The 138,763-nt window shown below is 48.5% G+C and overlaps 7 protein-coding genes across 15 annotated transcripts in view; 4 read left to right on the plus strand and 3 right to left on the minus strand.

Moving 5' to 3' along the window:
* Positions 1 to 14,483: 14,483 nt before the first annotated feature.
* Positions 14,484 to 38,880, minus strand: Mau2 (MAU2 sister chromatid cohesion factor). 3 transcript variants are annotated; one of them, XM_038326746.1, is made up of 19 exons: positions 38,575 to 38,880; positions 31,217 to 31,234; positions 30,424 to 30,489; positions 28,509 to 28,604; positions 27,666 to 27,760; positions 25,543 to 25,570; positions 25,043 to 25,198; positions 24,083 to 24,229; positions 23,925 to 24,015; positions 23,089 to 23,192; positions 22,624 to 22,701; positions 22,293 to 22,358; positions 20,100 to 20,183; positions 19,252 to 19,301; positions 19,004 to 19,081; positions 18,801 to 18,912; positions 16,387 to 16,477; positions 15,684 to 15,811; positions 14,484 to 15,562 (listed from the first exon to the last, which is right to left on the minus strand). In XM_038326746.1, exons 1-19 carry the CDS (start codon positions 38,878 to 38,880, stop codon positions 15,488 to 15,490), a joined length of 1,869 nt encoding a protein of 622 aa, XP_038182674.1. In that variant the 3' UTR covers positions 14,484 to 15,487. The 3 variants fall into 3 exon arrangements, with proteins under 3 accessions (XP_038182674.1, XP_038182675.1, XP_038182672.1); XM_038326747.1 differs by having other exon boundaries at positions 14,484 to 15,555; positions 20,097 to 20,183; XM_038326744.1 differs by having other exon boundaries at positions 20,097 to 20,183.
* A 146-nt stretch (positions 38,881 to 39,026) lies between these two features.
* On the plus strand, positions 39,027 to 72,298 carry Sugp1 (SURP and G-patch domain containing 1). 2 transcript variants are annotated; one of them, XM_038328045.1, is made up of 15 exons: positions 39,028 to 39,276; positions 42,649 to 42,773; positions 44,396 to 44,567; positions 47,992 to 48,092; positions 50,607 to 50,831; positions 54,131 to 54,254; positions 54,582 to 54,682; positions 55,336 to 55,459; positions 59,391 to 59,752; positions 69,764 to 69,870; positions 70,258 to 70,435; positions 70,661 to 70,767; positions 71,472 to 71,617; positions 71,869 to 71,998; positions 72,136 to 72,298. In XM_038328045.1, exons 3-15 carry the CDS (start codon positions 44,419 to 44,421, stop codon positions 72,160 to 72,162), a joined length of 1,881 nt encoding a protein of 626 aa, XP_038183973.1. In that variant the 5' UTR covers positions 39,028 to 39,276; positions 42,649 to 42,773; positions 44,396 to 44,418; the 3' UTR covers positions 72,163 to 72,298. The 2 variants fall into 2 exon arrangements, with proteins under 2 accessions (XP_038183972.1, XP_038183973.1); XM_038328044.1 differs by lacking the exon at positions 42,649 to 42,773 and having other exon boundaries at positions 39,027 to 39,276.
* Positions 72,299 to 74,816: 2,518 nt separating this feature from the next.
* Positions 74,817 to 81,275, plus strand: Tm6sf2 (transmembrane 6 superfamily member 2). Of its 2 annotated transcripts, none has more exons than XM_038326631.1 (10): positions 74,817 to 75,053; positions 76,181 to 76,284; positions 76,965 to 77,062; positions 77,147 to 77,250; positions 77,870 to 77,952; positions 78,429 to 78,553; positions 78,935 to 79,030; positions 79,348 to 79,440; positions 79,850 to 79,969; positions 80,814 to 81,275. In XM_038326631.1, exons 1-10 carry the CDS (start codon positions 74,959 to 74,961, stop codon positions 81,021 to 81,023), a joined length of 1,128 nt encoding a protein of 375 aa, XP_038182559.1. In that variant the 5' UTR covers positions 74,817 to 74,958; the 3' UTR covers positions 81,024 to 81,275. The 2 variants fall into 2 exon arrangements, with proteins under 2 accessions (XP_038182559.1, XP_038182558.1); XM_038326630.1 differs by having other exon boundaries at positions 74,818 to 75,053; positions 78,929 to 79,030.
* A 126-nt stretch (positions 81,276 to 81,401) lies between these two features.
* Positions 81,402 to 89,579, plus strand: Hapln4 (hyaluronan and proteoglycan link protein 4). The gene is made up of 5 exons (XM_038326629.1): positions 81,402 to 82,448; positions 83,092 to 83,212; positions 83,424 to 83,786; positions 86,043 to 86,366; positions 87,339 to 89,579. Exons 1-5 carry the CDS (start codon positions 82,446 to 82,448, stop codon positions 87,728 to 87,730), a joined length of 1,203 nt encoding a protein of 400 aa, XP_038182557.1. The 5' UTR covers positions 81,402 to 82,445; the 3' UTR covers positions 87,731 to 89,579.
* A 9,057-nt stretch (positions 89,580 to 98,636) lies between these two features.
* Positions 98,637 to 117,273, minus strand: Ncan (neurocan). Its single transcript, XM_038328540.1, has 14 exons — positions 117,201 to 117,273; positions 115,703 to 116,101; positions 114,226 to 114,400; positions 114,011 to 114,138; positions 113,403 to 113,696; positions 111,675 to 112,259; positions 109,735 to 110,955; positions 106,456 to 106,572; positions 105,324 to 105,437; positions 104,605 to 104,763; positions 103,187 to 103,269; positions 101,006 to 101,150; positions 100,150 to 100,332; positions 98,637 to 98,767 (listed from the first exon to the last, which is right to left on the minus strand). The coding sequence occupies exons 1-14, from the start codon at positions 117,271 to 117,273 to the stop codon at positions 98,637 to 98,639; spliced, it is 3,807 nt and encodes a 1,268-aa protein (XP_038184468.1).
* A 14,804-nt stretch (positions 117,274 to 132,077) lies between these two features.
* On the plus strand, positions 132,078 to 134,225 carry LOC119811887 (nuclear receptor 2C2 associated protein). The gene is made up of 5 exons (XM_038326043.2): positions 132,078 to 132,299; positions 132,479 to 132,569; positions 132,745 to 132,850; positions 132,920 to 132,987; positions 133,514 to 134,225. Exons 1-5 carry the CDS (start codon positions 132,262 to 132,264, stop codon positions 133,631 to 133,633), a joined length of 423 nt encoding a protein of 140 aa, XP_038181971.1. The 5' UTR covers positions 132,078 to 132,261; the 3' UTR covers positions 133,634 to 134,225.
* The window catches only part of Rfxank (regulatory factor X associated ankyrin containing protein), a 7,401-nt gene continuing 2,322 nt past the window's right edge, over positions 133,685 to 138,763 (minus strand). For 2 of the 5 annotated variants that reach the window (XM_038326039.1, XM_038326037.1), the window contains exons 3-9: positions 136,882 to 136,962; positions 135,869 to 135,934; positions 135,595 to 135,695; positions 135,355 to 135,480; positions 134,935 to 135,001; positions 134,589 to 134,669; positions 133,685 to 133,887 (exon numbers count right to left, since the gene is read on the minus strand). In XM_038326039.1, the coding sequence (XP_038181967.1) occupies positions 133,817 to 133,887; positions 134,589 to 134,669; positions 134,935 to 135,001; positions 135,355 to 135,480; positions 135,595 to 135,695; positions 135,869 to 135,934; positions 136,882 to 136,962 (593 nt within the window). In that variant the 3' untranslated portion in view covers positions 133,685 to 133,816. Of the gene's footprint in view, positions 133,888 to 134,588; positions 134,670 to 134,934; positions 135,002 to 135,354; positions 135,481 to 135,594; positions 135,696 to 135,868; positions 135,935 to 136,881; positions 136,963 to 137,907 lie in introns of all 5 variants that reach the window. The other 3 variants (XM_038326041.1, XM_038326042.1, XM_038326040.1) reach the window with 3 other exon arrangements.

The following is a 138,763-nucleotide window of genomic DNA, read 5'->3' on the forward strand; positions in this document are numbered from 1 at the left end:
GCATTAAACTCCTGATCTTTCTATCCCCATCTCTCCTGTGCCAAAATGACAGGAATGAACTACCATGCCTGATCCCCAATTCATTCCAAAGGTCTTCCCTGGTTTATAGCTGTCCCCCGTCGGACCCAGCTTTGCCTAAATAGGTAACCAAATAACCTGTTGAGTCAAAGTAATGAAGAAGTAATGAGAAAGACCCCACTCTGAAGATGCCAGTGGTGTGGTAGGATTGCCACTACAGGTGTACAGATTACCAAAGAGGACATGTTACTGGGGGGGACTTTAAGAGCCAAGAAGAATGTAGTAAAGAGAAACAGGCCTGAACACCAGGCAGAATGTTACACTGAAGAGTTACAAAGAAATTGTTGTACAAATGAGAACTAGAACAAAATTTAAGAATTCAAGAGTTAAAAACTGGGCTGTGGTGGCACACCCCTTTAATCCCAGCACTCAGTAGGCAGAGGCAGGTGATCTCTGTTAGTTTGAGGCCAACCTGGTCTACAGAGCTAGTTCCAGGACAGCTAGAGCTGCTACACAGAGTAACCCTGTCTCAGAAGCCCTGTGCTTGTATGAAAAGACCTAGACTTGCTCTTATAAGTAAGCTGAAATTTGGGAAGAAAAGTAAATTTAGAGAGTAACAGGAATGAAGGAACCATAACTCTTTGAGTAAATTCAATCTCAATCTGACCCCAACTGACAAGGCTGATAGAGAGTCGCTGGCTAAGGAAGGAAGTCATGATAAACACAAAGACCAGTTCTCTATACTCGCTGTTGGCACCTCTGCTCCAGCAGCTACTACATTCTGCAAATGTTTGAGGCAGGCAGAATAAACAATAAATACTTTAACCTGGTGGCTAGCAGAGCTGGGGACAAACCTATGCGTGCCACTTCCTAAAAAAGGCCAGTTATCTCCCTCATTATATAAGAATTCAGAACCCTGAGTCAGGCCTAGTGGTGCACATCCTAGCACTAGGGATGCTGAGGCAGAACTATCACAAGTTCTAGACAATTCTGGTTGCAGAGCAAGAGCCTGCTTCAAACAAACAAAACCAGAAACCTTCTCAAATATTGAAAATGTGAGCCAAAGTACCTTGTTCTGTGCCTGGCACTCAGTAGGACACAAAAGCTACTCAAATTCCTGTCACTAATTGGGAAGCTTTGCAAGGACAAGAATCAGCCTACTTAAGTGATCCTTTGGTACTCTGCACATAACTTTCTGAGACAGGGTCTTACTGTGTAGCTAAGGCTAGCCTAGGTCTTATTATGTAGTCCAGGATGACCTAGCAAGTCCTCTTGCCTCAATTTCACAAGTGCTAAGTGTGCTAAGTATGCAGGCAAAGCATTCATACACATAAAAAATTTAAATCTCAGCCGGGCGGTGGTGGCGCACGCCTTTAATCCCAGCACTCGGGAGGCAGAGGCAGGCGGATCTCTGTGAGTTCGAGACCAGCCTGGTCTACAAGAGCTAGTTTCAGGACAGGCTCCAAAACCACAGAGAAACCCTGTCTCGAAAAATAAAAAAAAAAAATTTAAATCTCAAATCCAGTGCACACTCAAAGGTGAGAAAACACTAAGGTCTCATGGAAATCAAGCTTATATTAAAAGTCAAATATTGGCCGGGCAATGGTGGTGCATGCTTTAATCCCAGCACTTGGGAGACAGAGGCAGGCAGGCGTATCTCTGTGAGTTCGAGGCCAGCATGGTCTACAGAGTGAGTTCCAGGACAGTACACAGAGAAACCGTGTCTTGAAAAACAACACAAAAGAAATTGATGCTAGGGAGAGCATCCAATGGTTTAGATCAATTGTTATTCTTACAGAAGACCCAGCATTTATCAAGCGATGAATGTGGTACACATAAAAACATTCAGGTAGAGCTGGGCAGTGGTGATGCACGCCTTTAATCTCAGCACTTGGGAGGCAGAGGCAGACGGATCTCTGTGAGTTCGAGGCCAGCCTGGTCTACAAGTGCTAGTTCCAGGACAGGATCCAAAACTACAGAAGAAACCCTGTCTCGAAAAACAAAACAAACAAACAAAAAAAAAAAATTCAGGAAAAAAAAAAAAAAAGTAAAAAAAAAAAAAAGAAAAAGAAAAAATATTCAGGTAAAACACATGAAATAAAAGTATATGTTAAAAAATTGCTAAGCAATGCTTTAGTTACTACTGTCCAGCCAGCTCACTGCACCCTCTTACAGTGTCCTCAGTAAACCACTGCTGAGGCAAGCCAGATGACTCAAGAAGTGAAGGTGCTGGTTTCCACGCTTGACAACCTCTGTTTGATCCCCTGCCCTGTCCCTATCGTGGAAGAACAGAACCAACTCCCACAAGTTGTTCACTAACCTCCACATATGTTCTGTGACACATGTGTGCCCACACACAAAATAAATGTAAAAAACAAACTACTTCTGTATTAGTAAAATAAATAACCCAAAATGTCCTGAGCCCTAGACTGGAAATACAGCTCAGATGGTAGAGTGCTTGCCTAGGGTTTACAATTCCCAATGCCACGTAAACTAGACATGCTGGTGCACACCTGGCATCCCAGAGTTTAGGAGTAGACAGGAGAAGTCATCCTCATCTACAAGAACAGCCTGGACTAAGAAAAAAAAAATTCCCTAAAGTTTTTCTTTCTCTGTAGTTAATTCTCTTTGAAGACAGACTCTGGGTAGATGTCCTAATGAAATTCCTGAACCTTTGAGCCAAGGGCAGGTGGCAGCCCAAAATACCTCTGCGAAAATGAGCAGGCAAGACAGGCATGGTGGTTCACAACTGTCATTCCCCAACACTAGGGAGGCGGAGACAGGATCTCAGTGAGTTCAAAACCACCATGGGCTACGTAGACAGACCTAGTTTTTGGTTTTGTTTTGTTTTAATAAAAACTAAAGCACAAGCCACGTGACTGTTACTGAAGTTTGAGTTTCCTTTCCCTGGTGGCAGCTGCGATTGCATCTCTTCACCAAGGCGTGGCCCTTCCTGGGTCTGGGAAACCAAGTTGGCGAACAGGCTGAGTGACATTCACACCCATATAGGGAAATGGGAGCTGGCCCAAGCGTCCCCACAAGCGTTGGGAAGGCGGGGCCTCTGCCAGCCTAAGATCTGCTGCTGGTCTACTCCTAAATCATGCATGGAGGAAGTGATTCCACCAGCACTGCCTAGCCACCAGTGAGTAACGCTGCAGACAAAAGGTAGCAAGAAGGTTCCAGATGCCAGGCGTGAGGGTCCGGGCCTGTCCCAGCACACAGGAGGCTGAGACAGGAAGGATTCTGACTCTCTTTTGAGTAACAACACAAAAGCCAGGTGTGGTGCCTCAAGCCTGTAATCTTAGCACTTCAGAAGTTAAAACAAGAGGATCGCTGTGAGTTTGATAGCTGGCTTGCAAAGGGAAGGAGGAGGAACAAAAAGGAGAAAAGGGAAGTGGGCTCTGGAGAGATGGCTTGGGGACCAAAGAGCACCTGCTGCTCTTGGAGATGACCCAGACAACCATGTGGAGCAGTTCACAGCCACCTCTATGTTTAGCTCCAAGGGATCCAATGCCCTCTTAGGCCTTTACAGATACCCAGAAGGCACACGTGTACACAGATGAACAAAAATACATACATTAATAAAAATTATATATACACACACACACGTGTGTATGTATATATACATATATATGTACACACACACATACACACACACACACACACACACATATATATATATATATATATATATATATATATAAATAATTTTTTTGAGACAGGGTTTCTCTGGGTAGCCCTGACTGACATGTAACTTGCTCTGTAGACCAGGTTGCTCTCAAATGCTGGGATTAAAGGCATGCACCATCCCTGCCATCCCCACCTGCATTTTTTGTTTGTTTGTTTTTGTTTTTGTTTTTTGAGACAGTGTTTCTCTGTGTAGCTTTGGAACCTGTGTCCTGGAACTCGCTCTGTAGACCAGGCTGGCCTCAAATTCACAGATATCCGCCTGCCTCTGCCTCCCAAGTGCTGGGATTAAAGGCGTGCGCCACCACTGCCCGGCCAAAGTCTTGCTTTGTAATCCAAGACAGCCTCTATTTACAGCTATCTTCCTGCCAGTCTCTGCCTCCCAAATGTTAGAATTCTCCCTACCCCCTTAAACAGAGTCTTTCTATGTAACCCAGGAGGGCCACAGCTTGAGATTCTCCTGCCTCAGTCTCCTGGTGCTGGTGTAAAAAGGTCCCTGTTATTGTGCATGAATCAAAGATGTCAGTGAAAAACAAAACAAGAGATAGTGACACTTGCCTTTAATCCCACGCCCCTATCTCAAACAAGCAGAAAACAAACCCACAACACATCATTGGCCCAGTTTCTTGGGGGACTGGCACATAAGAAGGCTTGGGCCTGGGAGTTTAGAGATGGAGGTACGTCCAGTACTTGAGGTCCCCACTGGCTGTATTAAGACAAGACCTTGAAGGATTCTAGAAAGATTAAATGGGTGGGCCATAAATCACCTCTGAGGATCACATTGATCAAGGATGAAGAGTTCAAGGTCAGCTGGATGGCGATGGTACAGGTCTTTAATTGCAACACTCAGGTCTCTGGGACAGTCTGTAGGCAAAAGCCACTCAGCCTCATGTGGTCAAAGCTCATTCTGAGATATGACCTGAGTTGGGCTCTTGGAAAGTACACTTTGTCATCTATGTTTGGAGCCTAAGAAGGATTCCTTGGTAAGAGAAATCAGTCTTGTGAATGAGTGGTCGGGTGAAGCTCAATAGGGACTTCCTTCTGGGGAATGTTCTTGGGGCAGGCCGAGCTTACTGAACAGGGTGATTGGGATATTTGGATTGGTGTCCACCTCTGAGACATCATTTGCAGTTGCTCCTGGTGGAAAATGGCTCAGGCCACATCCCTGTAGGTGTTGGGTCCATGCTGTGGGATTCCACATTGTCCCAGAGGTTAGGACTAACTCAGACCACACCTACCCACCACATGTGTGACCTGATATGCCACCACCACTTTCAGGGTATGGCTCCAGAATTGGGAACCAGAGCACACAGAGGGTTCTGAATAGAGGTTGCAGACATCCCTTTATTTCCCTTCAGCCCTATTCCTGTCCTCTGTCCTCTCAGGATGGATGTCCCTCTAGATGCCAATAATATGCAAGGTGACAGGGGAGCCTTCCCCCTACACAAACACCAGGAGCAACAGGACTGGTAGCCTACCCACTTAGAGTCCCCTCCAGAGCAGGAAAGTGTCAGCCAGGCAGTCTGAAGGCCTGGGGCTTAGTTTCTTTTGTTTTATTATTATTACTATTTTAAATCTATTTATAGTCTGTGTATGAGTGCTCTGCATGTACACCTGCATGCCAGAAGAGGGCGCTAGATCTTATTACATACAGATGGTTGCTCAGGATCTCTCCAAGAATAGCCAGTGCTCTTAACCTCTGTGCCATTTTCTCTAGCCCAAAGTGACAAATCTTTACAGCATACAAGAGGCAGAAGGATAGAGAGATGGGTAAGCAGTTAAGACTAACTGCTGCTTTTCCAGAGGACCTGGGCTTGTTTCTTAGCACCCACATGGTAGCTCACCTTTGTTTCATGTTCTCTTCTGGCCTGTGTTGATACCAGGCACATGGTGCACAGACAGAGACATGCACTTATACACATAAAATAAAGCAAAAGCAAAAGTTAAAAATTAAGATTTAATATTTATTTATGTATATATGTGTATGTCTGTGCACATGCCAAGGAGGCCAGAAAAAAGTATCATTTTTTTGTAGACCAGGCTAACCTCAAACTCACTGAGTTTCATCTGTGTCTGTCTTTCAAATGCTGAGATTAAAGGCATGCAACACCACCGCCCAGCAGAAAAAAGTATTTTATCTAGAATTACAGGTGGTTGTGAGTCACCCGTGTGGGTGTTGGGAGCCAAACTCCAGTTTTCTCTCTCTCTCTCTCTTTTTTTTTGGTTTTTCGAGACAGGGTTTTTCTGTAGCTTTGGAGCCTGTCCTGGAACTAGCTCTTTTTTAAAAATATTTATTTATTTATTATGTATACAATATTCTGCCTGCATGTATGCCTGCAGGCCAGAAGAGAGCACCAGACCTTATTATAGATGCTTATGAGCCACCATGTGGTTTCTGGGAATTGAACTCAGAACCTTTGGAAGAGCAGGCAATGCTCTTAACCTCTGAGCCATCTCTCCAGCCCTGGAACTAGCTCTTATAACCCAGGCTGGCCTCGAACTCACAGAGACCCGCCTGCCTCTGCCTCCCAAGAGGGAAGAGTGCTGGGATTAAAGGCGTGTGCCACCACCACCCGGCTCAAACTCCAGTTTTCTACAAGAGCAATAAATGCTCTTTAACAGTGGAGCCATCTCTCTAGCTCCTTCCCATTCCATAGAGCCAGGTTGACCTGAACTATCTGTGTAGCTGAGGATCCCAAGAACTCCTGATTCTCCTGCTTTCACTTCAGCAAGGCCAGGATGATTGGCTTAGCCAAGAGATGTCTCCTCTTCAACCCATTATTTGTTCCCTATTTGTCCCTGGTTGTCCCAATATACCATGTTGGACCATTTTGCAGATAGGCCCCATTGTTAGGAGCTCCATGTCCCTTTTGGGGTTGGTAGAGGCTCAGAGGATAGAGCATCTGCAAGCAAGCCTGAGGGATACAGAATTCCCCTCTGTATGCTATGAATATCATTAGTTAATAAAGAAGCTTCTTTGGGCATATCACAGCACAGAATAGGGCAAGGCAGGGAATTCCAAGCAGATAGAGGAGAGAGTAGGCAGAGTCAGGGAGAAGCTATGTAGCCATAGCAGGAGACAGACACTGAACGCCAGATGGAACTTTACCGGTAGGCCACAACCACGTGATGATACACAGATTAATAGAAATGGGTTCATTTAAGATGTAATAGCTAGCTAGAAATATGCTTAAGATATTGGCCAAACAGTGTTGCAATTAGTATAGTTTCTGTGTGATTATTTTAGGTCTGAGCAGCTGGGAAACAAATGAGTGGTCTCCGCCAACACCTGAGGACCTGAGTTTGATCCCTGAAGCCCACCTAACAAAGGTGGGAGGCAAGAGAACGAACTACATGGAGTTGTCTTCTGACCGCCACCACACATACTTCCTCAATAATAACACATATATTTCAAAGTCCCCTATTTGAGGGAGATGGCCTGGTGTGTACCAAGAGTCCCCAGAGACTTCCCCAGCGCCTGGTCATAGAGATGTTCTGCAGATGTCAGTCAGTCCCTCAGGTAGTGTCATGCTGACACCTGGGAAACCCTGAGCCTTTTCTTGGTTAATTTGACAAGTCACAGGGAACTGACAGGCTGGGAGGACACAGTTACCCCAAAGCCCTGTGGATGATGTCCGAGCCTGGGCATGTCCCACACTGCCACCCTTATCAGCTTGAGCTGAGTTCCCCCTGGACTTTCAGGGATCTGGACTCAGACTGGAGTTTGTGACTTTGACACTGAAAAGAATTCCAGTCAGGCAGTGGTGGTGCATGCCTTTAATCCCAGCACTCAGGAGGCAGAGTTCAAGGCCTGCCTGTTATACAAAGTGAGTTCCAGGACAGCTAGGATTGTTTTTTGGTTTTTGTTTTTTTATATTTATTGAGCTCTACATTTTTCTCTGCTTCCCTCCCTACCTCTCCCCTCCCCTCTTCAATCCTCCCCCAAGGTCCCCATGCTCCCAATTTACTCAGGAGATCATCTACCATGATCAAGTCAGCTTCATCCCACCATGCAGGGATGGTTCAACATATGAAAATCTGTCAACATAATCCACCATATAAACAAGCTGAAAAATAAAAAACACATGATCATCTCATTAGATGCCCAAAAAGCTTTTGACAAAATACAACATCCCTTCATGATAAAGATCTTGGAGAGAGCAGGGATACAAGGAACATACCTAAACACAATAAAGGCAATATACAGCAAGCCAAAAGCCAACATAAAACTAAATGGAGAGAAACTCCCAGCCATTCCACTGAAATCAAGAACAAGACAAGGTTGTCCACTCTCTCCGTATCTATTCAATATAGTTCTTGAGATCCTAGCTAGAGCAATAAGACAACAAAAGGAGATCAAGGGGATACAAATTGGAAAAGAAGAAGTCAAACTCTCACTGTTTGCTGATGATATGATAGTTTACATAAGCGATCCCAAAAATTCTACCAAGGAACTTCTACAACTCATAAACACTTTCAGTAATGTAGCAGGATACAAGATTAACTAAAAAAAATCAGTAGCCCCCCTGTACACAGATGATAAAAGGGCTGGGGAAGAAATCAGAGAAACATCACCCTTCACAATAGCCACAAATAGCATAAAATATCTCAGAGTAAGTCTAACCAAACAAGTGGAAGACTTGTGTGACAAGAACTTTAAATCTTTGAAGAAAGAAATTGAAGAAGACACCAGAAAGTGGAAAGATCCCCCATACTCTTGGGTAGGCAGAATTAATATAGTAAAAAATGGTAATCCTACCAAAAGCAATCTACAGATTCAATACAATGCCCATCAAAATCCCAGCAAAATTCTTCAAAGACCTCAAAAGAACAGTACTCAACTTCATATGGAAAAGCAAAAAATCCAGGATAGCCAAAACAATGCTGGGCAATAAAAGAACTTCTGGAGGCATCACAATCCCTGACTTCAAATCTACTACAGAGCTACAGACTGAAACAGCCTGGTACTGGCATAAGAATAGACAGGACCACCAATGGAACCGGATATCAATCCACACATTTAGACAGCTAGGATTGTTACACAGAAAAACCCTGTCTCAAAAAAGTCCCCTTCCTCTAAAAAAGAATTCCATGACTAGCTAGTTTATGAGTCAGATACTATGGGACAACGGTCTTGTACCCTGTAAAGATTTGTCAGTTGTATTGGTTTAATAAAATGGTGATTGGCCAGCAACCAGGCAGGAAGTATAGATGGGATAACCAGAACAGAAAATTCTGGGAAGAGGAAAGGTTCAGTCTGCAGTCATCACCCAGATGCAGAGGAAGCAGATGAGAATGCCTTGCTGATAAAAGGTACCAAGCCACATGACTGACACAGACAAGAATTATGGGTTTATGTAGGATGTAAGAGTTAATAAAAAGCCTGAGCTAATAGGCCAACCAGTTTATGATTAATGTAGACCTCTGTGTCTTTGGGACTAAATGGTTGCGGGACTGGGCAGGATAGAAACCTCTGTCAACAGTCAGAGTTGGAAGTTTTATTAAAGATATGTATTTATAAAGAATTTGTTTTGTTTTTAGGGACAAGGTTTATCTGTGTAGCTTTGAAGACTGTCCTGGAACCAGGCTGGCCTTGATCTCACAGAGATTCACCTGCTTCTGCCTCCTGAATGCTGGGATTAAAGGCATGCGCCACCACCGCCTAGTTTATAAAAATATGTATTAAGATGGGCACCATGGCATACATCATTAATCCCAAAACTCAAGAGGCAAGAGAAAGGAGGGTATCTATGAATTTAATGTTAGTCTGGTTAACAGAGCAAGTTTTAGGCCAGTGAGGGCTACATAGACCATGTGCCAACAAATAAATAAAATAACAAAAATTAAAGATCTGTCTTTGAAAATTTTATTATTATTAATTAATCATGTCTGTGTGCACATCTCTGTGTAAGTATGTGTATGACTTCTGGGGACAGAAGAGGGCAAAGGGTCACACAGAGCATTAGGTATATATACCATTTTGGCAGGTTGTTTAGCGATCTCCCCCCCCCCCCCCACTTTTCTCTTTTTATAAGATGACATGTGCTGAGTTGAAAAGCCCACTCAACAGTTAGTAGCACACAGGACTTTTTCAGAGCACTTGATTTTGGTTTACAACAGCCTAGAAAGTAAATTGATGTCCTCTTCTGACATTCTTGGGCACTGCACTCACACATGACAGAAACACAGTAACATACACATGAGTAAGAATACAAATAAACCTTTAACGCTGTGTGTGATGACACACATCTTCAACCACACTACTCAAAGAGGCCAGGGTTACATGGGGAGACTGTTTAAACAAAACCCCTGTACATTTCATTATTTATATATACACATATGTGTGTGTGTGTGTGTGTGTGTGTGTGTGTGCTACAGCATACACAGAGGTCAGGTGATAAACTGTAGGAGCCAGTTCCCTCTCTCCACCATGTGGGTCCTAAAGGTTGAACTTGGGTGGGCTAGTTGACTGTCAGCAAAGTTTTTAACTACTGAATCATCTTGTAGGCTCCTTCTTGCTCATCTGAAAGATGTGAGGTAGCTCTAAAGAAATCTTGGATGAGGCTATAATCTGATAAAGTGAAACCAGGGCCACCAGAGTTGAACAGGGGTCAGTACATTTGCATGTACTTTCCCTGTAAATGAGATCCTGGGGAAATTGCAGGTTATAGCTGGGAATGGAGAATGTAATTGGGCTGGAATTCTTGCATCCCTACTGGCAAGAGGCTTCACTCAGATTCCAAAATGACAAGCTCTCTTCCATTCTCGTCTCCCCAAGATTTCCCCTTCCTTTTTCTTTTAAAAACAATTGTTGTTGGGTTGTGTGGTATATGCCTTTAATCTCTGCACTCAGGAGGCAGAAGCAGGCGGATCTCTGAGTTTGAGGTCAGCCTGGTCTACAAAGCAAGTTCCAGGGCAGCGGCTAAGGGCTGTTACACAGAGAAACCCTGTATTAAAATGCAAAAAAATTAAATAAAAATAAAAAAAATGTTATTTAGCTGTGTGTGATGGCACGTCTTTAATCCCAGTACTCAGGAGGCAGAAGCAGTGGATCTCAGTTCAAGGCCAGCCTGTGCTACACAGAGAAACCTGTCTTGAAAAATCAGTATGTATGTGTGAGCATACATATATGTAAAATTATTTTCTGTGTATGAGTGTTTTGTTCATATGTATGTGCACCATGTGTATACCCACAGAAACTAGAACATCAGATCCCAGATCTGTGCTACCATGTGGGTGCCAGAAATCAAACCTAGCTTTACTGGAAGACAACCAGTGTTCTTAATCTTAGAGCCATCTCTCCACTGCTTCGTACTGCCTTTCTCTTCTCAGTCAGCCTTCAGTCTGCCTTTCAATCCAGTGTTCCTTCTTGGCAGACATGCTGTCTTTGGTGCCTGGGTTTATCCTGACCCCTGGTGGCCAATGAAGGAGCATATCTCCCGTCTCCAGGGGCAAACATGCTTATGAAGACAGGGAAAGATGCACTTCCGGATCACAGCAACACCTAGGAGCAGTTTGTGCTTAACTGGCAACAAGGGAAAACACCTGTCAGAGCTATATGGTGACTCTGAGGCGTGCTCTGGAGGTGGGTGAGGCACTGAACTGCCACCAGAGTGTCACCTGCCTTGGGCAACATGAACAGCCACACTTCTGTTTTTTGTTTTTGAGACAGGGTCTCGAATTCCAGAGATTCGCCTGCCTCTGCCTCCAGAGTGCTGGGATTAAAGGCGTGCACCACCATCAATTGACTGTTGTTTTTAAATATGTGTGCAATTGTGGGTCTGCATGCTTTGACGTACATATGAAGGTCAGAGGACAACTTCTGGGAGTCGATTCTCCCCTTCTACTATGTTCTGGGAACAAACTCAGTTGTCAGGCTTAAGTGCCTTTACCCCAAGTCATCTTGCCAACTTTCTGCTGGGAATTGAACCCCGGTCTTTTGGAAGAATAGCCAGTGTTCTTAACCCCTGCCCTGAGCCATCTCTCTAGGCCCCGTTGTTGTTTTTATTGAGCTATATTTTTCTTGGCTCTCTTCCCTTCCTCTCCCTTCCCCTTCTACCTTCTCCCATGGTCCCAATTTACTCAGATCTTGTCTTCCCCATACCTGACTTTTCACATGGGTTCTGGGAATGGAACAAATAACTTGACTTGGGTATAGGGGCTTTTTATAGATTTATCTTTTAATTAAGTGTATATTCTATAAGTGTTCAAGTAATTGTAGTGGCAAGAAAAGGGAGTCAGACCCCCTGGAGCTGGAATTACAGGTAGTTGTGAGTTGTCTGACATGCATGAAGAGTAGTAATTCCTAACTGCTGAACCATTTCTCCAGCTCCTGTTTCTTTCTCTTTCTTTCTTTCTTTCTTTCTTTCTTTCTTTCTTTCTTTCTTTCTTTCTTTAAAAAGATTTATTTATTACATATACAGTGTTCTGCTTACATGTATACTTGCAGGCCAGAAGGCACCAGATCTCATTACAGATGGCTATGAGCCACCATGTGGTTGCTGGGAATTGAACTCAGGACCTCTGGAAGAGCAGTCAGTGCGCTTAACCTCTAAGCCATCTCTCCAGCCCCTCTTTCTTTCTTTCTCTTTCTTTTTTTCCTTTTTCTCTTTTAAATATTTATTTTTATTATGTATACAATATCCTGTCTGCGTGTATGTCTGCAGGCCAGAAGAGGGCACCAGACCTCATTACAGATGGTTGTGAGCCACCATGTGGTTGCTGGGAATTGAACTCAGGACCTTTGGAAGAACAGGCAATGCTCTTAACCACTGAGCCATCTCTCCACACACACACACACACACACACACACACTAGTGAGGATTCAACTAGCATGTCCTTCTCCAGACACTGGTTGGTGAGATAGGGCCCAGGACATTGACCTGTTCTGAGGTGATAACCTTCAAGTTGATGGAGAATGAGCAGAATCTACCTGAAATCTAGTTTAGGCTGAGTTGCAAAAGGCAGATACACACAGGTGTAGATAGGACACACAGCTGGAATCCAAATCCTCTCAGGAAGAAAAGCACCTGGGAACACACCCAAAGGCAGTGGAGGCTCTACCCTGGTTCTTTTAGCACTGGGGTCTTGGGAGATCTTGACAGTGGCTTGAGGGAGCAGCTGCCATGCAGCGCAGTGTGGAAGTTATGTTTGGCATACACAAGGCTTCAGTTCCACCCACAGCAAAGCACAAAAAACACAAAAAAAGTAACTGGAGAGACAGCAATTAGGTGTTACCTATGGCGCCAGAAACATAGGTTTGAAGCATAAGAATGTCCTAGGCCCAGAGGTGGAGATCCTCAAATCAAGCCACAAAAACAAAACAGTTTAAACCTGTGAGGGGTGGCTTACACCTTATTCTTGGCTGAGATTTGGGGAGGAACAGCTACAAGTACAAGGCTAGCCAGGGCTACACAGTAAAATTCTATCTCTGTTAAATTCAGTCAACCAAAAAACCTATCAACAAAACGTGTCTAATTTTATATGAATTTCAACTCAAGAGTCAAGATTCAACAAACAAAAAACCAATTCAATGGCACAGCAAAAAGCCTTCCCCACTCTGGAGCACAAGGGTTGGCCCAGGCTTTCTTTTATTGGTGTATTTGTAGTTCACTGTGGTGCCCTGACTGGCATGGAACTTTGGAATAGTTCTCCCACCTCAGCTTCCCAAATGCTGGCAACTCAGGGACCAGTGGGACACCTGGGTATAGGAGCAAACCTGTCTAGGGGCTTGTGTGCTGGAGCTGCAGGGTGGAATGCCCTTCAAAGAGGGTCTAAACCAAATGTATCAAGACAGGGGACTAAGAGATAAAGCTATAGCTCAGTTGGTGGACCACTAGCCTAGCAGTACCAGGTAAAGCAGGTGTAGTGCCAAAAGCCCGTCACCACAAGTTAGAGGAAAATCAAAAAAAAAAAAAAGCTCTAAGAACTGTCCATTCCAATAAAAACCCCAAAGCCAAACTAAAACAGTCAGGTATGGTGGAATTTGCGTGTAATCCCAGCACTTGGGAGATTGAGACAAGAAAACTGAGTTACTCAGGCTGGCCACTGCTGCATTGCAGAGCCCTCAAAACAAGCAAGAACAAAGGAATCAATCAACCAAACCACCCAAAATCAAACAGAAAAAGGGGCTGTGGACCAGCTTCCCACTAGGCTAAGTTCAGAAAGGGGCTACGCCTTTGAGGCTGGACTCCAGTCCACAGAGGGGCCGCTGGGAGGGCTGGAGGGTGGGAAAATGAGAAGACTGGAGGAGTGATAGTCCCGTAGGAAGAGACCAGAAATACAGGTGGACTACTCACAGCTTTCCACTTAAAACTGTTAAGTTCTTGATTAAAAGCACAAGCTGCTAAAACCAGGCAACACCACGTTAAAAACTCTCCACACTCATGACATACCTTTCTTCACCTGTGTCACCTGTGGACCAAGGGAGGACAGACACATATAGGGCTATACCCCAGCTTGGCTCCCTGGGTGGCTTGTGGCTGCCTCTTAGAACCTCCTGAACCATAATATCTGTGCGTGCTGGCCCTTTTGGGTTTTTTTCTCAATCTTTAGTTAATGGACACTGTGGTGACTGCACTGGGGTCATAGAGGTTTCACTTCACTTGACCCCTCAAAACCTATCATGGAGCTTGTCATAACCCCATCCTTAGCTTTCAGTGCTTAAGACATGGTCACTAAAAGCACTCTAACACCAAGACAGATGTCAAGTTGCGAGGTTCTTGTTTGAAACGCTCTATGTACAAAATGCCCTAGAAGCAAAAAAAAAAAAAAAAAAAAAAAAAAAAGAAAGCTTAAATAAATAGGCAGGGCTGCAATGCAGACACTGAGGGGGGTCCCTGGGACCCAAGGGGCTGGAGGAAGATGAAAAGGTTGGGAGCACCTAGCCTTGGGCAGTGGCTGCCACGTGGTTCAGTGACGATGTCCACGAAGGCCTTGGAACCTTGTCCCTTCAGTCATGGATTCCAAAGCTCTGAGAAGTGGCCTTCATGGTGCCTGGGTGACAGACAGCTCCCAAGCACCATCTTCGCCACCAAAGAGAGTACCTTTCTAGGTACCACAAACTGGCAGGAACCATTGTCCCTTGACATCACTGTGTCACCCTTGGTGGAGCCCATAAGCCAAGAGAAGCTGAGATGGTCCCGTAACTGTCCTCCATGGGAAGGCCGCACAGCTGCCCAGGAAGGAAACTCCTTCAGTCAGGTCCAGCGGGACTTCTGCCTAGTACCCTGGGCCAAGAGGCAAGGAGATTGCCAAAGGCAAGGTGGGTACCCAAAGTCTCAGCTGCCATCAACTGTACATGCACACCTGGTCCCAAGCTCCTCCCCTGCACAAAGATCACCTTCCAGGAACAGTCAGGACAAGAGGCTGACTTCCAGGTCCTCAGAAGTCCCTGAGTGCAGGGACACTGGAAGAACAGCAGGATGAGGAAAGTGAGGGTTATTTCTCTACCATCAGCTTGCTCTGGCCTGGAGGCTGCTTTGTGCTGTTGCACTTAGGTAGTCGGCACCAAGGTTTGGTTGAACAGTCTGATGATGGCCCTGTACACAGATTGTCATCCTATTCAGACACAGATTAGGACATCAGTCCTCTCCAAGAGATGGCACTGAGTCTTGGTACAGGCAGGGATCAGCTGTCACCCTCAGAGGCAGATGACGGCTGCAGCACTCCTGGGACTCACTCAGCTCTGGACAACGGTGAGGGGCTGGTAGATACCCTGGTGGTTTTGTTCCCAGAGAGCTCCAGTGTTGGGTCCAAGTTGGGGACACAGGCCAGAAGGGCCTCACAGAAGGCTGGCCAGGCTGGTGTTGGGTCCATTCTGAGCTTGGAACTGCACAGGGGGTGGGCCATCTGTCCACTGTCGGGGAGAACACACATGGGTGAGCCTGGGTCCCTTCTAGGAAAAAGGGACAACACAGCCCTTCATACCTGAGGAGCTGGAGGCCCTCACCCCCATGTCTGCTCCCCACCCTGTATACCGTAATGAGGTTGTGCTCTGGGAGGCTGCAGGCCTCAATGTGGTCCTGTAGCAGCTGCTGGGAGAAGTTCTGGTGCATCTGTGCAGCCTCATGGGCATCCATGGCATTCCCGCATGCCTTGTTTAGATCTGAGAATGGAGCAGGTGTCATTGTCTAGTTCATATCCTCAGTGGCCAAACCCATACCACCCAGAGAAGACAGGAATTGCCCTCAGGGATACAAACTCATCTTTTTTTTTTTTTTTTTTTTTTTGGTTTTTTTCGAGACAGGGTTTCCCTGTAGTTTCTAGAGCCTGTCCTGGAACTAGCTCTTGTAGACCAGGCTGGCCTCGAACTCAGAGATCCACCTGCCTCTGCCTCCCGAGTGCTGGGATTAAAGGCGTGCGCCACCACCGCCCGGCTTACAAACTCATCTTGAGGCCCAGGAGGATCATCCACAAAGCCCTATAAGGAGAAGTCCCAGCTCCACCTACCACAGTTCTTAAAAGTCCCCTGGAAAGCTAGGCATGGTGGCTTGGCAGACAAAGGAACATAAATTTCTGTGAGTTCAAGGCCAGCCTTGTCTATATAGAATTCCAGGCCAGCTAGGGCTACAAATCAGACCCCGTCTCCAATAAACAAAAATAAAAGTCCCTGGAGATGCAGTCCTGCTCATGTGCTATCAGGGCCCCACAAGTATGTCTGGTAGCATTGTTCACTCTCACCTCTCAGGAGGGCCGATGACCACAACTGCACAGACATGTCTGGGATCTTGCTGGCCAGTTGCATGGCAGGCACCACCATGTTGTTACTCTCCTGTCAATCAAAAGCTAAGAATGAATTGGTGGCTTTGGAAGAGTGTTTTGACTCCACCTGCCCATTTTATGTTCTGCTGCTGCTGGACGAATTCCTATTCCAACTTCAGAGCCTACCTAAAATGGTCACCTGAAGTAGTATCGTTCACCTTGAAACAACAACAACACAACAACAACAACAACAAAAAAAAAACCAATGAGCATCCTTGCTCCTGCTCTGCACATGAGGCAATGAGTGGACCACAGTGTGCTTCCTGCTAGCTAGAGAAAAAAAACAGCTCTGAAGTCACAATAAGAAATGATTAGGGGCTGGAGAGAGCTCAGTGGTTAAGAGCATTGCTTGCTCTTCCAAAGGTTCTGAGTTCAATTCCTGGCAACCACATGGTGGCTCACAACCATCTGCAATGAGGTCTGGTGCCCTCTTCTGGCCTGCAGACATACACACAGGCAGAATAGTGTATACATGATAAGTAAATATTAAAAAAAAAATGATTAGTCAGGCAGAGTTTACAGAGTGAGTTCTACGACAGGCTCCAAAGCTACAGAGAAACCCTGTTTCGAAAAACAGAAACAAAAAAGAAATGATTAGGCTAGGCAGTGGTGGCGCACACCTTTAATTCTAGCATTTGTGAGGCAGAGTTCGAGATCAGCCTGGTCTATGGAGTGAATTACCAGGACAGCCAGGGCTACACAGAGAAACCCTGTCTCAAAGACAACTAACAAACAAAACAAAACAAAGCAAAAAGAATGAACTGTAAATTCAAGTAGGTGTCCCTGGGCCTCTGAGGGAAAGCAGCCTGTGTCAGCTAAAGGTCTGCTTCAGGAAGAAGTCACTGGTCTGATGAGAAGGTTTGTTCCTTTGAGCTGGCTTCTGTAGGCTCCTGTAGGTGGCGTCTCTGGTCTGTGACCCGCTCTACCCAGCTTCTGTGTGGGCTGAGATGCTAACCGAGAGCCCAGTGCTCTCATGAGTACTAAAGGAGTCCTGGTAAACAGTCTCCTGGTGCTGACCTAGAGTCCACCCTGAGGAACAGGAGATTGCTCTCAAGTTCAAACCATACCCCGCTCTACCTACCTAAATTGTAGGCCTGGTTTGAGGTATGTCCTGTGAGAACTCCCAGTAGCAGGACACCAAACCCTCAAACCAGAGGCCAGAGAGATGGCTCAGAGGCTGAGAGCACTGGCTGCTCTTGCACCCACATGGCAGCTCACAATTGTCTAATTCCAGTACCAGGAGATATGACCCACTTCTTCTGATCCCTGTGGGCACCATGCACACACACACATACGTGCAGCCAAAACATTCACACATAGAAAATAAGTAAATCTAAAAATAATACTGAAAAATCTTAAGCTAGATTCTAGGCCTGGTCACAGCTTAATGGGACAACCTAACCAAACCTAATGCAGCAGGGCTGCAGTCAGACCTTTACCTCCAACAACCAGAATCAAACTGAGCAGAGGATTCTCAAACCTCAGTGGGCAGAAGAACTGTTCCCCTCCTTCAGGCCTGAGGAAGAGCTGAAATATGAGCTGGCTCAATAGATGTATAGGATGGGTCTGACCCACATCTGAGCCAGACTTCTCTTGGTTATGTGGCTGTTGCTCTTGAAATGCTTGTCTCACCCATGAGGGGCTGGCATAGCCAACTTTTCCCTGCGGCTCCATGCCAGGCCCAGCTATCTCCCTAAGTTAGGCTTACACATGCAGATGGGATATTTTATGGCAAGTCATGGGAGTGGCAAACACTGCCAGACAAGCAGATTTCTGGCCCAAATCCCTCTTCCAAGTGTTTCACCCCACACTAGAATACCATCATCACATAGGTCCTGCCCAGTGACTAGGTAGCTACCCACTTAGCAGGCCACAACACTGGAAACATCAAGGCCACCCCCTGCTCTCCATGGTCAAGCTACCCTCACTGGCTGTTCACTATATTTTACCAATAAAGTGAAATAAAAAGTTAAGTTATGTGAAGTTATGTGATTGATGGTGCCACAGACATGGGAGGTTTTGACATTGTTGGTTCCACCTAAGGACCTGGCACAGTCCCAGAGGGCCATGTATTCTAGAGGAAAGGTGTGCTGAGGAGTCTACAGGAAGGAGCAAGACAGGAGGTAGCTGTCTCTCAGGTCTGAGGCTTGTGAGCCTGACATACACACCCTGGAATGGAACCTGACCCCAGGCCCCCATGCCTTCCAGACCTTGTATATTGGCAGTGTTGGCTTTCACAATATACTTTCCTGAATTCCAGGACAAGAAGTGCCAAGCTCCATAGAGGTGCTCCCCCATTCTCCATCCTGCCCACTGGCTAGGCAGGGACTCACCCTGTGATTCCCCAGCACATAGAAGATGTGACCCAGCAGCACGAGGGAGCAGGCTGTGAGGCGGTTCAGGTCCTCTGCATTCGACATCTTTAGAGTTTCTCGCAGAAATCGCCTGCACAAGGGAAACAGATGCTGACACACAGAAGCAGATGTGGCCTGAGGGAGGAGAGGCTGTCATATATGGTGCCCCAAACCAAACTCACTTGGCTTCATTGTAGCGGCCCTGGAAGAAGGAGAAGAGCCCACGTACATAGAAAGCTGCTGCTCGGAGGCAGTGTGAGCTGCAGGGAAGCAGAGAATCACAGATATAGGAAAAAGGTTTCCCAAAGGGAGCCTTTGCAGACTGTCTGAAGGATGGGGTGCAAGCAGTGTTGAGTCTGTCTGGCAGTCTGGGGCCCACAGGAGCACATGCCATCCCATGAACAATGGGGGTTGGGCACAGACTACTCACCTGACTGGGAAGCTGTGGTCTGGGTTTATCCTCTCGAGCAAACTGTACAGCTGGTGGAGAAATGTTAGTTAGTCAGGACTGAGCTCCACCCAGAGGCCAGGTCCTGAACATGCTACAGGGGGACAGGGCTTCCTCCACTCCAGTGGAAGAATATCACAGTATGCAGCATGCCTGTCCAGAACAGCCTCGAGATGGGGGTGTCCATCTGAGGGAATCATGAAGGAGAGTGAAGGTGGAACAGCATCCCTCTGATGTCCTGCCTCAAGAGTCCTGCTTCAGCTCCCTCACAAGGTAGCAGAGGCCCATCCATATAAGACCTTCTTCCCCTTGATTTGGGGGGAGGCCATGGTTCTGTGACAGAACGTTTGGCAGCATGCACGCAAGATGCCCTGGGTTGGACCCCAGCACAAAAAAAAAAAAAAAAAAAAAAAAAAAGCACAATGTGGGGTCAATAAACCTTAAGTGGCTTAGGATGGTACAGAGTAGCTGCAGGAGTGCAGCCCCAGTCCTAACCCCTCAAAAGCTGCACCCTCATAAAAATTAAACATTTGGGCTTTTCTTTCTTTTTCTCTCTCTCTTATTTTTTTGGGGGGGTTGTTTTTTTCGAACCAGGGTTTCTCTGTGTAGCTTTGGAGCCTGTCCTGGCCCTCACTCTATAGACCAGGTTGGTCTCAAACTCACAAAGATCCACCTGCCTCTGCCTCCTAAGTGCTGGGATTAAAGACATGCACTACCACCTCCCGGCATACATTTGGGCTTTGCTAAGGTCTGTGGGTGCCCTGGATACCCATAGCTCCTGGGCAAGAGATGGAAAAAAGATACCAAACATGAAGCATGTCACCTACTACCTCTTGGTGTCTATTTCCTTCCCGTATATACACACTCGCAAGGTTGGTCACAATGAAGGCCCATAGCTCCTGGTGGTTGGTGAGCTGGAATGGAAGACAGAGCATTTAGGGGGCCAGTCTGGTCACTGTCACCTTGCTGGGGCCTGACTGAACACAGAGCTATTCAAGGGCTCCTTTCCAATTCACCCAGCTCACTCCAAACCCAAGTACAAAGTGGAGCTCTTTCTCTACCAGCCACATCAGGGGTCATTTGGAAAGTGAACATGAAAGCTAGCTATCCTGATCCTGTCAATGACCAAGAGTGGATAATGGCAAAAGATGGTCTCAACATACAGCCCAGATGGGCCTGGAATTCTCTATCCTGCCTTGGTGTCCTGAGTGCTAGGATGAGAGGCTGCAACCACCCTGGCTTTTTTTTTTTCTTTGCAAGCCAACAGATGCATACCTAAGCCTCGAAGCATGTTAGGTGTGTTCTCTGCCATTGAACCACAGGCTGTGGGACATTTAGTTGGCCAAAAGGGGTATACTGCTAGGTGTGGTGGTAGAGGCCGGTCACCCCAGCATTTGGGTAGCTGAGGCAAGATCAGAAAATCTTTTTCTTTTGGATTTTCAAGACACATTTTCTCTATGTAACAGACCTGGGACTTGCTCTGTAGACCAGGCTGACCTCAAACTCAAATTCACATGCTTCTGCCTCCTGAGTGCTGGGATTAATGGTGTGCGCCACCACACCCAGCCAGGCAAGATCAGAATTTAAGGGCAGCTTGTGCAACTGAGATATCCTTTTTTAAAAAAAAAAGATTTATTTATTTATTATGTATACAGTGTTCTGTCTGTACGCTTGCAGGCCAGAAGAGGGCACCAGATCTCATTACAGATGGCTGTGAGCTACCATGTGGTTGCTGGGAATTGAACTCAAGACCTCTGGAAGAGCCATCAGTGCTCTTAACTTCTGAGCCATCTCTCCAGCCCCCTGAGATATCCTCTTAAGAACTATGAGCAGGGGCTGCAGTTCAGCAGTATAGCACTTGCCTGGCATGTGTGAAATCCTGGGTTTGATCTCCAGTATGGGATTGAAAGGAGAAAGAATATAGAATTCTAAGCAGTCCAGATCCCCGCAGTGAGCACGTCCAGTGATGTACAGGGCCTTCAGCAGGCCGGGCACACAAAAACCCAGAGTACCCTTCCCTGGCCTGAGCTGCAGCAAGCAGTACTGGGCTGTCAGTTGTGAGCAATAGGAAAAGCCTCAGTTTGAGGGTGAGGTCCATGTCTGCCCTAGCTCATCCCCTCCCATGGATTCTCCAAAAGGCCTCAGCATATGACTTCAGTATTGTGCTGCTAGGCCAAAGCCATATGGAGAAGTAAGACAACCACGAAGAATGTGAGGCTCTTGGCATTGAAGAAGGGCCTTGATAGTACAGCAGAAGGACCTGAGGCTAGAACCAGTGGTGTTGGCAGCCAGTTGGCTCTTCACATAGCACCCACATACATGTAGACCACCAAGGAAAGGAACCCTCATCCCAGTCAGAGAGATGCCCCAGTCAGCCACCTTGCTCAGAGAACAGAATCCTGCTCATTAAAATCTCTACTGGGGGCTCCCTGGGGGAATGGGTCAGTAGCCCCCATTTCCTGCAAGGACATTGATGCCAAGATAAGGGACATTCTTCCCTGGTCCTGGGTCAGGTGGGCAGAACTGGGAAGTAAGCTGGCCCAAGAAGCATCTGGGCTGCTCTAGGAGAAATGGACCAGCAGGAACTTGTAGGCCAGCAGCCTAAGGGTATAGGTGCCTTGTGTGAGAGCCCCATTCCCTGAAGTAAAACCTGTCCCTGAGCACCTATTGAGGAACTTAGGTACATCCAAGGCACTGGTCATGCATACAATGTGACTCTACATAACTTTAGAACCAATTGTGACCCCAGGAGGACCATAAACCGACACAGCCTGAGGGTGTTCTGGCACTTACCAGGTGCCAAAGTGGCCACCCAGTGTCCTTATGGCCCTGATACATATGTCTGTCCCTCCTATCTGTCCAGGGTATCCAAGAACCTTCACCCCATCAGCTTCCACAGTGTCAGGCTGACTGCAGAGAATGTAGGCTCAAAGCCTACGGCTCTAGCAGCAGACCTAAGCAGTCTCCATCCTCACTGAGGGATACCCAATTTGACATATTGCTGCTCCAGGAGTCAGCCTTACCCGCAGGGCTGTGGTGAATTGGGCTTCAGCATTGTCCATGCAGTTCACAGAGACACAGTACAGGCCCTGAAAGGACAGGGATAGATGTAGGGCAGCTTTAAGAGTGACCCTGGACAAGTACAGTGTTTACCTGGGCCTCTGGGATGAGCTTCATACTATTGTAAAGGTCACCCCTCCCCTTGACAGAACAAAGCTCACTGGGAACATCTGGATACTAACTGAATAGTATCACAGGGGTATTTATTGGGACATCCAGATTCTTTCAGGGTGGATCACACACATTCTGGGCTTGGGATTCTGGAGTAGGGCCTAGTACCCAGGGCACACTTACCAGCAGTGTGTGTAACTGGGCAGCATGGTTGGAGAAGAGCCGGGGGGACTGTTGGCACAGCTGGCAGACCTGGGAAATCTGAGGAGAGAATGGAGGTCACTGCCTGCCCTGGGCCCAGTATAGACTCAAGGCTGTAAGACACATTTGCCAAACTAGGGTCAAAGTCCTAGAAGGAGAAGCTGTCACAGGGAGGAAGGTGACCCTCATCTCCTTTCTCCTTGCCCAGCTTCAACTGAGTACTTTGGCTATAAAGTGACTTTCCAATGTCCTCAGGAAGGTGGGCATCCCAGTCACATCACAGTGTTCCCTGAGCATGCAAGTTTAGGGAGCCAGGTCATTGGCTTTATATTAGATTATACAGTTCACTCTGCTAAAGCAGTGACAGTGAGGTCACTGCACCCTCCCCTCTTGACACCTGTGCCCCTACCCATGTCGGCTCCCACCATCCTGCTCTGTGCTTGCTACCTCCTGTAGTGCGGTGGCCTTGTGGCCTGTGACGAGCCGGCACATGATGATATGCTCTAGCAGGATCACTTGGAAGGATGACAGGATGGGGCTGCAGTCCAGCACTGGGGACAGGAGACAAGGATGAGCATGTAGGCATGGTCCCACAGGGCCCTTCCCACACATCCCTGCTACAATCCCTTCCCATCTAGATAAAGACATAAGCTCAAGCCAAGGCCACTGTGAAGTGTCCCAAGGCTGAGAAATCCCCACTGGGTGGTACTCAGGTACAGCAGGGGCTTAGCAAGTACAGGTCCTGGCCTGGACCCCAGGCACCAAAAACCACAGGACACTCTAGGCTGAGGACTATGCCATACACAGGTCAGTTCTACAGAGGCTGGCACAGCAGCCACCCCAGTTAAGAGCTTAAAAACCTGCTGAGAGGATTCGTCAAGATGTCTTGAACTGTGCATGCCTGGGCCAGGATCCAAGCTATGAGGAACCTAGGCAGTTCTTGGCAGTTCTGCACCGCTCTCCTTAGAAGAGGGGCCTAATCCTTGCCCGATCCAGCTTAAGGGAAAGAGAAGTAGTTCCACAGGCTATGGTGTCCCAGCTCACTTCTCCCTTCAGCAGTGCTGAGGAAGGCACAGGACCAAAGTGGTTTAGAGCAATACTAAGGCCGCATGCAACCTGAGATGCATAAAGTAAAGCATGTACACAAAACCCCCTGACTCTGGAGGCTTCAGAACAAGTAGGTAAGGGATACCCTGGCCTCCCTGGGCATGGACATGTACTAATGTCAAGGACAACTTGGAGCTGCTGGGATTGTGTGGGATCCCCACCCAGGTGGCACTTACTCTTGAGCTTTTCTAACTGCATGAGTGCCTTGTCTGTGTATTTCTGCGCCTTCTCCAGGTAGCCAGCCTGCATCGAATGCATCACTGTGACCTGCAAGGAAAGCGGGCGGTGGTCACAGGGCCCTCTCCCAGCCCAGGCCCAGGGTGGTGGGACTCACCAGGTAGACGAGAACGCACATATGCTCCTTGGGCAGCCAGTGGAAGAGGTCAGCAGGGTTGCTGGGCAGGATCTCATCGTCGTGTAGCGTGGAGATGGTCTGAATGCACTGCTGCAGCTGTTTTAGGCATGGCTTGACACTCTTCACCTGCGGTATGCATGCTTCAGCAACATACCTCTGGAGGCCTAGCAATCTTGCCCAGCTCCTGCATGGGGGCCTTCCTGTCCATGAGTCTACCTTACCAGTTCTAAGCTACTCTTTGGCAGGGAGCACAGATCCTGGCTGGGTGACACTTGGCTTCCCACATATAGAAGCCTTGTGGGCATTACAGTTTCTACCAACCCTCCTGTCTGCCATCCTGAGCCTCTCAGGATAGCTGTGGCTCTCAGCAGTCAAAACTAACCCATATCTGCCATGTTTTCCATGCTGTATGAAGAGCTGTGCCTAACAGAAACACAGGAAAGCCTTTACTAACAATAAGCTCACTGAGCACTCCCTGGTCCCCACAACACTGTCCCAGTACCACAGAGGGGGTGCAGTCAGTGAAACCATAGGAACAGGCAAGGGCCAAGACAGGCAAGGTGGCTTTCATTCATCATAGGCTGATGCCATCACAGACACAGGTGTCAGGTCTTCAATGCAGCCATGAAGCCACACCAAGGTCCCTACTAACCCTCACAATGCTGCTGTAAGCTGAGAAAGGAGAGCCTGCTACACGACTCCCCTAGAGACCCCCCCAACCATGTGTGCACTCAATGGATGTGGGGCCACACATTCTTACTCAAATGAGAACAGAGCCACTAAAATAAACTCTGTCATCCGAGTACCCTCTACCCTTGGGTGGTTGAACTGTACCCGTGCTGGAGCAGGACACTTGCATCTATGTAAGTGCACTCACTAACATGCACCAATGAGACGACATCATAAGCAATCCCTCCCCTTGTTTGAGAGACAACATACCTGCCCAGCATCCAGGTAGTGGGTCACCTGCAGCACCAGGAAGAAGACACGCAGGGATTCCTTCTGGATGGGGTTGCCCTGCCAGTTCTCCACAATTTGCCCACACAGTGTGAGCAATGGGTGCACCTCTTGCAGTTTGCGCTCCATCAGCAGCAACTGGAAGGGATGGTGAACGGGGCAACACTGTCACCAGTACAACAGCTTAGGAACCTCCCCCCAGATGGCAGAGCTGGGAGCAATAATGTCAAGAATGGCAACGCTCGCCTTTAATCCCAGCACTCGGGAGACAGAGGCAGGCAGATCTCTGTGAGTTTGAGGCCAGCAGCCTGGTCTACTTAAAGAGTTCCAGGACAGCCAGGGATACATACAGAGTGACTTTGTCTTAAATAAACAAAGCTAGATACAACAAAGGAACTGTCCATGTGGCTCCACAGTAGGCTTCCTCAATAGCACACCTACCACCTTATGCCATAGAGCTGCACCCACCAGTCTTGACTTACCATCCCCTTGCTGAGCAGGAATAGTGCCCTGGAAAAGAGACAAGACATCAGGTTTGAAGGACACCAGGAACCCTGGGGATCAAAAAGGCTGCCTCTCAGGGAGGTGTGCTTAATAATATAACCTTTTAGTGTGCTGCATTTTGTTCTCATTTATATTTATGGTATTTTGGGGAGTGCATGAGGCTATTCTCATGTAACTCAGGTTGGCCTCAAATGGTATACAGCTGAGGATGAGCATGAATTTTTTTTTCTGGGGGTTGGCATGCTGGGAATTGAACTTAAGGTCTTACACTGTCACTATACTCCCAACTTAACTTTGAACTTAAAAAAAATCAACTGGGCATGGTGGAGCACACCTTTGATCCCAGCACTTAAAAGGCAGAGACAGGTGGATGGATCTTTGTAAGTTCAAGCCCGTACTGGTCTATATATGGAATTTCAAGACAGTCAGAGCTACATAAGAGAAACTTTGTCTCAAAAAACAAAGAACAGCCGGGCGGTGGTGGCGCACGCCTTTAATCCCAGCACTAGGGAGGCAGAGGCAGGCGGATCTCTGTGAGTTCGAGGCCAGCCTGGTCTACAAGAGCTAGTTCCAGGACAGGCTCTAAAAAAGCTGCAGAGAAACCCTGTCTCGAAAAACCAAAAAAAAAAAAACAAAAAAAAAAAAAAAAAAAAAAAACCAAAAAAACCCCACAAAGAACACAAATACACACACACACAATTTACTTTTGTTATGTCTATGTGTGAGTGCCTACATGTGCAAATGCATCCAAGGAGGCCACAAGGGTGCCACGCACCGCGCCCCCGTGTCTGCGTTCGGTGTGCTGGCACCCAGTTACTGAGCTTCGGGCAAGGGGCAGGAGGTTAAAATACACAGACACACACAGACAGCGAGATAGCGACACAGGTCATCCTTGAATTCCCCAAGAATGCCCCCTTTATCGTGTTCAGGGGCAGATTATATAGAGATAGCCACGCCCCAGCCAAACCCACCAGAAACCACTCTCCTGCCATCAGGAACTCCTGAAGGGCTCATGCTCAGAGCAGCTGTAGGCACTCAGATCAAGGGATTACAAGAAATTCAGGATCTGGGGTCTCAATGCTCCCAACACAAGTTCAGATAACTAGGAACTGGAGTTACAGGAAACTGTGACTTTCATAATGTAGGTGCTGAGGAGTAAATTTGGGTTTGGAATGCTCTTAAACAATGATCCACCCCTCTACTTTCTCAATCTTCAACTTGGGATCCTTTTTCTTTGGATCCTCCACCTTCAGCACCTATTATTTTACATGATGCAGACATACCTGCTAGCATTACAAAAGGTCAGAGGGCCAAGTTCTGGGCAGAGTAGAAGATGGTACCCTCAAATCGCCTTAATGCTCCAACATAGCAGATATGGGTGTGGCACAGAGGATGCATGAAACAGGAACTGGCTTGGGCTGTCACCACCTCACCTATGAACTGGATTGTGCTCTCCCGCCCAGGTCCCTCTCTGGATTAAGGGTATAAACTCATAACATTGGAAAGGTCAATGTTCTCCCCTCTCCTCCTCCACCAGGGTTCCTATGACCTGCCCTAGCCCCCACTCCTTGGACTTTCCCAAGTAGATCTACATACATGGTGAAACTGAGGACAGGAACTCCCATAACAGGGCAGTTCGTCTCTCATACCAATGCTAGCCCACTTTACTTTGCCTCACTCTTCAACAAGTGCAGCATGCAGGTGTGTGGACAATGAATCACAGCTGGCTGTCAAGGAGACCCTATACAATAAAGCCTGGACAAAATCTACCAGAACTCCCCATTTCAAGAGATTTGGAAACTACATGTAGAAGTGCAAATCTGTCATGCCAAGGGGAGGCTGAGGCAGGAGGATTAAAGCAAGTAGCTGTATCCTGAGATACAGTAGTGACAGACAGCCTGACTCAAAAATATCAGAGAGAAACTGCCAGTACCAGCTCTACCAGTGAGATTCTGGCCCTACCTTCCCTGCTAGCAATTCATGTCTCATGAATTGATAGGCCACTCGCTAAGATTGACTATATGGTTCACAACACCAGAGGCCATGTTTAGGGTCAGTAGTAGGATAGCTGAGCAGGAGGAAAAGGATGGGCACAGCTTACCGTGTATATTCAGATCCCACCACTCGGGCATACTCAGCCCCCACGCCCAGGAGGTCACAGGCTGATACCAGGTCCTTCTCCAGTGTGTGCAGTTGCTAAAGAGGAGAAAAAGCAATGACCACAGCTGTCAATGCCCGTCCTTAGAACTTGCCCCGGTTTGGCTGAGCCTCCTAACATCAGCACAGTCACTGCAGTGTGGGTTTGGAGTTCAAGCACCAAGACAGCCATCAGTGATAATACGACTCATGCTGTCACTTCAGCTTATTGGTGCCCAGAATCAGCAGTCTGGGCACTCAGGCAGACCCAGTGCATACCAGGTGGGTTACTAGGAAGGACTCCAGGAGCAGGGGAATAAGGATGCTTCAAATCGGAAGCTTGAACAACTGAAAGAGAGACCAAATGCAGCTAATCCCTGGAAAGGCACATGCAGCTCCTTGGTATAGAGCGCAGCTCCCTTGCACACAGTGTCATGTAGCTGCCCAGCCCACTTCCTTAGCTGTTGGCAACAGCACATGGGAGGCTGCAAGGAGACAATGTGAGCACGGGAACCTAAGGGGACCTCTTGGGGGAAAGGTTCTGAAGTCCAGTATCTTTGGCTATGTGGAGGATAGGGCTGCATCACAGGAGACAGGAGACACGACAGATGGCTAGGTCAAAGGCAGACAACACCAGCAAGGGGTCATCCAGGTGCCCCCGAGGTAGAGGTGTAGACAGGATGAGGGAAGAAAAGGTGATTGAAGAGTGGAACAACCTGTCCCCAGATGGCAGCCAGGCTCCCAAGGGGAGCCTGTGTGACTGGTACTTGAGTTCATGCCCTAAGGTCTCATTCGCTCCTGTACTCACGGCGAGCTGGAAGAGGAGGCGGCAGTGCCAGTATGGCGTCTGCTGTGAGATCTGGATGGCTTTCCGCAGCAGTGGCTTCGCTGCATCCACAGAGTTCTGAAAGGAAACGGTTTCAAGTTCAAGGAGGACAAGCTAGCAGTCGCACTGGACTCTGACTCAGCCACTGTCACTTGATGGGATGAGGTGGGAATGCAAGTACTGTATACTTGCCACTTGGGGAGAGTCTACATGCTTCTGAAATCACTTCTTAATAGGTGTGATGGTTTACACCTGTTTTATTAACGCTTGGGACTCTGAAGCAGGACTGCCTGTGAGAGCAAGGCCAGCCTAAGCTACAGTGTGACACTGTGTCAAAAATTTTTTTTTTTTAAATTTAGAATATAAAAGCCAAGCATGGTGGATCATGCCTTTAATCTCAGTATTAGGGAGGCAGATCTCTATGCGTTCAAAACCAGCCTGGTCTACATAGTAAGTTCCAGGACAGCCAGAGCTATGTAGAGAGATCCTGTCCCCAAAAGAAAATAACAAAAAAACAAACCAACCTCAAAAAAAAAAAAAAAAAATCAAAAAAAGAAAACCGAACAAAAAGTTTAGAATATAATATAAAATATAATAGCTTCTCATTCAGACAGGTATGGTAGGCAACTTAGGTTGGGATCTCAGTACTAAGGAAGCTGATACAAGAGGTATGGATCTGAAGTCAGTTCAGGTTACACAGCAAATTCTAGGCCAGCTAGGGGTAGGTACATAGTGAGACTGCGTCTCAAAAACAACTTAAAAAGTTATGTATAGGGGGCTGGAGAGATGGCTGAGAGGTTAAGAGCATTAAGGTTCTTCCAAAGGTTCTGAGTTCAATTCCCAGCAACCACATGGTAGCTCACAACCATCGGTAATGGGGTCTGGTGCCCTCTTCTGGCTTGCAGGCATACACACAGACAGAATATTGTATACATAACAAATAAATAAATATTTTTAAAAAGTTATGTATACACATACACACACACACACATTTGGTATTGGGCCTGGTGGTGCACACCTTTAATCCCAGCACTTGGAAGGCAGGCAGGTGAATCATTATGAGTTTGAGGCCAGCCTGCTCTACATAGCCACATCTATGCCAGCCAAGACTACATACTAGGACCCTGTCTCAAAACACCCCCACAAAAAAGTCCAACAACAGAAACACCAAACCCAAAACCACACACACACACACACACACACTTGGGAAAAGTAGAGAGATGGCTCTTGCTTGGGTTCAGTTCCTAGCACTCACACGGCAGCTCACAACCATTTGTCAGTCCAGTTCCAAGGGATCTCATATCCTCTTCTAAACTCTGGACAACTGGCAAGGATGTGGTACACTCACATACACGATGTATTTATACCCATAAAATATAAATAAATAACAACAAAATCTGAAGGGTGGAGGTGTAGTTTGGTGTTAGAAGGCATCTATTTAGCAGGCTTAAGGCCCTGGTATCCCCTGGACCACAAAAAAAGATACAAGGAAAAGTTGCACCTTTAAGAATACTGAACAAGGGTGTTGAGTCACTTCTATTGCAGTAGGCAGTATACACTGGGAGGGGAGAGGCACAGGACCAGAGCTCAGTGGCAGTGTCTTTCTAGTACAGGTGAGACACTCACTGGCTTCTGTCCCTAGCCCTGCATTAGTAAACACAGCAATAAAAGTGTGAGAAAGCCATACACAAGCTCTATGCACACACAAGCTGCAGCACTCCACAGAAGGGCTCTGAGCACCTCGTGGTTCTGGTGTTTGCAACAATCATGGGGTGAGTTCCCAGGGTCTCTGAGGGCTGAACACAATGTGAACTGCTACCCAACTAGAAACCATAACCACCCGCTAGGCCCAGGAGACGGGGAGACTTCGCTTTCAGAACCAGTAACATGTTCTCACCTCTTGACAATACAGCTCTGACAATAGGCTTGCTGCCTCAAATTTAACATCTTCAAACTGTGGGATCTGGAGAAGGCCAGCTAAGGAAGTACAATGCAAAGATATCTTTGTTTATCTTGTTTTTTTTTTTAAAGATTTATTTATTTATTACGTACACAGCATTCTGCCTGCATGTATGAATGCACATCAGATTTCATCACAGATGGTTGTGAGCCACCATGTGGTTGCTGGGAATTGAACTCAGGACCTCTGGAAGAGCAGCCAGTTCGCTTAACCTCTGAGCCATCTCTCCAGCCCCTGTTTATCTTGTTTTTGTTTTAGAAGACAGGGTTTCTCTGTGTAGGCCTGCATGTCCTGGAACTCACTGTGTAGACCAGGCTGGCCTTGAACTCACAAAGATCCACTTGCCTCTGCCTCCCTAGTCCTGGAATTAAAGGCGTGCATCACTATAGCCTGGTGCAAAGTTCTCTTTAAATGGGGCCACAGTGCCAATGAGTTCTCCTCCTCCACGTTATAGGGCAAAAAGAGGAGCCACGTTGGGGCAGGATGAAGACCTTGCAACCCAGAGTGGTGGCTGGCTTCCGGGGCAGTGAGGGCACATGGTACGCCAGGGAAGGGAGGGGTTTCTAGTTTTTACCACTGGCTTTTCATTCAAACAGAACATTCCCTCAAGAGCACAGTACAGGGCCTTGGGGTATGGCTCAATGGCAGAACACTTGCTTAGCAAGCCCCACGCCCTTGGTTCCACCCCTAGCAGGGCACACCCCAACACACACAAACAAGAAAAGGATACTTGCTGTGATATCAACCACTGAAAGAGAAAGAAAAAGGATTAATTAATTTTGAGGCAAATGCTTGGTGCCTGGCTATGTGGTTCATGCTGGGGCTGGCAATCATCCCCAAGAAGTGTGGGGAAGCGGTGTGTGTGCTTGCTTTCCCTATAATCTGATCGTGGGAATGGAAGCTGCCTATGGTAGCTGCCTAACAAAGAGGGGATTTATCCTTCTAACATCAGACAAGAAGCTAATGCTCCCACATACTCCAGGGAGGGGATCCCACGGTGATCTTGGCCACATTCCACACCTCAGCAGGGATGATGGTCTGGCAGAAAGCTTGGACATTCAGCAAAGCTTTACTCAAGAGTGAGTTACAATAGGGGAGGGGTTGGTGTATGGGGACAAGTTCCTCCTGAGGAAGTAGCATATTAAATAGGCTTGAAGAGGGCAGAGCTAGCCTCAGAAAGGAGTGCCAGTGTGGACAGCAGCTGGTCAACCTGAGAAGGTACACTGAAACATCTTCAAAACAAAACAAACAACAACAAAAAACCCTGGTTAATATTATTACTGTTCTTTTTTTTTTTTTTTTTTTTTTTTTTTTTTTGGTTTTTCGAGACAGGGTTTCTCTGCAGCTTTTTTAGAGCCTGTCCTGGACCTAGCTCTTGTAGACCAGGCTGACCTCGAACTCACAGAGATCCGCCTGCCTCTGCCTCCCTAGTGCTGGGATTAAAGGCGTGCGCCACCACCGCCCGGCTTATTATTACTGTTCTTGCAGAGGACTCATCATATTGGCAAGTTCACAACCACCCACAATCCCAGCTTCTCAACACCTTTAGTCTCCACAGGCACCTATATTCAGGAGTGTACACACAGACAAAAGAACACACATAAAAATAACTAGCTGGGTATAGTGGTACACACCTTTAATCTCAACACAGGAAGCAGAGACAGGTGGATCTTTATGAGTTTGAGGCCAGACTGGTCTACATAGTTAGCCAAAGCTAAACAGTGAAACCCTGTCTCCAAACAAATAAGTAAATAAATAAAAGTATTCGGAGGACCAGTTTTGACTTAGGGAACCACTGTGTCTCAAGCTACATGTTGCAACAGGTTCCTAACTAGTGTGTCATGCAGTGTACAGTCATTTGGATCTTCAGGGACTTCCTAAGAACACACCTAATACTGACCTGCTACCCTAGGGTCCAACAAACAGTTACCAAATAACTAACATTTATTTGAGAGGAGCCTGACGGGTGTGGACAGGTGGACTGGGCCCTTGAACATCCCACTGTCTCAAAAGGCCATACAAATGGGGCACTTGGTGTTGGGCTTTGAAGGCTGGAGTAGGATTTGAGTGCAGGGCTCTGCAGGAAAGGGGAAGTAAGATGCTCCAGAAAAGCTAGTAAGAAAGGAACCAAGACCTGGACTAGCTGGGGTGGCAAGGCTGGCTGCTTAGCGCCACTCATGCAGCAGTGGCTGGGAGTCCACCCTTGGGTGTGAAGTTTGACCCAGTAGGGAAGAAGTACCTGCCCAAATTATTTTTTTTAATAAAAGCTTACTTATTTATATGATTTCTTTAAACGTATGCATGTGTGCATGCATTCAATAGCCCATGAATGTGAAGGTCAGTTCTTTTCAATCATGCTCTTCCACTTTCTCCCTTATTCCCTTGAGACAGAAAGTAGGCGCTAGCAGCCAGCAAGCCGGAGGCCCCTCAGCAGCCACAGCACTGGGGTTCTCAGTGGGGTAATGTGCACACGCCAGCTCTTTCACATGGAGACTGAGACTGCACTCAGGGTCTCATTCTTCAACAGCAACAGTTTTAAACCAGTGAGCATTTGCCTAGCCTCATGTTTTTTGGTTTTTGAGGCAAGGTCATGGCAGCCTTGAATTAATAGTATCTTTTTTTTCTGCCTCAGCCTCAAAAGTTCTGGGAGTATACAGGAGTATACCCAATTGACAGGGTTCTTATTCACAGAAAACAAAGTAACAAAATAATAATAATAAAACAAAACAAAAAAACTCAGATCTTCTAAACCACCAACTTGAGTAACTACTGATTGCTACAATCATGACTGGAAACAGAGGGAGCTTCCCTAATGTCTTGCTATGGGCAGCCAAAGCTCTGGAACAGCTTCCAGGCAACACCTGGTGGTGGGCATAAAGAATTCAGTAGAGGGGTGGACAAGATGGCTCACTGGGTAAAGGTTCTTGCCACCAAACCTGAACACCTGAGAGAGCAGACTTCCACAAGTTGTCCTCTGACCTGCACACATGCTCTGTGTACACACATGCACACACTTAACAATGTGAAAAAGAAAATAAGGAGGTCTTTATCCCATTGGTTCACTGAGGATCTAGTGAGATGGAACTTAACAAAGGGCTGACACATAACACTAAAAACAGTATTTTGAAGATGACGTGGAGGAGGCAAGCAGCGGGGATCAGAATGAAAGGCGATGCTGACTTTAGTTCCTTAATTCAGAGGGGACAAAGAGAGTGCGAGAGAGGAGAGAGCAGAAAAGAAAACAGGAAGAAGCACAGGTTGTTATCCATGGAGCTGCTCTGCATGATAGCTGAAGCCTGGGCATGGGTTTCTATCCCAGGCCTATACAGCATGGAATCTAGTATGATCAAAACCCAGGAGAGAAAGAGCTGCTCCATCTGAGCCTCGGGCATCAAGAGAGAGGGAAGAGACTCTTAGGCCAACAGGGGAGTAACAGTGCCTGACCAGTGGAAATGGAGTTGTTTTTCAGGTCAGATGAGCAAAGCCATTATCACAGAGCAGCTGGGGCAGGTGCAGCACAAACCTATAGCCCAACATGGAAGCCCAGGAAGGTCACTCAAGCCTGGGTGATTGAGACCATCTTGGCCAACTCCACCTAACAAAGCAACCCACAGAAAGCCAGTCATCAGCAGGGTGTCTTCAACCAGGCCAAAGACTAACTGTAGATGCAAAAAACAACAGTTCCGCTCTTCTCTGCAGCTTCCAAAGGGGAGCACCTAAGAATGGCATTGCACACTGCAGGTCCAGAGACAAAAGGGATTATGAGATCAAAAGAACAAAGTTTGAGGTGGCAGAGTTAGGAGTAGAATGCACACAGTAGGATGCATCTCAAGTGTGCAACAAGAACCTAGGTTCAATCCACAGCACTACAAATTAAATAAAGAAAGTTGGAAGATGTTCATTCAGTAAGTACTCCCTGAGTTTTGACAGCCAGCACCCACATAAACAAGGTGCTGTGCTGCAGGCCTGGAATTCCAGCTCTGGGAAGCAGAGACAAGAGGATATCTGGGCTTATTGATCAGTCAGTCTACCCAACTGGTTAGCTCCAGGTTCCGTTTTCATTCCTGTCTCAAAACTGAACGAGAGAGGCTGGAGAGATGGCTTAGAGGTTAAGAGCACTGGCTGCTCTTCCATAGGTCCTGAATTCAACTCCCAGCAACAACATGGTGGCTCACAACAATCTATAATGAGATCTGGTGTCCTCTTCTGGTGTGCAGGTGTACATGCAGGCAAAATACTGTGTATATAATAAATAAATCTCTATAGCTCTGGCTGTCCTGTAACTCATAGGACTGGCCTCAAACTCAGAGAGACCCGCCTGCCTCTGCCTCCAAAGAGCTGAGACTAAAGGCATGTGCCACCATCACCCAGAATAATAAATGAATCTTAAAAAAAAAACTTAAGGTCCCATAAATACACTTTAAAAGGATGGTTTCACACCCCTATTCTCTGTCCTTCTGACACACACACACACAGAGACAGAGAGACAGAGACAGAGAGAGATAGGGTGAAATTTTTGGCCTTCTCTTATTTACAGGATTTCTCAAAACCCCAAGTGGTACTAGGAAGCCAGGGTAAGACTAACACTCCTGGGGTTGAAGAGATGGTTCAGCAGTTAAAAGCACTGGTTGCTCTTCCAGGGGACCTGGGGTTCAATTCCCAGCTCACAACTGCCTATAATTCTAGTTCCAGAGGATCTGCCACCCTCACACAAACACACATTCAGGCAAAACATCAGTGCCATAAAAACAAACAAACAAAAGACTAACACTCCACCTCAATTTTCCCACATACCCAATCAAATCATGACAAAACATGGTCTCTTTCTCAAAATACCTTATTGCTCCGAACTTACCGTATCTTGTTGCTGTATACTTGGTTGATAAGGTGACTGAACGACACAGAGCTGTGACTAGACATCAGGCACCCATTGATGGGCTGCTGAATGCAGCACTGCAGTATTGTACTTGATACCTGAGATATTCGCTAAAGGGTACTTACAGGAGAGGGTCAACAGGTGGTACTAGCTACAGAGTGACCATGCTGACAAAGGTCAGCAAGGGAAGGAGGGAGCAGAATGCACAATTTCAAACCTAAGAACCAAAGCCAGGTGTGGTTTCTAAAAGAACCTAATTACACTTTTAGTTTTTTAAAGAAAAGGGCACCTTGGTGTGTGGCTCAGATTAACCTGGAATTCCTGGGCTCACTGAATCCCAATTTCAGGGCTCTAAGTGGCTTAACTATGGTCTGTGTGTGATTCATGTTAGTATTCTTTACTGAGTGGGTCCAAGAGAGGAGAGAATAAAGCTCATAGCTGTGCTTTGGGGAAAGTGCAATGAAAATAAATGAAGGGGCTGGTGATACAGTTTAGGAGCAGAGTAGCTTACGGACAGGGTCAATGGGTCACTCCAAGGGGGAAAAAAGGGGTTATACATGCCACTTTAAATGAAACTCACTCAGATTTTGAGTGGAGGAGTAGTTGAGATTAACAGGATTTCCAGGTACTGAGCTGGGGTGACCTATGAAGGGCACCATGATTCTGTGGGAGACCCCTCAGGAGTCAGGTTTCTGTAACAGCAAAGGAAAGCACTCACAAGTTTTTCAGTTACTACTCTCAAAGCCAAGAGCTAAAAAAGAGCAACTGCAGGCATGATGGCACAGGCTGAGTGGATGAAATACAGGATACATTGACACCCAAGGAAAAAAGGGAGGGAGGGAGGTGGTGGGATTAGCTGCTCTGAACAAGAAAGAAAAGTTTTAGAAGCAGCCAGGTCCTGGCAGTCTCCAGCCTACACCTACACTAGAGCCTGGCCCTTGGCAGGATCATCTCACTCACTACTGCCCTGGCCTCTCCAATCCACTGATGGCCACATGCATTTCTTGTTACTGACCTGAATCCCAGAGTGGGTTCACTGGCTTGCACCATTCAAATGTCACTCTCACCCAAATAAGAGACGCCCACATACCCACTCTCCCAACGGGCCAACATCAACTCTATACTTCCTGTGGTCCAATTCATAGCTCTCATAGTATCAGGTTTATTGACTGCTTGTCTCACTAAAGAAAACGCTTACATGGGTAGTGACTGTTGCAGTTAGCTAATACCCAGAGTCCAAAACAGGCTTGACACTCCACATCAAGGGGAACAAGAAGCTCCTTGATGAATGAAAGAAAAAGCAAAACGAAAGAACAAAAATAAAAACAAAACAAAAAACTTCACTGACACAATAATTGCTATCTTGGTCTAATATGGGAACTGGTGATCATTAAACTGAAGGGGCTAGAGAGATGGCTCAGCAGTTAGCAGCACACAATGCTCTGCACAGGACCCAAGTTCTCTTCCCAATACCTCCACTAGGCAGCTCACATACGACTTTGACTCTAACTCTAGCTCCAGAGGACTCAAGGCCTCTGACCTCGGTGGGCACAACATTTATATGCATACACTCACACACATAATTTAAAATAATTAAATTTTTAAGATATTCACAAATTTAATTTGAGCCCAGATTTTTCTCTTTCTTTCTTTCTTTCCTCCCCCTTCCCCCTTTTTTTGATATTTTTGAGACAGGGATTCTTTGTGAAACAGCCTTGGCTGTCCTGGAACTCACTCTGTAGACCAGGCTGACTTTGAACTCAGAGAGATCTGCCTGCCTCTGCCTTCCCAAGTGCTGGGATTAAAGGCGTGCGCCACCCCTGCCTGGCTCCAGGTTTTGTTTCCTTCCTTCATCATCAGAGTCTTCTGTGCAGCCCTGGATGTTCTGCAACACTCAGATTTGTGTGCCTGTCTCCTAAGTGTTGGGATTAGAGGATTCCACCACCACACCCAGCACATTTTATTTTTAAAATTAATTTTATTATTTGTGTGTGTGTGTGTGCGTGTGTGTGTGTGTGTACAGACACATGTTGAGGTCAGAAGACAACGTTTGGTAATCAGTTCTCACCTTCCAATGTGGGTTCTAAGGATCGAATTCAAGTTATTAGGCTTGTGCTGCAAAAGCCTTTAACCACTGAGTCTTCTAGCCAGACCTTCTTTCTTTCTTTGAGGCAGTCTTGCTACGTAGCCCCCTTGATGTGTTCCCCTTGTGTTTATCATCCTCCTGCCTCTACCGTGAGTGCTTACAATCTAGGCATGAGCAACTATACCTGGAATCTCAGTACCTGATTGCTGGGAATTCTGAGGCCATTCTATGCTACATAGTAAGGCCCACCCCAGCCCCCATAAACAAAAACAAAACCTCATGGAGTGATCTTTGCTAAACCATATCACCTCACTGTATTGTTTCACTCCGGAAAAAAGGAAGTTAGTTGTCAGTGAGGATTAGAAGTGTACAGCCTGGGAAACAAGGATTCTGAGCCCCTCCTGAAGGCAATTTCCTTAGTCTGACTAGGTTTGACTGCGGGTCATCACATTTAAAGACCTGAGATGACCCAAGGAGCTCCTTCAATCAGAACAGAGATAGGTGAACGGCAGAAAGGAGGCGGAGGTGTGAAAGGGACGGTTTCTATGAGAAGAAACATGTCTACAGCCACGGAATATATTGAAGAGAGGAATGACAGCTACCTCTTCCAATTCTGTGAAGCACCAAGTTGTCACAAGACAAAGTGGAGATGAGTGGGGACTCCTTCAAAGACAGAGCACACTACGTGGCAGGAGAAGGCGGCACCAACGGTGGGACCGACCTCCAGACCCTTGTGGAGCAACTGACTCCGGGGTCTACATCCTTCGCTTCCTCACAGGACAACAATGTTCAACCTCGGGCAGGGTCTCAGCTTCCCCAGTAGCCTTGGCACAAAGGACAGACTGGAGACCCAGACAGCTGAGGGGCACAATTCCAGGTCCTGGGACCAAGAACGAGCTTCCAGGCCGACGCTCGGGGCAACGATCCCACTGCCATCCAAACGAGATCCCCGACGCGGGAACCCCGTCCTGGCTAAGGGACACTTCCCCCGGTCCTCGCTGAGAGGGCGTGGCGGAGTCGCGTCTGTCACCACAGGTGAGGGCGAGGCCTTCGGGAGCCCCAAACCCGGTGGAGGCGGAGAGGTCGCCCCTTCGCCCCCGGCCCGCCCGCCGGCCCGCACGCTCACCGCCTTCTCCAAGTGGCTGCGCGCCTGCTCGCTATTCTTCGTGTGGTGGTAAAGCACCGAGCCGAGCTGCAGATGCGTACGGGCCTCGATCCGCTGAGGCGGCTTGAACGGAAACACGGCCTGAAGGCAGTGAACGCACAGGCGGATCTTGGGCGGGCTGGACGTGCGGAAATGCTCGGCGAACCCCAGGAGAGCCAAATACCACGACTCGGCTGCCTCGGCCTGCGCTGCTTGAGCCGCGGCTACCTGCGCGGCCGCCGCCGCCTGCGCCGCCGCCTGCGCCGCCGCCGCCGCCTGTGCCGCCATCTTGGCCTGCACAACAACAAGCCGCCTCCACAGAGAGGCGGAAGCATCTCGAGGGGCGGGGCCTAGCTATCCTCGCGGTTCTCGCGAGAACTTCTGCGCAAGGTATTCTGGGATTCACAGTCTACATTCGCAGTGGCTGCGACTGAGGGAGAGTCTGAGGAGCGGACGACGCCTCTGCATCATCGCGACTGAGAGTGACACACCTTCATGAATTGACGTCGGAGTTTTTGTAGAGAAGATTCTTGGTGTCCTAGAAGGGGTTGGACGTGATCGACGGAGGAAGACTACATTTCCCATCAGACCAAGCGCACTATAACTGAGTCTCCCTCCTCTCCGGTGGCGCCGGAGCATTGTGGGATTGGATGAGTCTCAAGATGGACAACCGGGATGTTGCAGGTAACAGCCCCCGCCTTCTCTCCGGCCCCCGCCTGGGTTCCCGCGGCTTCACGTACCCCTCTTCACCTTTTTTCTGTCGCAGACCTGACACGTTGACTCTGCCTCAGCCCCTCGGCAACCTGCGGTAACGGCGTGTGCACCCCTTTCGTCGCCCAAGACCCCAGACTCGGCTTGCTGGCCGCTCACCTGGGGCTGAGGAGAATCTCATGCGTCTTCCCCAGAGGCCTAGGCGCCGGGTGGGTCCCGCGCGGGCTTTCCCAATGCCTGCTCTCGGGCCGGTGCCATCCATAGCGGCCAGCCGAGGACTGCCTTTCTGCCCCTTCAGGTGGCAGCTTCCCTTTGGCTTGGATTCTGCTTTATGGAAAAACAAAAATCTGCGTTTCATAGAATTGCAGCGGGGCAGCCAGGGAGGGCACGGTCTCGCACGCTACCGAAGCCCACTTTTCCACGGGGCTAGCATCCCTGTGCCTCTAGGACAGGATGCATTGGCCCTTCACCGTCTGCTTCCACAGTCCTGTGTGCCAAGCCCCGGGGAGCAGATTTCACAAAGAGCTAGTTCTGGTGACGAGGTCTGGCTTGGATGCTACTAATACACTGAAGGCCAGGGAAGGCTCTAAGTTTTATTTATTTATTTGTATTTATTTATGTCTGTGCGTGAGAGTACGCGTGTGGGTTCCCACGGAGATTAGAGAGAATTTCGGATCCCCCGGAACTGGAGTTATAGTAAGCCACCTGGATGTTTGTTGGCATTTCAACTTGAGGCTCCTACAAAAGCAGCCTGCACTCTTAACCACTGAGCCATCTCTCCAAGTCCATGAAAGGCCTCTCTTGAGCACAGGTGTTTGAAATGTTTTCTATGGGACGGCAGAGGTTTCCCCTCAAAGGAATTGGATAGGCCTTGGAGTGGGCTGGGATTGTCGTAAAGAAATGGAGATAATCAGGGAAGCCAGCTGTTATAGTGCCTGGGGAGTCAGCTTTGCTTTCAACATTTGCAACTGAAGGGCTGTCGAGACATCTCAGTGGTTAAAGTGCTTGCCCGGTTATGAGGACCAGGCTTCCCATCTCAGCACTCGTGTAAAATCTAGATGGAACTACAGCACTATGGGCTCCTGGGGCTTCACGGCAGAGTCCTCGCTGAAACAGAGAGCTCAAGGTTCTGTGAGCTCCTCTGTCCCAAAATAGGCAGAGGCAAAAGCAGTGGTACACCTTTAATCCCAAAACCTGAAGAGGCAGGTGGACCTCGGAATTCAGGACCAACCAGGTCTATACAGGGAAGAGGCAGGCAGATCTCTGTGAGTTTGAGGCCAGTCTGTTCTAACAGACAGAGGTAGATCCAGGACCACTAGGACTGTGACACAGAAATCCTGTCGAAAAACCAAAAAAAAAAAAAAAAAGTGTTCTTGCATAGGACCTAAGTCTGATTCCTGGCACACATGTGTTGACTCACAATCTTTCATAATTAGGCACCAGGCTGGTCTTGAACTCAAAATAATTTTTTTAATTAGGAAAATAGGATTTCCCTGGGAACGTTTGAACTACAACGCTATTTTTGTTTTTGTTTTGAGACAGGGTCTCTTTACATAGCTGTGGCTGGCCTTGAACTCACATAGATGTGTCTGCTTCTACCTCCCCAGCGCTGGGATATAAAGGCTATGCTACCAGTTTAATGAAGCAAAGTCTCACTAAGCCCCTGCTTGTCTGGAAAGCATGCACCTCCTGATTTTGTATGGCTGCAGTATAGTACCACATTTGGTACTGTCATTTTTGCTTGAACCCAGCAATTTGTCTTGGTCATCTTTCTTTCTGTTTATTTTCTGTATGTCAGAATGATCATCCTGTCCCCAAGGTCATTAAAACCAGGGCTGGAAGCAGTTAAGAGCACTGTTTTTCCAGAGGTCTTGAATTCAGTTCCCAGCAACCATCTGTAAAGAGATCTGGTGCCCTCTTCTGGTGTACAGGCATATATGCAGGCAGAACTCTATATACATAATAAATAAATAAATTATTGAAAAAAAGCACTGCCAGGCAGTGGTGGTGCACTCCTTTAATCCCAGCACTCGGGTAGCAGAGGCAGGCAGATCTCTGTGAGTTCGAGGCCAGCCTGGTCTACAAGAACTAGTTCCAGGACAGTGTCTGAAACTACAAAGAAACCCTGTTTCGAAAAATAAACAACAATAACAAAAAAGCAAAGTTGGCTGAGGTAACCCACACTTGTAATCAAAACACTAAAGCTGTGACCCTTTAATATGGTTTTCATATTGTGGTGGCTCCCCACCATAAAATTATTTTGTTGTTACTTCATAACTGTAATTTTGCTACTGTTATGAATCATAATGCAAATACCTGATATGCGACCCCTGTAAAAGGGTTATTTGACCCCCAAAAGGGTTGCGATCCACAGGTTGAGAACCACTGTTTTTTGTTTGGTTGGTTTTGCTTTTTCGAGACAGGGTTTCCCTGTGTAGCTTTGAAGCCTGTCCTGGCATTCACTCTGTAGACCAGGCTGGCCTTGAAATCACAGAGATGGAGGAGGATTTAGAGATGTTTATCACTTAAGAGTATGATTTTCAGGGAGCAAAATGGAATAGATACTCCATCCCAAAAGGTTGAATGGAACCACTCTGTCACTAAACAGCTACAGATTTGAAGCCTGCACCCCAGACCATTGCTTTTGAGGCACAGATAAGAAGTTCAACATTATTCTTGGCTGTACAGTGAGTTTGAGATAAATCTAAACTATATGAGAACTAAATAAATAAATTCAAATAAACTACCTGTGGAGGGCTGAAGAGATGAATCACTGGGTAAAGTCCTTACTATGCAAGCATGAGGACCTGAACTTGATGTCCAGAATTCATGGCCGCCTTATAACACACTTTGTAATTCTTATGCTCCTATTTCCAGAAGAGATAAAAGGCAAAGCCAAGATGTTCCTTGGAGGCTTACAAAGGACCTAGCCTGGAATAATGTACAGCTGTGAGCATCAAGAGCCGATGTCTTGGGCTAGAGAGATGGCTCAGAGATTAAAAGCACTGCCTGTTCTTCCAGAGGTCCTGAGTTTAATTCCCAGCAGCCACATGGTGGCTGACAACCATCTATAATGAGATCTAATGCCTTCTCTTGTGTGCAGGCATGAATGCACATATAACACTGTATACATAATAAATCTTTAAAAAAAAAAAAAAGGAACCTATGTCTCAATGTGGAAGATAGTGTATCAGGTGTAGCACGAATAATAAAAACCCAGAGACAGATATTGGCATTCAACCTGAAGATCAGAAAAGCAAAGCAGCCAAACCAGTAGAGAAATTTTACCACTACCAAGGCTGGGAGACCACAGACTAAACCTCTCTTACTTTATATTTTCTCTAGTGCTGGGACTAATGGCATGAGCCTACGCTACCTGGATTTGTTTTCAACAATGATCTTGTGTAACCCAGGGTGACCTTGAACTCACAGAGATCCATCTGCATCTTTCCCAAATCCTGGGATTAAAGGTGTGTGCCACCCCTGCCTAACCTCTAGTGGCTTAGCTTTGCCCTCCTGATCTTTAGCCAATCTTTACTTATTAAAACATAAATAAAATATCACTATTTTTCCCATTTTTGTCTAAAATAAAAAAGGAGGCTATAACTAATATAGAAAAACTATGTGATAAGTACAATGTATATAGGCAATAAGATCATCAAACTGTCTAGTCCATTTGCTTTTGACAAATTCAGAGAAAATACTTGATATCTGTCATATCTTGGTGAATCCAGTCTTGTATTTATTTTCTATCATAACTTGCTTTCTGTGTCTAGTAAACATGGAAAACTATAACTATCTAGTCTTCAACTCTATCAGAGACTGAAGAAGGAAATAATAATAACTTAGTAAGTAGGAAGTGCAAACAAGTGACTTCCAAAAAATGTGAGAAATGACAGATATAGCTGGCTGCTTGGACAGTCACCAAAAGTTCCTATGCAGTGTTGGGGCATCCATCTTACGCTTACAGGCCTAGCATATCTGACAGACTTTTCTGTGAAGCAGGATATTCTAAGGCTGTCCCTCCTTTTCTTGCCTAGTGGCTTTCTTTTGCCGCAAAGAAAGTAAAACTCTATGTGGCATTTTTTCGATGCCCATTGTCTTCTCTGAAGTAGATTGTTGCTGCCAGACATGCCTCATTGTCCTAAAAGGAGCCAATGTTATTAAAACATCTTAAATGTATATCTGTTTGAAGATGATCTGTTTTTCTAAAATCTTTGTTTGACCTTGAAAACATACCTAATGTACTGCAAGTTCAATTATAATAGGTGGCTAATTACTAGCCTGTATTTCTTTATTATCCTAAGCAGTTGGTAATAATAACTTTCAAGGACTAGAAATTTGCATTACATTGTTAAATGTGTTGTATAGTAAAAATGTATATTCAGTATGTTTTAACAAAATTAATCTCAATATACAAAATTTGTATATATCATACAAAAGTCTAATACAATATAAAACATTTAAAACTGGTAGTTGCTTTTTTTTTAAAAAGTAGATTCAGTAGTCTACCTTTTTATCTATATCCTCCTTTTTTTCTTTTCAGAGTAGAGTCAGATCCCCTGGAACTGGAGTTAATAATGTTTGTGAGCCTGCATGTGGGTACTGGAACTAAACCTGGGTCCTCTGGAAGAACAGTCAGTGCTCTTAACTTTCCAGCTCCAATCTTGAACTTCTGTTCTTCTTGCCTTAACCTCCTGAGTGCTGAGGTTATAGAATGTACCATTCACCCAGGCATTCATCCTAAGCACACAGTCCACAAACTGAGCTATGTTTTCAGCATTGCAGCAGGGTTTTACTGTGTAGATGAGGCTGGCCTTCTTCCTCAGCCTGCTACCAACCTTCCAGCTAACTTTTCATATTATGTCTCTTGCCTTCAAAGTCAGAGGTGAGTCCTACCTGGACAGAGTCCTCATCACTTCTGTTTAGAGCCTAGCACAATGCTATATATACATGGCAGATTATTCTGTAAGCGTTTGTTGAAGAAATGAACAAGTGACCATTTGAGTCCCCTGAGCGTAGTCTGGTCCATCATTGCTGTTAGACAATACAGCAAAAGTGTTTTCTGATCCCTGTCTTTTCTCTCCCCCAGGAAAGGCTAATCGTTGGTTCGGGATGGCACAGCCCAAGTCTGGAAAGATGAATATGAACATCCTCCACCAGGAAGAGCTCATTGCTCAGAAGAAGAGGGAGATCGAGGCCAGAATGGAACAGAAAGCCAGGCAGAGTCATGCGTCCAGTCCACAGCCCCCTCATCCTGGGGAGTAAGTGTATTCTGAGGTTTAGGGCAGCAGACTGAGTGCGACAGGATGCAGGATGGTGTGACAGTAAAAGTGGGGGTTAGTGTGCAGAGGCTCCAGGGTAGTGCTTTGTCACTGTGAACCCAGAGCTTTAGAGGTAAAGGCAGGAACATCCCAAATTGAAGGTCATATGGGTACTGGAACAGACTGGCTGTCTGTTAAATTCAAGGCCAACCTGGTCTGTATGAGAACTTGTCTCAGAAAACAAAAGCCCCTCATGATCGGGTGTGCTTGGATTACAAGCCTATAAGCCTTACATTGCGAGTGTCACCATAGTTCAGTGGTATTAAGTCTATTCACAGATTAGGGTATGGCTCAGTGGTAGAGTGCTTACCTAGCCTACTTGAGGCCCTGTGTTACATCTTTGGAAATGGGAAAAAATGGAGGGGGCATCATATGTATACTAAACATGTATGTACTTTTTATATTTTAAATTTTAGTTTGTATTTATGTATGTGTGCTTGCTCATGTACGTACTCATGTGTAGGCCAGAGGACAACTTTGGGTATCTTTCCTAAGGAGTTGTTTATATTTTGATTGTCTTTTTTGTTTTTCAAGACGAGGTTTCTTTCAGATAAGCATAAGTGTCACCTGGCATCTTCTTTTATTTTATTTTGAGACAGGGTCTTACTGTGTAATCCAGGCTGGCCTAAATTTGCTATGTAGACCAGATTGGCCTTGAATTTACAGAGATCCACCTGCCTCTGCCTTCTGAGTGTTGGGATTAAAGCCACGTACTTAATTGTTTTTGAGATAAACTTCTCACTGACCTATAACTCACTAATTGGCATTCAACAAACCCAAGGGATACTGCTGTCTCTGCACACCATTCCTCCTGGCTTTTCACATGAATTCTGAGAAGGAGCTCCAGTCTTCACTTTTATGTGGCAAGCACTCACTTGAGCTGTCCCAGTTTTTGAGACAAGGTTTTCTTGCGTCGCTCCTGAGTTTTGGGATCACACAGTCTCAGCAGCTGAGTTTTATCTTCTCTGCATATTCACTAAGCAGCACTTTGGCAGGTGACTGCATGGCATCTGTGCAGTAGTCACTCTAAGTCATCTAGAGATCATTAACAGGACACGGGAGGACTGTGTCCCATGCAGATGCCATGCAGTTCTACCTAGGTGCAGGAGTAGTGTGAGGACAATGCCAGGGTCTGACTGGGGTCCTCCAGGGCCTCAACCACGAAGCAGGAGACTGCTTTCTGAGCAGAGGCTTCTCTGGTGTATCAGAAAGCTTTGAATTTTTGCTTTTGTTTTGATATTAAAACAAAGAAGCAACCAAGGATCTTTTCATTGTTAAACTTGGTAAGAACCTGTGAACCAACAAGATGACTCAGTGGGTAAAAGTGCTTGTTGCCAAGCCTGTGACCTATGTGAGTTCAGTTCCTGGTACACACTGATAGCTTTTAGATCTTGCAAGTTGTCTGACCTCCACATGTGCCATGGTACACAGACTATACACGCACATACAATAAATAAATACTATTTAATAAATTTTAAATTCTTTCTGAAAATATTACATTATTTTGTGTGTATGAGTGTTTTGCCTTCATTTATGTTTGTATATCATGTGCATACTTAGTGCCTGTGGAGGTCAGAAGAGGGGGACATCAGCTCTCCTGGAACTGGAGTGATAGATGTGAGCTACCATGTGGGTGCTGGGAATCAAACCAGGTCATTTGCAAGAATAGCAAATGCTCTTATCCACTAAGCCAACTCTTTAGCCTTATGTGCATGATATGAAATCAAAGAAATAGAAGAAACAAAAGCCAATATCATTCAATCCTGACAGCCACATAAATCTTGGGGTGCTTTTCTAACAGCTAATTGTTACAATGTTTATGCTAAGCTCCAATTTTCTTCATCCTGAGATGGCAGTTCATTATTTCCTTCTGGGCTCAGGTCATCCTGCTGCCTAAGCCTCCAAGAAGCAGGATCACAAGGTACAGCTGTTGCACCTGCCTAAAGAAGACACAGAAAGCTGGGCGATGGTGGCTCATGCCTTTAATCCCAGCACTCAGGAGGCAGAGGCAGACAGATCTCTGTGAGTTCGAGGCCAGCCTGGTCTACAAGAGCTAGTTCCAGGACAGGCTCCAAAGCTACATGGAAACCTTATCTTGAAGAGAAAAAAAAGACACAGAAAAGTTTTGTTGGTTTTTTTGTTGTTGTTGTTGGTTTGTTTGCCAGGTAGATGTTTCTGCATGAAATCCCAGCACTCAGGCGACTGAGACAGGGAGACAACAGAATGACACAGTCTCTCAAACAGCGATAAGGAGCAAGCTACTACAGCTCAATATATAGCAGATGCCTTCAGTTCTCACCAGACATTTGCTGTGGGTGTTACCTGTGATTGTGTGACCTATCGAAGCTTCTGCCAGAGTATGCATATGTGGGCCATACACACTAGTGCCAGTTACAAATTGTACAAATCCCAGCTTCAAAGAAGGAGGAAAGAGATCTTTGCACGATTATCGCCAGCCTGGGCTATATAGTGAGTTCTGGGCCCACCCGGAATAGTGAGACACAGTTTTAAGGGGGAAAAAATAGTCAGGTTTAGTGGTAGTTATCTGCAGTCTTTATATTTGGAGGAACAGTCGAGAAAATCAGGAATTAAAGGCCTACTATGTCCTTGTCACAAAAGCAGACAAAACCACAAAACTGGGCATGGTTGTACACATCTTTTTTTGTTTTTTGTTTTTTTCTTTTTGAGATTTTGAGACAGGGTTTCTCAGTAGATATGGAGCCAGTCCTGGAACTTGGTCTGTAGACCAAGCTGGCCTCAAACTCACAGAGATCCACCTGCCTCTGCTTCCCGAGTTCTGGGATTAAAGGCGTGCGCCACCACTGCCCACCTTGGTACACACCTTTAATCCCAGCACTCAACAGGCAGAGCCAGGTGGATCCAAGTTTGAGGCCAACTTGGTCTACAGAGGGAGTTCCAGGACAATCAGGGCTGTTAGACAAAGAGACCCTGTCTCAAAAAAACTAAAGTCACAAGATGCACGCACTTCACTTCCTGCTTTAGAGTTAGCTATAATACATGATGAACAATAAGCCAGGTTGTAATTAATCCAGCAGGACATATGCCGTGCAGAAAAAGAGCATATTGATGAGGCCCACTAGGACCACAGGGCTGGAATTCAAGCCAAGATAACCCAAATGTATGCATTCTTATTTTCACCAAGGCAAAAGTGGTGTCGGCCTATTATATACATGAGTGCTCTCTGCACATAACCATTGTCCCCCAACATCTTTGGGGCTGCAGTCTGGCTCTCTTCAGCAGAAGAATACACGATGGGTGTAGGGCCAGGAATGTCAGTGCGTTAGCCCTGTCCTTGGCACTCTATTTCCTCTATAGCTCACTCTCACCCATGCTTTGGTTCTAGAATTGCCAATGCACATAACTCCTGTATCTCCAACAAGTTTGCCAACGATGGCAGCTTCTTGCAGCAGTTTCTGAAGTTGCAGAAGGCACAGGCAAACACAGGTGAGTACAGCTAGCCCTCTCACCCCAGCCTCTGTCCCCCAGGTTCCCTGAAACATTACAGGGATGACTGGTCCCACCTTGGACCATTAAGTGCCCTCAGTGTTCTCCTGTGGGATGGCAGACAGGCTGCCACAAGATGGTAGGGTTTCTGCATGTCGTATAATGGACTTAGTGGATTCCCAGTCGGGTGAGGGTCATTTGTACTCCAGCCTCAGACTGGCTTGAGATATCCAAGTTATGTCAGAAGATGACACATTTAGGCCTGCTGTGGATGGTGCAGGACAAGGAGGCATCCAGAAGTGACCAAATCACCTAATAATTACATGTTCACAGGAGTTTATTGAGTGCCATCTCTAGCCAGTGCTTCCTGCACTTGGTACCCTACAGGCCAGTGCCTTGCCGTATCGCTCATCTTCCTTTATAATTGCCTGTAGGTAGAAGATCCTTGTCACCCCTCCTGCAGTATGTCTCTTTGAAAGTTGACAAAACTTGTATCGTACCTGAATCCATAGGCTTGGTATCCCATTGTTTTTACTTCTGATCTGATCTTTTTGTTTGTTTTTATTTTTCAAGACAGGTTCTCTCTGTGTGGCCATGGCTATCCTGAAACTCACTCTGTAGATCAGGCTGATCTTGTTATCAGATCAGCCTGCCTCTGCCTCCAGAGTGCTGGAATTAAAGAAATGAGCCACTACCGCCCTGCCTTCTGATCTCTTTTTTAAATTGCTCTTAAGAGCACTTGCTGTCCTTGCAGAGGACCAAAGTTCATTTCCCACCACCACAGTGGTGGCCCACAACCACTCAGGCTCCAGGGTGTCTAACACACCGTTATCGTGGGGATAACAGACATGCACATGGTTCATAGATATGTGGCAGACAAAACACTCAAAGATATAAAAAATGTGAAATAAATAGATAACAATAACAAAAAAGGCAAATCTCAATATGTTAGCCTTGCTTACTTACTATGTAGCCCAGGCTCGACTTAGACTTACAAAGATGTCCTGGCCTCTACCTCCTGACTGCTGTAATAAAAGGTGCACTGCCTGGCGTCTTTCACTTCATTAAGACTTTTAGATTTGACTTTTAGTTCATATTTATGTGGGCTTGTAAGAGTTCACGTGCATCTTGTGGTTATAGAAGCCCTTGGAAGCCAGAGGATCACTGATAAGGGTATTGGGAACTGAACCCAGGTTCTCTACAAGATCAATCAGTGATCTTAACTGCTGGGCTATCCCTCAAGCTCCTGATCTTTTTTTTTTTTTTTTTGTAATGAAAAACATGGAGGAAATTGTGGCATAACCCCCACCCATCCACGATCTCACAGGAACCCACCTCTGATAGGATGTGTCTAACAGTCAACAGTCTTTTTTTGGGGGGGGGGCGGGGTCCAAGACAGGGTTTCTCTGTAGCTTAGGAGCCTGTCCTGGAACTCACTCTGTAGACCAGGCTGGCCTTGAACTCACAGAGCCTGTCTCTGCCTCCCCGAGTGCACACCACCAGCAGCAATTGGCGTGTCTGACAGTCTTGGTCGTCCTGGTCTCAGCAGTGTGGTACTGTTTGTGTTTGGTGAGAGAGGGTTCTCTTTAGACTCAGAGGGTACCTACAGATCTCAGGCTGAGTTCAGCTTCTGAAGTATCACATAGTCAGGAACCCCTGTTTTACACTTAGGACAGTAAGCTAAAATGTGGAGCCTCCAGTGCGTAGCCCACGTGCCCAGTTGTGCTACAGTGCTGCTCCCCAAGGAGCTTGGTTCCCTGCCTTGTCATGGGTTTAATTGTACCCATGGGATTATGATGATTATTTTGCAGTGCTGGGGATCAAGCCGGGATCCTTGTGCATGCTCAGCAAGTGCTTTGCCACACAGAAGAGCCCTGTTTTAGCTTTTCATTTTGAGACAAGACTTAGTTGCTCAGGCTGCCTTTGAACTCATTATGTATCCCAGGCTGATCTTGAATTCCCCTTTCACCACTGTCTCAAGAGTTGCTGGGATTACAGGTCTTCAACCCCTGGTCCTGTTCACATGTGGGGTCTTAGGAGAAGGGCCATGTGTACCCTAGCATATCTTTCAGCTTGCCCCAGTAGGTGAAAATCCAGATATAAGGAAGCCACACAGCCCAATTGGAGCTCATTGTTACTGAAAGAGACTGTAAATCAGCCGTTGTCAGAGGAGGACACATTGTTGAAGTCCTTTACCCTCAGGTTTAGGTGGCTGTGACCTGGAATGTGGAGGCTGGTGTCTCACTGCTCTCCATTCTGGTTGTGGTGTACAGAGGCACATCCAGCAAGAGCTGCCACCTGCCAAGCCCTGGCTTGTCCTCTTGCAGCTAGATACCCTCAATGTCCTCTCTCCTGTGCCTCAGTCCACTTTCTCTGGCCTAGACAGGTCTAGTGCATCTGTACAACCATGGCATGCTCGAAGATGACTGTAGCCATGATGATACTTTCTGTGTGTGTCCATAGCATTGCCCTCTGCAGATCTCCAATGTGTGTTTTTCTCTTGTATTGGCCCAGATATTCTCCCCAGTGCCCCTCCCAGCATGCCAACACCCAGCACCTTGAAGAGACCCCTCCTACTCAGCAAGCGGACAGGCCTGGGGCTGGGCAGTCCACTGGGCCCTGTGAAGAACTACTCACATGCCAAGCAGTTGCCTGTTGCACACCGCCCAAGTGTTTTCCAATCCCCTGATGATGATGATGATGAAGAGGAGGACTATGAGCAATGGCTGGAGATCAAAGGTAAGTTGTGGGATGGCCATGGCTCCTCCTACCACTGTCATGGAAGGTGTGGCCAGAGCCTGGCTCAAGGTGCTGTGATTGGGGTTTGAACAGAGTCATCCTGGGAAGTCTTGGATGAATCCTGCCAAGGACACTAGCTCCATTCTGAGAACAGTATCACAGCTCATCATACAAGGTTTTCCTTGACAGGGCCTCATGTCAACTGAGCCAGAAGCTTCGTGACTGTGTCTACATTTTGGGCCAGAGGGTCAGAATGTAAAGATTGGAGGATGTGCTCTCATATGGGGAAGGTAGTCTGGTTTCAGGCTGACAGTGGCATTCTCTTCTAGTGACTCATCTCTATATCATTCAGAACAAGGCTCTGTGACAGCAGGATCCTGTGGAGAACTGGCTGCACACCCTGTCACCCTGACATAGATCAAAAGGATCATTTAGCTATGCCGTGTTAGACTGTTCTGAATGAGGGTCACCAGAGTAGGTTGGAGGCATGCCTTCTTAGGTTTTAAGTCCTTGGCATGTTGCTATGTTAATGCCTCACAAGGGGCCCAGCTCATCTCAAGGCCTTAGCACCTGTTTTGGGCATCAACTGATGTGGCCTTACACTTGTGTACATAGTGATCAGGTGGGAGTCTTACTGTGCATGTGAGAGGAAAGTGAAGCTCTAATGGCCAGACATCACCAGTGCAGTATTTTCCTTGCACTGTTGTTTTGTGACATTCATAAAAGGACATGACAATACAATGACTAACAGACTCAGCCTCAGGACTAGGCCAGGGAGAAATACAAAAGCAAGTTCCTGCCTCAGACAGGCAGCTAATCCAACTGTAAAGAGATAGTCTCAGGCTGGGGGTGTGGTTCGGTTGATAAAGTACTTGCCTAGCGTGTGTAGATTCCCTGGGTTTCATTCCCAGCACTGCATAAACTGGGGTATGGTGATACATGTCTGTCATCCTAGCATTCAGCAGGTTGAAGCAAAAGGATAAGGAATTTAAGGCTAGGCTTAAATTAGTCCAGGGTCAGCGTGCTTGAAAAAAGAACTAGCAGTGGTGGTGGGCACCTTTAATCCAGCCCTTGGGAGGCAGAGGCAGGCAGATCTCCGTCAGTTTGTGGCCAGCCTGGTTTACAGAGTGAGTTCCAGAACAGCCAAGGCTACACAGAGAAACCCTATTGGGGGACAGACACACACACAAACTTAACATTGTATCTCTGATATAATGATTGAATGATTGAGCATGAGGAAGTGGGTGTGCTAGTGCCCGGAAGGCAGGATGCCGTACACTTTTCCAACAACACAAATTCAGACCACTTGGAAATATGGTTGTGAGTGCATAAGGTTCAAGAGACTATGGGATCACCTGCCAGTCCATCAGAAACACCAGAGATCATGTCTAGAGTGCTTGGGAGCCAACTTCAAGACAATGAACTGAAGTCCACCCAGTGTTAGTTCAGATTGTGTGATAGTTTTTTAAAGGAGAATTATTAGAGCTAGAAAGATAGCTCAGTCAGGAAAGTACGTGGTATCCTTATGGCTCCTAAGCATGGAGACCCTAAGTTTGATCAAAAATCCCACACTGAAGAGGAAAAAGAAAATGCTGGATGTGGTGACACATTCTGTAAGCCAGTGCTGGGGATGTGGGGACAGGTAGAACTCCCTAGCCAGCCAACCTGGTGGACTTGGCAAGCTCCAGAGAGACCCTGAATCAGAGATGTTGGCAAGATGGCTCAGCAGTTAAGAGCACTTGCTGCTCTTTTGGAGGACCTAAGTTTGGTTCCCAGTACCCACATGGTGTCTCACAACCATTTGTAACAGCTGTATACATAGCACACAGATATACATGTTCGCAAAACACTTAAAAACATAAAGCCAGCAGTGATGATACACACTTTTTTTTCCCATTTCTTTTTAAAGATCCATTAATTATATATAGTGTTCTGCCTGTATATGTCCCTGAAGGCCAGAAGAAGGCATCAGATTTCATTATAGATGGTTGTGAGCCATCGCATGGTTGCTGGGAATTGAACTTGGGTCCTCTGGAAGAACAGCCAGTGCTCTTAACCACTGAGCCATCTCTCCAGCCCAATGCACACCTTTACTTAATCCCAGCACTTGGGAGGCAGAGGCAGGTGGATCTCTGAATTCAAGGCTAGCCTGTTCTACAGACCTTTTTAGGACAGCCAGGGCTACACAGAGAAACCTTGTCTCAAAAAAACAAACAAACAACAACAAAAACCAAACAGCAATAAAACATAAAATAAGGAAATCTTTAAAAAGACAAAGAAGAAAGGTGGACAGTTCTGAAGACATCTACCTGCATTCATCTGCACCTGCATACACATACAAGAGAATTTGTCATCTTTTAAGAATGAAAAGGAGCAGTTGGGGCAGGGGCTGGAGAGAGTACTTCCAGAGGTCCTTCCAAAGGACCTAGGGTCAATTCCCAGCACCATCATGGCAGCTCACAACTGTCTGTAACTCCAGTTCCAGGGTATCTGGCACCCTCACACAGATATACAGGTAGGCAAAACACCAGTGCTCATAAAATAAAAATAAAATCTAAAGAAAAGAAAAAAGGAACAGCTGGACATGGTGGCATGCACCTCTAATCCCAGCAGTCTAGAGACAGAGGCAGGCAGTTCGAGGCTAGCCTGGTCTACATATCTTTTCAGGACAGCCGGGGCTAAACAGAGAAACCCTGTATCAGAAAAACTAAAAATAAAACAAAATCCTGGGAGTGGGGTTTAGGGACCAAGAATGCAAAGGAACTGATAGTTTTTATATTGAAAACTGTCAAGTTAAAAGATTTGGACTGTAGAGGCTGATAATGGTTAATGGTTAAGAGTATAGCTACTTTTTACAGAGAATCTGGGTTTGATTCCCAGGACGTATATGGTGTCTCACGACTGTAACACTGGTTCCAGGAGATCTAACACCCTTTTCTGGCCTCCACTTGGACTGCACACAAGTAGTGCAGTTTCATACATGCAGGTAAAACGCTCATATATGAACACTCTTAAAAGTACTTAAAACAATTAATACATATACAGACTAGAGACTGTCTACGTTTCTCAGTGTCCTCTTGTAGTCTGGAGATGAATCACTGCCAAAAGCTCTGACAACCTGTCCCCACCAGCTTGTCTGACTGTAGAGACCAAGCTCTCTCCAGAGTCAAGTACATGGCTGTCAGCAGTTGCCTGCATCTCCTGCTCCTCTCCCCTTGTCATTGCGGTCTATAGAGAAAGTGTACCTAGTGACTGTTGGGTGTGTGAGTTGGAGCCATGTACTGACAGCCTCCTTAAAGTTTCACCCCCAGAGGGAGCCGAGACTCGGAGAGTGATAGAGAAGCTGGCCCGTTTTGTGGCGGAAGGAGGTCCTGAGCTAGAGAAAGTAGCTATGGAGGACTACAAGGATAACCCTGCCTTCACGTGAGTACCAGTACTAATGCCATGCTGCTCACACATTTGCTATGGTCGTGTATATGAGGGTGGAAACCTGTCTGGAGCTTGGGATAGAACCCAGGGCCTCTCGTGTGCTAAGCAAGGCCTGTACTACTGAACCACACCCAACTCCAAAGGAGATTATTATTGTCATTTGGAAGGGAATGCTGGGGGTAGACTCCAGGGTCTCACTGCGCTGCTGAGCTGCACCCAACCTTGGGCACTTTATATATGCCCTCCTGAGGTCTCTGCATTTGAGCCTCAGCTTCATCCACCACTGAAACTTGTTTCCAATGTTCCAAATCCCCTTTCCAGATTTTTACATGATAAGAATAGCAGGGAATTCCTGTACTACAGAAAGAAGGTAGCTGAGATCAGGAAGGAAGCCCAAAAGCCACAGGCAGCTGCTCAGAAAGGTAAGTGGTTGGAGGAGGAAGAAAAAGAGCGCTGTGGGATGTGGCAGTCAAAACCTGTGCCCTCATGGGCAGTGGGAGTTGCTCTTGGGGTGCGTCAACACACCTGCTGGTCCCCAGGCCCAGCTGAATTCTGAGTACCAGGATTGACTCTAAGATGTAGGACTGTGACATGTCAGGTGCCTAATGGGGTCTGGGGTTCTGTCCAGATGTTCATTAGAACATGGAAATGGGCTAAGGGAGCATTCCATTGTCTTTCTGACAAGTTCTGGTTAGCTTTAGCTTTGGGTGCGCCCAAGCAGGTAGACTGGGGACAAACAGCAGGAGATTTATGGGTTGGGTTTCTGGGTCAGGGCTCTGGTGGACAGCAGGAGTCTGATGTGTGGAAACATGTTTGAATTGCTGCAGACTTCTGCTTTGTCCTACCCAGGAAAGGAGGGTGAGCCTCCCAGGGCCCTGTACTTTTGGGGTGGGGTGGGATTGTATAGTTGTGATATTTCTCTGGTTTTGGTCCCTATAATAATCTAATTCCTGTTTGCCTGTCTCTCTTTGCACTGTTCCTAAGACAAGCCCCACTCGCTCCTGCGGGGCTCTTTAGCAGGAGTTAGGCTGTTGGGTGTGGTGAGTTGAGCTCAGTACTGACAGCCTGCTTAAAGTTTCACCCCCAGAGGATGAAGAGGCCAAGAACCTTGCAGAAAAGTTAGCCAGGTTCATAGCAGACGGGGGTCCTGAGGTGGAGACCATCGCCCTCCAGAACAACCGCGAGAATCAGGCCTTCAGGTAAGGCTCTGTGTGCACATGCAGACAATAGACAGGTGGGAGGGAGGGTTTGTATTGGCTGGTGTGTCGGCAGCGGATCCTGATATCTCCTCTGGCTAGGAAGCCGAGAGCACTTGGGTCAGGGGCCAGACTGTGTCCCTCAGAGGGCCTCTGGTGGACACTTCTGAAGGCTCCTTCCAGAGTATCACCACTTAAAGGGACCAGGTGTTCAGAACGTTAGCCTGTGATGGATGTTTTAAAGTCAGCTCCTTAGAAAGGCTCACCTTGGCCATGGCCCGGGCAGGTGAAGGCACAGGACTCCATGTGTAAGGATTTCTTTTTTTTCCTTTATGTTTTTTATTTTGAGACAAGGTCTTACTGTTGTACCCTTGGCTGTCCTGGAACTCAAGAGATTCTCCCGCCTCTACCTCCTGAGTGCTAGGATTAAAGGTGTGCACTACCACACCAGGCTAGGCTGGGAGTTTCTCTTCATGGGTATGTTTTTGAGTGGTATCTGAGCAGGCATAGCTGGTCTCTTTCTCTAGTGTGTCTTATAGACAATCTAGCATTTACATTGTTCCGTGGCAGATGGCATTTGCTGGCTCGTGGCTCACAAAGGTTTATATTGGATGTGTTCTTGGGATGCCTTTTATGATGAGGGAGCAGTAGGGAACAGGAGTCCCGAGGTGTGAGGAGTGGGAACTAAAGAGGGCTGTATACTAGCGGACCTGCCCATGAGCTGATACTCAAGCCTGAGGTTTAGATTCGTTGTGACATCTGCTCTGTGGTCTGGAAGGCAGTATGCTGTGGAGCTGAAAGGAACCAGCAGACTCTAGCTCTGTAGCGAGGACTGCCCTGGAGTCCCTTCTACCTCAGTCTACTACTGAGACAGGTGCACACCACAACACACAATCTTTTTAAAAGTTATCTATTGAGCTCATTTGAATGAGAACTCATTGACTTTCATGTTCTGTGGAAGTCTGTCTGGCACAAGACAACTGGGCAGAGTGGTACGAATTTATTCTGAGCTCCGGCCTCTCAGGAGGTCCATGTCCAGCCCCACCCACCCAGCTTTTCACTGAGGTATAATTGGCTCAAGTGTCCCTGAGCCTACTGCCTGGCTCTTTGCCTGAAGGATCTGCCTCAGGATAACTCATTGACACTGGACCAAAAGTGTGTGGGCACCTGGGACGTGGGGTGGCTAACAGGAGACTATTCCCACTCTCATCCCTGTGACTCCCCAGACTTGGGAAGGAATGGGGCGTTTGTTGTCTGGCACTCACAAGGTATGTGAGTTCGCATGACATGCACAGTGCAGTCTCACTTCTGCCTTAGCTTTGTTTCTAGCTACCATAAAAATGTTCCCTCAGCAAAGCAAGCAAAGGGAGAAGGGTTATTTTGGTTTTTAGTTCCAGGTTACAGTAACTTAAAGTAGCTAGTCACAGCCACAGTCAAGAGCACAAAGAATAAATGCATACTTACTAGTGCTCAGCCTACTCTTTCTGCTCTCATATACAGCTTAAGACCCCAATACAATAGGCAGCTCTTCCCATCTCAATTACCAAAGTCAAGATAACCCTTCATAGACATGCCCACAGGTCAACCTGATCCAGACAGTTCCTCATTGAGACTCCCTTCCCAAATGATCTAGATTGTGTCCAGTTGATAATGAAAACTAATCATCACACTTGATTAAATGTGAGGTAGCCATGAAGCCCAGACTTGCCAGGTAGACAGGTGGCACTTCCCTGCATTTCTGTCTTAGAGGGTGTGCCCATCACTACTGGTCCCTGATGTGACCAGCATACCTTGTGCATCCTGTGAGCCACCATGTGGTTGCTGGGAATTGAACTCAGGACCTTTGGAAGAACAGGCAATGCTCCTAACGGCTGAGCCATCTCTCCAGCCCCACCTTGTGCATCCCTTAGCCTGGTTAAATACTTTGTATCCTCGGTGATGGCACGCCTTTAATCCCAGAATTTTGGGGGGCAGAGGCAGGCAGATATCTCTGAGTTTGAGGCCAGCCAAGTCTAGAGGGTTGCAGGACAGCCAGGAAACACTGAGAAACCCTGTCTTCAAAAACCAGAAATGGGGCTGGAGAGATGGCTCAGAGGTTAGGAGCACTAACTGCACTTCCAGAGGTCCTGAGTTCAATTTTCAGCAACCACATGGTGGCTCACAACCATCTATAATAAGATCTGGTGCCCTTTTCTGACATGCAAGCAGAACATTGTATATATAATAAATGAATAAATCTTTAAAAAAAAAAACCAAAAATGGGAAAAAATGCTTTGAAAGTTGGATATGATGGTGCAAGCCTTTATTTCCAACACTTAGGAGGGCAGAGGCAGATGAATCTGAGTTTAGGCTAGCCATGGCTACAGAGTGAGACCCTATCTCAAACAAACAAAGGAAAAGGTCCCTTTGTAGCCATGTGTCAGGAAACCAAAGGCATGTTCTTTGGGCATGCCAACACATTGCTAAGCTGTGCCCCAGAAAACATGTCAGATATGTCATCTGAAGTGATGAAACAGCTGTAACAAACCAGCATTCAGGAGGCTGAGGCAGGAGGATCATTGGTGAGTTCAAAGTCAGCCTACCTCATAAAACAGAAATGTCAGTTATGATCTAGCATTCAACCTCAGAGACTAATAATGTCTGCACAGTTGATGAAAGGCAGCAGGCCTCTTCTATGTGAACCAGGTTCTGGCATGCTCAGTTCCATTTTTGTTTTTTGGTGCTTTGTTTATTTATTTTTTGGTTTTTGTTTTTGGTTTTTTTTTTTTTTTTGGTTTTTGGTTTTTTCAAGACAGGGTTTCTCTGTAGCTTTGGAGCCTGTCCTTGCTCTAGTTCTTGTAGACCAGGCTGGCCTCGAAGTCACAGACATACGCCTGCCTCTGCCTCCTGAGGATTAAAGGTGTGCACCATCACCGCCCGGGTACATGGTCATTCTTCTTATACAGTAACCCAGTAATACAAAGAAGATACCACCCAGTTGGCAGTTAGCAGACTTTTTCTAACTTTCCTTAGGCCTCATGTGAACACACAGACTGAGTCTATGGGAATTCGTGAGAGGTTCTTGCTTATGCAAAAGGAAGCTTCAGTATCTGACCTGGTGCTGTCAGCTCCTATGTTCTCTGATGCACCACTAAGCATTTTGCAAACCACGAGTTGAAAATATTCAAAGGCACACTGCCTCAGTGCCATGTGTACAGACTATAGTCCTTCCTTCCCTGAACAGGAGAGGACAGCTTCACTTCCATTGTTTAAGGCATTCTCAGTCACTTGGAGCTGTTTTCTGCCCTCAGATGGGTATGCATAGGCTCTGCAAATCTACATTGTTTATGGGAGAGACTGAGCATCTGAGCACAGAGAGTTAGGTAGCAGCAGGCCTCAGGCAGCCCCTGGGGAACTAGGGCCCACAGCTTTCTTGTGGGGTACAGCCCCACTGGGACCAACCTCCAGGTTCATGGGCGCAGGTCCAGGTCCTCAATCCAGGACCAAGTTCCTTGTACTGTGTGTATGTATAGCTGAGTCTTTCTTGGTGTTTGCCACATGAAACTGGGAACACTGGGTCAAGGCACTCCATTCTTCCCTGTCAGAGAAGCAGGCACTGGCGAAGAGCTGAGGTCTTTGTTGCCTCAGTCCTTCTGTATTCCCATCTGGCTCAGGAGAAAGGATGAACTTTCTGCCTTCAGCTTTCAGGGGATGAGTACTTCTGTCCCAGAGCTACTTACTTACCTTCAAGATGGAGCTGGAATCCAGAACCTGTGTCCTTCACTGTCAGCCCACAGGGTGCAGTGGAGATATGGCTGAATTTGAAGGAAGGGTACCCAAGGTCTTCCAGCAGCTCAGAATTTTCTGATGTAAGGTCACTGGTGGGCTGCTCTAACCCTAGTAAGGAAGGCCAGGTCTCAACCCACCTCTGTTGTTCCCCTACTTTCCTTTGCAGTTTTCTCTATGATCCCAACAGCCAGGGGTACAGATACTACCGGCAAAAGCTGGAGGAATTTCGGAAAGCCAAGGCAGGCTCTGCGGGCGCCCTCCCTGCTCCTGCTCCCAACCCCAGCTTACGGCGCAAATCTGCTCCTGAAACCCTGTCAGGAGCTGTGCCCCCCAACACTGCCTGCCCCACTCCAGTGGCCCCAGCACCTGCCATCAACCCCACTCCATCCATCCCCGGGAAGCCCAACACATCAGCTACTGTGAAGAGGAAGCGGAAGAGTCGATGGGGGCCTGAAGAGGACAAGGTGGAACTGCCACCTGCCGAACTGTCACAGAGGGACATAGATGCCTCGCCTTCACCTCTGTCAGGTGGGCCACACTGTCTTGTTGGTTCTAGGGGTCATTTCAGATCCTGGGCCATGATTTCACTCCTGTGACTGGATGCTCTGGGCTCTTTGTTTGTGGACATGCATGTAGTAAGAGGCTGCCAGTTCATTTCCCTACCACCCAGCAGCTCAGACCTGAAATAACCACACAAACTGTATTAATTAAATCACCACTTGGACCATTAACTCTGACTTTTTATTGGCTAACTCTTACATGACAATTTAACCCCATTTCTATTAATCTGTGTATCGCCACGTGGCTGTGGCTTACCGGGTAAAGAAAGTTCTAGCATCTACCTCCAGTGGGGCTCCATGGCTTCTCACTGACTCAGCTTTCTTTCTCCCAGCATTCAGTTTAGTTTTCCCCGCCTAGCTCTACTCTGCTCTGCACAGGCCCAAGACAGTTCTTTATTAATCAGTGGTAATCACAGCATACGGAGGGGAATTCCACACCACACGCATGCAACCAGAATTAGCCCTGAGTCTCCAGTGGGAATTGGGTCTAGGACCCACACAAACATCAAAGCCCTGTCCCTATCGGTGCCTCTTTTGTGGACTGACATAACTTAGAGCCAAGCTTGGTGGCATAGCCCTATGATCCCAGCACTCAGAAAGCTACATCGGGGCAATTGCAAGTTCCAGGCCAACCCTCTTTCAAAACATATATGTGTATATACATGCATGCATACATACATCTCTCCTAGTAGGTGAAACAGTCTCACTGTGTTTTTTGATTGGGGAACAATGTTTTGAGGTATTCTCATATAACTGAGGATGACCAGACTCTGATCCTCTAGCTCCTAGATGCCAGGGTGGTGTATTCTGCCATGCTTGGCAAAGTGTAGTAAGTAGTGTCTTACTCTAGGGGATATATATAGTGTGAGGAAATAGGATTGAGGGATTATAAAGGGCTGGGTATGGTAGCACATAGTTTAATTCCACCATTCAGGAGGCAAAGACAAGTGAATCTCTTGAGTTTGAGGCTAGCTTGGTCTACATTGTGAGGTCTACGGCATAATGATTGATGTGTCCCTGACAAAAACAAAAAAAGACTTTAGAGGACCTAAGAAGTTAATAATGATAAATGATATATATGTTTTTGATGCTGAGTGTCTAACCCAGGGCCTTCAGCATGTTGGGCTGCCTCTGAGCTACAGCCCCAGCCCTCTGAGTTCTGAGATGATGGGTGTAAACCACTATTACTAGCTTCCATTCTTTTGTTTTTTCACATTTGCCTGCATGTATGTCTGCACACTACATGTATGTGGTACCCACAGAGACCAGAAAAAGGTATTGGGTCCCTGGGACTGCAGTTGTAGGTGGTTGGGAACCATCATGTGGGTACTGGGAATCAAACCTAGGTCCTGGAAGGTCAACCGTTGTTCTTAACTGCTGAACCATCTTTCCAGCTCTCCATTTTTTTGAGACAAAGTCTGATGTAACCAAAGCTGGTCTCAAATCTTTATACTGTGATCAAGGTATGATCCGCCTGCCTCCACCTCCCAGTGTTGGTATGATGTGTTTGCTACTGTGACTGGGGTGGGTTTCTGTCTGTGAGACTGTCTTCTACAGATATCAAGTCTGACATCTCTTTGCAGTTTGCACCGGTTTCTCTGTCTCTGTCTCTCTGTCTTCTCTCTTTCTCCCTCCCTCCCGCCCTCCCTCCCTCTCTCTCTCTCTCTCTCTCTCTCTCTCTCTCTCTCTCTCTGTGTGTGTGTGTGTGTGTGTGTGTGTGTTTCAAGACAGGGTTTATCTGTGTAGTCCCGGCTATACTGGAACTCACTCTATAGACCAGGCTGGCCTCAAACTCATAAACATCCTACAGCTGCCGGGTGGTGGTGGCACACGCCTTTAATCCCAGCACTCAGGAGGCAGAGGCTGAGGGAGTTCGAGGCTGGTACACAAGAGTTAGTTCTTGGACACGCACTAAAGCTACAGAGAAACCATGTCTCAAAAACAAACAGACAAACAAACAAACAAAAAATCCTAATTGCCCCTGCCTCCTGAGTACTAAGGTTAAAGGTGTGTTTCACTACCTCCCGTTTCTCTTTCTTTGTTCTTTTTTTTAATATTTGTTTGTTTGTTTATTATGTATACAATATTCTGTCTGTGTGTATGCCTGTAGGCCAGAAGAGGGCACCAGACCCAATTACAGATGGTTGTGAGCCACCATGTGGTTGCTGGGAATTGAACTCAGGACCTTTGGAAGAGCAGGCAGTGCTCTTAACCTCTAAGCCATCTCTCCAGCCCCCCGTTTCTCTTTCTTAACTAATCACTCTGGTTAGGACCTATGTACCATGTGACATAAGAAATGGTAGAAGCAGGCATCTTCGTCAGCTTACCAGGAAATCTTTCTGTCTGTTGCCACTGCATGCACATGATGTGCTTTTTGTTTTGTATGTCTAGATTCTCTAGATTGGCTCCTCACCAGCATACTGGACAGCTGAACACTGCCACTCCAGCTTCAGCTCTTTATTGATGTTATGTGTAGGTGCTCTTTCCACTGTTAGAAATGCCGTCTTCAGGGTTGGGATGTGGCCCAGCAGTGTGAGCTTGCCTGTCAATCATTGCAAGTCCTAGGCTCCATCCCCCGATGCACATTATACTCTGTTACTGCAAGACACTTTTTCCCTTTTAGTGCTGTCAATTTTTGCTTAATGTATTTTGGAGGCTTTCTTTTTTAAATGTGTGTATGGGTGTTTTAAATATATGTCTGTATACCATATGCTTGCCTGGTAACCTCAGAGCCTAGAAGAGGAGGGTATCATCAGGTGTTTGTGAGCCACCGTGTAGATTAGATGGTGGGAACTGAACCCTGAGTGGGAAGAGTAGCCAGTGCCATCTCTCCAGCCCTGTATATTTGTTGATGATGTTTTGAGTCAGTAAGGGTCGCACTCTGCAGCTCTGGTTGGTTTGGAAGTCTCTAGGTAGGCCAGGCTGCCCTTGAGCTCAGATGTGTCGGCCTCTGCCTCCCGAGTGCTGGGATTAAAGGTGTGTACCACCAAAAGTTGAAGGCAGAAATGTGAAGGCCGTAGGATAACTGGATTAGAGTTTTGTGTATCCTGGATTTGGAACTTGGGTCATCACACTTAGTGGTGGGTGCATTTATAATTGTGCCTTCTCTGTGAGGAGTGCCTCAGCATGTCTCTTGACCTCTTCTTACTTATACAGGTCTTACCCAGAGCTCTAGCACCATGTCAGGGCTCTCAGTTAACTGTCTCCTGGGCATATCTGTTTCTACCCTATTTGTGTCCATGATTTGTAGTCACCCTCTACTCAAGGTCACACAGGTGGTATTATTTTCTGTCCTAGACTTTGAAGCACATGACTTACGTTTTTGTTATAGAAAGTTCAGGAAGTTGTCTCAGTGTCTCTGCTGCTGGGGTTATATTTAGGAAGTGGTTCCCTGTGCCAATGCTTTCAAGTGTACTTCCCACTTTCTCTCCTATAAGGTTCAGTGTGGCTGGCTTTATGTTGAGGTCTTTGATCCATTTGGACTTGAGTTTTGTGCATGGTGATAGATATAGGTCTATTTTCATTCTTCTACATGTTGATATCCATTTATGCCAGCACCACTTGTTAAATGTGCTTTCTTTTTTCCATTTGATATTTTTTGCTTCTTTATCAAAGGTCAGGTGTTCGAAGATGTGTGGATTGATATCCGGGTCTTCTATTCGGTTTCATTGGTCCTCATGTCTGTTCTTATGCCAGTACCGGGCTGTTTTCAGTACTGTAGCTCTGTAGTAGAGTTTGAAGTCAGGGATTGTGATGCCTCCAGAAGTTCTTTTATTGCCCAGGATTGTTTTGGCTACCCTGGGATTTCTGCTTTTCCATATGAAGTTGAGTACTGTTCTTTTGAGGTCTGTGAAGAATTTTGCTGGGATTTTGATGGGTGTAACACCCGATTCTGTGTTACCCCCTCGGTACAGTTCTCGCGCTACTGTACCTTACGAGAGTTGGACAAGGGCCTGGAGATTGAAAGAACACACAAAGAGACCTGGGTCATTCGGAAGGAGATCAGCCGAAGCTGTTTATTTAGCCTTGGGGAAAATCTTATAAACCCCACTCCTGCCCAAGGAATTCCACCCAGGCAGGTGGGAAATTACCATATCTAACAGTAGAGTCAACAGTGCCCTACAGCAAATCACCAGGCATGGCAGAGGGAGCACAGGAACAAACAGAACGCTTAGTCATCTGACCAGAAACTGTCCTCAAGATGAGCCCCAGGAACAAGGGCAGACCTGGGCCCTACAGATGGGCATTGCATTGAATCTGTAGATTGCTTTTGGTAAGATTGCCATTTTTACTGTGTTAATTCTGCCTTCCCAAGAGCATGGGAGATCTTTCTACTTTCTGGTGTCTTCAGTTTCTTTCTTCAAAGATTTAAAGTTCTTGTCATACAAGTCTTCCACTTGTTTGGTTAGACTTACTCTGAGATATTTTATGCTATTTGTGGCTATTGTGAAGGGTGATGTTTCTCTGATTTCTTCCCCAGCCCTTTTATCATCTGTGTACAGGAGGGCTACTGATTTTGTTTGTGTTTTTTTGTTTGTTTGTTTGTTTTGTTTTGTTTTTGTTTTTCAAGACAGGGATTCTCAGTAGTTTTGGAGCCTGCCCTGGAACTAGCTTTTGTAGACCAGGCAGTTCTTGAACTCACAAAGATCCGCCTGCCTCTACCTCCCGAGTGCTGGGATTAAAGGTGTGCACCACCGCCGCCACCCGGCATTTTTTTTTTTTTTTTTTTTTTTTTTTTTTTTTTTTTTTTTAGTTAATCTTGTATCCTGCTACATTACTGAAAGTGTTTATGAGTTGTAGGAGTTCCTTGGTAGAATTTTTGGGATCGCTTATGTAAACTATCATATCATCAGCAGACAGTGAGAGTTTGACTTCTTTTCCAATTTGTATCCCCTTGATCTCCTTTTGTTGTCTTATTGCTCTAGCTAGGACCTCAAGAACTATATTCAATAGATACGGAGAGAGTGGACAACCTTGTCTTCAGTGGAATGGCTGGGAGTTTCTCTACATTTAGTTTTATGTTGGCTTTTGGCTTGCTGTATATTGCCTTTATTGTGTTTAGGTATGTTCCTTGTATCCCTGCTCTCTCCAAAACCTTTATCATGAAGGGATGTTGTATTTTGTCAAAAGCTTTTTGGGCATCTAATGAGATGATAATGTGGTTTTATTTTTCAGCTTGTTTATATGGTGGATTATGTTGACAGATTTTCGTATATTGAACCATCCCTGAATCTGTGAGATGAAGCCAGCTTGGTCATGGTGGATGATGGTTCTGACGTGTTCTTGGATTCGATTTGCCAGTATTTTATTTAGTATTTTTGCATCAATGTTCATGACTGAGATTGGTCTATAATTATCTTTCTTAGTAATGTTTTTCTGTGGTTTGGTTATCAGGGTAATTGTAGCCTCATAAAAAGAGTTTGGCAATGTTCCTTCTGTTTCTATTGTGTGGAATAATTTGAGGAGTATTGGTATTAGTTCTTCTTTGAAAGTCTTCTAGAGTTCTGAACTGAAATCATCTGGTCCTGGGCTTTTTTTGGTTGGGAGACTTTTGGTAACTGTTTATACTTCTTCAGCAGTTATGCGTCTGTTTAATTTGCTTATCTGGTCTTGATTTAATTTTGGTAAGTGATATTTATCCAGAAAGTTGTCCATTTCCTTTAAGTTTTCCAATTTTGTGGAGTACAAGTTTTAAAATATGACCTGATGATTCTCTGTATTTCCTCCATGACTGTTATGTCCCCCTTTTCATTTCCAATTTTGTTAATTTGGATATTCTCTCTCTGCCTTTTGGTTAGTTTGGATAAAGGTTTGTCTATTTTGTTGATTTTTCTCAAAGAAGCAACTTTTTGTCTCATTGATTCTTTGTATTGTTTTCTTTGTTTCTATTTTGTTGATTTCAGCTCTTAATTTGATTAATTTCCCGCAGTCTAGTTCTCTTAGGTAAGTTTGCTTCTTTTTGTTCTAAAGTTTTCAAATGTTCTGTTAATTCACTAGTGTGGGATTTTTTCCATCTTCTTTGTGTAGGCATTTAGTGCTATGAAGTTTCCTCTTAACACTGCTTTCCTTGTGTCCCATAAATTTGGGTATGTTGTTTGGTCATTTTCATTGAATTTTAGGAAGTTTTTATTTCTTCCTTCACCTATTGATGATTCAGGTGAGCATTGTTTAATTTCCATGTGTTTGTGGGTTTTCTGGAATTAGTATTGCTGTTGACTTCTGGTTTTATACCATGGTGATCTGATAAGGTACATTGGGTTATTCCAATTTTTTTGTATTTTTTGAGGTTTGTTTTGTTACCAAGTATGTGGTCAATTTTTGAGAAGGTTCCATGAGGTGCTGAGAAGAAGGTATATTCTTTTATATTGGATGGAATATTCTATAGATGTCTGTTAAGTCCATTGAGTTATAACATCTGTTCTATTATTTCTCTGTTCATTTTTGTATCATTGACCTGTCCAGTGGTGAGAGGGGAGTGTGGTGTTTGATGTATGATTTAAGCTTTAGAAGTGTTTCCTTTCCATATATAGGTGCCCTTGCATTTGGGGCATAGATGTCTAGTATTGAAATTTCCTCTTGATGGATTTTCCTGTGACTAATATGAAATGTTCTTCTTTGTCTCTTTTGACTGATTTTAGCTTGAAGTCTGTTTTGTTAGATATTAGGATAGCTACACCCACTTGTTTCTTAGGTCCATTTGATTGTTATATTTTTTTCCCAACCTTTTACTCTGAAACGATGTCTGTCTTTAAGGTTGAGATGCGTTTCTTGTACGCTCGCAGAAGAGGGATGGATTCTGTTTTCGTATCCAGTCTGTTAGCCTATGCCTTTATATAGGTGAGTTGAGTCCATTTACATTAAGGGATATTAATGACCAGTGGTTTCTATCTCCTGTTAATTTAGTTTTCATCGTTGGTGATGTTAATTTTGTGCATTTTTTTTCTTCTTCGTGTGTTTTTGTTGGTGTAGCCATCTTCCTTGGGTTGGAGTTTTTGTTCTAGTATTTGTAGGGCTGGGTTTGTAGCTAGGTATTGGTGAAATCTAGATCTGTCATGGAATATCTTGTTTTGTTCTTCTATGGTGATTGAAAGTTTTGCTGGGTATAGTAGTCTGGGCTGGCATCCGTGGTCTCTTAATGTCTTCATAATGCTTGACCATGACCTTCTGGTTTTCATTGTCTCCAACGAGAAGTCAGGTATAATTCTGATAGGTCTACTTTTATATGTTACTTGGCCTTTTCCCTTTGCAGCTCTTAATATTCTTTCTTTACTCTGTATGTTTAGTGTTTTGATTATTATTTGGCAAGAGGACTTCTTTTGGATCCAGTCTGTTTGGTGTTCTGTAAGCTTCTTGTATCTTCATAGGCATATCTTTCTTTAGGTAGGGAAAGTTTTCTTCTATGATTTTGTTAAATAAATTTTCTGTGCCTTTGAGTTGAACTTCTTCTCCTTCTATACCTATTATTCTAAGATTTGGCCTTTTTATGTTGTCCCATATTTCATGGATATTTTGGGTTAAGCTTTTGTTAGATTTAATGTTTTCTTTTTCTTAAGATTTAAGCTTAATATTTATTTAGGGGGTTATGGAGGAAAAGGGGGGAGGGGGGAGGAGAAGCAGGGGAGAACATGGGCGCGTGTGCCAGGAGGGGACAGAGCGATTTAATGTTTTCTTTAACTGATGAGTCTATTTCTCTACTGTATCTTCAGCCCTTGAGATTCTCTCTTCCATCTCTTGTATTCTGTTGTTCATGCTTGCATTTGTGGTTCCTGATCTCTTTCTCATGATTTCTGTTTCTATAATTCAGCTTGTGTTTTCTTTATTTTTTCTATCTCAGTTTTCAGGTCCTGAGTAGTTTCTTTTATGTGTTTTATTTCTTTTTCTTTGTTTTCTTGAAGTGATTTGCTGATATCTTCCAATTTTTTTGTTTGTCCTTTCCTCCATTTCTTTAAGGTAATTCTCATTTCATCTTTAAGAATTCCAAACATTCTCTTGCGGTTATTTTTTTAGATCATTTTCTTCTGGTACATCCATATTTGGTTGTTCAGGTCTTGCTTTTGTAGGGTCTTTAGATTTTACTGGTATTGTGTTGCTCTTTGTGGTGTAGCATGTGATCTTACCTTTTCTACTCATCTTTTCCTCTTAATAGGTGTGGGTGGGGCTGTCTGAGATTCTGTTGAATAATCTTCTAGGTGCCAGTGAATCCAAAGCTCAAATTGTTGTTCCTCGTGGTACAGTCAGTGTCACAGTTCTAGTTACCCTGTTTGTTACTCCTGGTCCTGGAGATAGCTCAGTGCTCCTGTGCTTTGCACTGCTCCCTTGGAGTTTGCTGTCTCAGGCCTACTTTGGCCTAGGCTGCTGGCTTTGATCTGTTTCTGTAAATCCTGGTCTGGATCTCCTCCTGCAGAAGTCCCTGGCTTAGAGTTGGACCTGTTCTTGTGAAGATCGCTGACTCTGGATCTGGTGGCTGACTCAGTTCTGATCCGCCAGTGTTCCGGGACTGAGTTGGCTCCCAGGACTGGATTTGCTCCTGGTTTCTGCTCCAGAGGCATTTTCTTAGTCCAGATTCCCTTCTCAGATGACTCTAGCCAACACAGCCCCCAGAAAGACTGCTCTCCTGGTCCCTGTGGGTGAGCATCCTGTCTAGCTCTGAGGGCCAGTCTCCAGTCCCAGAGTCTTCTGTTCTTAGGTCAAATTTAAAAACTCATGTCAGGATAGTGCCAGGAGTGAGCTAAGAAAAAGCCTTCTCTAAAGGGAGAGTGCTTCTGCTGGCCACAGAGAATCCAGAGCCCTGAAGATGAAGGCACCCAAGCTGTAGTCCAGAGTAGCAGCACAGGCTCCAAACCATAGGCTGAGGTTCACATCCCAGTGAATTATGTTGTATTATCTCTGTCTAGGAAGACTTACTGCCTGTCATTGGTAGATGGCCAGAGGAAAAGGGAGTCTCTTCTCAGCTTCATGGGTCCCCACATTCCCCTGTGTTCCTTCCTACAAGCTCTCAAACAAAGATCAAGGGCGCACTGGGAGCCTAAGAGCCAAGTGTAGATTGTGTGGTGGGGTAACAATCAAGTGTGTGTGTGCATGTTTGCTTATACTTGCATGTTGCTGAGGGTGAAACCCAGGAATTCATTTATGTTCGTCAAATACTGCCCCCTGAACCACATTCATCCCTAATGGCAGTGCCCCAGCCCTGATGAGTTATTTTTCCAAGACATGGTTTCTCTGTATTGCCTTGGCTGTCCTGGAACTCTCTTTGTAGACCATTCTCGCCTCAAATTCACAGAGATCCACTTGTATCTGCCTCCCAAGTGCTAGGATTAAAGGTGTGTGTCACCACACCCAGTGCCTTGCCTACTTTTGTGGACTCAGCCCTATCCATTAACCTAAAGGGATCTGTGTGTTTTGCAAGCATGTAAGGACCTGGTTTCCATTCCCAGAGGCGTTTGGTGACTTCTGTCCACCATGAGCACCTTCACCATGAATCAGCACAGCTCCAGTCGAGTTCTAAGACAAACGTCTATAACTGTGAGGATAGCTAGCTGTCTTCCCCAAGGAAGCTGGAGGAGCCATATGGCAGATATAATGGCAGACCCAATCCAGTGGGCATCTACACCAGATAGCCTTGTAGACATGCACAGAGCTCAGCTTCTTTTGTTGCTCGCCAGGCCCCTTAGCTGTGTGTTATTGAATGAGGACTAGGGCCAAGTTTCTATTATGGGATATGGGACATTCTCTGATCCCTGGTGTTAACATTTGTGGCTAAGGGACTCTGAAACCTTCCTGGAGTAGACCTTTCTAAAGAGGTGAACAACCAGTGCACATGACAGCCTCCACCACAGTGGAGTCTCTCCAGGTCAACATCTAGGACAAGAGGGCCTATGAACCCTGCCTGGGGTATCGTGGGCGGAATTGACACCAGGTACCTGAAACCCTGGTACAAGGTTGCCACTTTCTTACTGTCCTCTCTGTTTTCTGCCTCTAGTTCAGGATCTCAAGGGGCTTGGTTACGAGAAGGGGAAACCTGTGGGCCTGGTGGGTGTCACAGAGCTATCTGATGCACAGAAGAAGCAGCTGAAGGAGCAACAGGAGGTAAGGCATTCAGCTCTGCATCATGATGAAGGGCCTCTTATGTGAGTGCTACCTGAGGAGTTCCTGACAGACAGGTCCCCAGAACCAACATTAGGTAGTGCTCTGGACTGGGCTTTGTAGAACGGTCTCCATTTGCTCTCTTTCCCTAACTCCCTCCAAAATCTAGGACAGGGTATCCTACTACGCAGATCAGGTGGGATCAGAGCCCCAGAGCCCCCAGCCCTGTCTTGCCATAGACCTGTAGCCTGACGTCTGCTGTAACCCTTGCTCGCTGACGGTCTCCATTCCATGCTAGGATGTGGATGCTTCAGGTTGCAACTCTTATCCTGCCCTGCTTTCTTTGGCAAGGAGACATCCTCCCAAAGCCTCTGCCTATCCTCTCCACAGATGCAGCAGATGTATGACATGATTATGCAGCACAAGCGTGCCATGCAGGACATGCAGCTGCTGTGGGAGAAGGCACTACAGCAACACCAGCATGGCTATGACAGTGATGAGGAGGTGGACAGCGAACTGGGAACCTGGGAGCACCAGCTGCGGCGCATGGAGATGGACAAGACACGGGGTGTGCGGGGCATGAGGGATGGGAGAATCCCATTCATCTGCACCATCTGACCATGACATATGGTCCAAGATGGACCTCTGTTTTCTCGTTGACGGGGGAGCGCCTCCATGAGCAATCACTGGTCTCTGTGGAACAATGGGCACGGTTGCAAATCAATAAAGGGCAGCATTGATATTGCCTACCACTTCATCCCTCACCATTCATCTTTCCCTCTTCTCTGGGCAGAGTGGGCAGAGCAGCTAACACAGATGGGTCGGGGCAAGCACTTCATCGGTGACTTCCTGCCCCCTGACGAGCTAGAGAAGTTCATGGAGACCTTCAAGGCCCTGAAGGTGAGTCCCGGGCTCAGGCCTGGGGAAGCTGATGGGAAGGCACCCATCCTTCCTGTGCCATGACAAACAGCACAGTGTTTCCCAGCCACAGTGAAGTCATACCTCCAGAGGTCCCCACTCACCTCCAAAGTAGAGGGAATTTTTCTTTTTTCTTTTCAAGACAGGGTCTTGCCAGGTGACACTGGAGCACATCTGTAATCCCAGCACAGAGGCAGAGGCAGAGGCAGGTGAATCTCTGAGTTCGAAACCAGCTTGGTCTACAGAGTTTCCAGGATAGCCAAAGCTACACAGAGAAACCCTATCTCAGGGAGGGAAAAAAAAAAAGATAAAAATGGTCTTGCTGTGCAGTCCCGACTCTGTAGACCAGGCTGGCCTTGATCTTTTGTGATCCTGCCTCTGCCACTCAGGTATTGGGGTGGCACCACCTTGTATGTTGCTCCTACTGTGGTGTCCTCAAGCTGGGTATTCAGCACAAATTGTTTTTAGAACTAAGCTATTATTTACAGTAAACTGTTAATGTCCCAATGGGACTGTGTCAATGTCACTTTGCTCCTGTTGACTCGATTGCCAGGAAGCTCAGTCCCTTGAAGATAGCAAGATGCAGAGCTTGATCTGTTTCAGTGGAGTGGGGCTCATGGGTGGTCCCAGTCTGAACAGATAGCTGTAGTTCCCATGGCAGGCAACTTCCTCTTCTTCTGTTGCAGGAGGGCCGAGAGCCAGACTACTCAGAGTACAAGGAGTTCAAGCTGACGGTGGAGAACATTGGCTACCAGATGCTCATGAAGATGGGCTGGAAGGAGGGCGAGGGGCTGGGCACTGAGGGCCAGGGCATCAAGAACCCAGTGAACAAGTGAGTGCAGCCAGGGGGCTTGCTGGGAGCATACAGATGAACACTTAAGGTCCTAGAGACTAGTGAGCACTGTCTCAGGTGTGAAGTCTTAATACTGTGCGTGACCTCAAGGCTGGCTGACCCAAGTCTGAGTGGATCTAGGACCTCTCCCAGGGATGCTGAGCCCTGCCACTAGTCCCCACCCCAGTACCCTGTAGTCCTTCCTATCTGTCCAATCCTGGACCCTATTTATGACTGTTCGCTGTCCACAGAGGTGCCACCACAGTTGATGGAGCGGGTTTTGGCATTGACCGGCCAGCTGAGCTTTCCAAGGAGGATGATGAGTATGAGGCCTTCCGCAAGAGGATGATGCTGGCCTACCGCTTCCGGCCCAATCCCCTGGTGTGTGCCTTCTTGACTCCTGCTGGTAGCGGGGAGGTGACAGCAAAGCCCCTGCCCTAACTCCCTGGAAGGTTCTGGAGGGGTACCTGCAGTTTCCCACTAACACTATCACTTTTGATCTTTTTGGCCTCCTACAGAACAACCCCAGGCGGCCCTACTACTGAATACTCTGGAAACAAAAAGTCTACTTTCAGATCAGCTATCCTGGGACTGTGGAATGTTGTGGCATCCATCTCTGCCCATTCTGTTGTTACAAGTGTTGTGCTGTGTATTAAAGTCCCAGTGCTCTCCTGCCCAGCATCTTGTTCCCTGCTATTTCTAGGAAATCCCTTTTGTCCTCCTCCAGTCCCAGTGTGGCCATCGTTGAGGTCCCAGTAACTGGAGGCCAGCCAGTTGGTGAGGACTTTACTCCAGGCAGGGGAAAAAGAGGCCTCCAAGCACTTCCTAGTATGTGCATGAGTTGGTGTTTCCTGGGCACAGCTGGGGTGGGGGTGGGGATTTGTCACAAGGACTGTCTCATACCATAGGCTAGTACAAGAGTCTTTGAAAAGCCACAAGACCTTCGCATGAGCAAGAGCCCAGCTGGTGGCCTCCTAGTGTCAGTCCCTTGGGTTCCATCCCGTTCATGTTGCCCCTGATCTGCCAACACCTCTACCTGTTCAGAGTCCTTGTCACAGCTGCCTCTTATCTCCAGTTTACCTTTCCAGCCTCCTCTTCCACCACACCCCACCTGGCCTAGCCTTCCTGCTGCCCAATAGCTCTCCTGAATCCAAGACGACTACCATGGGGAGTGTGTCTCCACCTCTCATGCTCCAGGACCTCCTGTGGGAATGACACCCCAAAGCCCAAAGCTTCATGCCCAGATACGGGTTCATATTTGCCTGTGGACACTTCAAGAAAACTCTCAAATCCAAGTTTAGTGATGATCATGCTGTATTCAAGCAGACATGGCTCCGCTTTGAGTGAGCATCCATTCTCTGCACTGCCCTGGCTGTCCTGGGACTTGCTCTGTAGACCAGCCTGGCCTGTAACTCACAGATCCTCCTGCCTCTGCCTGACACCATGATGCTCTCTTGATCCACAGGTTGTGGGTGACAGTAGTCTGAAACTATGAGGAGCTTAAAAGGGTCCTTGTTGCTGGGCAGTCGTGGCACACGCCTTTAATCCCAGCACTTGGGAGTCAGAGGCAGATGGATCTCTCTGAGTTCGAGGCCAGCCTGGTCTACAGAGCAAGTTTCAGGACAGGCACCGAAGCTACACAGAAACTGTCTCTCGAAAAACAAACAAAAAACCCAGAGTCCCTGCTGCAAGGCAGAGGTGACGTTTGCCTTGCCTTTAATACCAGCACTTGGAAGGCAGAAGCGGGCAGATCTTGAGGCCAGCCTGGTCTACAAATAGAGTTCCAGGACACCAAAGGCTACACAGAAAGTCTTCTGTCTTGAAAAATCAAAAAATAAAGGGGAGAGGGGTCACTTTGAGTTGGAGAGATGTTCATGGCATAGCAGTGTTTGATGCTTAAGCATGAGGACCTGAGTTCTAATCCCAGAACCATGCAGAAAGCCAGATATGACTAGCACTGCAGGGAACAGAAGTGGGAGAATGGAAGCTGTACACCAGCTTAGCTGAAATCTCTGCTTTAAGTGAGACCCTGCTTCAAAGGAGAGTAATAGAGCATGACACCCAGCATTGTGCATATGTACATATATAGAGCAGGCCAGGGAGGTGATAGCTCAGAGGGTAAAGGTTCCAGTTGACCATCCTAGCAAAATGAGTAATGATGTCCTTTGATCTTCACTCAGAAACTTGGCACATGCTTATCATTCCTATCTTATGCACACACACAAAAATTAATTTTAAACAGCCAAGCACAGTAGTGTGCTCAGTTAATCCCAGGAGTCAGAAGCAGGTGGATCTTTGAGTTCAAAGCCAAGTCTCTCAGAGTTACTTTGGTGAGACCCTTTCTCGAAAATGAACAAAAACCTGACCTGGAGCCATGACTCAGTCATTAAGAGCATTGACTGCTCTTGAGAAGATCCAGGTCCCAGCATCCACACAGAGGGTCACAGTTGTCATTAAGTTCCAAGCGATTAAATGTTCCCTTCGGTGTCGTTCATGACCACTACAGGCACATGGGCACGAAGACAAAATACCATACGCAAAATTTTAGAATTTGAAACCTTTAAAGTGTCCCTAAGACTAGAAAAAAGGCTCAGTGGTTAAGATCATTTACTGCATGCGGATGAAAGTTCAAATTCCAGAACACAACTGGATTCCTGTGAGAGTTCCTGGGGCATGGAGGATGATGAGACTTGCTGATTTCCAGCCTAGCCAAGAAAACAAGCCTCTTTACCTCCAAGGATAAGTAGGGAGTGATGCCCACATGCACACAGACACATCTTTATTTAATTTAATCTTTAATTGAAAAGGGAATGTCCTCCGTGTTCAGGTTATATCAGTGTGTTATGTCTAAGACGGTGCAGAAAGCTGACCTGATGGTACACGCTTATAAGAGCTTTCTGTACAAACTTGAGGACCTGAATTCAAATTCCCACTATTCGCGAATAAGCCAGGTGTTGTCGAAGATGGCTACAGGAGGGAGGATCGCCCTTTGCTGGCATGGCCACAGCAGAGGAGTACCTATGAAGGGAGTAGGTTGGGGGACGGGTGACAGTTTTAGACTCTGGTGAGGGCGAGTGCCTACAACGGTGCTGCCGCGAGAGTGGGGAGGGGTGTGGCTATGGCTGTGCATTCACTGAAAGGACCCAAGGCGGGGGAGGCGGAGCCTCGTGGGGGCGGGACCCCGCATATTGGCCCGGCGAGCGTACGGACAAGTGTGGCTGCTACGATAAGCGTGCGGTGACCTTTGCGCGGGGCAGGTCCTTGGCATCCAGGGCTCAGACTCGCTGCGGTCGCCGAACCAAGCTTCCTGGAGGCCGCGCCGGGGTCGGGGCGCCGCTGCCATGGACATCCCGCCGCTAGCCGGCAAGACCGCAGCGATGTCGCTCGGCGCCCTGCCGCTGTCCTACGTGCTCAACCAAGTCTCGGCGTTCTCACAGTGCGTTTCGTCCGCGAGGACCACCGGGCTAGAGGAAGGATGAGGGGTGGTGGAGCCCGGGAAGATGGGAGCTGGGTCTGGGAGGCGGCCATGCAAGCAGAAATTCCCCTCCCGCTGCGCTGAGGCAGGGGGATGCTGTGGTGAGCTTCTGTGGAAAAGTGATATGAAGCCTTAATGTTTGGGACGTTTATGAGTATTCCAGGGATGCACCCCGTGCAGGTTCCAAAGTCGCCTAGGGTCAAAGTTTTGTTCTAGATAAAGTTCTACTGACCCAGCTCCCCTGGCACGCATGCCCTCTTCCATCGCCTCTGTCTCAGGCTTAGAATAACGTTCTCCTACACGCAGTGACCACCCCGTCCCTGTGTTCTATCTCTAGTTAGACCCTGGAAGTCCAGCAAGTCCCTCACTCCAAAGTTCAGCGGACCCAAATGATGAGATAGAAAGAGTTTAGCCATAGGTCTGAACCCCGGGCAGCAATACCTGTCTTCTGGGAATCTGAGTGAACCAAGTGCACTCTGGAAACCTCGGTTCCTTCCTCTGGCTAGGTTTCACTATAGTCACAAGTTCTGTGCAGTTAGGTACTTGGTTGGCATTGCTGATTAGGTAAAACCAGGCTGAGGTTCATGAAATGTGGGCCTGGGTAGTGCAAGAGAATTGGACAAAACCTTGCTGTGTGACGCTAGAAGGGGGATTCCCCTCTCTGGGTTTCATTTTGTTTATCCAGCTGTGTTAATGGAAGCCCAGAGACCTGGCTTCTGTTATTATCTTTGCTACTAGCTGACCTGTCTTATCAGGTTGGTGGGGTAGACCTGGGCAAGGATAGAGTGCAGCAGATGGAGGCATTTGGACTATAGCTGGGAGGAATTGGGCAAATCCAAATGAATGAATGTCAGCTAATGATGGAATTACTGGAATTAACAGAAAGGAATAGGGAAATCAGGGAGGGCTTCCAGGGGGAGCAATATATACATGGGTCTTGAAGGATGGGTAGGAATTTGTCAAGTAAAAATCCTAAGCAAGAAGCCACTGATGGGTAAGGCAAGTTTTATTCTCCTTTGCTGGTGCTTCCTGAATAACTCCTCCAAGAGGTCTCATGCAAGCATGGCATCCCTTGCTGCCCCCCACAGGCCCTTGTGTGCAGTGCTGATGAGTGGGCTGATACTGGGTCTGCTCTTCATGGCCGTCTACAGTCTATCTCATGGCGAGATCACCTATGACCCTCTCTATGCTGGTGAGTCACTGGGAGATGGTGGAAAACAGGGCTGTCTGGGGCCAACCAAGATTCTCCATCAGTCTTTGAAGAATTCCCACTCAGCTGTAGAACTCAGAGGGCCTGGAACACAAGGTTAGACTGGAGAACGTCACAAGGCCTCCTCCTTCAGAACTGGAACTCAAGAGAGAACCAATTATGTCTCAATTGGTCCCATCAGACTAGGCCCTCTCACATAGTCCAGGCTGACCATGAACTTGATCTTCCTACCTCCACTCCCACCTCCTGCCCCCCAGTGCTGAGTGTTGGAATAACAATGGCACCTTGTTCAGCTTCAGACCAGGGACTTCTGAGGCCTTGGCTGTGCTTCCTCCATCACATATGTAGAATGACATGCTATTATGCATGACCTGGGCCTGGAGGCTTGCCTGGTGTCCTCACCCTGGACCCGATGTTGCAAGTCTGCTTTTAAGCTGAACTAAAATCTAAGTACAGTGTTGCAGGGCCTGTCATCCCAGCACTTGGAAAGCTGCAGCAGGATTGCTATTTGTGCTACAGACTCAGACCTTATCAAAAGAACAGACCTGGGGGTGCACAGGCCCAAATTGCCACTGTGTTGGCTTTAAGCACATGTGCACTTGGTCCTAGCCCTGCCCATGTCAGCCCCACACACCTACTCTCCCCCATTCCCCTCCCCCCAGTCTTTGTGCTCTTCTCCTTCACCTCGGTGGTGGACCTCGTTATTGCACTCCAAGAAGATGGCTACATGGTGGGCTTTATGGATTTCTACACCAAGGAGGTAGGTGGTGGCTACCAAGACTGGGGGGCTTGAGGTGGTCCTGGCCCCACCATGCATGCTCCTGAGTTCCATCCTTGCCCACAGGGTGAGCCCTACCTACGCACAGCACATGGCATTTTCATCTGCTACTGGGATGGTACTGTCCACTACCTACTCTATCTGGCCATGGCTGGTGCCATCCGGAAAAGGTGAGGTGGGTCCCAGGTCACCCATGGGACTGTTAACGGGTGTGACTGGATGGAGACCCACATCTTCTGGACCACTGGTACCATTCCCAGTGCTTTTTTTTTTTTTTTTTTAGATTTTATTTTTTATTATGTATAGTGTTCTGCCTGCATGTATGCCTAGGGCCAGAAGAGGGCGCCAGATCTCTACATTACAGATGGTTGTGAGCCACCATGTGGTTGCTGGGAATTGAACTCAGGACCTCTGGAAGAGCAGCCAGAGTGGTTCTTAACCACTGATCCATCTCTCCAACCCATTGAAAATCTGAATCTTCCTGTCCTGGAACTAGCTCTTGTAGGCCAGGCTGGTCTTGAACTCACAGAGATCCACCTGCCTCTGCCTCCCAAGTGCTGGGATTAAAGGCGTGTGCCACCTCCGCCTGGCTCATTCCCAGTGCTTATTGTCTTTGTGTGAGGTGCCATCCTAGCACATACTGAGCATGATCAAGACCCACAGTCCATCCCCATAAATAAATAAAGCCCAAGAAGAACCCAGCTGAAGAGCCAAGGTGGCCTCTGGGCCCTAACAGGGGCTTGAGATTGAGGGTTAGTGGCCCACAGCGACCCCTCCATTGCTTCCTAGGAAAAGGTACCGGAACCTTGGGCTCTACTGGCTGGGGTCCTTCGCCATGAGCCTCCTGGTGTTCCTCCCAGGAAACATCCTTGGTAAGAAGATAGCCTCTGAGACTCCACCCCTCCACATGTCTGAAGACCCAATAACCTTGTGTCTTGGCCAGCAGCTAAGGCCTCCTTTACCCCTTTCCTTGGGGAAGTGAAGGGGAGACGGCATTAATCCTGCTACCTCTTCAGGCCCAGAATGTCCTCTACACAGGAGGAGTTTTAGGGCAGGTCCTGGGGGCAGAGCGAAAGCTTCTTAAGTAGGTCTTTGGGGTGGGGCAGGCTGACAAGTTCCAGGGTTGAAATGGCTCAGTATATGCTAAGCAAGGAGACCTATTGATGGAAAACAAAGTTGTCCTCACAAGTGTCAGGCCTGTGTTTATGCTAAACTCAGCTAGGCTAGGGCAAGGAGCATCCTGGGGAACCATGGAAGCACTTGAGCAAGGACAGTGTAACTCAAGACGTCCAGGTGAGTGGGGCTCCTGAGTGACTCTTCCCAGGTCACATGCTCTCTGTCCTGGCAGGTAAATACAGTTCAGAGATCAGACCTGCCTTCTTCCTCGCCATCCTCTACATGCTGGTCCCATGCTGGGCTGGTGTGAAGATCTTCAGCCAGTCCCATGCACCAGCCTCGTACACCCCCAACATGGTGAGTGCCCCACCATACACAGTTTGGGAAAGACTGGATCAAAGGCTGTGTGTCAAGTCAGGTAACGGTGGTCTGCCTATCATGCCAGCACTGGGGAGACTGAGTTCAAGGTCAGCACGGGTTTCAAAACTCCAAGGACTCATGTGTGGCTCAACACTGGCCTAGAACCCCCCAGTGAGGGGCTAGACTTTGGCTCAGAGGTAGAACACTTGCTCAGCCTGTACAAGACCTAGCTCAATCCTCAGCTCAAGACGCAATGACTGTCTACTTGGGAGAACCTCCTTGGTTCTCAGAAGACATAGGGGAGCATTTACTGAGCATCTGCTGGACTCCAGGCCTCTCTGGATAGCTCTGGCTTTCTCTCACATGGGCCAGGTACAGGAGGAGCAAAAAAAAGGCCTCCTACAGCGCCCAGCCGACCTGATGTTCGTCATGTACCTCATCCTTGCTGCGTTCTTCACTCTCTTCCGGGGCCTGGTGAGTCTGCCTTGGCTACCTCCCTCCTCCAATTCCAGACTCCCTTCTCAGCCTTCTTCTCCCAAATTTATTTCCTTATTCATTGCCAAAAGGACAGACATATTCTTCTATCATACTCAAGAAAGACTCCCACTGTCTGACCTGAAGTTTCCATGACAAATGTCTGTTCCCCAGAGCCTCTTCTCAGCTCTCTTACTGTGAATTCATAACCAAAGGGAGAGAACTAGAGAGGCTGGTGTGGGCGTGGCTTGAGAGCTGGCGTGGGGAGGAGCCTCGTGAGAGGACTGAGATGGATGATGGTTATCTTTGTGTCTTAGGTGGTACTTGACTGCCCCACAGATGCCTGCTTCACCTATATTTACCAATATGAGCCATACCTGCGGGACCCTGTGGCCTATCCAAAGTTGCAGGTGAGAGGATAGGTGGGAGGAGGAAGCTGTGGTCCTGCCCAAGCACCTTTGACACAGTTACCTGAAACCCATGCCAGCCAGGAAGATGCACGTGTAGACTTCAGGTGTGGCAGGATCCAAGTGCTCAAGATATGGCTTGGCTGTGCCTTCTTAGCAAGGCTCCCTATCATGTCCCAGAAGCACTTGGGGGTTTCATCCACGCCCTTGGAAATGCTAGGATTTAAGAACATGTCTCATAGAGGCTCTGATTAGCCCAGCTTGAATCACATGCCCCTGTCAATCATACTAGTCTTGGAAATGGGGTGTTCCAATTTGCTAGGCCAGAGTTCTGCACCATCTGGGCAGCTAAGTGTGTGTGACGGGTGTGGAGCCCCCACCATGAGTTCTCACAGCTTGTGGTCTTCCCTAGATGCTGATGTATTTGTTCTATGCTCTGCCTTTCTACTGCCTGGCTGCCTATGCCCTCATTTTCCCTGGCTGCTCCTGGCTGCCAGACTGGGCCTTGGTGTTTGCCGGAGCCATTGGCCAGGTAAGGGGTGGAGTAGTGATGGTGGCGCCCAGGCCCAGTGATCCAGAATTCCCTAGTCTGAAGGAGATAGCTGGATGTATATAATCCCTAGCACACAAGTAGCTCCAAACCCCCTAGTCAGAGCTATGAAGAACCATGCTGGGATAGGGCTCCAGGGTCCAGTGATTGCCTAGCATGTACAAGCACATGGCTTCTATCTCCCCAGCACTGGAAACAAGCAGACAGACTAATAATGAGCCGGGCAGGGTGACCCACACCTTTAACCCCAGCACTCAGGAGGCAGAGACATGCAGATCTCTGTGAGTTCAAAGCCCGCCTGGTCTACAAAGAATGTTCCAGGACAACCAGGGCTGTTAAACAGAAAAACCCTGTCTCAAAAAAATCAAAAACAAAATGTAACAAACAGAAACCTGGAGGGAAGGAGTGACAGGGGCTGAGAGCAGTTGCAGAGTGGAAAGACTGGAACCCATGAAGGGAAAGTGCAGGAAGGCAGCCAAACAGCATAGTAAAGGCAGCAAAAATTGGAGCTGGATGTGAAGACTCTGAACTCCATGCTCTAGGTGTATGAAGGGATGCCTGGAGCCACAGAAGCTGTCTGAACTTTGGAGGGCTCAGAGCTATTTCTGGGTTTTTGGTAGGAAGAGAAAATGCCTAGAACCAGCCAAGGCAGGGGGCCCAGGAAGTCTCTGCAAGTTGATTACATTTGTGAGGAGGAAGAATGGGATCCAAGTCAGAGGCAGGAATGTTTATTGCTAAACAGTTGTTTTGGGGAGGGAAGGTTTGGCAGTGAGTGGTGGCCTGAGGGTGCTGGCCTAACCTGCCCTCCTCCCTGTGTCCTTGACAGGCGCAGTTCTCACACATGGGTGCCTCCATGCACCTGCGCACACCCTTCACCTACCGCGTGCCTGAGGACACCTGGACCACCTTCTTTCTAAGCAACATGCTGTTTGCACTGGGTCCACACCTGCTGGCTTTCCGCTGCCTGTGGTGGCCTGCCTTCTTCATGCAGTCACCACCCTCGGAGCCCCAGGGCCAAGGCAAGAAGCAGCAGTGAACATGTGCACTTCTCTGCTAGGACCTCTGTGCAGCCGGCCTTGCCCTGCAAGGATGGATTGGCCCTTTTAAGACCAGATGGACATCTGGGAGAATTGCAATCCAGGCCAGAAAGGAGTGTAGGAGACCCATGACAAGATGTTCTTGCTATGTCACTGTGCCCCCAAATCCACAAGGACTCCAGTGCCCTCTCCTGGAATTTACCCTTCACCTCCCCTCATCCTTTTAATAAAAACCCTTTTGATGTCCTGGACATCACCACCTGAGTGCTTTAGGGAGCTGGAGCAAGGGACCATCTTCTTGTACCCATGAAAGGGTGAGGCATTCACAGCCACAGAGAGGTCAGGACACTAGGACACTCACAGTCAGCCTCTCAACAGGATGCATAACTCCGTCTTCCAGACGGGAGGACTGAGGCTCTCAGTTCGGTTGGACACACACGTAAGATCACACTGGGGAAGTCACAGCACAACTGGGGCTGTGGATGCAGCCCTTGGTAAAGTCCCTGGGTTTGTCCCCAGCGCTACATTAGCATGCTGTGGTGTACACCTGTCATCCCAGCACTGCGGAGGTAGAGGCAGGACCACCAGGAGGACAAGATCGTCTTTGGCCATGTAGCAAACTGGACACCAACCTGGACGACATTCTCACACCTAGACACACATAAAAGGTTCAGGGACAATATGTCAGTCAATAAAGTGCATGAGGACCCTAGTTCAAATCCCCCAATACTTGCGTTAAAGCAAGTGGCCGTGGCAACGATGTAAGGAAGTAGCCAGCACTGGGGTAAGGGAGTGAAGAAAGATTCTGCAGAGCCAGCAAGCTCCAGGGGTTCAGGTAGAAGCTGAGTGCATGCCTTTAATCGATACACAGTGAGCTCCAGGTTGTTTCAAACAAACAGATAAAAGGCAGAGAGTGAGAAAGACACCAAATGTTGACCTCTGAGCTACACTTGCTTGAACTCTCACACACAGGTGCACATACCACACACACACACACACACACACACACACACACACACACAGTACAGCATAACCAAGTGGGGGCATCCAATGAATTCCACAGACTGCTGCCACTGGGCTCCACAGTCTAGCCTGAGACCAGAAGTGAAGATTCTGACCCAAGGTCATACCTGGGCACAGCTGAGTTAGGGACTAATGAGGCTCACTTTTCAGGGCAACTGAAGCATGGAGTGCTCATGACTGGGAGGTCGCGATGGGTCACTATCACCACGTTCCCAGCTCAGCGCTGCCCGCCCCACTCCTGGCGCTGTGAGCACGTGCTGCCCCTTTAATGCCCCAAGTCCTCCTCCCCTTGCAGGCAAACGCCGTGATTGCACGGGCCCGTGGGACCGGCGGTCCAGCACGTTGTGCGCGTGCGCAGTTGGAAGCGCATTGGCGGCTCTGCGGGGGCCGCGAGCAGGATGGTGAGTGCAATGGTGTACGGGGTTCCCGAACTCGCCTTTGTCTCCCCTCCACACACACTCCTCTCTGCCTTTCTCCACCCTCTATTGTTTTTTCTTGCCTCTTCTTTCTTTCTTTGGCACTTTCTCCCTCTCTGCCCCCTTAATGTCTACCGCTTATTTTAGAGGGAGAAAGTGCTCACTTTTTCTTTTTCCCTCTCTCCCTACCAATCTCTCCTTCCTCTGCCACTGAGTCTCTGTCTTTTTCTGCATCTCTGTCTCTGCGTCTTTCTCTGGGTCTCCGTCTCTGTCTCTATGTCTGTCTCTGAGTCTCCGTCTCTGCATGTCTCTCTCCCGTTGTCTCTCCTGGTCTGGTTCAGTAGTCCAATGTTACCCCCTCCTCCTGCACTGTCCCCAGCCCCCCCCCCCCCCCCCGCTCACGCTGCCCAGCTTGCTGCAGTCTCCTGGCGCGCTGATAACCTTGCGGGCCCCAGTGCGGGCTGCTGTTCCCCATCCCGTGCGCTCCGGTAGCGGGGGTGGGGACCTGAGGGAGGGCGAAAGGAGTCCTGACGCTCGGACAACTCCAAGGTTGAGACCCTTTGGGGAGGGCAAGACGAGCTGCGGAGGGTCTGGACACTAGAGCTGGACGCAGCTCCTGTGCCCACAGGCGTGCGCTCCGGCGGCCCTCGGTCCCCACGCTCTCTGGGCCGTCGTCTGGGGACTCCTGCTGCTGGTCCCCGTGCCTGCCGGGGCGCAGCGTGGCAGAAAGAAAGTCGTGCACGTGCTGGGTGAGTCTTGTGCACAGCTCTGGTTCCCCGCCCTCTACCCCCCACCCCCACGACTGTGGCTAAGAGCGAACGACCGGGTTGGGGTAGGGTGGCGGGTTGCGGTGGTCCCTAACACTCAGTTTCTTCGGAGCTCCTTTCCTATCCTGGGCCGGCATCACTTCTCTGGGTCCCTCCCTACCGCACCTTTGACCTTTGATTGGTCGCCCCACAGAGGGCGAGTCCGGCTCCGTGGTGGTGCAGACAGCGCCCGGGCAGGTGGTGAGCCACCGCGGTGGCACCATCGTCTTACCCTGCCGTTACCATTACGAGGCGGCCGTTCACGACCACGACGGCGTCCGCCTCAAGTGGACGAAGGTGGTAGACCCTTTGGCCTTCACCGATGTCTTCGTGGCTCTGGGTACCCAGCACAGAGCCTTTGGTCCCTACCGAGGGCGAGCCGAGCTGCAGAACGACGGGCCCGGGGATGCCTCCCTGGTCCTCCGAAATGTCACCCTGCAGGACTATGGACGCTACGAGTGTGAGGTCACCAATGAGCTAGAGGATGACGCCGGCGTAGTCAAGCTGGACCTGGAAGGTGACCGAAGCGTGGGCAGATGAGAAAGGGGGAACGGTGTGGGATAAACCGAATCAAATTGGCACGGTAGAAACTTTACTAGGCAGGGGAATAGTTCGTTTAAAAATATTTAGTACAGCTTTTTGTTTGTTTGTTTGTTTGTTTGTTTGTTTGTTTGTTTTTCGAGACAGGGTTTCCCTGTAGTTTCTAGAGCCTGTCCTGGAACTAGCTCTTGTAGACCAGGCTGGCCTCGAACTCAGAGATCCGCCTGTCTCTGCTGGGATTAAAGGCGTGCGCCACCACCGCCCGGCTTTAGTACAGCTTTTATTGATATGTATATGTTTGAATGTGTGGAGCTGGAGTTGCAGGTGGCTGTGCACTGCCTGAGGTCGATGTGGGAAAACTCTCACGGTCCTTTGAAAGAGAAGCAAGAATTCTCCCTTCCCCCTTTCCAGACAGGGTCTCACTGTGTAGCCCTGCCTGTCCTAGAACTCACTCTCTGTAGACCAGGCTGGCTCCAAACTCACAGAGACCCTCTTGCCTCTGCCTCCTGAGTCTGGGATTAAAGGCCTTCAGAAAGTATTTTAACTGCTGAGCCATCTCTCTCTCCTGCCCTAGCTCTAAGATTAAGACAGGGCTACGTGGAGCCTAAGTTGGCTTTGAACTCTTCATCTTTAAAGGAAAGTTTACTGAATTTGTGGTGTGTGTGTGTATGCATATGAGTACTTGCATGGAGGTCACAAACAATTTACAGAACGGATTCTTTCCTTCTGCCAATAGGTCCTGGAATAGTACTCAACTCATCAGGCTTGGTGGCAAATCCCCTTACCCTCTGAGCCATTTTGCTGGTCTCTCTGAACATTTTAACGGTGGTAAATCATAGTAGCTGGCTTCCTTAGATGCTTTCTGTTTGCTAGCCACTTAGCTGAGGGGTGCTCTGGAGTTTCTTATTTAATCCCACCAAATCCCCTAGGTAGATAGCTATTAGCGAGGAGGTGAGCTCTGTCTGCAGGAGACTGGGCATCTCTGAGTCTAGGAAGCAACAACTTCACACTGACATTGCAACAGAAGCACTTAAATATAAATATGGCAAACTAGGGAGCTCAACCCTCTGCCTAACCTTTCAGGTGCCAGTGTGGAGGAATCCAGCGCTAGGAACAGACATTCCCAGCTCCGTGGTCCTCTTGGGAAGGATTCAGGTTTTTTTGGATTATCAGAACATCAGGACTGAGGAGGGTTAAGAGTTGAGTTTATAGGGTGGTGGTGGCACACGCCTTTAAACCCAGCACTGGGAAGTAGAATGATTAGTAAAATTTTTTGTTATATGTTCCTCGCCTAATATTGTTTACTTCTTGTAATTTTATATGATCTGTTCCCATTGTATATAGTTGTATTTGGTTTCTGAATCTGCCTTATTTAGACAAAAGGGGGAGATGTTGGGGCAGCTGGCCCAATCCCTGCGTTCAGGGGCGTGGCTGCCCCAGGGGAGTAGGGTATCCTTAAAAAGGACCGGGCCCCGGAAGGAGCCCCTGTTCTTGTCCCCCGCGTTACCTTCTGCTTCGCTGGACCCTTGGTTCTGTAAGTTCCCTTATTTTCTCCTTTTATTAAAAGTGATTTCCTATAAAAAAAAAAAAACCCAGCACTTGGGAGGTAGAGGCAGGTGGATCTCTGTGAGTTCAAGGCCAGCCTAGTCTACCAAGCTAGTTCTAGGAAAGCCAGAACTACACAGAAAAAAACTGTCTAAAAAAACCAAAGACCAAAACAAAACAAAAAACAGCAACAACAAAAACAAACAAAAAATTGAGTTTTTTTTTCTTTTTTTTGGGGGGGGGGGTTTCGAGACAGGGTTTCTCTGTGGCTTTGGAGCCTGTCCTGGAACTAGCTCTTGTAGACCAGGCTGGTCTCGAACTCACAGAGATCTGCCTGCCTCTGCCTTCCGAGTGCTGGGATTAAAGGCGTGCGCCACCACCACCCGGCTAAAAATTGAGTTTTTTTTTTTTTTGTTTTTTTTTTTTTTGGTTTTTCGAGACAGGGCAGGTGGAAAAGGATAGAAGAACATGAGCAAAGGTCTCCGACCATAGAAGAGGAGTAGGCATGATTAAGTATGTTAAGGAGGAGGGACAAGTCCCAAGCATAAATCAAAGGATGTGTGTGAGCTGGCCAGAAGTGTGGCCAGACCCGAGGGCCAGAGAGAAGAATAAACTGGAAGGTTCTGGTTCATGTAAGGTGCATGAGAAACTGGGGTACCCTGATAGGTTCCCATTTGTTTTCATCTAGGCGTGGTCTTCCCCTATCACCCTCGTGGAGGCCGCTACAAGATGACTTTCGTAGAAGCACAGCGAGCTTGCGCTGAACAGGATGGCATTCTGGCATCCGCCGAGCAGCTGCATGAAGCCTGGCGCGATGGCCTGGATTGGTGCAATGCAGGATGGCTACGCGATGGCTCCGTGCAGTATCCAGTGAGCCAGGCGAGGGAGCCCTGTGGCGGGGCAGGGAGCAATGGGGCTGGTGAAGGCACCAATGGAGGCGTGCGCAATTATGGATATCGCCATAACGCTGAGGAACGCTATGATGCATTCTGCTTCACGTCCAACCTCCCTGGTGAGTTAAGCCCTTCTCTAGTAAAAGCTTAAGTCCCGGCCTCTGGAAGGATACCCGCCCCAAGATTTTAGGCCCACTTTTCTGAAGTGAGGCTCCACCCATAAATACATAGGTTCCACCGACCCACCCACACTCCGCCCCCCACCCCCGGGAATCTTTTTCTCTTTCCTCCTAAGCATTATGCTCTCTCCCTGGGACAAGGCACACCCCTCAAGTTCAAATGACACCTGCTTTACATGCACAGGCTCTGACCCATGGAGGGTAGCCCCACTCCTGAGTGTATAGGTTCAGCCCCTAGAAGGAAGTTCGCCCAAGCGCTTATGCCCTGCCCCCTAAAAGAAAAGAAGTTCCACGCCGAGAGCATAGTCTCCAACTCCTTGGTGAAGACTGGCCCTAACCACTTAGCCACAGGGCCTGGTAGATGGAGAGAAGTTTGTCTCAGAAACATAGACTCTTGTTTGTGCATAGGCCCCATCCCTAAGGGCACAGGCTCTTGAGTGAAAACCCCCTCCCCCATACACGCACAATAGGCTCCGCCCAAGGAGAGAGGCCCATTTCAAGCACATAGTCTCCCCCCCCCTCGAGAAAGGCCTGTCGGAAATGCATAGGGCCTGCCCCGTGGTTGGAGGTCCATTTCAAGAGTTTAGACCCTGCTCCCAAGAACACAGATCCCCGCCAAATGACATAGGCTCGGTCCACTGGCGAAAACCTTCTCATAGGCCCTCGCCTCCAGGATCACCGACCCCACCCCTAAGAATCAGGCCCCGCCCCCTCCGCCTTGCCCTGAGCTACTAGGAAGAAGACTTTCCAGAGCCGCCACAGAGGGGCAGTGAAATGCCCCGTGACACCGGCGTCGCACTGGCAGAAGTCAATGGCAGGGAAGGGGATGGACCCGGAGCTGGGAGCCTCAGGCTTCAGGAGCCCTGAGGGCCCAGCCCCGGCCTAGTGCTGACTCGCCCCCGGGTCCCGCAGGCCGCGTGTTCTTCCTGAAGCCTCTCCGGCCGGTGGCCTTGGCCGGGGCAGCTCGCGCTTGCGCGGCGCGCGGTGCGACAGTGGCCAAGGTTGGGCAGCTGTTCGCCGCGTGGAAGCTGCAGCTGCTGGACCGCTGCACTGCCGGCTGGCTGGCCGATGGCAGCGCGCGCTACCCCATCGTGAATCCGCGAACTCGCTGCGGGGGGCCCCGGCCGGGCGTACGCAGCCTCGGTTTCCCTGAAGCCTCACGACGTCTCTTCGGCGTCTACTGCTACCGCGCTCCAGGTGCCCCAGACCCGGCTCCAGGAGGCTGGGGCTGGGGCTGGGAGGGCGGAGGAGGCTGGGCAGGAGGGTCGAGGGACCCGGCTGCCTGGACCCCGCTGCGTGTCTAGGACTGCGAGGACTGGCGTTTGGGGATGTTGGTGGCGAGCCAGCCCTGCACACCCCATGGAGACAGACTACATACCAGAAAACCCTTGAACACGCCACACCCCCGTGGTGTGCTGAAGGCTGACTCAACTACCTGTGGTCTTAGGACACTGACCACACCTCCTGATGTCTCCTTGATACACGATGTACCCTGCAGTGCCCTGCACGCTGACACACCAGTTGAGGTCCTTGTTCGCTGACTGTGCCACTCTCTGAGACACCCTGATAGTGGCCAAGCCCACTTTTCTGGATAGTGGATGTCCTATCTTCGCGACTTTGTCTGGAAGAGCCTCGCTCCCCATCCTCAACTTCCAGGATCTCAGTAGACCAACAAGACTCCACGGTTTCCTAAAAACCTTTCTGTGGCCTCCTGGAAAACAGTCCCTGTCAGTCACCTGGAGGCTGGACCCCCAGGATTAACTGGAGACTGGCCACACAAACCCTCTGCCTTTCCCAGGAGCTGGAAAGCTGGTCTTAGACAGTCGACTGTCCACTGACTTTTCCTCATTATTTGGTGAAGAAACAGAAAACTATGAGTCAAAAGGTGGCCACGCCCTGTTCCAGCAGAGGTGGCTTAGAGGCTGGGTATTCCTGCTCTTCCAGAGGGTCTAACTTTCCAGGGTAGCATGCCTAATCCCCAGTCACTATGGAAGAGAGTCCCAACACCTCTGGCTTCATGGGAGAATGTTCCCAGCTGGCTCCCAGGAACAGTGGCCATGCCTACCCCTCAGGTATTTCTCTGGCCAGAGATTAGACTCGCCTGAATGTCCCTTCGCAGCCTCCTTGGAGCTGTCACCAAAGACATCATTTCCTCAAACCTGAAACCCCTGAAAATGTCACTTGCTATAGAGACATGCTGCTCGGCTTCTTAAGATGAAGTCACTAGCGCATCTTTACTTGTCCTCTCCCCCTACACCGGTTCCACGCTTTCCTTTCTTACTGGCCTAGAGCCCAGACACCTACCACTCCATTTCCAAATGTCCCCATCCTGATGGACCACTATGGAGACTGTTTTCCCCAGAGTCCTCAGGGTGACCCAGCATTCATTTCTCTAGGCCTCTCCATGGAAACAAGCTGCCCCATTCCCAAGGTGCACCTCCCGCTCTTCTCAGCCGACCGAATCCCTCCCCGAGAGAGCTTAAACCTCACAGCTGTTGCCATGGAGACCAAACTCTGGTGTCCAAGATAACAGAACACCTGTCCTTCCAAGGTTTTCCCTCCAGGGTCCTGTCCTGCTCAGCTGTCGCCATAGAGACCGTCAATGTCTCCATGACAACTGATCTGCAGCTCTGAGGAACTTCTTGCCAAGGGCAGAGTTCTGATTGGAGCTGCCTACTGTGTTCCCTTCTTCAGATGGGCCCAGACAGGGCTTTGCTTCTGGAGCAGCTGCCTGCCACAGTTCATTTGCATGCTAACTCTACAACAGGCAGCAGTTGAGCAGGAGCCACTACTGAAATCCCAGCATTTTAAATTATCACCCTGTAGGTGAGAAAAATGACTGTAGCTCCACACAGGGTCAGAGCTTTCCTTCCTGGAGATCAAGGAGGGTAGAATGTTCCTGAAACCACCAATTCAGTTTCCGAGGGACCACGTATGTTCAAGGGTCAGGGCCAACATCCAAAGACTGTATAGTCAGGGCCATCCCAGACGCAGGGTTTCCCAGCTCTGAGGTACTGCTTGGAGTAGCAGGTGCCCTTGCCAGCACCCTCCTGCCTGCCCCATTCTGTAAAACCCACCTTTGAGTCTGGAAGCTGGGTGGCTGTGGGCTCAAGCCATACATTTTGTTGTAAAATGTTTGACCAAGTGACAGAACTTGATGTAGGTGTGTCTTCTATCTATCTGATGATTTCATTGGATAATTAATAAAGAAACTGCCTGGCCCATCTGATAGACCAGCCCTTAGGTGGGTGGAGTAGACAGAACAGGAAGAAGGAAGTGAGGTACGTGGCTCAGTCAGATGCCACGCCTCTCCTGAGTTAGACAGACTGCCATGCCTCTGCTCAGGGAGAGAGTTGGGATGAAGCCAGCCGCCAGGTCAGACGTGCTGAATCTTTCCCGGTAAGATACCATTTGTGGTATTACACAGATTATTAGATATGGGTTAGTCGAGATGTGAGAAAGAGGCTGGAATTAATGGGCCAGACAGTGTTTAAAAGAATACAATTTGTGTGTTGTTATTTCGGGTGTAAAGCTAACCATGCAGGAGCCGGGTGGGATGAAAAGCAGGCCTGCCCGCAGCTCCACACTACAGAATGGCGCCCAACGTGGATAACTGAATCCACAGAAAGCTTGAGAAAGCTTGGGAAAGAATAGAGTAAAACATGGCTTCTTGGTAGCAGCAATTTCTCGGGTCTGAACGTGTGTTTTTCGGTTTTCAGCCATAGCCAGAAAAAAAGCTATGCTGTTTAAAAATGCCGGCTTTCTGGGCTGTCCTGCCAGTGCAAACTCTGACTCTTTGAGGCAGGAGGGCCGGCTACAGAGAGAGGACTTGAGTGTTGTCTGTGGACATACTTTTGCAGCTTGCTTGCTGGCAGGGACCATGAAACGCCATAGAGTTGTGGCCATAAACATGGCTACAGCCGGTACCTCTGCCATGAGGCTGGAAAGCTAAGGAATGGGCTGGATCTAGCTGTCAAAGCCACGGCTTCAGTCTTACCGATATTGTTTGGTAAATTAAAGACTCATGTGGTCACAAAAAGAGAGATATACAGTAAAAGAAAGATTCAAAGTCGAAGAAAACATCAAAATGGTTTACAATGTGTTGAAAATATATGCAGGCTAAAGGTGACAGTTCTTAAAATTAAAAAAAAGGAAGTAGTTTGTTGTGGTGGTACACACCTTTAATCCCAACACTTGGGAGACAGAGATTGACCTCTGTGACTTCAAGGTGTGGTAGCACACACCTTTAATCCGAATGCCTGGGAGGCAAAGACAGACAGATCTCTGCGAGTTCAAGGTGTTGTAACACACACCTTTAATCCCAGCACTTGGGAAGCAGAGACAGTGGATCTCTGAGAGTTCAAGGACAGCCTGGTCTAAAGAGTTATTCCAGGCCAAAGATATATAGAGAACCTGTCTCAAAAAAGTAAAAGTAAAAATAAATGAAATAGAGGTTAAAATATAGCCACACAAAGATGGAAAATACGCAGAAAATCTTGATACTGTATGCTATTATGCTCTCGTTGAATTGTTTAAATGCTGAGGAAGGAGCAACAGCTGCTAAAAGATATTTGTTTATAAATGCTGCTGAACTAATCCAACATAGATATTTTGAAAATACCTTGACTTCAGAATTTGGATCTAAGGATATGATACTTTGGAAAAGAGATTCTTTTGTTTTTACAGAAAATGAGACCCTATGGATTGCTTCTATCCCAATATGGTATGATAGACCACGCCCTCCTGAAGGTTGCTGTGAACACCCTCAAAAAATTACTTTACGCAACTGATGACTGAGATGAACATGGCACATAGCTTACAACATAAAAGATGTGATTAACAGCGCCCCCATTCAGCAGGAAGCAGTTTGGAGAGAAATAACTGTGCCCATGTTCCCAAATATTGTTTATAAATGTCCTTTTACATTTAAAGGGGGATATGATATAGATATGAATAATTTGCATTGATATGGATTTTGCTTTAGTGATACAATTTTGTTATATGTATATGTATTTCTAATAATGATTAAGGTATTGTGAATGTGTAGTTCATTTAAAAATGTAATGTATAATTAGGAAATATAGGTTGTTAATGGATAATCATTGATAATAGTCAAGCTTGTAGTTATATTAGATTTTCTAGATGTATAGAGATATATTTCAGTTAGATAGGCATTCCTAATATCTTTCAATGACTACAGAATATGGCATTTAATGTTTTAATAACTTAGGGTTTTTCATGACAATGAGACACGTCGGCCTTTGGCAGCACCAGCTACTTCAAGAGGAAGATGGGCATCAAAGAGGCTACTTATGGAGTTTGATAGCCATTTTGGCAAGAAACTGCTCTTGCCTGGACTATTGGCATAAACTGGACACAAAGAACCCTCAGAGAGAGGACTGCTGAAGTTGCCTAAAAGTGAGATGATCTTTCGGGGTTCCTGATTCATGAAAGAGACTGTGAGACATTCTGCAGGACACAGCAGAAAGTGACTGAACTGCCTTCGAAATTTCCTGCTTCGTGGAAATGTCTGCTGAAAACTATGGACCTGAAGGCTGAAGATGGATGCCCCAATGGTACAAAAGAACTTTGGGTGACTGTCCAGGTAGCAAGATGTCTCTATGATTTCTAGAGTTTTGGAAGTAGCTTACTTCTTGTTCACCTAGGTAATATTATATCCTTCTGGAGTCTTTGATGGAGTTGAAGAATAAATAGATAGTTATAGTTTTCCTTAGTTATGATAAAAGATAAAGTAGATATAAATATTGTAACTGTAATTCTTACTTGATAACTGTTTTGTTATATGTAATTTTACTATGTTAAAGTGAAAGCTTTTCTTTTTTGTTTAAACAGAAAAAGGGGAAATGATGTAGGTGTGTCTTCTATCTATCTGATGATTTCATTGGATAATTAATAAAGAAACTGCCTGGCCCATCTGATAGACCAGCCCTTAGGTGGGTGGAGTAGACAGAACAGGAAGAAGGAAGTGAGGTACATGGCTCAGTCAGATGCCACGCCTCTCCTGAGTTAGACAGACTGCCATGCCTCTGCTCAGGGAGAGAGTTGGGATGAAGCCAGCCGCCAGGTCAGACGTGCTGAATCTTTCCCGGTAAGATACCATTTGTGGTATTACACAGATTATTAGATATGGGTTAGTCGAGATGTGAGAAAGAGGCTGGAATTAATGGGCCAGACAGTGTTTAAAAGAATACAATTTGTGTGTTGTTATTTCGGGTGTAAAGCTAACCATGCAGGAGCCGGGTGGGATGAAAAGCAGGCCTGCCCGCAGCTCCACACTACAAGAACTTGACCAGGCTGTTTCCTCTCTGGACCAGGATTGCTCGGGGGTCACACAGAGCAGCCTGCAGCCCCGTGTTCAATAAACCTTTGTTCCTTTTGATGACTGAGAAACATGGCTGCCGTGCTCCTCTGTCTCTGTAGTGGGCTTCTCAGGCTGGGCTGGGAAGCAGCTGCCTCCTTCAGTGCCCACCCGCCCAACACTGAGACACAGAACAGGACCCTATGAAATACTCTGACTTCCTCAAGTGCATAGTGGGATATGTGCATAATAATCCTGTAATTTTACAATTACAGCTAGGATCTGGTTATAGAACTTAGGTAGTCATCTATAATTTTTATTTTTACATGTTTGTGTTTTGTTTGCACTACTATGCCTATGCCTGCTGCCCCTGGAGGCCTGAAGAGGGAGTTGTATCCCCTAAAACTAGAGTTATGGATAGTTGAGCCTCAGTCCTCTGGAAGAGCAGCCAGTCTCTTAAACACTAGGCCATCTCTCCAGCTCCTAATTTTTATTTGTAAACTTTATTCATTTGCTTTTTTTTTTTTTTTTTTAGTATGTGGAGTGTGTATGAGTGGTCAGACGACGCGCCTGGGTCTCAGGGGTTAACTAACAGTCATGCAGTCCTGGACCAATCAGAGTTGCTCTGGGAAATGAGCCATACCATTGGCTGAACTGGGAGGAATGGTTCCACCTCTTCAGTCTCACCCAGTGAAAACAGGGAACTTTAGATAGGAAAGAGAAAAACTCAGAAGCTGGATTCACTTCAGGGATGGAAAAAAATTATCTGTAAGTTTATCCCACTCTGACCCATGCGGTCCCAGCACCCTAATCACCTTCCTAATAAGCTGGGTGTGCTGGCACACACTGTTAATGTCAGCTCTCTGGAGGTAGAGGCAGGTAGATCTCTGACTTCAAGACCCACTTGGGCTGCAGCAATGGTTCTCAATGTGTGGGTCTTGGCCCCTTTGGGAATCACATATATTTACAATGATTCATAACAGTAGCAAAATTACTGTTACAAAGCAGCAACAAAATAACTTTATGGTTGGGGTCACCTCAGCGTGAGGAACACGTCAATGCATTAGGAAGGTTGACAACCACTGGTCTGTAGAGTGAGTTTTAGGCTAGTTAAGGCTATATAGTGAGACACTACTTTAAAAAATAGAACATCCTCCCCCCAAATAAACTAAGCTAAAGCTGGGCGGTGGTGGCGCACACCTTTAACCCCAGCACTCATGAGGCAGAGGCAGGCCGATCTCTGTGAGTCTTAGGTCAGCCTGGTCTACAAGAGCTAGTTCCAGGACAGGCTCCAAAGTTACAGAGAAACCCTGTCTTGAAAAAAAAAAACAAAACTGGGATTAAAGGTGTGGGCCACCCTGCCTGGCCTCCTTTCCTGCTTTTGTTTCTTGTTTTTTTTTTTTTTTTTTTTTTTTAAAGATTTATTTATTTATTATATGTACAATATTCTCAGTATTCTGTCTGCAGGCCAGAAGAGGGCACCAGATCTCATTACAGATGGTTGTGAGCCACCATGTGGTTGCTGGGAATTGAACTCAGGACCTTTAGAAGAGCAGGCAGTGCTCTTAACCGCTGAGCCATCTCTCCAGCCCCTTGTTTCTTGTTTCTAACAGGGTCATACGTAGCCCAAGCTGTTCTTGCTCACACCTGAGTGCTGGGTAAGGGTTGTGCACACTGCTTCTGTCCGTTGAGATGTGTGTGTTGGTCATGTTTCTTCTCTCTGTGACCAGATGCCAGGCAGAGAAAATTAAGGGAAAAAGGATTGATTAGACTCACAGTTCGAGGATACAGTCTGTCACAGTGGGGATGTCTCAATGGCAGGGGCATGAGGCATCGGGTGCACTATGCCCAGTCAGGGAGCAGAGTAATGAATGCTGCGAGTCCCCATTTTCTCTGTTTTTACACTGGTTTTGTTTCGTTTGTAAGATTTCTTTATTTTGTGGGGGAGGGGAGAACACACTTCATGTTCCCTTATGGTTCTCCACTAATACCATGGGTTCAGGGAACTGAACTAAAACCATCAGGCTTAACCGCAAACACCTTTGCCAGCAGAGCCATCTTGATGATGTTTTCAATAAATCAGTTTTTCAGGATGACTTTAGTCTTTTCTCTGTCTGAAACCGTGGTCACCCCCCACCAAGTCTAGCTCATTCTATGCCTCCATTGCACCCTCCTTGCCTGGCATGCAGGTGCACACCTGGGAGGCCAGTGCAGGGAGAGCTTGAGTTTGTGTCTGCCTGGGACACATAGTGATCTCTGTAAAAACTAAATTAATAAATGAAGAAGACAAAGACTTCTCTGCACTCCCCTCTGCACACAGCAGCAGCTTGTGATAATGTTCATCCTGTGGCTGCAGCGCATCTAGTGGAGCATGTGGCCAAGCTGGTAGCGGACTCTCCTAGCATTCCCAAAGCTCCCAGCATCCCATAAACCAAATGTGGCAGCGCTGGAAAGGCAGAGGCAGGTGAAATCTCTGTGAGTTCGAGGCCAACCTGGTCTACAGAGAGAAACTTTGTTTCCAAAACAGAAAACAAACAAACAAAAAACCCCAATCAATCAGGAGTTCAAGGTTATCCTCAGAACTTAAGGAATTCTGGCCAGCCTAGGTTATAAGAGTCCTCACGTCAAAGAAACACAGACACCCAGTGAATAATACCAGACAGGTGAATGGGTGAGAGGCAGTCTCAGGGGACCACAGGCAAAATGAACTGTTAAAAAATTTTATTAAAATGTCCAAAGAAGTACATTAACATCCACAATGTCAGCACAGATTCACGGAAGTTCGAAGCCCCAAGAGAAAACCCAGCAGAACCTGTAACCATTCCACACACTCACACTTCTGCCACATACATGGCCCACAGAGGGAAGGAGCAGAAGACAAATCTCCACAACAGAAAATGCCAAAGGCCCTCTATTTCTGGAGCAGGACAGGGCCAGGGCACAGCACTGAGCCCCCAGCAGCCATATTCCAGCAGGCCACATCCCCAGTCCTCCTGCCTGGGATCGCCAAAAGCTTGGCTACGGTTCTTCCCTCTCTGAACCATGAAATGTTAGTAAGAAAACAGCTGTGGGCCCAGCTTCCCAGAGGCCAGACTTTTCGCAGCAGGGGCCACTACGGATCAGGATCCACTTTGCTTTTCTCAACCAATTCCCAAGCCTGTGTGTGTGTGTGTGTTCATGAGCCAGTAAAAGGTCACTCTTTTCCTCCATACACAAAGCAAAGTTTGAAGCAAAAATGAATACCAGGGTTTGGAAATGAGGCTAAGTTGATAGTGTTTGTAGAATAACTGATAAGAGTGCCTGCAGCTCGGCGGGCGCAGTGCCTGCAGCTCGGCGGGCGCAGTGCCTGCAGCTCGGCGGGCGCAGTGCCTGCAGCTCGGTGGGTGCAGTGCTTGCAGCTCGGTGGGTGCAGTAGTATGCCCAAAACTCTGGGTTCCATTCCTAGTACTGTATATACCAACTATAGTGGTGCACACCTGTCATTCCAGCACTTGGGAAACTGAGACAGGAAAATCAGGAGTTTAAGGTCATCCTCAGCTACACAGTACATTCAGGCCAACCTGGGATACATGAGGCCCTGTTTAAAAAACAAAGCAACTTTACACTGATTACAATGCACAGAACAAAATCCTTCCTGTCTGTAACTTTGCCTTCCTCTAGTATTGAAACCTCATTACCTTCATGTATAAAATGGGAGACTAAGGGCCAGCTGGGCTGCTGAGAAGAATCGAGGGCAATGATACAATGACTTGGGTGACTTACTCAGTAACTGCCCAAGGCAGTTACTTCATCCATGAGGGATGAAGGCTCAGTAAACACAGTTCCATTCGTATTGATCCCTTGAGTAGGCCATACATACACTTGCTTAGGAAGAGCTGGGGAAGGAACCCAGGACCTTGTGCGGGTCTGGCTAAGCACTTGCCCCTGCCCTTCCAGACCAGGTCCCCCACATTTTGAAAATCTTACTTATTTTGTGCTTGTGCAGTGTGTGTGGAGGCTGGGTTTGTATGGGTGGGGGCTTGTGTCTGCTCGTGTTGCAGTGCACATGTGAAGGTCAGATGACCTTTAGGAGCTGGCTCTGGTCTTCCACTTGTTTCTGCTGTGCTACACCCTTCAGGCCAGCTGGCTCACAAACTTGCTGTCTCTGCCTGCCTCACAATACAAACATTGGGATTACAGATTCATGTCACCCCACCTGGCGTTCTTGTTTTGAAACATGGGTTGCAGAGATTAAACTGGCTTCTTCAGCTAGCATCTTCAGCTAGCTTCTTCAGCTGTGGTCAAGCTCCACGTGGTGGTTTTAACACAAATCCAGAGGTTTTAAACCCAGACTGGAGGGCCTGAAAGTAGAGACAAATCTCTGGCCCCTCTGGGTAATGAACCCCACCCCTAGCTTGGGGAAGTCTTTTCTGAGGTGCAAATGGGAAGAGGGAGTATAAGTGGGCTCTGTCACATCTTAAAAGTGTGAGACTAAGTGTGAGACAGGTGTGTGTGTGTGTGTGTGTGTGTGTGTGTGTGTGTGTGTGTGTGTGACTTCTAACACCTAACATCACTCCTCTCTACAACGGGACCACAAGGAGCCCACTGACAAGGTGTGGGGACAGGATGCAGTAGGGCAGGGGTAGGGCCTGAGGCAGGGGATTTACTGAGGTCTGCAGAAAGGGTTTGGTAAGGGCTAGAAAATGTGGCACCTACTTGGTCCAGGCAGGAGGTTATCTGTCTCCCTGAGAGATGGAAGGCGAGGAAGGCAGTGGCAGCCAGATCACATTTCTATACACATGGGTGTGAGAGATTGTCATCACAAACCCATGAAACCACCACACGACAGTGTATGTCTGTCATCCCAGCACTCAGATGCCTGAGAAAGGATTGCTGTGGGCTGAAATCCAGCCTGGGTTATAGAGTGAGATCCTATGTCAATAAACAAGAGAAGGCCAGGCATGGGTAATCCCAGAAAGCAGAGGCAGGTAAATCACTGAGTTCCACGCCAGCCTGGTCTACATAGCAATTTTTCCAGGCTAGCCAGGGCTGCACAGTGAAGCCGTCTCAAAACAAAAGCACTGTGGCTCAGCACTCCACTAGACCTGGAGGGAGGCCAGCAATATACTGCCCCTCCCCATTGCTCTGAGTAATCTCCCCCCAGAGGCTAAGGAGGTCAGTGGCTCTAAGAGACATCACTAAACTTCAGCACACAGAGGTCCACACTAGATTTATGCACCAAGACCAAAGACCAGGGCTGGGGCTTAGTTAGTAGAGAGAGCACTTGCTGTACTCGTGAGGCCCTGGGTCCCATCTGCAGCACCAAATGAACTGGGTGGGCATGGTGGTGCATAGCAGGAGAATCATCCTTGGATACAATAGTGAGTTCAAGGCCAGGCTAGGCTATGGAGATGGGGGAGATGGAGGGCCGGGGGAAGGAAGAAGAAAGAAAGCCACACAGATCAAAACCACCCTTGGGGTCAATCCCAGGTGAAGAAAAACAGGCCATGTTTGCACTGTGGTCTTCTGAGCCTCACTTTCAAATCCAGTGACCTTTAGTCAAAGCTTCACCCTGGATTTAGGATGGTTCATCGTTTACTAAGTCTGGATCTCTGGTGTGAAAGCTGCTCCCAGCACACACACAGACATACGATTGCCTCCTCTTGGAACTTTAGCAGCCAGACTTTCCTGTGACTGGGAGATAATCCTAGAGGCTTGGCCTGACTACCCTGGTCACTCCCAGGAGGACCTCAGAAGGGGAGGAAGGGGAGATCTGAGCTTTATACAGAGGACTGCAGGGTGTGGGTCTCAGGGGTGTTCCCACCCTCTCTCTCGTGGGTGTCTGGGTTCTGGCTTCCCAGGAGAATGCTCTGGAAGAGGTGTGGGAGTGTGTGCTTGCGTAGCCTGGGTTTTCAGCAGAAATCCCCTTCGTCCTTCTCCCAGTTTTCTGCTGGGTGTCTTTTGTGTTTTCTGTGCTCCTTGTGGGGATTGTGATGTCGGTGCTGGCGGTGGCGGTGTCTACGCATCCGATGTGATCGCCTGGCTGCAGGGATGGGAAAGAGATGAGATGGGGCGAAGATCAATGTTGGGGTGGTTGGATGTCACTGGCCTTGTCAGGGGGATTGAGAAGAGAAAAAGTACAGGCAGGCCAGGTATGGTGGCTTTCAGAGGCAGAGGCAGAGGCAGAGGCAGGAAGAACTGAGTTCAAAGTCAGCCAAGACCTGCATAATGAGACTGTCTCAAAAAACTCAAAGAATCAAGTGAGGTGGCAGTGGCACACGCCTTTAATTCCAGCACTTGGGAGGTAGAGGCAGGCGGATCTCTGAGTCCGAGGCCAGTCTGGTCTACAGAGTGAGTTCCAGTACAGCTGTGCGACACAGACAAACAAAAAACAAAGAACCAAAACAAAATCCAATTTGGTGAGGGCTGGATATGTGGCTTAGTTTTCCAAAAGAGCTCCACACCTGAAGTGTGTGGGTCACACTCTGTACCCAGGCTGGCCTGGGATCTGCAGCCCTTTTGCACCGACCTCAGAGTAGCTGAGCACAAGGTTGATGCTCAGAGCCCAGCAGCTGCCGTGTCTGGGACTTCCAGGATGGGAAGGAAGCCATGGCTACACATCCCAACTTCCATACTGTGCTACATGAGATTTTATCTCAAAAACACAAACAAAAGCCCTAGGTGGGCTGGTGAGTTTTCACTTCACTGTAAGGCTGCATTACCACAAGGATTTTTGTTTTGTTTTGTTTTGTTTGTCGAGACATGGTTTCTCTGTGTAACAGCCTTGGTTGTCTTGGAACTCAAATTGTAGACCAGAATGGCCTAGGTCTGCCTCTGAGTGCAGGGATTAAAGGTGTGTGCCAACACTGCTGGGCCACAGGCCAAAGGAAGACTTTTTTAAAAAAAATATTAATTTATTTATTACGTATACAATATTCTGTCTGTGTGTATGCCTGCAGGCCAGAAGAGGGCACCAGACCTCATTACAGATGGTTGTGAGCCACCATGTGGTTGCTGGGAATCAAACTCAGGACCTTTGGAAGAGCAGCCAATGCTCCCAACCTCTGAGCCATCTCTCCAGCCCAAGGAAGACTGTTTTTAAGACAGAGCCTCACATAGCTCAGGCTGACCTTAAACTTACTTTATAGCAGAGGATGCCCTTGAGTTCCTGATCCTCTTGCCTCTACCTCCTGAGTGCTGGGAGGACAGGCGTCTGGAAATGGAGCCCTGACTCCTCTACCCACTGAGTCCCACCCTCAGTTTAGCTTTTTTCTTCCTGTGGGTCTCACGCAATAGCCCAGGCTGACCTCGAACCTCAGCCTCCACGCTGTGGAGATGACGGATGATGCTGTACCACTATGTGGAGACAGGACCTATAAACACCCGGAACTTTGTCAGGGACAGATTATTGGACATAGTACTTACGTTTGGTGCAGACAATCTGGGGCCGGTCCCATTTTCCATTGCTCCGGCAGTGGATAGTGGCTACGTGGTGCTGGGAAAACCCTTCGTTGCACTGGTACCGCACAGTGGCATGAACACTGTACTTGGCTTTGTGTACACCAACGAGAGAGGCGTTCTCCACTGCTGGAGGGGGACCACAGAGCACTGGGGACAGAGGGGCTGAGGGTGACACAGCTTGTCAAATGGGGGCCCTCCCTCTGCTGAGCTCTGAACTCAGGGAACTCCACATGACTGTGCCTGTGTGGGGGAGTGTGAAATCTTCTGGACAAAACCCACTCCCCAGGGCATAAGGCACAAGGATAAACTGAAGCAAAAAGAAAAGTGGACAGAATGCATACAATTGTTTCCTTCATATGTAAAGAGTGCTAAGAAATTAGCTCGGTGGCACACACCTTTAATCCCAGAACTCTGAGTCCAAGGCCAGCTTGGTCCAGTGAGTTCCAGGACAGCCAAAGCTACCCAGAGAAACCTCGTCTTGAAAAACCAAATAAAATAATTTCAAGGCCTGGAGAGATGGCTCAGAGGTTAAGAGCATTGCCTGCTCTTTCAAAGGTCCTGAGTTCAATTCCCAACAACCACATGGTTGCTCACAACCATCTGTAATGAGGTCTGGTGCCTTCTTCTGGCCTTTAGGTATATACGCAGACAGAATATTGAATACATAATAAATAAATAAATATTTTTTTAAATGTTCAAAATAAATAAAAAGAAAGAAAGAAAAAAATCACTAATGCCAAGGAATTAACGGTAAATAATCAGGCCACAGGAGAAGAACCTCAAGTGTCTGAAGGAAAGTGGGCAGGGGTGTGCACAGTACCTGTGCCCTTCTTGCAGACATAGGGGAGGTTGTAGTTGCAGGGGACATCATTCCAGCGCCCACTCTCATGTGCCACCATCACCACACAGTCCTCTCCACCCGCGAAGAAGTTGTCTGGCTGATTCTCCCTCCAGTTCTCATATTGCTTTGGAAAGAGAGAGCTGAGTTCATTCTGGTGCCTGTCCAGCTTCCAGCACTTCCTGTGGCCAGACCCCTACAACAAGAAGGGGACTGGTGCCCCCCACAACAGACACTGGCTATCTCTAGCTGGGAGGATGCAGCAGCCTTCTCTTCTTGCCTCCTTTGTAGCCTCTTCCCAGCTCTCCACGAGCATCAGCATTAGGTAAACAGTTGAAAAATTGCTGACTCCAGCTTGGAAGTACAGGAGGGCTTCCCCCAGGGATAACAGGGAGTGCTAAAGCAGAGGGGCAGGCAGGCAGGGGACAGAGTTCCAAGCCCAGTGTACAACACGTGCAAAGGCACAGGGGCAGGGATGGAGTTAATGCCAGGTGGTGGGATGGCTTGTTGGCAGAGTGGGCAGGGCCAGATGTCATGGGGGCAAGAAGAAATTGGGTATTTTACAAATTGTGGAAGTGCATGTAGTGTAAACCTTGGTTTTTCTTTTTTTTCTTTTTTTTTTTCTTTTTTTTTTTTTTTGGTTTTTTGAGACAGGGTTTCTCTGCAGCTTTTTTAGAGCCTGTCCTGGAACTAGCTCTTGTAGACCAGGCTGGCCTCGAACTCACAGAGATCCACCTGCCTCTGCCTCCCGAGTGCTGGGATTAAAGGCGTGCGCCACCACCGCCCGGCTTAAACCTTGGTTTTTCGAAACAAGCTTTTTCTGTAGTTTTGGTGCCTATCCTGGAACTCACTTTGTAGACCAGGCTGGCCTCGAACTCACAGAGATCTGCCTGCCTCTGCCTCCCAAGTGCTGGGATTAAAAGTGTGTGCCACCACCACCTAGCCTCGTTAAAGGTATTTTTATTACATTTAAAAATTTTGGGCAGGAGAGGTGGCTCACTAGTTGAGCACTGGCTGCTCTTTCAGAGGAGCTGAGTTCGATTCTCAACACCCACATGATGACTCACAACTGTCTGTAACTCGAGTTTTTCTGGCCTCTGAGGGCACTGCATGGACATGGTGCACAGACACACATGCAGACAAAACACTCCTGCACATTAAATAAATAAGTAAATAAAAAAGAATTTGTTTATTTAAACCAGGCATGGTAACACATACTTTTAATCCCAGCACTCAGGAGGCAAGAGGCAAACGAATCTCTGTGAGTTCCAGGCCAGCCTGGTCTACAGTGGGAGTTCCAGGACAGCCAGGGCTACTCAGAAACCCTGTCTCAAAAAAATTTTTCCCCCCAAAACTATTTATTTCAGAAGGGGACACACATAGCATGTACCTTTGGAAGTCCCCTCTTTTCTTTGATCCCCAGGGATCAAACTCAGGTTATCAGGTTTGGCAATGAACTTATACCCGCTTGTGCTGTCTCACCGAGCCCATGTAAACCGTTTTAAAGCCATGGTTCATGGCGTCATGGTGTTGCGTAACCGTCACCGCTGCGTCTATTTCCAGACATTTCATCACGACAAACCAAAATTCTACGCCAATTCAGGAAAAATAATTCCTCGTTCTTCCTGTGTGGCTCCTGGCACACACTACCTGCCCTGCCTCTGCCCACAGCTCCTCTGCAGGCTTTGTTTCAGGCAGTCAGGCATTGATGACTTTAGCTTGTCGCTTAGCTTGCTGATGCTTGTTGCGCCAGGGCTCGGCGTGCAACAATGACTGGTTTACAACTCAAGGCACCGCAGGTAGCGCTCCAGCTTGCAATGTTCCTTCTTGCCTCAGCCGCCCAAGTGCTGGGATGTCAGAAAAGCACTACAACAACCACGCTACTTCAGTGTTGTGTATTTCTTCATATTTTACAGCTGGGATGGAACTGGATGTAAGCCAGGTCGAGCCACGCCCCCAGCCCCTCACTGGGGGATTCTAGGCAGGGGCTCCACCCCGAGCCACGCCCACAGCCCCTCACTGGGGCACTCTAGGCAGGACTCTTCTGCCAAGCCACACCCCAGAACTTTTGAGGACCAATGGTGCCCACCAGTGGTTGCTCCACCGAGGGTAATCTGGGACCACTGGGGCTTAGCAGAGTGAGGACAGGAACCTGCCACTTACCAGTCCTGTGTTGTCTGTCCACTGGAAATCCCTTTCCACTGTCCTGTCATTCAGACCGATCCACGAGTTCTCATGGCCAAAACCTGTTGGACGGGAGGACTATGAAAGCATGCTCCTTCTTGGGCTGATGGAGAAGGGAAGATGTCCAGAGGCCTTCTCTGCCAGCCTATAGGAGGCTGGGTAGAATCACACAGGGTGAGCATTGTGGACAGCAGGGGGTAGCAAGGGGTGGGTGGGAAGGACATGTGGACCTGGGAGCCAGGAGGCCTGAGCCAGAGGGCTTGCAGGAGGGAGGAGGTAGACGAAGAAGAGGCCCACCCTCAGCCACACGCAGTTTCTGCAGGTTGTGTACTGTGGCGGGAAAGGCCACAACGTTCCCAGCCTGGAGGTGGGCTTACAGAGGTGAGGAATACCTGTCCAGCCATGTGAGGGAGGGAGAATTGGGCAGCCAGAAAGGACAAATGTGCACAGGGCCTGTCAGTCACCTGGAGTAGTCCTGGCTGGGGCAAGAGGGACAGAGCGGTGAGGACGCCAAACCAGAAGCCAGTTCAGACCATGGATGGTGAGACGTGTTGACCCAGTGAACCGAACACTGAACAAGGGGAGGGTCCACAGGGCAGGGACAGTGCCATAGGAGGAAACGCATGGCGGCTACAGTAACGAGTGCCACTCTCTGCAGAGGACCAGACGCCCCAAGTCCATGCCTGGCTCTATCTGTCAATTCCTACAGTGTTAAAAATAAAGCTGGGGTGGTGGCACATGTCTTTAATTCCAGCTCTCAGAGGCAGAGGCAGGCAAATCTCTAAGTTTGAGGCCAGCCTGGTCTACAGAGCAAGTTCCAGGACAGCCATGGCTACACAGAGAAGCCCTGTCTCAAAACAAAACAAAAATCAAATAATTATTATATAGAATAATAGAATAAACATAGAAATAATCCAGTCTGTAGCCACACATTATCCAAATGAAACATGTGCCTGATGGTCGAAGTCCTGCCACCGGGAACGTCACTTCCTAAGGACACACTTGTCTCACTACATTCTCAGGACCTGACAAGAGTTGGGGAGCGGGGGCTGAAAAGGTGGCTCAGTGGTTAAGAGCACTGGCTGCCCTTCCAGAGGTCCTGAGTTCAATTCCCAGCATCCACATGGTGGCTACAACCATCTGTAATAGGATCTGATACCCTCTCTGGCATGCAGAATGCACATACATAAAACATAAATAAATTTTTAAAAAATTAAAAAAGAGTGGGGGAGATAACAGGCACGCAGAGACTATTTGGGGAGCATAAGGGAACGAACACGGGACTTAACAGACATGTGATCCATCAGGGAGCCAGTGAGTCTGTGAGTCTCCAGGACTCCCGGGTGGTCCGCTGGTCGAGGGACAAGCTCCCGCCCCAGATCACTGCACTTCCCTACCGTTAATGAACTTGTGCTCCTCTGGTGAGTGGACACTTGTCAGGTGGCCAGCCCGGCGCCTGCAGTCTCTCTCTGCATCCTCCCAGGCACGCCGATGGGCAAAGTACCTGTAGCAGTGACCCTGGAATTTGTGCCAGCCACGGTCACAGCCCTCTGTATCTGGGGGGCAGGACAGGAATGTGAGGGGGCTTGTTACCTCCCAGGAGGCAACACACATTATGCCCAGACATACATGCAGCCACAACACCCACACACAAAAAAATAGATTAATCAAAAATTTTCAATTAAAAAAATAGGGCCAGCGGGGGCTGGAGAGATGGCTCAGAGGTTAAGAGCACTGACTGCTCCTCCAGAGGTCCTGAGTTCGATTCCCAGCAACCACATGGTGGCTCACAACCATCTGTCATGAGATCTGGTGCCCTCTTCTGGCCTGAGGGCATACATGGAGGCTGAACACTGTACATATTAGTAAATAAATAAATCTTTAAAAAAAATAGGGCCAGCAAGATATGTAAGTAGACAAGGCTAAGGATGCTTGCCACCAAGCCCACGGAGCAGACTAGACATGATGGCAGGAGAGAACGGAGTACCACCAGATTTCCCGACATCATACGTATGCCCCATACCATGTCATACACAAAACATTTTTTAAATGTAACTTAAAATTTTTAACTATATAAAATAAATAATAAAACGAATTGACACCCTGTGGGACTCACCCTTCTCGCACAGGCTGCCCCCATAGCTGGGGAGGCAGAGGCAGGTGAAGCCATTCACCCCATCGATGCAGGTGCCTCCATTCTCACAGGGGCTGCACAAGCAGTCATCAATGTCTGTGAGACACGGGGTGCATAGAGGTCAGAGGCCAGCCTCCACTCAGCTCACATCCCCTGACAACCATAGGGAGGGCACGATGGCTCTGCAGCCGAGAGGAGAGCACTAGCAAGCATGAGTGCAGCAGGCACCCCCAGACAGGAAAGCGCAACTCGAGCATTCAGTGAACCTGTGTCACCTAACACACACACACAGACACAGACACAGACACAGACACACACACACACAAGGGTGCATCCTGTGTGCATCCTTGGGAGGTGAGAGGCCAGTCTTGTTATTCAGTTGTCACTGTCTTGGATTTTACAACTTTAAAAAAAATTATCTATTTATTATGTATACAGTGCTCTGCTTGCATGTACACCTACATGCCAGCAGAGGGCGCCAGATCTCACTACAGAGACCTGTCAGCCACCATGTCATTGCTGAGAATTGAACTCTGGTCCTCTAGAAGAGCAGCCAACTCTCTTAACACTGAGCCATCTTTCCAGCCACCCCCTTTTTAGACAGAATTTCTCTGTTTAACTCTGCCTGTCCTGGAACTAGCTCTTTAAACCAGGCTAGCCTCGAACTCACAGAGATCTTCCTGCCTCTGCCTCCCAAGTGCTGGGATTAAAGTCATGTGCTGCCACCACCTGGCTAAAATTAAACATTTTTAAAATGATATTTATTTTGGGTTTTTTTGTGGTGAGAAAGGGTCTCTGTATCTATGTCTCTGTATAATCCTGGCTGTCCTGGAACTCTCTCTATAGACCAGGCTGGCCTCGAACTCACAGAGATCCACATGCTTCTGCCTCCCAAGTGCTGGGATTAAAGGCGTGCGCTGCCATGCCTGGCCCTCACTTGTGTTTTTAGTTATGACTCTATAATTCCTAGTGTGATTGTGAAGTCGAGCAAAGAGTGGGAAATGGCTCTCCTGAGCTACAGCCCCCAGAACACAGCCCCTCAGATAACTAGTTTGGGTTCAACTAATTTTGGTTGATTTGCCCAGACTCAAAGCACAAGAGACAGGACACTCACCAATTTCACAGTTCTCCCCAGCATAGCCCTGATCACAACTACAGCCGTACATGGTGCCATTGGTTCGACAGGTGCCCCCGTGCAGGCAAGGGTTGTTCTCACAGGGATCTGTGGGGTCTGTGGAATGATAGGCAGTGTGAGGATGGACTGGCCACCTTGTCATGGAATCCAGAAATTTCCCCTCTGTTGACTCACTAGTGAACAATGGCTCACATGCTTGTGTGAAGACCTTACCACTTCCGCGACTGCACCACAGCATCTGTGGGATGTCCTACTCAGCAAAGTCCTCTTCCAGGTCACAGTAGACTCACAGTCCAGTGTGTTTATCCAGGGACCAAAGGAGTTAATTCTCTTTGTCACCATGTGGGTCTCAGGGCTTGAACTCACATCCCCATCCTTGGCGGCAAGCACCTTTGCCCACTGAACCCTCTCACTAACCCTGCCAGGTTCCTTCTGTACTTGCTGCTTTTTGTCTCTCTCTCTGAGAGCAGTGACACTCCATATGGCAGTCACACACCTCATTCATGCTTAAATTAATTAAAACGAGATGACATATGCAGTTCTAGGAGCCACATGTCAATCTGACTGCTCAGAGAATGTTGTCAAATATCAGTGTGCCAAGCCCAGAACACAGCAGGCATGCAATCACTGCTGGCTAACTGAACAGTGGGGGACAACTAGCTGTCCTGTTGTAGCTGAAACATCTGTTCCTGAGGCAGTGACACTGGGAAACGGGGGTCTGGTCTGTCTGTGTGATGTGCCTGCTGAAGTTCCAGCCCCGTGCAAGCATGCTGGGACAGAGGGTGGCATGCAACAATGACAGCCATCAGGTTGCCCCGCCATGACACCTGCCTACGGCTGGCACTAAATCAGCTGAGCCAGTATATTTTTTACTTTATTAGCATTTGTGCCGTGGGTGTCATGCCACCCCTTCAACTTCCACCACCCAGAGTCCTGGTTGCACATCCTCTATTTAATTTTCCTCCAGATGTTGTTACTTTCAGGGACCCACGTCCCCACAGCCTCGGATAGCCTGAGCTGCCATTGTTCTATTGCACACCCTGCACTCGGCCTCTTGCCGGCTAACACCAGAGATACAGGCGCCTTTGCCTTTCATGCTCCTTCCTTCCCGCTTTCCTGCCGCCCTTCTCCCCCACTCCATCCTTTGTGCAGTCTCATACAGGCTGCCCTTGGACTTACTTCTTTGCTGGGGTTGACCCCTGCTCCCTGCCCCCTGCCTTTACCTGGGATGGCAGGTGTGTGCCAAGCCCAACTCACAAGCTCTGGTTTGGGGTTTGTTTCTCTGTCCTAGTTCCAGTTCCAGCCACAGCTGTGGGAACACACTAGGTACTCAGATACCCATGCCTCAGTCTCCCTTCGAATAATGCGAGAACCACACAAGAGCTTGTCCCATGAGATGTTACAGAGTTGGACCAATCTGGTTGGGAATGGGGACACACGCCCATGGTCCTCACACTCAGGAGACTGAGGCAGAAGAGTTGGTGAGATTTCTAGGTCAGCCTGGTCTACAGAGTGAGATCCTGTCTCACAGTGGGCAGTGGCTGAAAAGATAGTTCAGCATTTATGAGTACTGTTCTGAGGACTTTGATTCCCAGCATGCATGTGGCAGCTCACAACCATTGGTAGCACTGGCTCTAAGGGGTCCCCGTGAGCACTAGGCGCATGTGCAGTGTCTGCTGCCGTAGCTCTGGGGAGATGGAGACAGAGGGATCCCAGGGGCTCACTGACTATCCATTCTAGCTTGATTGGCAAGTTCATGGGCCAATAAGAGACCCTCCAAAATATGAGCTGGAGAAGGGCATGATGACTGAGCAGCTGAAGAGGGTCAATGCTAAGGCTGACAATCTGAGTTTGATTCCTGGAACCCACATGGTGGGAGGGAGCCCAGTCCCAAAATTGTCCCCTGACTTGCACACGAATGCCATTGCATGGTAAATGATGGTAATTAAAAACTAAAGAAACGAGATGGACAGTGCTGAGGATGGGCACCTACGTGTGTGCCCGCACGCACATAATAAAAGGTAAATGAGTGAATTTTAAGAAACAAGCTGGGGGGCTGGAGAGATGGCTCAGTGGTTAAGAGCACTGTCTGCTCTTCCAGAGGTCCTGAGTTCAATTTCCAGCAACCACATGGTGGCTACAACCATCTGTAATGAGATCTGGTGCCCTCCTCTGGTGTGGGCAAACATGGAGGCAGAATGTTGTATACATAATAAATAAATAAATCTTTAAAAAAAAAAGAAACAAGCTGGGTGTAGTGGTTTGAATAAGAATGCCCCCCCCCCTTAGGTGCATAGATCTGTATGCTTAATCAGCAGGGAGTGGTACTGCTTGAGAAGGATTAGGAGGTGTGGCCTTGTTGGAGGAGGTGTGGCACTGGAGATGGGCTTTGAGGTTTTAAAATGCCCATGCCAGGCCCAGTTTCTTCTCTCTGCCTGTATACCAGGATGTAGCTCTCAGCTACTGTTCCAACACTATTTATGTTGCCATGATAAACCTCTGAAACTGTAAGCCCCAATTAAATGCTTTCTTTTATGTGAGTTGCCTGGCCATTGTGCTCATCACAGAAATAGGACAGTGACTGACGCTGGGCATGTGGCAAACACCTGCTACTCCAGCATTCAGAAGGCCAATGCAGGAGGATTGCCACCAGTTCAAAGCCATCCTTTGTTGGGCACTGAGTCGCTCCCACCTCCCGCTCTCTTCATGGCTCCAACCCCTGACATCTCCATGACAGTCAATCCAGCTCACGTCCTGTCCTTCTTACGCTGCCTGGGATGAAACCAGATTCAGCTGTCTTCCAAACATAATGAAACTGTTGAAGGCAGGCCCCTGACATCACACTGCCCTGTCTCAAAGTGATCTGGATATTTGGAAACCGAACTCCCCCAAATCCAACCCCCCAATTCTTCATGGAGCTCACGTTTTGGTCAATGACCACATTCCTTGAGTGTTAGAAGTATTCAGTGTTAGTCAAGCAAGGTGATAAATGCCTTTAATCCCAGCACTCAGGAGGCAGAGGCAGGAGGATCTCTGTGAGCTCCAGGCCAGCCTGGTCTACATAGCCAGGTCCATACGAGCCAGAACCACCAGCACAACACAACACAGAAGGCTAATGTAACATGCCTCCTGACCTCTAGCGTCATCCTTTGCTAGAAAATCCCAGCCTTCCCAGGGCATTTCCTCTGCTCAGGGAAACCCCAACCTCCAGTTTCAGGTCCTGGCTACACTGGGACAGATGTAGAACCCAGAACTTACCCTCCTGCCCGCTGGCCACCTCTTCCCAGAAGGCCTTCAATCCTGGACTCTTAGCCACAACATTCAGATCTGATTCTTTCAAGCCCAAGGACACAGGTGTCAGGGTGCTGGGGGTGTCCCACAACCCAGTGGGTTCCCCTGAGGAGACCGAGGCCGCTTCATCCATGTTGGAGGTCAGGGATGACCACGGAAGAGAGGGCAGACTGCTACGAGGCCCTGGTGACCCCTGGGCTACTGTCTGGTCCTGTGGCTCTTGGCGATCTTCGGAGCTTGTGGAGTTCACTGTGGGCATACCTTGGGCCCCAGTTATGGTCCCTTGGTTCATACTTGAACTCATAGCCACATGGGTGTTAGAAAAGGAACTTTTGGGTTCAGACCCCCAAGTGGCATCAGCACCTCTAGGGACCAGTTCCATGGTGGCCTTCAGAGGGCCCTTGGTGGTGCCACCTGCCAAAGCCACTGTAGGTTTCATGTTCACGGTGACTCCATGGTCTCCCAACAGTGAGGGCTGGGAACTAGTGTCCAGTTCTTGGCTGGACAGTGGTAGCCAGGTGGCCAGCACCTTGCCCACAGTGGCCTGTCCCTTAGATGTGGGACTCCTTGATATGTCCAAGACCTCAGACTCAGTCCCCAGGATGCCAGCATCAGAGGGGACAGGATTGATGGTCACATTACTAGAGTTCAAGGACACCCACTGGCCAGAGATGGGGTGCTTGGTAGCCTGGATGGAGCTGATCCCCCCGATTTCTCTAGAATCTGCAGCAGGGGATTTGTGGTTGGCTTCAACTGGGGCATCCATGATGGTCTGAGACAGCATGTCGAGGTCTTCGGCTCCGACGCTGACAGACCTGGCAGTGGTGCCCTCCCCATCCTGTGGGGAAGCTGGGGAGGGCAGAATGGGGGTCACAATGGGGACAAATGTGGAGTGTGGCAGCAGCCACAATTTGGGGGCACGAAGCATGGCTACAAAGGGGAAGTCTGGAGAGGTGTCATCAGGGGGCGCCTCATGGAAGGCAACAGTTGGGGCCTCTGCAGGACTGGAGGGAGGGAGAGAGGGCACCGAGGGAGACCAGGGCAGGTGGTGGATGGTTGATTTCACACTGGGGGCTTCAGTTGTCTCTGGCTTCAGGCCAGGGCCATTCTCCATGCTCTGGACAGTAGGTGAGATTGAAGACCGGGACCACATCCAGGACTCTGGTGGACTCCTGCTGCCAAGGGAACCTGTGACATCAAAAGCATCATGTTAGTAGGCCTAGGAGCACACATTTATGATCCCACATGGGAGGCTGAGGCAGTCTGCACTACATAGAGGCGCAGCCCCCAGAAACACATTGAGCAGGTGCGGTGCACAAGCCTGTTCTGTGTAGTTGGGGGATCTGGGTTGCAGAGTCATCCCCAGCAAACAAACAATAAAAGCCAGTATGTCAGCACACTCCTAGTGCCTGGGAGATCCAGGCAGGAGGATGGCTTTGAGTTCCAGGCAAACCTTGGGTACAGAGTAAGACTCTGCCTCAAACACAAAACTCAGCATAACGCTGTGAAGAAATGAAGACTTGACTCGGAGACCCAGCACCCACATAACAGATGGTCACGGCAGCCCAGGGCTTCACTCCAGTTCAGGGGACACAGAAGGGAGTGGAGACAGGTGGTCCCCAGTGGAGCCAAAGAGGGCACCCAGGTTAGAGAGAGACCCTGTCTCAAAAACTAAGGTAGAGGACCATATAGGAAGACACTTGAAGTCAGCTCTGGTCTCACTGGCGTGTGTGTGCACCCACGCTCACTCACAAACCACACACAGTCACACAACTCTCACACACACTCATTTAAACACTCACACACACACAACAAAATGGGGATTTGGAAGCAGGACTAGGGGCAAGGTTGGGGTACTGGAACAATGTGTGTCTGTGCTCACTCTTCCCTGCTCCCCAGTCACTCACCTGCCCCTGGCACGTCTACTTCATTGGTCAGAATGGCCCGGGGACTGTGACCATGGCTCTGGTCACTTTCTGAGGCTTCTGTGAATGCAGAAGGCCCCAGGGGACCAGCAGTAAATTCCAGAGTAGGAAGTTGGGCACTGGCCTCTGCTGTTCCAAGCAGTTGGCCAGTTGGGACCTGTTGCTGGAAGTGTCGACCGTTTAACCCTTTGAAACGGCCCCTCTTCACCATGGAGGTGGAGGTGACCTGTGTGCCCGAGAGTGTGGTCTCTGCCATATCCACTGCCATGCTGCTGGGGCTGGGGACACCTGTGGAGCTTGTGGCACCTGCAAGCAGCCATGAAGCCACTGAGGGACCCCCTGGGGTAGGGCCAAGGGTCTTCCGAGGCTCTTGTGTCCATGCCGAGTACAGGGCTTCATCTTCTCCGCTGGACATGAGAGGCTCCTGGAAGTCGGGTATTGCCTTCTCCTCCTCCCCCAGACTGGGCTCTAGTTCTTGGGCTGGGGGCCCTTCCGCTGACGCAATCTCCCCGTCATCTCCAGAAGAGGGAATCTCTGAGTCTCTGTGTTGTGGTATAAGGTGATGAGCTATAGAAAAAGCAGAAGCAGTTGAAGTAGCCCAAGCACAGCCAGAAAAGTGTCTGTGTTGTGGAGCCCCACCCAGGGTGGGATTTCTAGGTTAAGGCATCTCAAGAAATATGCCCATACGGAGAATACAGCCTTATTCAGAGCCCTCCCCACTAGTTCTGTGTCTTCTTGTTTGGCCGTAACACAAGCTAACCTGGAAAATCAATACATAGCCCAGGCTTGCTTCAAACTCACAGAGATCCTCCTGCCTCAGCCTTCCAGATGCTGGGTGATACAACAGTGGCCCAGTAGTGGCCACATCACAGGAAACACCCATCTTAAGGGGGATGTACTCCACCCAGAGGCTGTGACTTATCATAGGGTTTCCATGGAGACGTGGGCTTTCTGAGACCTGAACTGATTAGCTAGCCCAGGATGATCTTAACATTTCTGATTCTTTTGTCTCTTCGTCCCAGGCCCTCAGGCCCACCCTTGGCTTTATTTGACAATGGGACAGGACTCAGGGACTTGAGTTTGTAAGGTGAGTGCTCTACCAGACACAGCCTGGTCTACAAAAGGGGGTCCAAGCCAGTCAGAACTGCTCACTGAGACCTCATCTCAAGAAAAACAAACAAATGAAAATTGGTAGGGGTATGGCCTTCATTAGCCTGTGTTTAGAAGCTTGTCCACAGAAGACTCAGCATGGAGCATGCCAATCATCAATGATTCTTGTGGCCTCCACCAATGATTCTGGCATCTGGCTTTCACCTACTCCTGAATGGGTTCAAGGGAACTTACTAGTGGCAGGTGGTTTCCTTAATGCAGATGATGGGTCATGCCTATGGAGGTGTGGTTTTCACTATGCACTTTCGGGGGTGTGTGTGATCTCAAGGGGACCAACCCATGGCATGTGGCCATAACCAAGCTTTTCTGGGGGGGGGGTCCTGTGGTCCCAAGGGAACACACCCACAACCCACAAGTAGCTGGAGAGGTTAGCCCAGGTGTATGTGGTCAGGCAGGGACACTACCTGGGGGCAGGGCTTAGTCAGACACTCCCAACTGGGGACCGGTCTGGATGATGACACACACATCCAGGAAGGGTGGCCCCAGAGAATGGCTCTGGTAGGCGTGGCCTTCAGCCACTAGGGTTATATCATAACGCACCTCGGAAGCAGTAGGCGTCAAAGCGTGCTCCAGGAGCAGGGAAGCCAGTACGGTTGGCAAAGCGGTATACAGTGCGCACACCCGGAGCTGGGCCCCCACAACGGCGGCGCGGCGTCTGGATCGGGTAGCGCACACTGCCGTCTGCCAGCCATCCGGGGTCACACTGGTCCAGGCCCTCATGCCAGGCCAAGTGCAACTGCCCCACCGAGGCCAGCGCCGCACCCTGCCGCTGGCATTGTGCCCGCGCACCTGCCAGGGTCAGTCGGCGGGCAGGGCCCACGTAGAAGACCTCACCTGGGAGAAGGATAGGGTGGAAGTCAAGAAGGGGTAGGAGAAGGAGGGACGCTCGGAACTGAGGATGGGAGGTTCAGAAGACAGGTGGCCCAGGTCCTGGCTCCAGCTTTGGAGAGCTTTGAGGGGACTTAGCGGGACCTGAGGACTGGAAGAACACCTGACACTCAGGGCGAGATGACCCGGTTCCAGGCGCAGCTTTGGAGGGCACTGCGACTTCAGAGAGGTTCATGTGGGCTTTGGGAAATACGGGGACTGGGAAAGCACCTGACACTCAGGGACAGGTGGCCATGGGGTCCCAGCCAAGCTTGCCTTACCCCCTAGCTCTCGGGCAAAGCAGTAGACATCGTAGAGTTCCTGTGGGTCGCGTCTCCCATAGCTCCGAACCCCTGGCAGACTGCTGCGGTCACCATAGCAACCAGGACGCGACTGAGTGATTGGATACCTGACGGCGAGAGGGGAATGGCTATCAGAAATGTGCTCCGGGACACCTCTTCTTCAGGATCAACCCCCAGTCTCATGGCTCCCTCACCGAACCGTGCGGTCTGAGAGCCAGCCCGCATCGCAGTTGTCAAAGCCGTCTTCGAAGGCAGCCTGCAGGTGCCTTGGGGCGGCGATGGTGGCAGAGCTCAGGCGGCAGGCCTCCTGGGCCTCAGTGAAGGTCAGCGCATAGCGGTCCCTGGCAGCCCGATAGTGGAACACGACTCCTGTGGGGTAAATGCCAGGCAGCCAAAGAGAGGCTTATGGCGGAATCTTGGATAACAGACCTCTCCCGAGCAGACATTTTAAAGACAGGGTCTCACGCGGTGTGGTGCGGCATGCCTTTGACACTAGTCTTTGGCATGAGACAGGTGGATCCCTGAGTTCGAGGCCAGCCTGGACTATAGAGTGAGTTCGAGGATAGCCAGGGCTACATAGTGAGACTGTGTCTCAAAAAGAACAATGAAACGCACACACACTCACACACACACACACACACACACACACACACACTCACACTCACGCAAAGAAAAAGACATTGATTGTCTCATTTAAACCAGGTTGGATTGAGACCCACAAAGCTCCACCCACGTCTGCTTCTGAGCTCACCCCTACACCCTGATCATTTTTTCTTAATCTGTCGGAAAAACAGAGACTACCCTGGATTGTAGGGTACAAATGTGAGAGTTGGGCACACGCTGTCACACAGTGTCTCCCTAATGCATGTGTTAGCTGACACTTTAAAGATAGGCTCACTTAACCTTCTAAAAAGATTTGTATCTAAAAAGGCCTAGAGAGATGGCCCCAAGGTTTAAGAGCATTTTTGCTCTTCCAGAGGTCTCAGATTCAATTCCCAGTATCTACATGGTGGCTCACAACCATCTTTAACTCCAGTTCCACGGGGTTCCGCACCCTCTTCTGTTTCCATGGCACCCAAGGTCACATATGGTGCACAATATACATGCAAAGTATCCATGCATAAAATTCAAAATTAAAAGGTTTAGGTTTTTTTTTTTTTTTTGAATAGCTGTCCTGGAATTTGCTCTGTAAACCAGACTGGTCTCAGACTCACAGAGGCCATCTGCCTCTGCATCCTGAGTGGGATTACCAACCACAGGACGACTTGAAGGTGAACCTCAGTGGCTGGATCTCAGCCTCGGTCCTCCCCTTCCATCCTCAGTGCCTCTCAGTCCATCTGAGGACCTTCCCTTCAGTGTACGATGCCCCCTTCATCTTCAGGGCTCCCCTTGTTTGACTGGCCCCCATCTTCTGGCCCCTACGATTTTAGCACCTCATCATCTATACTTGGCTCCTCTGCAATATTCCCACCTTTTCACAGTAGCTCCTCCCCTTCTGTCCTGGGCACCTTCCTCTCCATCCTCAGACTCTCTCTTTCCAACTTCCTTTTTCTTCCTTTGACACTCTTCCTAGGATTCCTGGGCCCCTCCTCCCAGCCTCAACCCTTCCCCTTCATCCTAGGTCCCTCCTCTTTCATCTTTGACCACACCCATTACCTGATGCCAACTCACCTGTCACCTCCAAGGTTGCCAGATCCTGCTCGTCCTCAATACCTCTCACCACTTGGCAGCGATACAGCCCAGAGTCGCTAGCCCGAAGCGGCCCCAACAGAAGGGTAGCATTAGTTCTATGTCGGGGGTAAGCAGGCAATGACACCCGTCCCTGCCAGTCCTTGGCCACACGCACCACATTGTCCTTGGCCACCAAAATGGGCAAATCCTGTCGCTGGCCTGATGCAGTCCGAACCTTGGTCCACTTGATCCGAGGAATGTCTCGAAGGGTGCCTAGCAGTGGCTTCCAGGTAAAGAGGCAGGGCAAGGCTACCAACTCTGCCAGAGCAGCACGGATGGGTCCCGATCCTGACTTCAGCATGTGAAGCCCCTTTTCCATGGTAGTGGTATCCTGTGTGTCTGAGATGGAAAGAGGACCTGAATCAGTGGCGAGGGCCAGCAGAACACTGACATTTCTTGCTTTCATGGTTTAGTTTTTCTCTTTCAGTTTTCTTTCACTAACTCTTTGTTTTGTGTTTTGAGACAATATCTCACTATGTAGGCTTGGCTGGTCTGGAACTCACCACATAGACCAGGTTGGCTCAAACTCACAGAGACCCTTCTGCTTTTGCTTCCCTGTGCTGGGATTAAAGGCGTGCACCACCACGCCCAGCTTCACTAACCCTTCTTTACAGAGAGGCCAGGCTGCCCACACAGTGTCACAGTACAAGAAGGGACCACCGGGCCAGACCACTCATGTTTCTGCCTCTTGTGGGAGAATTCCAAAGGCTTCTCATATGGGTGAGCTATGACTGTCATTATCACTGCCTTGCTGTGTGGTCTTGGGAAAGTCACTTTCCTTCTCTGAGCCTCAAAAGTTAAGCCAGAGGCAGACACTGGAAGCAGTGTTTATAGGGTAATTTCTTTCCTTTTTTTTCTTGTTTTAAACAGAGTCACCTGTAGCATAGGTTAGCCTCAAACTTAATATATAGCTCAGGATGATCCTCCTGCTCTATTGGCCGACTGCCGGAATTACATGGGTGTGCCACTCTGTTGGATGTCTTCAATCAAGTCACTGAATTCCCACAACCATCTGTAGTGGCGATGGCTTGTCTTCTAGGGACATTGGAAAACGGAAGCTCAGAGAAATAAGTATTTCTGCCTATGGCCACAGAGAAACTCAGCGAGGGACTCATAAAGCCTGGGATTGACGCTGGTGGGGGAGATTCTAGGGGAGGCACAGAGATCTTCCTTCCCTTTCCCACCTGCCTCTCTCTCTCCCCCACCTTTCTTCTTCAGATTGTTTCAACAAAAGACAGTGAGAGGCGCCCTCCAGCCTCTGCGGAGGTAACTAAAAACACCTTTCAGGTGTCCCGCTCCCTTTTCACTGCTCAGAAAACGGTTTCAGCTTTTCTCATTTTATTTTGTAGGCCCAGCTAGAGGAGCAGCAGGAGAAGGTTCTGAAATGAAAAAATCCTCATCCCATCCCGCTGAACCCCACTCCCAGAGCCCCACTCACCCTGATCCCCAGTCACTAGGAGCAACAGTCTCAGCACCAGAAGGCTGGAGGCCCAGACAGATGCGACCCCCATGATGGAGCTAGGAGCAAAGCAGAGGGAGGGAGGGTGAATCATGGCACAGACCCTCCCCCGACCTTGAACATGAAGGAACCAGATGGCCCATGCAAGAATAGGAATCGAAACTCGGAAAGGCCAGCATGTCACTGAAGGTCACAGAGCAAGAAAGCAGAGGCCATACAGGCAGGATCTGAACCCAAGCAGTGAGGCAGGGTGCAGATTAGTGGTGGGACACCTGCTGAGCTCACAGGCCTAGGTTCTGGCCCAGCATCTTCCAGGTTTACATGGGCCTTGGGTTCTCTTCCCAGCCCTTGCCATTTTTCTGGAGGGCCCCCACTTCTAGCCCCCGACTCTGTATCCCACTGAGCACATGTGAGCCTGGGACTCTAGTCCTGCATATCACTCCATGTTGGGTGGGTTTGGTGGCTCACACAATCTTACATCGCAGACCTGGAGGGGTGGGGACCGAATGCACAGGCCACCATGATCCGCAGAGCAAGTTCTCTGCCTCTGCCTCTTCCTTGCTGTGTGACTTTAGCAAGGAGCTTAGCTTCTCTCTGCTTCCCCTTCCTTGTGGGTCAGATGAGGATAACAGCTGGCTGGAAGGGATGGATGAGTCAACTTATACACAGTGTTTTGAGCAACTTGGTTTAAAGGAGAACATTTTAGCTGTGGCTAATATTATCATTAAACTTCACACTGCCAAGTCTGAAATCCTGTTTTTCAAGTCAGCTTTCCCCATCAGACTGGGCTCTTAAGGGAAGCAATGGGCCCTAATCCTTCTGGGCGTCCCTCAGGTTCTTCCCAGGCCCAGTTCTCCCAGCTGACACTTCCTCCTCTGTCCCGGCCATCCCCTCCATAGGGGCCATGTCCCCCTGGCATATGGTAGCAATTACTGAGTGCCCGTGAGCAAGGTCTACCTCGTGTGCCTGGAATACATTCATTCCCCAGGGATTCTTCAACTAAACTTTGCTCCTCTCTCAACTCAGACCCCTTCCAGGGACTCAAAGGAAACTGGAGAGGGGAAGTCAGAGGGACACTAACAAACCGGCCCTTCAGCCTATCAAAGTAGATCAGGCCCTTGTGGGTGGGGTCTCCAAGAGGCAGCAACTCCGCCCCGTTCCCCTCCTGGTGCGGACCTGTCCTTGGTGCTGAACTCTGCGACGTAAAGCTGGCCTGCCTCAGCACCCAGAGAAGGCTAGCTGTTGGTTTTGGGATGCACAGTAGAGCACAGGCTACCAACTTGTATATGCCCACAACCTCTAACTTCAACCCAGGCCATCCCATTTCTTCTCCTTGGGAACCCTAAGCCAATGCGAGGTATACTAGTGACTGAGATTACCCCATCGGGATCTAGGGGAGATCAAGGCCAGAAAAATGTGTTCTCTCACTCTCTTTCTCTTCAGCCCTCTCCCCATAATTGAGTTCATTTGGGTGTGGTGGCCAAAAACTGTCATCCTATACTTAGGAAGTGGAGGCAGGAGGATCCATGAGTTTAGAGTCAACCTATACATAATACCCAGTCTCAAAAAAAAAAAAAAAAAAAAAGAGTATGGTGGCACACCTTTAATTCCAACACTCAGGAAGTAAAGGAAGGTGGATCTCTGTGAATTCGAGGCCAGCCTGGTCTACAGAGTTCCAGGACAGTCAGAGCTACACAGAGAATCCCTGTCTGGGAAACAAGCCCCCAAAAGAATCCATGTCACTTTCTTCCGACTTACCCAGCATGCAACCCTGCACCAGGGACGTTGTTTCCCCATAACTCAGTTTCCCCACCTGTAAAATAAGCCTCATCCAGCCCAAACCCTCTGAAGTTTTCTGGAAGGAGTAAGCTAAGACTTGTAAAATACATCAAATTTAAAAACAGCTCTTTGCACACAAAACCTTGGGAAGACCCTAAAAATAACCCAAGGTAGCCCAACACAGTGACAGACAAACACCAGCCTCACGGTCCTCCCTCTCCCTTCCCCTCACACCCTCACACACCCACAGGCTTCTCTTAAAATACCTCCTCTCCTGGGCAGCCAGAGCTGAGTGGCAGCCTTTGGGCTGAGGTCTGGACCCACCCGCTCATGAATGATGCATTAGCCTCATGTGTATGCGAGTAGGGGCCTGCAGGGGAGAGGGGAGGCACCCCAACCCATCTCTTGTCTCTTCGCTGAGTTGGAGTTGGGCATTTATCATCTAGTGTCACATGTGCATCTGAGGGCTATGTCTGAGCAAGGGTATACCAGTCTATACCCTACCGTGTGGGGACATTAGTAACATGAGCTTCAGAAGGATTTCTAGTCCTGGGCAAAGGCCACACACATTCACACACATGCACTTGCAGTCACTGTGGGTTCCCGGCCTGAGACTCACAATGGGTTTGTGTGCACAGGCATGAACATGAAATGCTGTAGAGGAAAAAGGAAGCTAAGCTAGGGATCCTCACCCCTGCCATGCCCCTCCCACTGCAACTCCCAAGCTCTGGGTCATCTGTCCCTATTCACAGAACTCACTGCAGACACACACTCAGGAAAGACACAGTGACTTCTAAGGAGACTAAGAAAGAGAACCCTTGCAGGCTCTCACTGGGTAAGCTGTGCAGCCTCTACACAAAGACACCCACAGTCTGGAGCCCTCTGTTGAAGCCCCAATGGATCAACCACCTGGTCTGGCTCCTTCCACAGGCGGCCACACCAGCCCTGAGTACAGAGGAGGACACATATGGCCTTGCTGACCAATGCATGGCCACTGGTAATGTGGCCCCCATCAGTTTTGAAACAAAAGACTAACTGCAGTTGTATCAGCCACAGGAGAGCCCAGGCACCCTGATATTCCTCTCCTCATGGCCTGTTGACACACAAAGACCCCAACAAAAGGACTGGAAATCTTCCCTGTTTCCCTGTGGGGATGTCCAGGGGCCTCTGATCTGGGGTGGCACAGTGCACGCATTCATCCCTTCCTAACTGGTCCGCACATGCCCAGCTCGGGCCATCGCCCACCCTGGCCTGCCTCAGCCTGGCTTCTTCCCAGCCACACTTAGAATGAACAAAGCCACACTGTGATGTATGGATGGGAGTCACTTGAATACCTCAGTGGCGGGTACCCTCCCTTCTAGCACCTAGTCACCCAAACAGACTAGGGTGAAGCACCCATGTGAAGGGCTGACATGATGCAGAGATGTGCACCAGCTGGGGGTTCTCTGTCTCCCGCAGGACCCATCCAGGTCCTGAACATCCATATTAGGGCAGACCAGAACCCACACCCAGCATTAGCACGCTTGCCGGGAAAAGGGACTGCACCCCAACTCCACATCTGTTAGAAAAATACCCTCCCCTTAGGATGGGGCAGCCTGGGCCTTCTTCCCGGCAAGGATGCAGTTAGAGGACAGAGACCTGTCTGAATTCCCTTCCCGGGGACCAAGACTCAGCTGCAGACACTCTTGAATTGGGGTCCCCCTCCCCACCGCAGCCTTCCATTCACTTGTAAATTGGAAGTCCCCACTTCAAATTCCCGGGATGTCTCAGCTAAAACACTGGGAGTACCCACTCCCGAGATTCTCTGGGTCATATGCAGAATGCCCTTGTCTTTTTTCCAAACTCGGGGTGCCCCTCCCCTAGACCTAGCTTCCAGTGCCTCCTGCTTGATCCAGAGAACTATCTGCAGCCAGAGACCCTTCCTACGGGAGAATCTTTTCATTCAAGACTACCTCCGTTCCCACACCCCTAAGACTGCCGCCCCTCATGCGCTCGCCCCCCCTCAACTCGGATCCCCTCCCCCACTGCCCCCTGCCTATCCCCATCCAAGTGGAGGGCTTCGCCTTCCTTCTGGTCAGTCCTCCCCAAGTCCGATTCCTTGTTGTCCCCCCCCTCTCTGCGGGCCCCCCACACCTGGCTTCTTAGCGCGGATACATCCCCACGGCCCCGGGCACAAAGGACTCGCTGATGGATCCGGGTGCTTCTCCAGGCCCTGCGCCCGGCGCTCAGAATGCCAGGCTCAGCCTCCTCACTTATAAAGGACCACAGGTATGCTGTGCGCATGCGCAGCCTCAGGCCTCCAGCTGGGTTGGTAAGGGCGCCCAGACAGATTCACTTCACGTCTCTCTTTGACACAGCCCAGGGACTGCCTACACCAGACTCCGCCCATATTCTCTTTGCCCGTTTAGGAACCCCATTAAATGGCCCCAGTAAGCCTCATGAGGCCACTCGCTTCAGTTTACTGGTGGGGAAACCGAGCCTCAGGGAGGTAAGAGTGCCAAGGTCACGCTGAGGGAAAGAGCAGAGCAGAAGTTCGAACCTGACTGCCCAAGACTCCAAGTACAGTTAAGTACTCCTGGAACAAAAATGACCTCGGAGGAGCCACCGGTCACAGGGCTGCAAAGGAGCTGTGCGACAAAGCCAGTAATCTCTCCTCGGCAGTGTAAGCTTCTGCTGCCAAACCTGAGGACCTGAGTTCAAGTCTTGGGACCTACAGGGTGGAAGGAAAGAAGTGACCCCTGCGACTTGTCTTCTGACCTCCACCCACACAAGATAAATAAATGTTAAATCATCACGGACAGAAGCTGGGGCTGGGAACTGCAGAACTGCTCCAGTAAATGTCCACGCCATTTGCTCCTTCACCCACGCATCCCTCACCCACCCCTCACCCATCCCTCACTCACTCATCCCCCACTCACTCATCCCTCACTCACTCATCCCCCACTCACCCATCCCTCACTCACCCATCCCTCACCCATCCCTCACTCATCCCCCACTCACTCACCCATCCCTCACTCACCCATCCCCCACCCATCCCCCACCCATCCCTCACACACTCGCTGCTCACTCCCTCGCTTGGTCCTCTCATTTAACATGCACACCAGGATAGTCCTACTTTGGGCAGGAGTATATGTGCAGCCTGACTGGAACCCTTGATTTTAGGGGCTGAGGATATGGCTCAGTGGGCAGGTAGGATTCTTGCTTAGCATGCAAGAATCCATGGGTTTCATCCTGGCATCTCATAAAGCAGCATGGCATGGTGTTGTACCCCTGTAATTTCAGCACTTAGGCAGAGGAGGCAGGAGGATCAGTTCAAGGTCATCCCCAGCTTCATACCAGATTGGAGATCGCTTTGGCTACCTGAGACCCTAGCCTCAAAAATGAAGTGGGGCTTGGGGGAGGAGGAAGCTCAGGACATGGCTCACGAGATTCGGGCAAGGGGCAAGAGGTTAAAAAATACAGACTCACACAGACAGAGAGACAACGACAGCGGTCATCCTTGAATTTCCCAAGAATGCCCCCTTTATTGTGTTCAGGGGCAGATTATATAGAGATAGCCACACCCCAGCCAAACCCACCAGAAACCACTCTCCTGCCATCAGGAACTCCTGAAGGTCTCATGCTCAGGGCAGCTGTAGGCACTCAGATCAGGGGATTACAAGAAATTCAGGATCTGGGGTCTCATTGCTCCCAACATCCCGGTCCATGTGGGAGCCATGTCAGTAGCATTCCTACACCCAGCTCAGAGACTGACACAAGTGGACCCCCGTGTCTGTCTATCTTTGTTCCTTTCTTTTCTTTCTTTCATTTTTTTGGGGGGGGCATTATTTGTTTGTTTGTTTGAGACAGGGTTTCCTTATGTGGCCCTGGTTGTCCAGAAACTTTCTCTGTAGGCCAGGCTGGCTTCAAACTCAGAATCCCACCTATCTCTGCCTCCAGAGTGCGGGGACCAAAGGTGTGCACCACCACTGCCCATCCCAGAGTCCTGTGTTTTGCTGGTCAACTTGTCTAGCCAAAATGACGAGCATGTCTCAAAAAAAAAAAAAAAAAGAATGGATAAAAAATAAGTCAGAGAGAAAGAGACACTCCATGTCAACCTATGAACTCCACACTCACATGTACAAGGGTACACCCCAGCGCACACATGCACACACACACAAGCACATACACACACAGAGAGATTTTTGCTCTACCCCACAGACTTTAGATTTCACTCAGACAAGGTGGCACACACGAGCAGCACCAGACTCAATAGGCTAAGGCAGGGGATCCTGAGTTTACGGTTAGCCTGGACTACAAAACTGTCTCTCTAAAGGAACCAGAACAAATCTAGATTTCCACAGGGAAATGCTACATAGCCATGAAAAATTCTACACATGCCAGGTGGTGGTGGTGCACACCTTTAATCCCAGCACCCAGGAGGCAGAGGCAGGTGGATCTCTGTGAGTTTTAGGTCAGCCTGGTCGACAGAGCAAGTTCTAGGACAGGTTCCAAAGTTACACAGAGAAAGCTTGTCTCAGAAAGCAAAACAAAACAAACTTCTACACACAACAGTAATAAATCTGGAAATGATGATACTGAGTTGACAGGCAGGCACTAAAGGACACATATGTGTGGTCCCTGGACAGTCCAACCCATGGAGACAGGAAACAGATCAGGCTGTGAATGGCTGCTTGTCGGGAAGCGGTTTTCTCTCAAGGAGTGAAACTGTGTTACAACAAGAAGAGGCAACCATCTTCAAATAATATAAACGTCCTTAAGCCCACCTCCCTGCAGAACTACTAATCTACTGATGACAAGGTTTTACATGTTTGCTTGTTGAATGCTTTCAGAGGGGCTCACTCTGTAAATCTTGCTGGTATGGTAACGTAACCTAGGTTAGACTTGAACTTCAAATAACCCTCCTATCTCTGCTTTCAGAGCAAGGGTTACAATGTTACCACCACATCAGCCTTGTTATTGTTTTGCCCTTGTTCATAAGATTTCCTTCTATCTGCGTGTGGGGTGTGTGTCTCTGTGTATGAATGCCCACAGAGGTCAGGAGTCAGAGCACCTGCAGCTGGCAGAATGGGCCATTTTGAACGGCTGCACAGGGATGCTGGGAACCAGACTTGAGTCCTCTGTAAGAGCAGCAAGTGTTCTTAACTATTTTTATCTCAGAACCTGCCACCTCCTTTAAAACACAAAGAAGGGTCTCCTGCCTGGAACTTGCTATGTTCCAAGGCTGGCTTTTCACTTCTTTATATATCCAGGAATGACTTTGAACTCTGGCCCTCCTGCTTCACCTCCCAAATGCTGGGGTTGTAGGTGCACTCTCCACCATGCCTGGTATAGCTAGCTGGTGCTGGGGATGGAACCTGGGGCTTTGTGCATGCTAGGCAAGCACTCTGTCCACAGAGCCGTGGTCTCAGCCCTCCAGCCTTGATTTGGTTTGCTCTTGAGACAGGGTTGAATATGTAGAACAAACCCAACCCTGCCTCCACCCTGACACACACACACACACACACACAAGGTTTTGTGGGTTTTGTTGTTTTTGTTTTTTTGTTCTTCAAGACAGAGTTTCTCTGTGTAGCCCTGACTGTACTGGAACTCACTCTGTATACCAGGCTGGCCTCGAACTCACAGAGATCTGCCTGCCTCTGCCTCCGGAATGCTGGGATTAATCACATGCACCACCACCACCCAGCAAAAAGTTTTCTTACAATAATGACATAAAATTAAAAACATAGTGGTAAATTTTAGGCTAAGATGGTGACCCAGAAGGTAAAGGTGGCAAGTGTTACAGGTCACCCTCTGACCTCCACATTCACTCACTGCACGCATGCATCCCTCCAATAAATAGCAATATTGTCTAACAAATGAACATGGTCCCGGGTCCAGCGTGTGGTTTGCACGTACCGTGATGTGGTCAATCTCCACCAGACACTCCTACGCATTGCACTAACTACTTGTCTGATGGCTCTGATACAATGCCTGACCAAACCTATGTAAAGACATCCAGAACAGATCTTCCCAGCCAATTAACTAATTTAGGTATTCCTGCATGTCCAGAAGTTTGATCCTTAGGGAACCATTTTCTTAGTGAGTCTAGATCCTATTAAATTGACAATCAAATCAAGGCGAGCCATCCCCTCTCTCTCTGTATCCCCCAACCCGCACAATGCCACCCCCATCAGAGCAAATTACATATCCTCTGAAATTGTCACCATAGAGACTGAACATGATGGCTTGCAACTATCATACTTGTGCTGTATGTATGTATGTAAGGAAGGAGAATTGTCATTAGTTTGAGGACAGTCTGGGCTACACAGTAATTTCCAAGGTAGACTCAGTTAAAATAAGATCCAGTCTTAAACAAACAAGAGCAAGGAGAAAGAGTTATGTCGGGTGGTAGTGGGGTCACACAACTCAGCACTCAGGAGAGACAGGCGGATCTCTGAGTTAGATGCCAGCCTGGTCTACAGAGAGAATTCTAGGACAGCCATGGCTATACCAAGAAACCCTGTCTTGAAAATAAATTTTGAAGGGCTGGAGAGACCGCTCAGCAATTGAGAGCACTGACTGCTCTTCCAGAGGAACCAAGTTCAATTCCCAGCACCCACATGACTGCTCACAACTGTCTGTAACTCCAGTTCCAAGGATCTGCATTCTCACACAGACATACATGCAGGTAAAACACCAATGCACATTAAAATAAATAAATTTTAAAAATGGAAGAAAAAGGTAAAGGGTGAAGGTGTAGCTCAGTCAGTGCTCTTAATTGTTGAACCATCTCTTCAATCCCAAAAAACAAGTTCTTAAAAAAGATGTACTAGCTTCAATACAATGCCCATCAAAATCCCAGCAAAATTCTTCTAATACCTTGAAAGAACGGTACTCAACTTCTTGGAAAAGCAAAAAATCCAGGATAGCCAAAACAATCCTGGGCAATAAAAGAACTTCTGGAGGCATCACAATCCCTGACTTCAAACTCTACTACAGAGCTACAGTACTGAAAACAGCCTGGTATTGGCATAAGAACAGTCAGGAGGACCAATGGAACCGAATAGAAGACCCGGATATCAATCCACACATCTTCGAATACCTGATCTTTGATAAAGAAGCAAAAAAAATCAAACGGAAAAAAAGAAAGCATATTTTTTATTTTTATTTTTTATTGATATTTATTGAGCTCTACATTTTTCTCTGCTCCCTTCCCTGCCTCTCCCCTCCCCCTTCAATCCTCCCCCAAAGTGCCCATGTTCCCAATTTACTCAGGAGATCTTGTCTTTTTCTACTTTCTACTTCCCATGTAGATTAGATCTATGTAAGTCTCTCTTAGTGTCTGCATTGTTGTCTAAGTTTTCTGGGATTGTGGTTTGTAGGCTGGCTCTCATTGCTTTATGTTTAAAAACCACCTATGAGTGAAAACATGTGATAATTGTCTTTCTGTGTCTGGGTTACCTCACTCAAAATAATGTTTTCTATCTCCGTCCATTTTCCTGCAAAATTCAAGCTGTTGTTATTTTTTTCTGCTGTGTAGTACTCCATTGTGTAAATGTACCACATTTTCCTTATCCATTATTCGATAGAGGGGAAATTAGGTTGTTTCCAGGTTCTGGCTATGACAAACAAAATTGCTATGAACATAGTTGAGCACATGTCCTTGTGGCACGATTGAGCATCCTTTGGTATTACTGGGTCTTGAGGAAGGTTGTTTCCTAATTTTATGAGAAATTGTCACACTGACATCCAAAGGGGTTGTACCAGCTTGCATTCCCACCAGCAATGCAGAAGTGTTCCCTTTTCCCCCCAACCTCTCCAGCATAAGTTGTCATCAGTGTTTTTGATATTGGCCATTCTTACGATGGAATCTCAGAGTTGTTTTGATTTTCATTTCTCTGATGACTAAGGATGTTGAACATTTCCTTAAGTGTCTTTCAGCCATGTTAGATTCCTCTGTTGAGAGTTCTCTGTTTAGGTCTGTACTTTTTTTTTATTGAATTATGTTATCTTTTGCTGTCCAATTTCTTGAGTTCTTTGTATATTTTGGAGATCAGCCCTCTGTGTTATGTGTTATGTGGGGTTAGTGAAGATCTTTTCCCATTCTGTAGGCTGTCATTTTGTCTTGTTGACTGTGTCCTTTGCTTTAAAGAAGCTTTTCAGTTTCAAGAGGTCCCATTTATTAAATGTTTCTCTTAGTGTCTGTGCTGCTGGGCTTATATTTAGGAAGTGGTTCCCTGTGCCAGTGCATTCAAGTGTACTTCCCACTTTCTCTTCTAAAAGGTTCAGTGTGGCTGGCTTTATGTTGAGGTCTTTGATCCATTTGTACTTGAGTTTTGTGCATGGAGATAGATATGGGTCTATTTTCATTTTTCTACATGTTGATATCCAGTTATGCCAGCACCACTTGTTAAATATGCTTTCTTTTTGATCCAGAGTCAACGATCTCCACTGGAACAGGTACAAGGGAGTAACTGCTGAGCGAGTGAGCCGGAGCCAGCATAAACAAATGTAATACATCTTTACCTAGTAAAAACAATATCCACAACAGATTCCTGCAAGTTATTCTCTGACCTCCACATAGTATTTGAGTGCAACCCCCCCCCCCGCCACAAAACCACAAATAAATATAGGCAATAAAAATATACTAAATGCACAACTGTGAAATGCTAGATTAGATTATAGTCTGCAGACAGGAATGGAAAGTAGGAATAAATTCTTGAAACAAAGTAACAGCTTCCTCAGTCCCTTTAGCTTATAACATTAGTAACAACAATGGGATGGTTGGACCAGAAGATGCTACTGACTGATTTAAAAAAAAAAAAAAAGATGTACTGGCTTGCTGTGGTGACACACTCCTTTAATACCAGCACTTGGGAGGCAGAGACAAGTGAATCTCTGAGTTCGAGGCCAGCTTGGTCTACAGTGTGAGTTCCAAGACAGCCAGGGCTACACAGACAAACCCTGTTTAAGAAAACAAAACAAACAAATGAGCAAACAAACAAAAAGATGTACAGAATGAATGATTGAGGGGAAAGGATCTGCTGTCTTTACCTCTTCTAATGCTGCAACTCTGAAGCGGCCGTCTCAGCCCTACTTCCCGTCTGTTCACTCAGAGGTGAGCATGAGTACTCTCCACGGATTGCTACGGGAATGAAACAGGAAGTGTGTGTGGGCACACGCGCGTGATCACATGCGTGCGTGCATATGTATATTGTGTGTATGTGTTACTGTTTTGTATTTTTGAAACCAGTCATCAGCCCAGGCTGACCTGCAGCTCACTAAGTAGCTGAGGATGACTTTGGTCCTCTGCTTCTCCTGCCTCCAGCACCTGAGTGCTGGGATGAGGCATACTTCACCACACCCACCAGGGCTACCATCTTGCTCATTTTGGAATTTGCTGGGCGAAACTGACACTTAGAGAGTTGGGATGCCCTGCCTGAAGTTACATGGATTTGGTCTGTAGCCCCAAAGCCAAGATGACCCTTCGGCTCCTCACCAACTCCATCCCTGGGCTGGTGCCAGGGCTGAAAAGAGAGGGACTGGCCCGGGGCCCAGACCTGCTGTTGCCGGGGCTTTGAGTGAGGGAACCTAGCCTGGGAATCTGAAAGGCTCAAAGAGCTATTTATAGGCCCACTCTGGGGTCCAGAAAGTCCCCACCTCCATCCTGGAAGGCCTTTTCTGTCTCAGGCACTCTGGGGCTGCCATCAGGGGATGAGGTGAAGGGCAGATAAGTGGCCCAGAGGCCACATAGGTGGCAAGAAGCTCCTGGACAGTCAGGTCTTGGGGCAATATCCCTCTAATTGTCCAGGAATATAGCCAAGGTCCTATATGCACAGTCGCACACAATGCCACCAGCCACCTGAAAAGGACTAGGAGTTTAAGGCTGTTATTCTTGGCTGCACAATGAATTTGAGCCCAGCAACCCTGACTTACATACTTACACACACACACAGACACAGACACACACACACACACACACACACACGAAGAAACCCAGGCATACTGGTGCATTTTTTTTTGTTTTTGTTTTTTCGAGACAGGGTTTCCCTGTAGTTTCTAGAGCCTTTCCTGGATCTAGCTCTTGTAGACCAGGCTGGCCTCGAACTCAGAGATCCGCCTGCCTCTGCCTCCCTAGTGCTGGGATTAAAGGCGTGTGCCACCACCGCCCAGCCTTGGTGCATGTTTTTCATCCAAACACTTGGGAGGCAGAGACAGGCAGATCTCTGAGAGTTCTAAGCCAGCCTGGTCTACAGAGTAAGTTACAGGACAGGCAGAGTTACATAGTGAGACTCTGTCTTGAAACAAACAAACAGGAAAAAAATGGTGAGAGAGAGAATGCCTAGACAAATCCAGTCCCTATGGCACCTGCCCTGCCTCAGAGCCTGGAGAGCTGTGGGAAGGAGGCAGTGCTCAGGCTCCCTGACTTAGGTGGATGAATGGACCATGTTGGCTGCCTCGCTGGGAACTCAGAACTACTAATTCCCTGGTGAAACAGGAGGCTCTTTCATGCCCAGGCGCCAGTGGGGTGAGGAGGCAGGAAGAGGGTAGGGAGCTGGCCAAGTCCCAGGGGCCCAGGCAGCTTCATGCCAGGGCCAGGAGTGATAAAGGAAGGTGGTGGCTGTATGTAGTCTCTTCAGGCACTGGGGACACACTTTTGTATTCAGTGCCATAGAAGTGACACCAGGCAGCATGTGCAGGGTAATGATGAGTCTGTGCCTGAAGACAGACCTTGTCTATGAGCTCCAGTGTCTGTCTCATGTAATTGTTGCTAGGCATCAACCCAAAGAGCCTGCTTTTCACAGACAGGAAGCTGAGCTCAGAGGTCAAATGTTTGTCTGATATCACACAGCCAAGCTCTTAATTACACATGCTTCCTCCATAGCCCTTGGAGGGCTAAGCTGAATCTGAATGGCCAGGACCCATAACTGAAGTCCTGGCAAGGAACTTCTGGCAGTTACAAGCTAGCATGGCAGCCCTCCTGATGGTGACCCAGTTCCTCTGCCAGCTTCGCTTCCTGGGGTGGACTTGGGGAGACACTAGTGGATGCCCAGGAATCCTTCTGGCCCTAGTAGAAAGAGGAAAGATTAGAGACCATTTAACTCCAAGGACGGCTCTGACTTGGGAGCATTCATTCAGAGAGGTGGGGGTTCCACTCTCTCCCCAGAGCTGCTTTACCCAGTGAGTGGCTCCACAGGTCTGTCACCTGATTCTATGCTTTTACTTTTCTAATCCTGGCCTGAAACTCTTTCCCACCACATGGTCCCTCCCAGAAAGCCCTTCCGTCAGGAAGGGTCCCTGCTTCCTCAGACTGTTTGTCTCTGTGGCTCATCCCTGAACCCATGAGGTTTGGGGTGTCTGTGTTTGGTTTGGTTTTGTTCCCATTGGGACAAACTCCTGCTCATCCTATAAAACACACCTTATGCCGGGCAGTGGTGGCGCACGCCTTTAATCCCAGCACTCAGGAGGCAGAGGCAGGTGGAACTCTGTGAGTTCGAGGCCAGCCTGGTCTACAGAGTTAGTTCCAGGACAGGCTCCAAAGCTACAGAGAAACCCTGTCTCGAAAAACAAAAACAAAACAAAACAAAAACAACAAACAAACAAACAAAAAACCAAAACCCCACCTCATGCTGGCTCTTTGAACAAGCCTTCCATAAGGTGTTAGGAGGGGCATTTGCTAAGAGACTTAATTCCTTTGGCGAAGGGGTTGGCAAAAGGGCTCAGCTCTTTGCACTTCCTGGCCCTTCTGCCATTGAACTATCCCCTTAGTTGAGGGGATGGCCGAGCCCAGCTACTCAAGCTCAGTCCCCAGGGCCCACATGGGTAAGGAAAAAACCAATTCCTAACACGTGGTGCTCTGTAAGAAAAAGTATAGGGGCTAGAGCGTGGCTGAGAGCGCGTCCTGCTCCTGTTGAGGACCCATGTTCAGTTCCCAGAAGATCCCATCCTCTTCTGGATCTATGGTATACAAACATTCAAGAAAAAACTTAATATACATTAAACAAAATTTCTTTTTGTTTCTTTGTTTTGTTTTTGGAGATGGTTTCTGTGTAGCCCTGGCTGTCCTGAGACTCACTCTGTAGACCAGACTAATCTCAAACTCTAAGATCTGCCTGCCTCTGGGAAGAAAGGCATGCATTATCGCCACCCAGTAATAGCAATAAAATGTTTTTAATTAAGAAATATGCTTAAACCGGGCAGTGGTGGCACACACACTTCATCCCAGCATTCGGGAGGCAGAGGCAGGTGGATCTGTGTGAGTTCGAGGCCAGCCTGGTCTGCAAGAGCTAGTTCCAGGACAGGCTCCAAAGCTACAGAGAAACCCAGTCTTGAAAAACAAAAACAAAACAACAAAATTTAAATCCCAGAGATGGGTTGTGGTGGTACATACCTTTAATCCCAGGGCGGCAGAGGCAGAGGCAGAGGCAGAGAGGCAGAGAGGCAGAGAGGCAGAGAGGCAGAGAGGCAGAGGCAGAGGCAGAGGCAAAGATTTCTGGGAGGGAGTTTTAGGCGACCATTATCTGAATAGCAACTTCCAAGCAGGCAACTTTACACAAGAAGACCCTGTCTCAAAAAGCATATTTAAGGGCTTAAGAGTTGATTCGGTTGGGTTCGAGTCTCAGCACTCACATGGAGTCTCACTCAACCACCAGGCATACATGTGGTACTGGGACATACATGCAGACAGAACACTCATACACACAAAATAAATTAAGGATATACATTTTATATATATTATCTCTCTCTCTCACACACACAGACGTGTGTGTTAAAAAAATTTGTTTTGAGACAGATCTTGCTAAAATTTCCGTGTTGGCGTGAAACATGCAATCCTGCCAAGCAGCCTCCGGAGGGACCGCACGTGCCCACTAAGCCCTGCTGAGGGAAGTTGTATTGCATCTACGGCGAGGGAGGCCTTCCGCAGAAGACACAACAGGAAGGCTGTGAGAACGTTTGTTAACGCGAAGGACATGGTATCCATTTTCCCTCCAGCTCCAAGGAATCAGAAACTTCAGGATGCGGCTTCTTTAAGAGGCAAAGCAAAAGCACTACAACTCCCGGCCGGCCCCGAGGATGAGGCGGGTCTGTACTGCACTGCGCACGCGCTTTTCGCACGCGGTTCCGGGTCTTGGAGTTCGGTTCGCAGAACCGCAGACGGTCTTGAGCGAGGCTGTACAATTTAGGAAGCTGCTTCTGTCTCTCCGGTTCCCGGATCGCCCGCCGTGTCACGTAGATCGGGGAGGGCCGGCGGCTGGGTTTAAACTCGCGCTGAGCCGTGATGACCCAGTCTTTGGTTTGCCCCGAGACCGTGAGCAGGTGAGACTCGGGACTGTGGAACTCGGGGAGGAGCGGAGTCGTGGTGGCAAGGCCAGGCGGAGATCGTTGGGGTCCCGACCTGGTGTTGGTTAGGGGCAGGCTGGGGGTGGAGCCAGGCGGCCGCGGCCCTGGCTGGCCTGGAGGGTGGCTCCGGTGAAAGCCTTGCTCCTGCCCTGCAGGGTGAGTTCTGTGCTTAATCGCAACAGCCGGCAATTTGGGAAGAAATATCTTTTTGACGAGAATGAGGAAACATGCTGGAACTCCGACCAGGTGAGGCGCTTCGTCCCTCCATCACAAGTGTGAAGCAGATTCAGCGGGCGGGGTGCCTTGAGAATTTTGGGGAGACCTAGGAAGGACTGCGTGCGCACACCCTCCTGGCCATGCTGTAGCTATTGAACTTGACCCTGCAGTTACCAAGTCCCTTAGTTCACCCATCTGCTTCCAGGGCCCCTCCCAGTGGGTGACACTCGAGTTTCCCCATCGTGTTCACATCACACAGCTGCAGGTGCAGTTCCAGGGCGGCTTCTCCAGTCGCCACTGCTGCCTGGAAGGTACTGGAAGGTCGCAAGAGGTGGGGGTCAAAGGGTTCCCTGGATTCTCAGCCTCTTTCTGCACTGCAGGTTCACAAGGTGGGGACACACTCAGTAAGATTATGGACTTCTACCCTGAGGACACCAATGCCCTTCAAATATCCTGCTTGGTCTGGGGTGTGAGGGACCTGGTCTTTTGAAAGCATTGGTGTAGTATGTATGTATGGTGTGGTGGTGCAAGCACTGTGGCCAGCCTGGCACATACCCACACTGTGCCTCCTACACGTGAGCAGGAGCCATCGCAAGGAACTTTAGTGCTCTGCAGGTAGAAGCAGGAGGGTCAGGAGTTCAAAGTCATCCTCTGCTACACCGAATTTGAGGCCAGCCCAGGCTACCTAGAAACCCCTCCCCCCCGCAAAAGGGGGTGCTAGGCAGTGGTGGCACACGCCTTTAATCCCAGCACTGGGGAGGCAGAGACAGGAGGATCTCTGTGAGTTCAAGGCCAGTCTAGTCTACAGAGCGAGTTCCAAGACAGCCAGGGCTGTTAACAGAGAAGCCCTGTGTGGCGGGGGCAAGGGGTGGTGCTGTTGAGAAGCACCTGGCCCATGGGGTGGTGTCTGAACTGGGAAGGTAGGGCCTGCTGGGTCAGAAACAGTGACCATTTCCTTGACCACAAGAGGCCACACCTTCTCCATTCCTACTGTGGAGGTGGACAGACTGAAGCTGGCCTTTGAGGACACTACGGACTTTTTTGGTCGTGTGGTCATCTATCACCTGCGGGTGCTGGGTGAGAAAGTAGTGTGAAAGCTATTGGCACCACCTCCAGGAAGACCCCTGGGAGGCACCCAGAAGCCCTTCAACTTCTGCACAGATTTATTGGTTCCTGTTGGGGAAGATCCCTTCCCACCACTGTCCGGGAGCTGCCTCAAGCCAGTTGTGGGCAGCCTGGCTTGTTCCCTGAGTGCCTGGATCCCCAGCAGGCCATCTTCACTCTGGGTCTGCAGGCCCCAGAGTTCTCTGGAACAGTTGGAGGATGTGATTCTCCATCACCTGTTGCACTGTGGGAGGAGGTGGGAGGCAGTGTGAGCAGGAGGGGGAGGTGTGAGCAGGAGAGGGGGTTGGAGAGGCTGCTGGAGGCCTTGAGCAGAGTGTAACCACCAGGAGGTGACTCACCCCAGCCCTGAGCCTGGGACCCTCCACGGTCCAGCAGGGTGGGGTGGAGCTACCTCGGGGCTGTTTTAAGAAGAGGTCTGTCCTCCACTTGGTGCTTCCCGCCCACTGTCCCGCTCCAGCTGTCCACTTAGAGGAATACCAGACCCTCAGCCAATGTGACCACACAACTGTAGCTTTCCCAGCCTTCAGAACCATGAATCCAAATAAAACTTAAAAACCAAAACCCTATCTCTTGTATTCTGTTATAGCAACAGAAATAGAAGTTTGGGGTGGCCTCAGCAAAGTGCCCCTCCCCAGTACCACGAGGCAGCAGGTGTGTCTGTGGCAGGAAGAACTAAGATCTACACATAGGCTGGGGCTATTAGCATCTCTGAGTGTCTTGTGTGTACCACAGAGTGGCTTCCATCCTTATCATGAGCTGATGTCCCTAGCACAGCCCGAAATTGCCAAAAGCCAGGATGAAGAGGTACCTGGGCCTGCCTGGGTGCTAAGGGGCATCACCTGGCATCCTTGGGGAGCGTCCTGTTTACCCCTCTGTGGCCATCCCACACACGGCCCCTCAGCCCACACCAGTATTCAAGCCCACCTTTGCGGAATCCCAGGGCCACTGCGAGGTCCATTGGGGTGTAGCCAGAGTCGGCCTCTGTGGTAAGGTCAGCGCCCCGGGCTGCAAAGCAGAACAGGCATTGGGCACAGGGCTTGGGGACTGCAGGACTGAGGTGCCCCCCACAATGCTCTGCAGTATGCTCTTTGTGCATGTGACCTTGGACAGTGGCAAGACTACAGTGATCCCCTACCCAAAGAACAGGACTTGGAATCTCTGGGGCATGGGAGGGGGTGCTCAACATGGCTGACTGGATCAAACACAGAAGCAGCACACCATTCTGCCTCCTCTTGTCTACCCTAGGACTCCTAAGGGGTCTCCTACTCACCCAGCAAGGCCTCTACACACTTGACATGGTTCCCACGCACCGCGTAGAGTAGTGGTGTCCCTCCATTCTGTGGGATAAGACTAGATGAAAACAAAAGCTAGGTCTCTGCCCTGCCCTCTGGCTGCTGATTCAACCCCCTTCCTGTCTAAACATGGGCTCTTCCGTTCTGTGTCTCTTAGATGCCCCTTCTTCCGAACAGCCCTCCCCGACTTTCTCAGCTGCTTTGGGGCTCTTGCAGCTGCTGGCCAGCCTGTTAAGGCTCTACTATCCTCTCTGCATCTGTCTCCCAGACACTGGGAACTCTGTCAGGTGTGGTGTATTCCCAGAACCCAGGGCAGGCCTGGCATCTCACAGGGGCTCATCCGTAAGCAGGAATGGAAGCCAGGGGGCTATGAGAGATCCCAGCCATCCGTGCCTCACCCAGTCGTAGATGTTGATGTCCACATCACGATCAAGCAACAACCTCACAATGTCCGTGTAGCCACCCATGCTGGCAAGCGACAGGGCACTCTCTCTCTCCTTGGCCAGGATGTGGGGGTCAGCACCCTAGGAAAGCAGAAAAGGTAGCGATGGAGTCCCTGAAATCTCAGGGTCCCCAAGAAGGGCAGCAGCTTCAGAAGCTGAAATCCCAGCCTGTCCTTGTACCCCCCCAGGACATACCCAATCTAGCAGGAAGCGAACTGTCTCAATTTCTCCAAAGGCTGAGGCCCAGATGAGGGGGGTGAAGCCACGTTCATCTGGTTTGTTGATCAGGTTGTCACCTGATATGATGGGATGGAGATGGTAAGATTGTCTGCTCTCCTGAGTGGAGTGGGCAGGGTTCGGAGGTCATGTGAAGGGGAACATATACAGTACACGAACACGCAAATCGTTCTCACACAGAAGTTCCCCTACCAGACAGGCGTGTGCACACCAGCACACACAGGACACGCACCCTTCCGGAGATGGTCCTTCAGTTGGCTCAGCTCCCCCTGGGCTGCAAGCTGGTGCACGGACAGTGCTGGGGCCAGAGACAGGCACAGTGCTCACCCATTCCACCCCCTCCCCGGCCTCAGTTTACCCTGTGAGACAGGCACAGTGCTCACCCATTCCACCCCCTCTCCGGCCTCAGTTCACCCTGTGAGACAGGCACAGTGCTCACCATTCCACCCCCTCCCCGGCCTCAGTTCACCCTGTGAGACAGGCACAGTGCTCACCCATTCCACCCCCTCCCCGGCCTCAGTTCACCCTGTGAGACAGGCACAGTGCTCATCCATTCCACCCCCTCCCCGGCCTCAGTTTACCCTGTGAGACAGGCACAGTGCTCACCCATTCCACCCCCTCCCCGGCCTCAGTTTACCCTGTGAGACAGGCACAGTGCTCACCCATTCCACCCCCTCCCCGGCCCAGTTTACCCTGTGAGACAGGCACAGTGCTCACCCATTCCACCCCCTCTCCGGCCTCAGTTCACCCTGTGAGACAGGCACAGTGCTCACCCATTCCACCCCCTCCCAGGCCTCAGTTTACCCTGTGAGACAGGCACAGTGCTCACCCATTCCACCCCCTCCCAGGCCTCAGTTCACCCTGTTCAAAACTGATCCTGTTTTTTTGTTTGTTTGTTTTGAGAGAGGGTCTCATGTAGCCCAGGCTGGCCTGCAACTTGCTCTGTAGCTGAGAATGACCAGAAACCGCTGCTGCCCCTGCGCACTGGGTGATGGGTATGTGCTGCTATTCTCAGTTTATGAGGAGCTTGAGATGAAGCCGTCTATCAACTGAGCCATATTTCTCAATCCCTTATGGCTTGTCTTTGTCTAAGTTGGCCTCCAACTCAGTAAGTAGCCAGGGAAGACCTTGAACTTCTGACCGCCTGCCTCCACCTCCAAAATGCTGGGCCATGGGGTGCCCTGCCAAGCTTGTAAGGAATCCTTTAGTTCCGCCCCGCCCTTCCCCTCCCGGAGGTGTACTCACAATCCAGGGTGGCTGGCAGAGCTGAGACTTCATTCCCACGCTGTCGGTTTGTAAGGGTTGTTGAGTGCTTCAAGAAGCTGCCTGCAGGGAGAGGAGGTGCTTGTCTCAGGGTGTCCAGACATATGCTGCAGGCTCTAATCTTAAAGAGGCCACCCCTGTGGTTTCCATGTGGTATCCACATCCACACAGATGCCAATGGTAAATACAGGGCCAAAGTGGTACAGGTCGGCATTCCCAGCTATTCAGGAGGCTGGGGCATGCATCGCAAGTCCCAGGCCAGCTTGGACTACACAGTGAATTTCAGGTCAGTTGGGACTACAGAATGAAACCCTATGTTACAGAAACAGAAGGAGGCTGGGCAGTGGCGGCACACACCTTTTGATCCCAGCACTCTGAGGCAGATGCAGGTAGATCTCTGTGAGTTTGAGGCCAGCCTGGGCCTCTACAGAGCAAGTTGCAGGACAGCCAAGGCGATACATAGAAACCCTGTCTCAAAAACCCCCCAAACCAAACCAAAACAAAACAAAAAAACAAAGAGAGGGGGAGAAGGAGGGAGAGATAAAGGCCATAAAACAAATAGATTTGAGGGGTACACACCCATAACCCCAATCCTGAGGAGGTAGAGGCAGGAGAGTAAGGACACGTTGAGGCCATCCTGGGCTACACAGTGAGATCCTGCCACAAACAGAAAGGAAAGAGGAAAAGCAGGCAGAAGGTGGTAGGAAGACAGGACAGGCAGCGAGTCTGTGGTGGCAAGACGGTTAGAGCAGGTGGCTCTCAGGCGACTCCCACTTGAATCCCAGCAAGCACTGGGAAGGACACAGGTCCTGGTGTGACATCAAATTGATGTGTTTAGGGACTACTAGGAAGCCTGGGCTCAGGACATCCAAGTAAGGAAATAGAGGAAGAGAAAGAGAGGGACCAACTCTGTGTGTATGGGGGGGTAAGGGGGGAGACAACCAGTCAACCTCAGGTGTACTCCTCAGAAGTTGTCCACCTTGCCTGTGAGCCAGGCTTGGGGCTCATCATTTGGGCTAGGCTTGCTGTCCATGGGGTCCTGGGACTTCCTGTCTCCACCTCCTCAGTGATGGAACTGCAAGCGTGTTTCACTACACCGGCTTTCTCTCTGGCTGCTTGGACTTGAACTCAGGTCCCTGTGTTCGTAGGTTCATATTACCTGACCCATTCATCTCTGTGCGTGCCTTCCTGGCTTTTGAGACAAGGTCTTGTGTAGCCCAGGTTCTCTGTAGCTGAGGATAACCCTGAATTTCAAATCTTTCTGTTTCTACCTCCAAAGTACTCAGCCAAGGTCAAAAGAAAACTCAGTGTTCAAAGCAATACAATTCCCAACAGCACAAAAGAAACTGGGTGGGGCAGGGAACTGGCTCAGCAGCTGAGAGGCCAATCCTCGCAAAGGACTGGAGCTCAGTTCAGTCCTCGCAAAGGACTGGAGCTCAGTTCCCAGCAGCCACACTGCAGCTCACAGCCACCTGTAACTCCAGTTCCAGTAATGTCTTCTTCTAGTTTCTGTCAGCACCAGTGCGTGTACGCACACACACACACACACAATTTAAAAAGAAAAAAGAAAACACCCAAAAGTTTGCCCATAGATAAACAGATCAACAAAATGTGGTTCACCCACCTACTGGGATTTATGCTATCATAAAGAGCAATGAAGAACTGACCCATACCACAACTTGGGTCAATCATGAGTTCAAGATGTTGGCCCATCTTAGGGGCATTTATCAAGCAGCACAATGTGAAAAGGCAATTACTAGAGATGAGACAACTCAGAGCTGCTCTGGCCTGGGGAGCAGGAGGGCGTGCTCCTCTACTGCAGTGATGGCACAGGCTGCTGAAAGAGCCAAAGGTAACTGAATTG

This window comes from Arvicola amphibius, chromosome 4 (genome assembly GCF_903992535.2).
Source record: "Arvicola amphibius chromosome 4, mArvAmp1.2, whole genome shotgun sequence".
NCBI lineage: Eukaryota > Metazoa > Chordata > Mammalia > Rodentia > Cricetidae > Arvicola > Arvicola amphibius.

What these genes read in the sequence shown, in the direction of transcription:
- Mau2 (XM_038326747.1), bottom strand. Translation starts at nt 38,880, where the DNA reads ATGGCGGCACAGGCGGCGGCGGCGGCGCAGGCGGCGGCGCAGGCGGCG. An exon ending in GTGGGATCTGAATATACACG is followed by an intron (nt 25,571 to 27,665) that starts GTAAGCTGTGCC and finishes TCTCTTTTCCAG; the next exon opens with GGCACTATTCCTGCTCAGCA. An exon ending in CCCAGTTACACACACTGCTG is followed by an intron (nt 22,359 to 22,623) that starts GTAAGTGTGCCC and finishes CTGTCCTTTCAG; the next exon opens with GGCCTGTACTGTGTCTCTGT.
- Sugp1 (XM_038328044.1), top strand. Translation starts at nt 39,243, where the DNA reads ATGAGTCTCAAGATGGACAACCGGGATGTTGCAG. An exon ending in ACAGGCAGCTGCTCAGAAAG is followed by an intron (nt 54,683 to 55,335) that starts GTAAGTGGTTGG and finishes GCCTGCTTAAAG; the next exon opens with TTTCACCCCCAGAGGATGAA. An exon ending in AGACCTTCAAGGCCCTGAAG is followed by an intron (nt 70,768 to 71,471) that starts GTGAGTCCCGGG and finishes CTTCTGTTGCAG; the next exon opens with GAGGGCCGAGAGCCAGACTA.
- Tm6sf2 (XM_038326630.1), top strand. Translation starts at nt 74,959, where the DNA reads ATGGACATCCCGCCGCTAGCCGGCAAGACCGCAGCGATGTCGCTCGGC. An exon ending in GCTGGTGCCATCCGGAAAAG is followed by an intron (nt 77,251 to 77,869) that starts GTGAGGTGGGTC and finishes ATTGCTTCCTAG; the next exon opens with GAAAAGGTACCGGAACCTTG. An exon ending in CCTCGTACACCCCCAACATG is followed by an intron (nt 78,554 to 78,928) that starts GTGAGTGCCCCA and finishes CACATGGGCCAG; the next exon opens with GTACAGGAGGAGCAAAAAAA.
- Hapln4 (XM_038326629.1), top strand. An exon ending in AGTCAAGCTGGACCTGGAAG is followed by an intron (nt 83,787 to 86,042) that starts GTGACCGAAGCG and finishes GTTTTCATCTAG; the next exon opens with GCGTGGTCTTCCCCTATCAC. An exon ending in CTTCACGTCCAACCTCCCTG is followed by an intron (nt 86,367 to 87,338) that starts GTGAGTTAAGCC and finishes CGGGTCCCGCAG; the next exon opens with GCCGCGTGTTCTTCCTGAAG.
- Ncan (XM_038328540.1), bottom strand. Translation starts at nt 117,273, where the DNA reads ATGGGGGTCGCATCTGTCTGGGCCTCCAGCCTTCTGGTGCTGAGACTG. An exon ending in TGTCTGCAAGAAGGGCACAG is followed by an intron (nt 100,333 to 101,005) that starts GTACTGTGCACA and finishes CTCTGTCCCCAG; the next exon opens with TGCTCTGTGGTCCCCCTCCA. An exon ending in CCAGATTGTCTGCACCAAAC is followed by an intron (nt 98,768 to 100,149) that starts GTAAGTACTATG and finishes CCATCCCTGCAG; the next exon opens with CCAGGCGATCACATCGGATG.
- LOC119811887 (XM_038326043.2), top strand. Translation starts at nt 132,262, where the DNA reads ATGACCCAGTCTTTGGTTTGCCCCGAGACCGTGAGCAG. An exon ending in TGCCCCGAGACCGTGAGCAG is followed by an intron (nt 132,300 to 132,478) that starts GTGAGACTCGGG and finishes CCTGCCCTGCAG; the next exon opens with GGTGAGTTCTGTGCTTAATC. An exon ending in AGGACACCAATGCCCTTCAA is followed by an intron (nt 132,988 to 133,513) that starts ATATCCTGCTTG and finishes ACAAGAGGCCAC; the next exon opens with ACCTTCTCCATTCCTACTGT.